The sequence below is a fragment of the Symphodus melops genome (genome assembly GCF_947650265.1).
Source record: "Symphodus melops genome assembly, chromosome: 8".
NCBI lineage: Eukaryota > Metazoa > Chordata > Actinopteri > Labriformes > Labridae > Symphodus > Symphodus melops.
In genome coordinates this window covers 16,538,350-16,650,287 of record NC_136698.1, presented here as the reverse complement: position 1 = coordinate 16,650,287, position 111,938 = coordinate 16,538,350, and the positions used below count along the sequence as shown (strand labels likewise).

General features: G+C 40.7%; 10 protein-coding genes across 13 annotated transcripts; 3 read left to right on the top strand and 7 right to left on the bottom strand.

Annotated features, from left to right (window-relative positions):
- Positions 1 to 4,526: 4,526 nt before the first annotated feature.
- LOC306828170 (uncharacterized protein) lies at positions 4,527 to 10,646 on the bottom strand. Of its 2 annotated transcripts, none has more exons than XM_079350448.1 (13): positions 10,486 to 10,646; positions 9,893 to 10,073; positions 9,623 to 9,759; positions 9,042 to 9,139; positions 7,466 to 8,925; positions 7,287 to 7,337; positions 7,124 to 7,186; positions 6,164 to 6,247; positions 5,949 to 6,040; positions 5,801 to 5,859; positions 5,546 to 5,680; positions 5,411 to 5,454; positions 4,527 to 5,292 (listed from the first exon to the last, which is right to left on the bottom strand). In XM_079350448.1, exons 5-13 carry the CDS (start codon positions 7,682 to 7,684, stop codon positions 5,185 to 5,187), a joined length of 855 nt encoding a protein of 284 aa, XP_079206574.1. In that variant the 5' UTR covers positions 7,685 to 8,925; positions 9,042 to 9,139; positions 9,623 to 9,759; positions 9,893 to 10,073; positions 10,486 to 10,646; the 3' UTR covers positions 4,527 to 5,184. The 2 variants fall into 2 exon arrangements, with proteins under 2 accessions (XP_079206574.1, XP_079206575.1); XM_079350449.1 differs by having other exon boundaries at positions 4,527 to 5,289.
- Positions 10,647 to 23,866: 13,220 nt separating this feature from the next.
- Positions 23,867 to 26,213, bottom strand: LOC306828172 (uncharacterized protein). Its single transcript, XM_079350451.1, has 6 exons — positions 26,144 to 26,213; positions 25,919 to 26,010; positions 25,771 to 25,829; positions 25,516 to 25,650; positions 25,381 to 25,424; positions 23,867 to 25,262 (listed from the first exon to the last, which is right to left on the bottom strand). The coding sequence occupies exons 1-6, from the start codon at positions 26,204 to 26,206 to the stop codon at positions 25,155 to 25,157; spliced, it is 501 nt and encodes a 166-aa protein (XP_079206577.1). The 5' UTR covers positions 26,207 to 26,213; the 3' UTR covers positions 23,867 to 25,154.
- Positions 26,214 to 27,105: 892 nt separating this feature from the next.
- On the bottom strand, positions 27,106 to 29,664 carry LOC306828583 (defense protein l(2)34Fc-like; the record flags this gene model as incomplete). Its single annotated transcript, XM_079351106.1, has 6 exons — positions 29,164 to 29,664; positions 28,514 to 28,694; positions 28,244 to 28,380; positions 27,651 to 27,748; positions 27,291 to 27,534; positions 27,106 to 27,174 (listed from the first exon to the last, which is right to left on the bottom strand). The coding sequence occupies exons 1-6, from the start codon at positions 29,179 to 29,181 to the stop codon at positions 27,106 to 27,108; spliced, it is 747 nt and encodes a 248-aa protein (XP_079207232.1). The 5' UTR covers positions 29,182 to 29,664.
- Positions 29,665 to 30,966: 1,302 nt separating this feature from the next.
- xcr1a.1 (chemokine (C motif) receptor 1a, duplicate 1) lies at positions 30,967 to 32,366 on the bottom strand. Its single transcript, XM_079349512.1, has 2 exons — positions 32,324 to 32,366; positions 30,967 to 32,195 (listed from the first exon to the last, which is right to left on the bottom strand). The coding sequence occupies exon 2, from the start codon at positions 32,177 to 32,179 to the stop codon at positions 31,172 to 31,174; it is 1,008 nt and encodes a 335-aa protein (XP_079205638.1). The 5' UTR covers positions 32,180 to 32,195; positions 32,324 to 32,366; the 3' UTR covers positions 30,967 to 31,171.
- Positions 32,367 to 34,803: 2,437 nt separating this feature from the next.
- On the top strand, positions 34,804 to 51,048 carry fyco1a (FYVE and coiled-coil domain autophagy adaptor 1a). Of its 3 annotated transcripts, none has more exons than XM_079350427.1 (19): positions 34,804 to 34,838; positions 35,272 to 35,348; positions 35,832 to 35,910; positions 36,540 to 36,646; positions 36,881 to 37,006; positions 37,399 to 37,505; positions 38,565 to 38,708; positions 38,928 to 39,021; positions 39,145 to 41,640; positions 42,242 to 42,334; positions 42,789 to 42,907; positions 42,990 to 43,157; positions 43,608 to 43,757; positions 43,881 to 44,110; positions 44,394 to 44,547; positions 45,896 to 45,988; positions 46,084 to 46,294; positions 47,840 to 47,949; positions 48,752 to 51,048. In XM_079350427.1, the coding sequence occupies exons 2-19, from the start codon at positions 35,346 to 35,348 to the stop codon at positions 48,825 to 48,827; spliced, it is 4,560 nt and encodes a 1,519-aa protein (XP_079206553.1). In that variant the 5' UTR covers positions 34,804 to 34,838; positions 35,272 to 35,345; the 3' UTR covers positions 48,828 to 51,048. The 3 variants fall into 3 exon arrangements, with proteins under 3 accessions (XP_079206553.1, XP_079206552.1, XP_079206554.1); XM_079350426.1 differs by having other exon boundaries at positions 45,893 to 45,988; XM_079350428.1 differs by lacking the exons at positions 46,084 to 46,294; positions 47,840 to 47,949; positions 48,752 to 51,048 and having other exon boundaries at positions 44,394 to 44,553; positions 45,899 to 45,980.
- Positions 51,049 to 52,045: 997 nt separating this feature from the next.
- On the top strand, positions 52,046 to 67,938 carry ghrhrl (growth hormone releasing hormone receptor, like). The gene is made up of 13 exons (XM_079350446.1): positions 52,046 to 52,178; positions 58,536 to 58,641; positions 58,967 to 59,074; positions 59,893 to 59,984; positions 60,539 to 60,642; positions 61,311 to 61,443; positions 61,625 to 61,778; positions 62,563 to 62,623; positions 63,364 to 63,433; positions 63,837 to 63,928; positions 64,767 to 64,896; positions 66,307 to 66,348; positions 66,980 to 67,938. The coding sequence occupies exons 1-13, from the start codon at positions 52,125 to 52,127 to the stop codon at positions 67,079 to 67,081; spliced, it is 1,248 nt and encodes a 415-aa protein (XP_079206572.1). The 5' UTR covers positions 52,046 to 52,124; the 3' UTR covers positions 67,082 to 67,938.
- An 86-nt stretch (positions 67,939 to 68,024) lies between these two features.
- Positions 68,025 to 82,554, top strand: LOC306828159 (uncharacterized protein). Its single transcript, XM_079350435.1, has 23 exons — positions 68,025 to 68,776; positions 69,226 to 69,378; positions 69,485 to 69,542; positions 69,650 to 69,829; positions 70,021 to 70,146; positions 70,306 to 70,446; positions 70,709 to 70,834; positions 71,168 to 71,200; positions 73,092 to 73,214; positions 73,399 to 73,521; positions 73,682 to 73,804; positions 74,849 to 74,971; positions 75,237 to 75,359; positions 75,501 to 75,626; positions 76,154 to 76,282; positions 76,399 to 76,491; positions 78,526 to 78,621; positions 78,903 to 78,998; positions 79,233 to 79,328; positions 81,598 to 81,699; positions 81,784 to 81,889; positions 82,075 to 82,191; positions 82,340 to 82,554. The coding sequence occupies exons 2-23, from the start codon at positions 69,247 to 69,249 to the stop codon at positions 82,416 to 82,418; spliced, it is 2,451 nt and encodes an 816-aa protein (XP_079206561.1). The 5' UTR covers positions 68,025 to 68,776; positions 69,226 to 69,246; the 3' UTR covers positions 82,419 to 82,554.
- A 6,227-nt stretch (positions 82,555 to 88,781) lies between these two features.
- On the bottom strand, positions 88,782 to 93,197 carry LOC306828509 (cytochrome P450 2D14-like). Its single transcript, XM_079351025.1, has 4 exons — positions 92,982 to 93,197; positions 90,578 to 90,765; positions 90,342 to 90,483; positions 88,782 to 89,718 (listed from the first exon to the last, which is right to left on the bottom strand). The coding sequence occupies exons 1-4, from the start codon at positions 93,154 to 93,156 to the stop codon at positions 89,543 to 89,545; spliced, it is 681 nt and encodes a 226-aa protein (XP_079207151.1). The 5' UTR covers positions 93,157 to 93,197; the 3' UTR covers positions 88,782 to 89,542.
- On the bottom strand, positions 93,102 to 94,606 carry LOC306828511 (cytochrome P450 2J1-like). The gene is made up of 3 exons (XM_079351029.1): positions 94,313 to 94,606; positions 94,066 to 94,226; positions 93,102 to 93,878 (listed from the first exon to the last, which is right to left on the bottom strand). Exons 1-3 carry the CDS (start codon positions 94,476 to 94,478, stop codon positions 93,654 to 93,656), a joined length of 552 nt encoding a protein of 183 aa, XP_079207155.1. The 5' UTR covers positions 94,479 to 94,606; the 3' UTR covers positions 93,102 to 93,653.
- Positions 94,607 to 103,166: 8,560 nt separating this feature from the next.
- On the bottom strand, positions 103,167 to 110,646 carry LOC306828166 (cytochrome P450 2J2-like). The gene is made up of 9 exons (XM_079350443.1): positions 110,422 to 110,646; positions 110,138 to 110,300; positions 109,798 to 109,947; positions 109,548 to 109,708; positions 108,022 to 108,198; positions 107,733 to 107,874; positions 107,401 to 107,588; positions 107,159 to 107,300; positions 103,167 to 103,829 (listed from the first exon to the last, which is right to left on the bottom strand). The coding sequence occupies exons 1-9, from the start codon at positions 110,623 to 110,625 to the stop codon at positions 103,654 to 103,656; spliced, it is 1,503 nt and encodes a 500-aa protein (XP_079206569.1). The 5' UTR covers positions 110,626 to 110,646; the 3' UTR covers positions 103,167 to 103,653.
- Positions 110,647 to 111,938: the final 1,292 nt, after the last annotated feature.

Sequence of the window (111,938 nt, the reverse complement as noted above, 5' to 3'; positions counted from 1 at the left end):
GGCGTCCTGTCCCTCCATCGAGCCGGGATCTGTTAACAGAGCACCTGACGGACAGGTCGCACCAGTGTGCCTACCAGGCCTCTGCTGCGGCTAATAATAATTTGTCCCTGTTGGCTCATTCCATGTCGAGACTGGCGGTCCAGTCCCACAATGAGCGTACAGCCAGCTCGTTTTTTTGTGCTAAAGAAACCCAGCGGGGCTGTATGAGCCAACTGCGACGTCGGCCGCGAGACACCTGCTATCTCCTCAGTTCTCTCTTCACCGGAGTGTTCCTCACTCGGTGAGCTCTCCGGCGGACAGGTGGGGGGGGGCCATCATGAGCCCACGAGCGCTGGCTCGGCGCGTCGTGTGGACCTTTCTCTCCCGTCTCCATCCTCTGTGTGTGAGCCTCTGCGGGCTCCCCAACAGCCCTGTCGAGTCGGGCCCCCCCTTGGGCTGCACGGGAGCTCGCTCCTCATGCAGTGGCGGTCGGGGCTCTGACGTGGCTGACTGACAGGATGGCGGAGCCTCCTCTACATGTACGCCCGCTCTCGGAGCATTACTCCGTGTGGCGGCACGTATGTTCCCTGGACAGCTGTCACGAACACACCAAGAGACCCAAATGCACGACTCGGTGGGACAAAAACAGTTTCTCAAAACGTTTATTCCAGGCAGGGTTTGGTACACGGTAGTCAGTCCAATCAGGCAAAAGTACAAAATCACACGGGGGTCAGAACAAGAATCAGATAAACTAGAATTGCTGGGACGCTGCTACAAAGAGACAAGACGAACTGGCACAGAGTGAAGGGCAGACAGACATTAAATACTGAACAGGGGGTGGAGTTAACAAGACACAGGTGAGACACATCAGGTAATCAGCAGGCTGAGACACACTGGGGGAAGGGCATGCAGCCAACAGACCTGAAACGAGACACAGGGTGAGTAACCAGTAAAACAATCACAGGACATGAAACATGAGGAAAACATAAAATAAACAAACACTTAACCTGGGGATGTGACAACAGCTGGCTGGACAGACTGCTTCAACGGAGTTACGCCCTGCAGTTTGTGTCTCCCCCTCCACGATTCAATGGGGTAGTGGAGACGATCATGCCATCCGGGGAGGGGCGCCTGGCTCTTCGGTCAGAGCTGCAGGAGCTCCTGAAGAAGGGTGCCATCTCCAGAGTGGAGCGAGAAGAGGAGAGCCGGGGTTATTACTCCCGCTACTTCTCTCGTGCGGAAGAAGACAGGCGGGATGAGGCCCATCCTCGACCTGTCTCCTTTGACCGCTGACCACTCACTGGCCCGTCAGCAAAACGGGCCAGTGAGTGGTCAGCTCTCTCCGTGGCTCCGTCCTGCCTCAGGATCCGGGAGGACGGCAGTTCGGCTGTGTTACGGCCAAACCCAGCGTTCATGCAAAAAGTCATCACTAGCGGGTTCAAGTCGCGAGTGATCACGCTGGAGGGTTTTTTTCCTCCTCCCCATACATCTGGGGAGCAGGCGACCTGCCACCTGCTGTGCCCAGTGCGCGCTCTGGCATGCTATGTTGCGCGCACGGCTGCCATACGCTGTCCCCAGCAGCTGTTGTACACTACAGGGCACATTCTGTGGGACAGCCCCTGTCAACACAGCGGCTGTCACACTGGCTGTGTGACGCCATCACACAGGCTTATATCGCCTCAGGAGCTGAGCCTCCGGCGGGCATTCGGGCGCACTCCACCAGGGGAGTTGCTTCCTCGGCTGCCCTGCACGGGGGCGTGACGGTGGACGACATCTGCACGGCAGCTTCGTGGTCCTCTCCGTGCTCCTTTGTGCGTTTTTTATCTATGGGATGCCTCCCGTTTCTCAAATGTCTCACTCAGTACTCAGCACTCTGTCTGCGTAAGAGTGGGATGTTCCGTTTTTTCCCCTGATGCTGTCAGGCGAAAAATGGTTATTCGGGGTGTATGTTGTGCTTGTGGTACTTCCGGACCCAGTGTGGCATTGACTACATCCTGCTTCGCCTCTAACCCAATAGCGATAGCCTTAGAGGGCGAAGCCTATACGAAATAGAACGTTGGTTACGTACTGTAACTCCAGATTCTATGAGTATAGGCGCAGCCCTCTAAGCGGTGGGCCCCACTGACTCCGTGAACGGCTGAAGAAAAGCCCTTTATTGGGGAACAGAACGCATGGTCCCTTCCGGTTATATACCGGCAGGTTGACTGTGGGAGGGGCCCACCTCGTGGGTGGGCGTGGACTACAACTCTTTCAGTGCTGCGCATGCACGCGAGGGATAAACCCAATGGTGATAGCCTTAGAGGACTGCGCCTATACTCATAGAATCTGGAGTTACAGTACGTAACCAACGTTCTATAACCCAGACAACCAGCTTATTGTGTTGTTGTTTCTTGGTTAAAATACAAATCTAAACATGTTTGTTCATCATTTTTTATTGTAAAAATAAACGTTTTTCTTAGTATGATTTAACCTGACTGATTGTTTTATGTTCAACTCTTTAATTTAGGGCGTGTCACAATATAATGTATATTTATTTTTAACATCTGAAGTAACGACTGAAACGTACCGTTTTAGTTCACAAACTTCCAGGTTGACACAAAGTGAGTTGAATTTGAAACGTACATTTGTAGATGTTCTGACTAAATATTAGTCAGTGAGTTACGACGTACGTGTGCCTTAATCACTGATGTCAAGCAGAGCGGAGGTAGAATTATAAAAGCACCAAATCACTCATGAATGATTTGACAGTGTCCTGGCAAAATCAGCTCCCAAAGGATTCATGCTGATTTAAAATATTATAGAAGAGGTAAGTGTTTTTATGTGATTCCATCCATTCCTCTTATGTCTTCAATCTGAGATGAACTTTGTTTTGCTCGTGTGTACATTTTCAATAAAGATGTTTTTGATAACTACAGGAGTTACCGTAAATTCCGTACTATTGAGCGCACCTGGATATAAGCCGCACCGGCTAAAAATAAGTAAATAAATGTATTTGTACATATATAAGCCGCACTTGATTATAAGCCGCAGGTGTCCACGCTATAACAAGAGCTATTTACACAGACCTAGGCTACCGGTAACATCCGCAAATACTGTAGCGTCCGTACGGACGTTAAAGGACGGCGAGAGCGTTCAAATAATAACTTTTAATAACCCGATCACTGTCGGCCGTGACCACGCCGTTTACAGCAGAGAACAACACACATAACTTGCCGTAACAATCCAACTCTCTCCCCCAGCGTTCTCTCATACAGCCACTCAACACGTTCTCACTGGTGCATTCACTGACTCTCCACATAATCGGAATTATGAACACATTATCAACTACTGACTTTACAACATGAACCGTTACAATACGAAGCCTAGCCGACGGTGTCTGTAACACGGCTGATGAAAAAGATGACCGTAATATATTTCACAAGAAAAAGTCCATCCATTCACTGCCTCAGAATGACTTCATTACTCACTTCCTCAGTCTCTGTTGTCGCTGTCAGTGTCATCTTAACGTGCAGCAGCTCTGTTAGCTTATTTGACAGCCAGGTCGATCGCCTTTAACTTGAAAGCTGCATCATATGCATTTCTCTGTGTGTTTGCCATGATGAGGGTGCGTGCATGAAGCGCAAAATGACTGATATTAAGATCCGACGTGACGAAGTCAAATGTTTTTGCGGCAGAAGCTCATTGTCCCCCATAAAAAATCCATGCATTAGCCGCACCGGAGTAGAAGCCGCAGTCCTCGAAGTGTGAGAAAAAAGTAGCGGCTTATAGTCCGGAATTTACGGTAGTTGTGTAACCCACGGCTGTGATTTACTCCCAATGTGCACATTCCTTCATAAAGAGACAAATATTTCCCCACCTTTTAATGATACATACTTGGAAGCAGGAAGTGAAACTCCAACACACAACAGGAGTTTATAAAGCAGTTACAAAGAATGATGATGAACGACAATAAGAACAAGGAAGGAGTAGATGGTGAATGCTGCTTTGTTTGTTTTCTTACTTGGGGAACTTCTCAGAAGCCGTAGGGCAGTCATAATATATATGTATATATTTCTTTCAAGAGAAAATCAGAAAATCAGCAGGTTTTTTTCTCAACAAGGTTTTGCGAATCCTGTCCCTGATTTTTTCCACACCTAATGATGACATACAAACACTTCCTTCTTCATCATCATAAAAATCATGAATCATTAAACACGACACTGTAGATTTGCAATCAACCCGTTTATACAACTAGAAGCTCTTACTTCAGATAAGCAGACAGACTTTAAACCCATAAATGTGCTGTAGCATTATCTGATCTGCTTACCTCTGACCTTAATCATAACATCTTGTTTTTCTCTTATGCTCCATTGTTGGCATCCACTGTTTTCTATTCATGTTATGAATGCAATATTTATCTATGAGATGTTTAACAAGACTTGTTCTTCCCAAGAGAAGCACATTCCTCAAAGCTACTCCCTAAAGAACAGCCTGAAACATGTGTTATTGTTGGAGCATGTTGGATACACAGAGATATGGCACCTGACCAAATGTGACTTCAACACATATTTACAGTTCTTCTCTGTGTAAGGTTTATATCTGATTAAATGTAATCCAACCAACCTGACCAAACTTCTTCAGAAAACATCATTCTTAGAGCTGAAACAGTAACTAGGCCGTTTAAATGAGCAATAACTTTGTTAAAGAAAAATGTACATGATAAACACACGTCTTAATAACCTTCATAAAAAGCCACTTCAAAATGAAATGCAACAATTAATAAAATACAAAATATTGATTTGAAAGTGCACATGTTAAGATACCATTTTATCCTATCTATAAACAACAACATACATCGGCTGAAGTATCTGCTGATAGTCTCTGATACCAGTGTGATCAAAAAATTAAAAAAAAAATTTGTGGGAAAGAAAAACCCACAGTTGATAACATTTTGTTCATTTTAAATAAAATAACAATCTCGGCTTGCGTTGTCTTGTTGTGGTCGCAATCGTCACATAGTTCTTACAAGTGGATATTTTTTTGGAGTGCTAAAAAATTGTGGTATCAGACTGGTGCATGGACTGGTATTCTTGCATATACCCAATGCTGCATTTAAAGCCTGTTTGTAAGCAAGAAACAATACTGGTGTTGATGTCAGACATTATCAATTCAAAAAGCAATTTGAATTTAAAGGCAAACCAGCTTATCTTTATATACAGTACACGCCTACTTCTTTGGGTGCTGCAGTATCCTGACAATGATAGCTATAGCTAAAGCAATGGATACAATGATGAAGACTGTAGTTACAATCACTCCAGCTTTGTGCGGCATCTTCTGAAATGCAGAGTGGTTTTGATGAATAACAGACAAACTTGCAATGTATTATATGGTCTATAATGGTATAATATGTAGTTGTCATGAAGTTACCTAAACATACTGTCATAATTCTCACCTCTCTCTTTTGTTGACTGTGTTGCATTCTGTTTTTTGAACTCCCTATGAGACAAAAAGTGACATTATTATTTGGTTCTGCTTACGATGACATACTACATCTACTTGAGACACACCTGTGAAATAACTCATTTACCTTTCTTTCTGCACTGCAGAATGGTGATGACGAAGACCCAAAAAATAAACAGGAAAATCCATACTGTGTAAGCAATCAGCAGTGGCTCAGGATGCTTCATGTCCATCTCCGAATAACAGACATAGATAAAAGCAACTGTATAATAAGAAATGTTAAACAGATCAACAAACAGGTAATGTGTCCTCTGGCAATCTGTCTGTTAAGTATAATTTAAGTTTAGCACTATATGGATGAAAATCAAATTAATCTCCTTACTTGTAAAAATCAGGTGGATGACAGAACACACTGAGGCAGCAGAGTTACAGATGTACTTTCTTGAACAGAACAAAAGAGAAATAAAAACGGCAGTGCACAAGTGTTGATGTGTGATGTTCAGGTTAAATGATTCCTAAATTCAACTTACAGCTCATGATTCGGTCCGTTTGGCAGAAAAATGAGTACTATCACCAAGACGTATAAAATGATCACGACGGACAACAGGGCAATGAGAGTGACCTAAACGCACACGCACACGCGCACACACACAGTAGAAGGTTGAAAAACATTTAATAACTTCAGAACTATCCAGTTTTCAGCCAACAAATAACTAAATGTTGTCCAGTAGTTCTTCTTACTTACTTGTGAGGACGCATACACAATTAACAAGGCCATTGAGGCTATTTCCATCGCCAAACAAAGCATACAGAAAATTATCTTTGACATCTACAATAAAATAAAAAGAAGAGTTAGTTATCTTTAAACATCTCAAAACATTGTATTTATCTTTGGCAGATGTTTTAAAAAAGGTCATGTGAACAGAGGATTGTAGTCCACATAAATTATTTCTATCTTGTGTGGATTTAAATGCTGGTTCCTAAATACTTTCATATGCGCAAAAGAGTCATACACTAATGTAAAAAAAATAATATATATATATATATATATGTGTGTATATATATATATATGTGTGTATATATATATATATATATATATATATATATAAAAGTCTGCCACTCACAAGAGCAAATCTACCGACAACACAATTTCACCTGCTAAATTAGAAATAACCCTTTTTTTTTTTTTAGGAACTATTCTTGTTTTATCTTCAAAATCAATATGGTCTCACTTCTAAAATTCTCTCAGTGAACAGAAGTTCTCTTTTTAGTGACGGGGTTCTCCAGTTTACAACAAGACTCAATTGACTGACCACACATGAGGAATTCACAGGAAAGTAAATGATGGACGAGAAGCGCGACAGTACAGTAAGGTAGCACCGAACCTGGGGAGACAGAGCCTTCTCCATCGCTGCCCCCTCCCTCTGGAACTCACTCCCCAAACCCATCCGTTCCTGCACACACCTCCCAACTTTCAAGACCATGCTCAAAACCCACCTCTATAAACTAGCTTTTAATACTTAACTTCTTCTTTCCCCTCTTCTCTTCCTGTTTCTCTGTCTTTTAATGTTCTTCTACTGTTTTTAACTGTTTACTGTGATTTTTTTTACATGTAAAGTGCCTTTGAGCCCTCGTAAAAGCGCTTACAAATTAAATGTATTATTATTATTATTATTATTATAGTACAACTTTACTGTTGCCTTACCCTGTTTAGATGACAACATGAGATGCTTTTGTTGACAGTGGTTGTGATCGTATTTGCCATAGCCTGATGAGAGGACAGAGGAAGACAGAAAGTAACCTTGCTGTCTAACTCTTTCACCATGCATTTGGTTACGGCATCGACAAGGTAAGTGTGTAAATCATACCATTTTCATGACCACCAAAACACTAACGATTACCATGAGCACTATGACGATCTGAAGAGAAATCAAGAGAGACAATGAGGAGTTAATTAAATGAAAGAGTTCAATATTATATATTCATACACACATGGATCTGCAAAATCGTAAAACAAAAACAAATCCACCATTGTGTCCCATCTTACATCATACGGTAGAGGTGGAGATGGTGGTGGAGTCGTTGTCATAGCAGTTGTGGTAGTACTTAGAGTAGTAGCAGTTGTAGATGGTATTGACGGGGGTATCAGAGGTGGAGATGGTGGTTGAGTAGTCGTCATAGCAGTTGTGTTAGTACTTATAGTAGTAGCAATTGTAGTTGGTACTGACGGGGGTGCCAGATTGTCAGAGGTGGAGATGAAACACATTCCAGGACAACGACAAACCACGAGACAATGACATACAATTAACCAACCAGAAACTCAGGCAAACACAGAGACTAAATAGACATGGGGTAATCAGACAGGTGAGACTAACGAGACAGGTGAGGAACATCAAGGTAATCACAAAGGCGGGAAACACAAGGACCAAAGAACACAAGACCAGAACACTGAGGACATGTACAAAGTAAAACCTGACAATGAAAAGACATGAACTAAAACAAGATATTACAAAATAAAACAGGAAACACTTAAAACAAGACTAGGAAACATTAAACACCAAACTAAGAAACTGAAAACACAAGTAACAGGAAAACAAGCCTACAGACAACTGTAAAGGACTTAAATCGCTCTTCTTATTTGAGTGACTAATTATTCTAAGGTGATATTTTATTTGTGTAATTTTTGATTTCTACCGGTCTTTTATTTTGGTAATCACTGGGCGGAAGTGAACGCTCTATCTAAAGGTGCTCAACTTGGGAACGGGAACAAGGTATTTTTATGTGCCTTAATTGTTTTATTGTGCATTGTTTATAAGTTCATGTTAATTTTACGTTCTTTTCATTGTGGTAGCGCTAGCCCTTTAGCGCATTAGCATTGTTATATTTACTTGTGCTTGAAAGAGCTAATTGTATGCTATTTATTTTGTCCTTTAGCTCTTACGTTGTTTCATGGAGAAACTACATTTATGCTCACAAGAAGGAATAAGGCTGAACATAAATAAAGACTCTAAAACATCAGTAAGCTTCACCATTGTCTGGCTGGGGTTCACTACAACAACATAGAAGAACACAAGGATACAGGGAAACGCACTAAGGACTAAAGTAAACCACACTAGGAACAAATATCAAAACACGAGGGAAATGAAAACTAAAACAGGATTAAATGCAGAACAAAACCAAACCATGACAGGAGTTGGTGGTGGAGTCGTCGTCATAGCATTTGTTGTAGTACTTATAGTAGTAGCAATTGTAGTTGGTATTGACGGGGGTGTCAGAGGTGGAGTTGGTGGTGGAGTAGTCGTCATAGCATTTGTTGTAGTACTTATAGTAGTAGCAATTGTAGTTGGTATTGACGAGGGTGTCAGAGGTGGAGTTGGTGGTGGAGTAGTCGTCATAGCAGTTGTTGTAGTACTTATAGTAGTAGCAGTTGTAGTTAGTATTGACGGGGGTATCAGAGGTGTAGTAACATTCACCCAGAATGTGACAAAAGACTGAACAAATGTGGCTCTGAAACATAAAACACACACATACACATGCTGAAATGAACAATTAAGCTTTGAAAGTGACCAAACCAGCCAGGTTAATTTCTTCTCTTTTTAAGAATAGTCACTGTGTACAAATACCTGAAACTGATGTTGTTGCTCAGTCTTGTTACAGGTGCCGTCCATTGAACTCTGAATGACGCCTTATCCTGATTGTTTCTGTGACTGACAGCTGAGGCCTGAGGAGAAAAACAGAAATCAATGACTCATCACTTTCTCAGAAAATTTTAAGAAATTTGAACTGGATATCAAATACAACATTTTTGAGAAAATTTGTGTTGATTTTGGGGGCCACTGTAGACAAAGTAGTATTTCTTGTTGCTATTGTTGTCCTACACATTTTTAAGTATCGTTTTACTGATAAATAATCTCATTCTGATTTCTAAAACAGTCAAATATATCACTCATTGTGAATCTTGGAAAAAGGAATAAAAATACAAGCATGCTGTTAATCACCTAGTACGACACCTTACCCCCAGCAGCAGTTTCAGAGATGAATAATATCTGTTAGAAATAGTCCATGTTCATGCTGATAGTTTATTTTACTTTGGTATGTCATGAAGACACATCAGTGTTTATTTCATAACCGCCACTCTATTTACAATAAATGCAGAATGGATGAAGTTTAACTTGAACAATAACGTAATGAGAGGGTTACTTACTTTTACACCATTGCAATCTAGGAGTCGAGTCACTGCCGGATCAATTGGAGTAAAGTATCCAACAGAAGGGCCTCCTTCTTCTCGAGCCTCCAACATAAATCCTCTAAACACATTGGAGTTGTTGCCCTGGAGAAAAACTAGAGAATAGTTTGAAGATCAAACAGGGTGAAGGTGGAGGGACAGAAAATTAGGTGAGGTATGAATGTCTCTTGCAACTAGACAATGACCGCTGCACATTGACTGTGATACAAAATCCAGTAGTCTCTATACCTATGAAAGACCTTTCTTCATTGCCCTCTTGGTAAGAAATATAAAAAGGGGGGGTCCCTTCATCAGGCTTGAAGGAAGAATGCTGAGGTACCATCGATCCACATGCCACAAGGACGCCTCCACTTGCAAAACCATGAACATTCATGATGATGTTAAGGCCAGTGAAAATCCACAACCACATCTGTAAAAAGGCAGTAAAAGATGTCAGTAATATTCAGCTGAGGCACTGTGTCTGTTTAATTTCTTACTATACAAGCATTTAGACTCAGCAAGTCTACGCTTCTTTTTGCATATTGGCTTTAAATGACAAGGTGATTGAGTTGATTAAACAGTGCACAACGACAACAACAGAGCTACAATCCCAGTATAGGTTTTAACTTTATAGTGATTATATGAATATGCAGTTTCCTGGAGAATATAACCGATCAGTGCCCCTTGACAATTTTATGACAATATGAAATTAAATGGGTGAATTTCTCATGGAGAATATGAATCATTTATTTACATTTGTTGAATTAAAAGTCCTAGTGTCCAATAATTAAGCATAACGAGAACTTAATATGCAAAATTATAAAGAAATGTTTTTCTCTTACCTTCAAATCCAGAAGCCTATAATATGAAGTTAAATACCAGGAAGAGCAACAGTGAATATGATGCACTGTATGTTTAGAGTTAAGTGAAAACACAGCAAAATTGTTTAAGTCATTTGAAGAAACTGAAAAACGTTTCAGAAAGGGAACTTTGTTCGTGGACTTCGAAGATTGTTGTTGTTGTTTCTGAAGGAGTTCTGCCTAATTTCAGTGAATGTGGAAAACGAAAAGCTTTGTTCTGAGAGGTCGTAAACCTGTCAGTTACTCCGAGTGCCAATGAAAGTTATCCATGCAGGATGTCCTGTTTGTGATTGGTTGAGAGCTTGAGGAGGAAGAGTTTGTGTGTGTGCGTGCGTGCGTGTTTTCAAGAAAAATACCAATGTCAGCTTGATAAGGTGTGGTCTTTTGGCAGAACGTCACTGTAAATTTCCAAAGTAAAACAAGGAATGACAATGAACAATAAGTATTTTGTTCTTAGTTCAGTTGTGTGAGTGGGAGGGTTTGTTAAACCATTGTACTTCCTTGTCTAGTCTGCTGGGTTTCTGCACTGCTCTGAATAACAATCTGATCTGTTACAACACTTTACCTTCGTCATCTGGGTTTTTTGCCTCTGGGTAGACTACTTACCATTTCTCACGTTTGTCCTCGCTCATGTTGCCAGTTGTTCTCAAGAGTCTCCTCCTGCCAGCAATCTCCTTTGTGAGTGTTTTCATTCCGACGTCTTGCCCCCACTTGGATGGTTTTACTCATAGTTTCTCGTTAACCTGTGTACTGACCTGGACTGTTAATTAAAAGCTCTGCCATTTTTTTCTCTTCTTTTTTTAAGTCTGCTATTGTCAGGGCAATTATATTCTACTGGTTGTGACCATGTTTTTCTAACTACAAGTTGGTGACTGTATGACATCAGAATTAGACCCTCCAAGATGGTTTCATCACTAATTGTATGAGAGGTAATAAAGGGATCCAAAAAAGGGTGGCAGCAATCACCTCAGGGTGTCGGTAAGGACACTATTTTCAATGCAGGGTGTGAGTGAGAAAAAGAAGAGTAGAGAATCCAGTATCCGGTTCAATCTGTTTATATAAAGTTCAGAGGTGCATTACAGGGAATACAAGGAGGCTTTTCCATTGCCTGCTGAACTTATCTCTTTGGTATAGTTGTATGGGAGTGTGTCTGTCTGCGTATGTGTTTGTCTGTGTGTGTGGTTCTACAACAAGAAGAGAAATAAAGACCATTAGCAATATTAACTACAGAAATTGTAGAATCCTTGTTACTATAACTCACACTTATAACTATTAAGAATAACAACATAGCATTCAATACAGTCGTTCATTTAAACAAGCTAGGCTGTACACACTACTGTTGTTATTCGGCTAGAAATTAGCATACATTTAGACTTAGTAACTGCAAGCACTTTGAAACTGAACAGTCATATTACCATTAACAATAAAGGACTAAGCAACAATCAACTCACTTCTCTCATGGACGCACACATCAATAAAAGTCCGCAAGAAAACGTACATCCCTTCAGACGAACTCCAAAACTTGTCTGGGCATGTCTCTCTCCCAGCGTTAATCAGTAGATGCGCGATGAGCATGCTGCTTTCAGGGGGGCTCGGACAATAGGGGATGCATTCAGGTGCGCTCAGAAATGAAATATTCTAAACTAACACTAATTATGACAGACCGTTTTTACAGCCGCCCCCAAATTTGTTGAGTAAATTTGTCATTAGGGGAGGTTCTGTCATGTAATCGTCACCTATTGGGGTAGCGCAGGTAATTGGATGAGGCGTACCACAGGACGGGTGTAGGTTCGGTCTTTTACTTGGACAACTGCTGTTCTCACTTTGCCGTCTGCCCCAGGAATAACAGTCTTTACTGTTCCAACTTGCCATTGAGCTCTTGGGATCTGTTGGTCAATAATGAGGACGATGGTTCCAACAGTGATGTCATCCTTTTCTGTGTTCCACTTCTGTCTCATTTGTAAGGTGGGCAGGAAGTGCTGTATGTAGTGTCTCCAGAAATGATCAGCTAGGACTTGAGTGTGTCTCCATCTCTTGCGACTGAGCAATTCGGTTTCTGGGTAGACGACTTGTGGGAGGGAGGAGTCTGGCCGCCCCATCAACAAGGAGTTTGGTGTGACAGGATCTGGGTCTGCTATATCTGTTGAAACATAGCCCAATGGCCTGGAGTTGAGGATGCTCTCTACTTCGATAAGAACAGTCCTTAACACCTCCTCTGTTACATGTTGAGCGCCTAACGTGGTGCGGAGTCTTCACTGATCGAACCTCTCGTTCCCAAGACCCGCCAAAGTGTGGAGCATTTGGGGGATTGAAACGGAACCGGATTTGTTCTGCTGCCAGCTGGTCTCGAAAGGTAGGTTCCATGGCCTTGAAGGTTTCATGCAGTTCCCTACTGCCTCCCTTGAAGTTAGTGCCTTGATCTGACAGGAGCTCAAAGGGTCGTCCTCTGCGACCAATGAAGCGTCGAAGAGACATCAGGAAAGAATCTGCATCCATATTGGCCAAGAGGTCGAGGTGCACTGCTCGGGTAGTAAGACACTTGTACACGATACCCCACCTTTTCTCGGTGCGTCTGCCTATCTTGACGAGCATTGGTCCAAAACAGTCCATTCCAGTTGAATAAAATGCAGGTCGGAAGAGTCTTAAACTTGAGGGAGGCACATCTGCCATCTTTGGGACCTCTGGTTGACCTCTCCATTTTCTGCATTCAGGACAGTTGTGTTGGTGTCTTCTAATGGTCACTCTACCTCTTAATATCCAATATTTTCTGCGAAGCTCAGCGAGGACTCTTTCAGCTCCAGGGTGCTTCAACTGCCTGTCGAAGTGCCGAATCAGCAGCTTTGTGACAGGGTGAGAGGGAGCTAGAAGTACCGGGTGCAGCTGCTCTGGACTCAGGTTTTCACATCTGCGGAGTCTGCCACCTACTCTGATCAGGTCGGCGGACTTGTCATACTCAGGCGAAAGAGTAAGCAGTTTGCTGCTTTTTGGGATAGCTCTTCCTGATCTGATCAATTCAAATTCTTCTGGGAAGCTCTCCATCTGAGCATGTTTCAAGAGGGCCAGCTCTGCTTCCCGGAAGTTATCAGCTGTAGGATGAAAGCTGCTGTCGGCCGCCCCGTGTAGAGATTTAGTTGTTGCTTCCAAGAGTTCCTGATATGTGCTGAATTGCTGGATATCTGGTAAAGTTGGACTGGCAGTTCCTGTCAGCAGACCACAGAATGCCGTCTTCCTTAGCTCTTCAACCTCTTCAGTAGATTCTCCAACAGGTGCCTGCGGCCAGAGATTGGGAGGAAGTTGTAGAAACGGTGGACCTGTGCTCCAGCGATTATCTCCAACCAGCTGAGACAGTTGTTTTCCTCTTGTTATATCGTCAGCAGGATTGGTTCCTGAGTCAACATAACGCCAGGCAGCAGGGTCAGAGAGCTCCTGAATTTCTGCCACTCTTGTTCCAACAAATACTTTATACCGGCAGGAGTCTGACTGAAGCCAGTTAAGTACTGTGGTCGAGTCTGTCCAGTACACGATCTCAGAGATGACAATCGTTAGCTCCTTCTTCAGGACTGAAGCTAACTGAGCTCCTGTAAGTGCACCACACAGTTCAAGCCTGGGGATGGAGAGTTGTTTCTTGGGAGCAACTCTTGATCTTGCAGCAATGAAGGCAACATGGACTTTTCCATTCTCCTCAGTGCGAAGGTAGGCCACAGCGCCATATGCACGTTCAGAAGAGTCACAGAAAACATGAACACTGCGATGGCTGTTGCTACAGTCCAGGTAGGGGTCTGTGTAGCATCTTGGCAGTGTTATTAGTGACAGTTGAGGAAGCTCCAATGAGAGGAGAACTCCTAGCAGGCTCGATCCCAGTGTGGGACCAGGAAGGAGGTGGTCATTCAAATTCTGGCCCTTGTATGTGAAGGAGCAGTTGAATACTATCCTGTCTTTCCCATTGTGGTGTACCATGTGGTGTGGTATGAACCACGAATAGCTGCTCTCTTTAGCCTTTGCTGGAGGAATGGGTGTAATGTAGCCAGCATCAAGCAGTTTGTGAACCTCCTTTGAGTAGGTGGCTGCTTTAACGGGTTGCTTTGCTAGCCTTTTCTCCGTTCCACGTAGCAGATTCAAGACAGCCTCCTTTGGTGCATGAAGTAGAGGTAGATTTTCTTTCCACAGAAGTGGAGTAGCATAGCGCCTTACGCCATCCACTTCTACTCTAGTTGTCTTCTCCTCAAGCTGTTTGATTGCCTCTGTGTCCTGTTTTGATCTGGTGATGAGCCGCTCACTCCGATAAGGCAATGTATCTAGTTGCCAGAGTTTCTCCACGTGGTTGAATAGCTCAGTTTCCGGAGGAGCACAGGAGGTAAACAGGCACTGTTGTGGAGTTAGACGATGGCGAAGGAATCTTGATGGACCTTGAAGAGTCCATCCGAGTCTTGTATGAACTGCTGCAGGTCCACCAGGAGGACCTAACCTTACTGGTTCTACTGGAGTGATCAGATGGGGGTAGTCAGACCCAATGAGCAACAATGGCTGTGCATCTTTGATGGTTGGAAGCGGTAAATCTTTGAGGTGACTGTACCTTGACTGCAGGGATTTAACTGGGTATGAATGGCTGGCTAGACCAAGTTCCTTAGCAGTAAAAGCTCGGGAGATTTGGAACGTACGACCAGGCTGCGAGGCGGATGCTACAGAGAAGGATACTGTGGCTCCGCGGACAGTACGAACCTCTTGACGAACAGTGCGGAGTGCAAGGTCTTCAGCTTCTCCTTGAAGACCTAAGCGATTAGCAGCTTCATGTAGAAGTATGGTGCGCTCAGAACCATCATCTAGTATAGCGTAGGTCTCAAGGGCCTTGTTACCGCTCTGCAGGATGACACGACTCAACTTGAGTAGCACCTGGCTACTGTTTGTTGGACGATCTAGGTACAGTGTCTCTGATATGGAACTCACCAGGCAGGAGCTTTCTGTAGCCGGTTTAGACTTGTCTGATGCTGCAGTAGTTTGTCTGGTATTGACGTCGTGGAGCACCTCAAGGTGCCTTCTGTCACACTGTTTGCACTTGGCCTTCAAGGTACACTTTGCGGCTAGGTGTTCACGACCACATCTCCAGCATCTCTTGTTTGTCTCAATCCACTCTGTCCTCTGTTCTTTTGACAGGAGTTTGAAGTTGCTGCACTGGTTCAAGTAGTGCTGCACAGAATCGCAGAAAGGACAGTACTTCTTTGGTTTCTCCTGTTTAGACTCACTGGTTGATGGAGCGGTAGCCTTCTCTGATCTCTCCTGATGCTCACTACCGTGAAGAATAGTAGTGGCTTTCTGGGACTTGAACTCAAAACGACGATCTTTGCTTGGAGCTTGTTTCTCTTTACCTAAGTTGCTGCAATATTGGCTTCCATCCACCTGTACACGAACTTCATATTCAAGCCACTCATCTAAGTCAAGAAGGGTTGGAATAGGAGTGCGAATGGGGTTCACAAACCTCTGGAAGTTGGCTCTAAGGTCGTGTGGCAACTTCGACAAGAGACGAGACACGTGCGAGCCACACTGTAACTCTGTCCGTCCTTGGCCTCCCAACTGATGTAACATGCCCACTAGAGCACGGACTTGGAGAGCGAATGACTTAAAGGATCTGATGTCACCACTCTTGATGTTGGGTCCATCCATCAAATTGGAGATCCGCTTTAGTGCTAGTTGTTGAGGTTGACCAAACATCTCTGTCAGTGCTCTCATAGTATCACTATATGGGTACCTGCCGTTGCTGTACGAATCAGCGATGAGCACTGCATCTTCCAGCTTCAAGTGATCTGTCAATATCTGGAACTTGAAATGCTCTGAAGCACCTGGTGGAAGGATGTTGTCCAACGCAAGTTTCAACCTTGCAAACTCTCTTGGGTCATCATGCACAAAATCAGGAATGGTTGGCTTAGGGCCACTGTAAGTGTCTACCTGAGGGTGTCTACCAACATGGGGTGGAATATGGAACGTGTCAGCAGGAGTCCGTTGATCATACGTGAATTTCCCTCGGGATCAATAAAGTATCTATCTATCTATCTATCTGAAGCGGCGAAGATCATCTGGATGTTGTCTGACATTACGTTGGTTCCAATCAGCATAAGGCAAATAGCGATCTTCAGGAAAACTTCTGCGATTCGAAGGATACTGCCTGCTATCTTGCACATAGAAGCGATCTTCATGATCGGCTGTCATGAAAGGCGGTTGATGATAAGCAGAGGGCTGACTGTAACTTTCACCATAGCTACGATTTATAGGGCGTTCCCTGTTATCATGTCTCTGGTGGGAAGAAACATATGGAGCGAAGTAGCCATCGCCAGGTTGACTGAAGGAAGCTCCATACTTAGGATTGTATCTATCACCACGAAGGTTGTAATTGTCTTTGCGACGAAAGGGTTCACCTGTTCTGGGATCCTCATTGTCCTCAAGCTGGCTGGAACTAGCTCCTTGAGGGAGGTGGTGTTTGCTAACCGGATGACAATTGACGGTTCCCGGTTGGGGGCATCATTTTACACTAATGTTGTCAACATGTACAGTCTATGTTTGCAAGAATGCTTCTGTGTAGCCTAATGAAGGCATAGCTCAATCTGACAACAGCTGCGTCCAAAAAGGTGTACAGACATTGGCCTATGATTTTACAGGCCCTCTGTGACTTTCAGTTAAATTCAGTCATATGTATGAAAATGTTGGTGAGAGAAAAGAAAATACAGGAGATGCTACTGTTGTTTTTTGTAGCTGAAACACAGTTAAACAGTAACATAGTTTCCATAAGTCAAATCAAACACTAATATGATGTTTAATGATATTTTATGGCGAAATACTTACCTCCTGCACAATGGGAGATGTGTTGTCTGAAGGGACACCTTCTGTTCACTCAAAAGAGATCTCAGAAAGGACCATAGATATAGCTGACTTGTGATAGTGTTTACAATAACTTTTCTGTTTCGGCTGTTGGCCATGGTCATACGAAAGTGCAATATTGCATACAAGAGCCACATTGTACTTGGTGGTGTACTCAAAAATACTGCAGGTGGGGGTGAAGCTTCATCCAGGGTTGTGAAACCAGAAATGTTTGCAGGTCAGTTGTCTCTCCTTGAGGCTCAATTTCCCAGTCAGCAAGTTGAGGTGTGGAAAAGAATCAAGATCCACCTGGAGAAGCACCTGAAATCAGACCAGCCCACAGAGCCGGTCAGCCTGATCCTGACTGCTGGGGTCCAGGCTGAGAGGTCGCTGTACTGTCTACAGTGGTGGAGCTAGACCTTGGGGTTGCCAGGTGGTGGCCAAGGCTATTTCAGGGGGTCCAGAGACTATGACAATGAATTTGTTTCTCAATCAATGAATTGCAATCTGAGTCTCTTATTGTTGAAATGTACATACTGAACAAAAAGGAGATGAGATTTGTGTGTATAATTTCAGTTTAATTTGCAGCTTATTTACTTACAAAATCATTTTTACAAAAAATGTGAAAATACTCACACACACAGTTACTCACTCACTAACTTACTCACTAACTGAACTGGACCCTCCTCTTTGCATCTTGAAATATCTGGAATACAAATAAAATCGTCATGGAAACACAGTTAAGGGAAATACGTAAAAATATTAATATTAAAAATGCGACCACCCTTGAAAAAACAACACACACTGGTAACCAACATTTCAAAATATCTAAAGATAAACGTAATTACTGAACATGTTCCTGCTTCTGTAGATGCTCTGACCTGCTGATGATCCCAGGATGGGAGCTACCAGGACTGCTGCTCAGCTTCTCACTCTGGCCTCCAGATAAAATAGCTGCACAATTAATCTCAACCAAGTCTCCCTTTCAGTTCCAAAGGAGATCTCATCAAGTTCTGATATGATTCTTGGATCTGTCTGAAGTTTTGAGACTCTTATTGAGCTCAGGTGGAGAACTTGGAGAGCTCTCTCAATTGAGTCACTCTAACCACCCTTCACTTTTTTGTTACAACCTCACTGGCTTCCACTCGCAGACGGCTGTGGCTCAGTTGGCAGAGTCGTTGTCTCTTAAATCAGTAGATCGAGGCTTTGATACCCAGCTCCTGCGAGCCACATGTTTGATGTATCCAAAGGCAAGACACTTAACCCAGCCATACTGCCCCCCCCCCTACTGTACCAGGGGCATATGGATGGGATACATTACTTTTGATGGTCAATATACTAATTTTTTATTTATTTATTTTTGTATGTAGCTTGGAATTTGTAAGGCTGCTTAAATTTGGTAGGCTCATCTTTGTCTAATCTTTGGCTCATTATGTTCTCCTTTGGAGATGACAATGAACAGTCTCAAGAAGGACTCCTGTGGCTATAGTCTCAACCATTGCTCCTAGTGAATTTTAGTAGAAACAAAAAAGACATCAATGAGAAATATTCCTTTGGGTTATGTCTGAGATGGTAGTAGAGCAGAAAGGATGCTGATAAACCATGTTGGCACTGTGGAGAAACTTTGAAAGAGAAGTAATGTGTATAGCCTACACCCTGTGTTTACTGTTATATTGACTGAACAGGACTGAAGTTTGCTTTTATTAATTGTGTTTTCAAAAGATAAGATTTAACTGATTCAGTTGACGTGCTTTGAAGATGTTTGGCACTGATTTCTTGCTTTGCCTTTGTGAAAGACTTTCCATGAGGATGGAAATAACTTACGTTCCATATGGAGTATATTGTTGGATTTATTGGCTTCTTGTTGTCTGTCATAAATCAGTTTAATTAATTTGTTCCAAAGCTGTTTAATATTTATCTTCTAAAACAGATTCTAGGGTAAATAATAGCAAAGGTAACACTGACTTGTTTCTTTGTAATAAAACAAGCTTTGTGTTGACCTCTTGAAGGGTTCGCATTAAAACATGATTTTTTTTCTTTTCATAACCATTTCTTCTTTTTATAACCATTATAACCAACCACCTTTTATAATCATTCTTTTTATAACCATCGTATGAAGGTGAATATTTTACATGCTTTGTTTCTTTCTGAATATGCCTCATAGATTTGAGATGTTGTGTTTCTTGTAATAGAATATTTTTGATAGTTGTCTATATGTAACTTTGTATGTTGTTTTGTCTCCCTCTGCTGGGAGGGTGATTGATGAAGGTGCAGATAAGGACGCAGGAACTGCCCTGCTTTCACTCTCTCTCTCCTTGGGTCCTGAGAGCCACATCTGAATGTCTGTTCTATGGCTGTTGGTTGAGATTTTGCGCTGTCTTAAAGAATTAGGTGGCTTGTGGTAGAGGGTGAGTGCCCTGTCCGACAGCCCATTGTGGGCTGGCTTGGGTGACTGATCCTTCCTTTTGTTCTATTTCGTATAGGCTTCGCCCTCTAAGGCTATCGCTATTGGGTTTATCCCTCGCGCGCATGCGCAGCACTGAAAGAGTTGTAGTCCACGCCCACCCACGAGGTGGGCCCCTCCCACAGTCAACCTGCCGGTATATAACCGGAAGGGACCGTGTGTTCTGTTCCCTCTTTTCTTCAGCGAGTAAGTATGTACAAGCACCTGTAAGAGAAACATAAATTAACCATGTCTACCTCTTCCATCCGTGTGTGTCCAGAGTGTCAGACCGGGTACATCATGCCGGCTGATTCCCACCGTCTCTGTGAGGCCTGCCTTGGGCCGGAGCATGCCAGCCTGGCTTTAACTTCACGGGCAATGTGTAGCAGCTGCCTACGCCTTCCCCGTGATGACCTGCAGCGGAGAGCGGAAGCCTTCGCTGTAGCTGCAGAGCCGGTGTGGCAGGTGGGGGAATGCACAATGGAACGGGAGTTAGACATGCTGGACCATGGAGAGGAGTCTGCGGATTAGCACCGTACTCCATCCGTGGGTCAGTGTCAGGGTTTCCCATCCCTCCCCTCTCCCTGTCGGGAGGGCTGGAGGATGCACCTGACACCGTCGCCAAGTCAGATTGCCCAGGCTTCGCTGGGAATCGGGCTGCGAGCGGCTCTCGGCCCCCGCCGGTGGTGGGGGGTCTGCTTCAGGAGCTGCCGGGAATCATTAGAACGGCTGCAGCCCGACGGGGCCTCACTGTGCCCGTGGCACGTGAGGTGGAGCCGATCGATGAGATGGCGGGGGATTTTCCGCTTCTCCGGCCGGTCCGGCGGGACCCGGTGTGGCCGCGGTTCCCGGCTCTGATCCCCTATCAGGAGGGGGCAGCGGCGTATCCGAGGCTCTTGAGGGCTCCGGTCTCCACCTACACTTCCATCACAAAAGTGGAGGGGGTTACGGACCGTGGGTTCCCTCCAGTGCCGCCTTTGGAGGCTAACCTGACGGCCGTTTTCGGGGTCCGGGCCGGGGGTTCGGGGCGGCGTCCTGTCCCTCCATCGAGCCGGGATCTGTTAACAGAGCGCCTGACGGACAGGTCGCACCAGTGTGCCTACCAGGCCTCTGCTGCGGCTAATAATAATTTGTCCCTGTTGGCTCATTCCATGTCGAGACTGGCGGTCCAGTCCCACAATGAGCGTACAGCCAGCTCGTTTTTTTGTGCTAAAGAAACCCAGCGGGGCTGTATGAGCCAACTGCGACGTCGGCCGCGAGACACCTGCTATCTCCTCAGTTCTCTCTTCACCGGAGTGTTCCTCACTCGGTGAGCTCTCTGGCGGACAGGTGGGGGGCCATCATGAGCCCACAAGCGCTGGCTCGGCGCGTCGTGTGGACCTTTCTCTCCCGTCTCCATCCTCTGTGTGTGAGCCTCTGCGGGCTCCCCAACAGCCCTGTCGAGTCGGGCCCCCCCTTGGGCTGCACGGGAGCTCGCTCCTCATGCAGTGGCGGTCGGGGCTCTGACGTGGCTGACTGACAGGATGGCGGAGCCTCCTCTACATGTACGCCCGCTCTCGGAGCATTACTCCGTGTGGCGGCACGTATGTTCCCTGGACAGCTGTCACGAACACACCAAGAGACCCAAATGCACGACTCGGTGGGACAAAAACAGTTTCTCAAAACGTTTATTCCAGGCAGGGTTTGGTACACGGTAGTCAGTCCAATCAGGCAAAAGTACAAAATCACACGGGGGTCAGAACAAGAATCAGATAAACTAGAATTGCTGGGACGCTGCTACAAAGAGACAAGACGAACTGGCACAGAGTGAAGGGCAGACAGACATTAAATACTGAACAGGGGGTGGAGTTAACAAGACACAGGTGAGACACATCAGGTAATCAGCAGGCTGAGACACACTGGGGGAAGGGCATGCAGCCAACAGACCTGAAACGAGACACAGGGTGAGTAACCAGTAAAACAATCACAGGACATGAAACATGAGGAAAACATAAAATAAACAAACACTTAACCTGGGGATGTGACAACAGCTGGCTGGACAGACTGCTTCAACGGAGTTACGCCCTGCAGTTTGTGTCTCCCCCTCCACGATTCAATGGGGTAGTGGAGACGATCATGCCATCCGGGGAGGGGCGCCTGGCTCTTCGGTCAGAGCTGCAGGAGCTCCTGAAGAAGGGTGCCATCTCCAGAGTGGAGCGAGAAGAGGAGAGCCGGGGTTATTACTCCCGCTACTTCTCTCGTGCGGAAGAAGACAGGCGGGATGAGGCCCATCCTCGACCTGTCTCCTTTGACCGCTGACCACTCACTGGCCCGTCAGCAAAACGGGCCAGTGAGTGGTCAGCTCTCTCCGTGGCTCCGTCCTGCCTCAGGATCCGGGAGGACGGCAGTTCGGCTGTGTTACGGCCAAACCCAGCGTTCATGCAAAAAGTCATCACTAGCGGGTTCAAGTCGCGAGTGATCACGCTGGAGGGTTTTTTTCCTCCTCCCCATACATCTGGGGAGCAGGCGACCTGCCACCTGCTGTGCCCAGTGCGCGCTCTGGCATGCTATGTTGCGCGCACGGCTGCCATACGCTGTCCCCAGCAGCTGTTGTACACTACAGGGCACATTCTGTGGGACAGCCCCTGTCAACACAGCGGCTGTCACACTGGCTGTGTGACGCCATCACACAGGCTTATATCGCCTCAGGAGCTGAGCCTCCGGCGGGCATTCGGGCGCACTCCACCAGGGGAGTTGCTTCCTCGGCTGCCCTGCACGGGGGCGTGACGGTGGACGACATCTGCACGGCAGCTTCGTGGTCCTCTCCGTGCTCCTTTGTGCGTTTTTTATCTATGGGATGCCTCCCGTTTCTCAAATGTCTCACTCAGTACTCAGCACTCTGTCTGCGTAAGAGTGGGATGTTCCGTTTTTTCCCCTGATGCTGTCAGGCGAAAAATGGTTATTCGGGGTGTATGTTGTGCTTGTGGTACTTCCGGACCCAGTGTGGCATTGACTACATCCTGCTTCGCCTCTAACCCAATAGCGATAGCCTTATAGGGCGAAGCCTATACGAAATAGAACGTTGGTTACGTACTGTAACTCCAGATTCTATGAGTATAGGCGCAGCCCTCTAAGCGGTGGGCCCCACTGACTCCGTGAACGGCTGAAGAAAAGCCCTTTATTGGGGAACAGAACGCATGGTCCCTTCCGGTTATATACCGGCAGGTTGACTGTGGGAGGGGCCCACCTCGTGGGTGGGCGTGGACTACAACTCTTTCAGTGCTGCGCATGCACGCGAGGGATAAACCCAATGGTGATAGCCTTAGAGGACTGCGCCTATACTCATAGAATCTGGAGTTACAGTACGTAACCAATGTTCTATAACCCAGACAACCAGCCTATTGTGTTGTTGTTTCTTGGTTAAAATACAAATTTAAACATGTTTGTTCATCATTTTTTATTGTAAAAATAAAAGTTTTTCTTAGTATGATTTAACCTGACTGATTGTTTTATGTTCAACTCTTTAATTTAGGGCGTGTCACAATATAATGTATATTTATTTTTAACATCTGAAGTAACCACTGAAACGTACCGTTTTAGTTCACAAACTTCCAGGTTGACACAAAGTGAGTTGAATTTGAAACGTACATTTGTAGATGTTCTGACTAAATATTAGTCAGCGAGTTACGACGTACGTGTGCCTTAATCACTGATGTCAAGCAGAGCGGAGGTAGAATTATAAAAGCACCAAATCACTCATGAATGATTGACAGTGATTTGATTTGACAGTGTCCTGGCAAAATCAGCTCCCAAAGGATTCATGCTGATTTAAAATATTATAGAAGAGGTAAGTGTTTTTATGTGATTCCATCCATTCCTCTTATGTCTTCAATCTGAGATGAACTTTGTTTTGCTCGTGTGTACATTTTCAATAAAGATGTTTTTGATAACTACAGGAGTTAGTTGTGTAACCCACGGCTGTGATTTACTCCCAATGTGCACATTCCTTCATAAGGAGACAAATATTTCCCCACCTTTTAATGATACATACTTGGAAGCAGGAAGTGAAACTCCAACACACAACAGGAGTTTATAAAGCAGTTACAAAGAATGATGATGAACGACAATAAGAACAAGGAAGGAGTAGATGGTGAATGCTGCTTTGTTTGTTTTCTTACTTGGGGAACTTCTCAGAAGCCGTAGGGCAGTCATAATATATATGTATATATTTCTTTCAAGAGAAAATCAGAAAATCAGCAGGTTTTTTTCTCAACAAGGTTTTGCGAATCCTGTCCCTGATTTTTTCCACACCTAATGATGACATACAAACACTTCCTTCTTCATCATCATAAAAATCATGAATCATTAAACACGACACTGTAGATTTGCAATCAACCCATTTATACAACTAGAAGCTCATACTTCAGATAAGCAGACAGACTTTAAACCCATAAATGTGCTGTAGCATTATCTGATCTGCTTACCTCTGACCTTAATCATAACATCTTGTTTTTCTCTTATGCTCCATTGTTGGCATCCACTGTTTTCTATTCATGTTATGAATGCAATATTTATCTATGAGATGTTTAACAAGACTTGTTCTTCCCAAGAGAAGCACATTCCTCAAAGCTACTCCCTAAAGAACAGCCTGAAACATGCGTTATTGTTGGAGCATGTTGGATACACGGAGATATGGCACCTGACCAAATGTGACTTCAACACATATTTACAGTTCTTCTCTGTGTAAGGTTTATATCTGATTAAATGTAATCCAACCAACCTGACCAAACTTCTTCAGAAAACATCATTCTTAGAGCTGAAACAGTAACTAGGCCGTTTAAATGAGCAATAACTTTGTTAAAGAAAAATGTACATGATAAACACCCGTCTTTATAACCTTCATAAAAAGCCACTTCAAAATGAAATGCAACAATTAATAAAATACAAAATATTGATTTGAAAGTGCACATGTTAAGATACCATTTTATCCTATCTATAAACAACAACATACATCGGCTGAAGTATCTGCTGATAGTCTCTGATACCAGTGTGATCAAAAAATTAATTATTTTTTTTGTGGGAAAGAAAAACCCACAGTTGATAACATTTTGTTCATTTTAAATAAAATAACAATCTCGGCTTGCGTTATCTTGTTGTGGTCGCAATCGTCACATAGTTCTTACAAGTGGATATTTTTTTGGAGTGCTAAAAAATTGTGGTATCAGACTGATGCATGGACTGGTATTCTTGCATATACCCAATGCTGCATTTAAAGCCTGTTTGTAAGCAAGAAACAATACTGGTGTTGATGTCAGACATTATCAATTCAAAAAGCAATTTGAATTTAAAGGCAAACCAGCTTATCTTTATATACAGTACACGCCTACTTCTTTGGGTGCTGCAGTATCCTGACAATGACAGCTATAGCTAAAGCAATGGATACAATGATGAAGACTGTAGTTACAATCACTCCAGCTTTGTGCGGCATCTTCTGAAATGCAGAGTGGTTTTGATGAATAACAGACAAACTTGCAATGTATTATATGGTCTATAATGGTGTGATATGTAGTTGTCATGAAGTTACCTAAACATACTGTCATAATTCTCACCTCTCTCTTTTGTTGACTGTGTTGCATTCTGTTTTTTGAACTCCCTATGAGACAAAAAGTGACATTATTATTTGGTTCTGCTTACGATGACATACTACATCTACTTGAGACACACCTGTGAAATAACTCATTTACCTTTCTTTCTGCACTGCAGAATGGTGATGACGAAGACCCAAAAAATAAACAGGAAAATCCATACTGTGTAAGCAATCAGCAGTGGCTCAGGATGCTTCATGTCCATCTCCGAATAACAGACATAGATAAAAGCAACTGTATAATAAGAAATGTTAAACAGATCAACAAACAGGTAATGTGTCCTCTGGCAATCTGTCTGTTAAGTATAATTTAAGTTTAGCACTGTATGGATGAAAATCAAATTAATCTCCTTACTTGTAAAAATCAGGTGGATGACAGAACACACTGAGGTAACAGAGTTACAGATGTACTTTCTTGAACAGAACAAAAGAGAAATAAAAACGGCAGTGCACAAGTGTTGATGTGTGATCTTCAGGTTAAATGATTCCTAAATTCAACTTACAGCTCATGACTCGGTCCGTTTGGCAGAAAGACGAGTACTATCACCAAGACGTTTAAAATGATCACGACGGACAACAGGGCAATGAGAGTGACCTAAACGCACACACACACACACGCACACGCACACACACACAGTAGAAGGTCGAAAAACATTTAATAACTTCAGAACTATCCAGTTTTCAGACAACAAATAACTTAATGTTGTCCAGTAGTTCTTCTTACTTACTTGTGAGGACGCACACACAATTAACAAGACCATTGAGGCTATTTCCATCGCCAAACAAAGCATAAAGAAGATCATCTTTGACATCTACAATAAAATAAAAAGAAGAGTCAGTTATCTTTAAACATCTCAAGACATTGTATTTATCTCTGGCAGATGTTTTTTTTTTTTTTTTTTTTTAAGTTTTATTTTTGGCCTTTTCTCCTTCATTGATAGAGGGAGGACAGTGGATAGAGTCGGAAAGGGGGAGAGAGAGTGGGGAGAGACATGCGGGAGATGGGCCACGGGCCGGACGCGAGCCCGGGCCGCCCGCGCGCGAGGACTGAGCCTCAATGCGTGGGGTCGCGCGCACTGCCGCTGCGCCACCGGCGACCCCCTCTGGCAGATGTTTTAAAAAAGGTCATGTGAACAGAGGATTGTAGTCCACATAAATTATTTCTATCTTGAAAAAAATATATATATATATATGTATATATATATAAGTATATATATATATATATAAGTATATACTGTATGTAATGTATATATAAGTCTGCCACTCTCAAGACCAAATCTACCGACAACACAATTTCACCTGCTAAATTAGAAATAACCCTTTTTTTTTAGGAACTATTGATTCTTGTTTTTTTATCTTCAAAATCAATATGGTCTCACTTCTAAAATTCTCTCAGTGAACAGAAGTTCTCTTTTTAGTGACGGGGTTCTCCAGTTTACAACAAGACTCAATTGACTGACCACACATGAGGAATTCACAGGAAAGTAAATGATGGACGAGAAGCGCGACAGTACAACTTTACTGTTGCCTTACCCTGTTTAGATGACAACATGAGATGCTTTTGTTGACAGTGGTTGTGATCGTATTTGCCATAGCCTGATGAGAGGACAGAGGAAGACAGAAAGTAACCTTGCTGTCTAACTCTTTCACCATGCATTTGGTTACGGCATCGACAAGGTAAGTGTGTAAATCATACCATTTTCATGACCACCAAAACACTAACGATTACCATGAGCACTATGACGATCTGAAGAGAAATCTAGAGAGACAATGAGGAGTTAATTAAATGAAAGAGTTCAATATTATATATTCATACACACATGGATCTGCAAAATCGTAAAACAAAAACAAATCCACCGTTGTGTCCCATCTTACATTACAACATCGAAGTGAAGATGGTGGTGGAGTCTTCGTCATAGCAGTTGTTGTAGTACTTATAGTAGTAGCAGTTGTAGTTAGTATTGACGGGGGTATCAGAGGTGGAGTTGGTGGTGGAGTCGTCGTCATAGCAGTTGTTGTAGTACTTATAGTAGTAGCAATTGTAGTTGGTATTGACGGGGGTATCAGAGGTGTAGCAACATTCACCCAGAATGTGAAAAGAGACTGAACAAATGTGGCTCTGAAACATAAAACACACACATACACATGCTGAAATGAACAATTAAGCTTTGAAAGTGACCAAACCAGCCAGGTTAATTTCTTCTCTTTTTAAGAATAGTCACTGTGTACAAATACCTGAAACTGATGTTGTTGCTCAGTCTTGTTACAGGTGCCGTCCATTGAACTTTGAATGACGCCTTATCCTGATTGTTTTTTTGACTGACAGCTGAGGCCTGAGGAGAGAAACAGAAATTAATAACTCATCACTTTCTCAGAAAATTTTAAGAAATTTGAACTGGATATCAAATACAACATTTTTGAGAAAATTTGTGTTTGTGTTGATTTTGGGGGCCACTGTAGACAAAGTAGTATTTCTTGTTGCTAATGTTGTCCTACACATTTTTAAGTATCGTTTTACTGATAAATAATCTCATTCTGATTTCTAAAACAGTCAAATATATCACTCATTGTGAATCTTTGCCATGGAAAAAGGAATAAAAATACAAGCATGCTGTTAATCACCTAGTACGACACCTTACCCCGAGCAGCAGTTTCAGAGATGAATAATATCTGTTAGAAATAGTCCATGTTCATGCTGATAGTGTATTTTACTTTGGTATGTCATGAAGACACATCAGTGTTTATTTCATAACCGCCACTCTATTTACAATAAATGCAGAATGGATGAAGTTTAACTTGAACAATAACGTAATGAGAGGGTTACTTACTTTTACACCATTGCAATCTAGGAGTCGAGTCACTTTCGGATCAATTGGAGTAAAGTATCCAACAGACGGGCCTCCTTCTTCTCGAGCCTCCAACATAAATCCTCTAAACACATTGGAGTTGTTGCCCTGGAGAAAAACTAGAGAATAGTTTGAAGATCAAACAGGGTGAAGGTGGAGGGACAGAAAATTAGGTGAGGTATGAATGTCTCTTGCAACTAGACAATGACCGCTGCACATTGACTGTGATACAAAATCCAGTAGTCTCTATACCTATGAAAGACCCTTCTTCATTGCCCTCTTGGTAAGATATATAAAAAGGGGGGGTCCCTTCATCAGGCTTGAAGGAAAAATGCTGAGGTACCATCGATCCACATGCCACAAGGACGATTCCACTTGCAAAACCATGAACATTCATGATGATGTTAAGGCCAGTGAAAATCCACAACCACATCTGTAAAAAGGCAGTAAAAGATGTCAGTAATATTTAACTGTGGCACTGTGGCTGTTTAATTTCTTACTAGAAGCATTAAGACACATCAAATCTACGCTTGTTTTTGCTCATTGGCTTTAAATGACAAGGTGATTGAGTTGAATGTTTAACATTTCCGTATGTTTAGGGATCTTGACATAGGCTACTAATACAAACTCCTCCACTTCAAACGCAGTGCAGTGACATCAACAAAACTACAATCTCAGGAAAGGTTATAACGTTATATTGATTATTGAATATGCAGTTTTCTGGAGAATAGAGCCAATCAGTTCCCCTTGACAATTCATTGACAATATGAAATTAAATGGATGAATTTCTCATGAAAAATAAGAATCGGTTATTCAGATTTTTGGTATTTAAAGTCCTGGAGTCCAATAATTAAACAGAACGACATAGTTAGTGAAGTGAATAAGAAATGGTTTTTTCTTACCTTCAAATCCAGAAGCATATAATATGAAGTTAAATACCAGGAAGAGCAACAGTGAATAAGATGCACTGTATTTAGAGTTGTTTAGAGTTGGAGTAAAAACACAGCAAAATTGTTAGTCATTTTTACAGAAGAACCGATCATCTCCGAGTGCCTATGACAATGTTAACCCTGGCTTTTCAATCGAGGTCGTTCACTTCTCACCTGGGGAGGCTAGATTCGTCCTGTTAACTTACGCTGCACAACTAACTAATAACATAACCTGCGCAGGAGCAGTTCAAGATCAGAGATCAACCTGTGAGAATTTCCGTCGACTAACCGACCAGATATTGCGATCGACTTCGTTGAAGTTAAGAATATCTTCACAGATTCGGCATTCGTGGATCAATAACTCATCAGCGGAACATTGTTTTACAAACGGGTTTCCTCAAAACGAGCTGTCTTCCTCTGCACTGCTGAACTTGAATTGACCAGTAGGCAGGCCAGCTGCGGCTCGAATGCGCAGGGACCATCTGCAAATTGCAACACCGAAAAAAATCAATCAATCAATAACTCACACAAAATCATTTTACACGTGTGATCTCACGTTGTTTATACCACATTAATTAATTAAGTTAATCCTTTTACATGATTTTGACATTTTTTACATGATGATTTTTAAATATGCCTACTTCTCAATAGAGCTGTATAGTGTAAATAAAATCCCATCATGAAAAAGTGTTTTTCTGCTGTACAAACTACAGCACATGGCTTTACTTTCATGTAATTTTAGTAGTGTTTTATTAATAAAATAAGTAATAACTGTACTATATGTTGCAGTGTCATCAAACTCACAGCACACAACCCTAGTTTGATTAAATGGGTTTTCATGTAATTTTATTGATTTTCATTGAATCACTAAAGAGTTTTATCAAAAAAAAAAAAAAAAAATCATAATAACTGTAGTTTATTAACTTGTGTGCCAACAGTTGGCATAAATGACTTTGCACAGCTGAACGTAAGCAGAGCTCAATCCGACAACAGTTGAGTCCAAAACGTGTGCAGACACTGCCTATATGACAAATGCTGAGTGTTGAATGATCTGCTTTTATAATCCATACATATACAGTATGCATGTATGTATGTATGTATGTATGTATGTATGTATGTGTGTGTGTGTGTGTCTGTCTGTCTGTCTGTCTGTCTGTCTGTCTGTCTGTCTGTCTGTCTGTCTGTCTGTCTGTCTGTCTGTCTGTCTGTCTGTCTGTCTGTCTGTCTATCTATGACCTTTTAAAACAAAGTTACAAAAAGCTTCCAAAACAAAATATAAGGATAAAAGATGTGTAGTATCCTATGTGATGATTTATGATATTATCCTATAGGGAACACAATAACTTATGGTTAATATTATTGTAGTGTTATAGCATAACACAAATATTGTGGTTTCTATTGTTTCAAAGATTATTCGCATTTCTTAAAGCCTGTTTAAAAAAACATTATGAGCCTTACCTGTACCCATTCTTAAATTGTTGCTCCTAAAATCTCTAATTTCCATTTTGTTTGTAGATTTTTTTTTATTGTCCCATTACGGTATGTATTTTAGGTTATTCTCATATCGAGTAATATGATTGTATGTTATTGACTGTTTTATAGGCTTTTATACTCTTGTTTACCCAAAGGCCCGACTACAGTCAAGAGGTGACAATTATCAATTACTATAAACTCTCTGTGTAGCACATCAGTTTTATGTTTTTTTTGACACTGTTAGATTACATTGTTGTCCCTTTTTAATAAAAAATAAATTCAACAAATGTTTCAGTTGTGAGTTCAACATACATTTATGATACAGTTACAGCAAGGGCAAATATACAATCAGCAATAAACAGCAAAATTGTCATTTGAATAGTATCTGCCCCTTACGACAAAGGGAAACACTTGAAGCAGTTTGTTTATTTTAACTGAAAGGATTTTACCAAATGCATCCTCAACCATTTAAAAAAAAATCTATAGCACAGAAGTACATTGAAATAAATTAGTAAATTGATCCTTGTGAGAAGTTTTGCATCCTAATTGGCTGTTCTTCAACTGGACTTCTACAACGCATTCGATGCAGCATGGACTTCAAATGACTCCTAAACTTTACACCAACAAATGCATAAAAGACAGGGTTCAGGCAGCAGTGAGAGAAAGCAATGAGCCGACAAACATTGAATGCATAGTCAATCTGGATGCTTGTTTCACAGTCATCAAATGGCTCAATCAAATTTTCAGCTAAAATCCTCAGAAAAATGACAACATTGTAAGGCACCCAGCCGAGGAAAAACACAGCAACGATACAGAAGACTAACTTAACAGCTCTGTTCCTTGTGTTAGATCGTGCTTTCATGATTTTCCCCAGTATCTGAATGTAGCAGAAAGCTATCACTACAAAAGCAATCAAGAAGAAAACATTCTGTTGGGTGACAGCAATATTTCTCAACAGGGTTGTTTCATATTCACAACCGAGGGAGTGTTTCCCATTGTGGTGGACTGAGACTATGGAGCTGTAGAGCAGGTAGGGCATGGCTGCTCCAATGCTGATCACCCACAGGAAAAAAGACACAAAAACTCTTGTACTGGATCTCTTTTCCCTCAGGTCAGAGAGAGGATGGACCACTGACAAATACCTGTAGATGGTCATGCTGGTGAGGAAAAGGACGCTGCTGTAAAACCCAGTGAAGAAAACAAAATTCACAATTTTGCAGAGTGTCTCGGTAAACAACCATCCCCATATGTGGTAAACTGCCCAGAATGGAAGACCGGTGGTAAAGATGAGGTCAGAGATGGCCAGGTTTAGGATAAAAATGTTGGTGAGAGACTTCAGGTTTTCGTACAAACCCAAGATGACAAGCACGAGGATGTTTCCCGTGAGGCTCAGTGTGATCACAACCGAGAAAAAAACAGGAACGGCAAAGGATCCAAACTTAACCACCTCGTCTTTTTCACAGACTTGATCCTCATAGTTAGGGTCATATGAGCTGTCATTAAAAGATTCATTCATTTCTGTTCATTAGCACCTAGAAAAGAAAATACAGGAGATGCTACTGTTGTTGTTTTTTTTTAGCTGAAACACAGTTAAAAAATATGTTTCCATAAGTCAAATGAAATGATGATCAGGATATTTTAAGGGGAAAGTATGACTTACCTCTTGCGCAATGGGAGATATGTTATCTGATGGGACACCTTCTGTTCACTCAAAAGAGAGCTCAGAAAGCGTCATAGATATAGCTGACCGTGTTTTCTGTTCCTTTTCTGTTTTGGTCATAAAAAAACTCAGGTGCGCAGCTTAAGGCTTTCTCACTACCCCATAGACCAACATACTTATTGTACTCCATTATCTAATATTGAATAGGTATCACATGTCCTGTTCTTGTGGTCAAATCTTGTGGTTGGTGCTTAAAAATAAAATGTGTTATATAAACATGTATGCACATCATGTGGAAAATGTCATGTTAGTGACTGTTTTTTGTTTGTTTTTCTTCTGACTTTGAGATCTTGTCACTCTGTACCCAACTGATGCTGACTGAGGAAATGATCTTTATCAGGGATCTCCAAACATTGTGACAGAAAACATTGTAACTGAACCTGATGTATTTCAGCCTTCTGCACATACTTTAAGTCTTCAAGTTGGCATTTTCAGGACACCTAAAGAACACATCGCAACTATGTTCCTCCATTGCAAGAAACTCCTTTAGTAACTACGTCAGCTCTGTACATCAAATCTCCCAAGAGAACATCAATTTTTTGATTGAAATATATTTTAATTATGAACACACTGTCTTCTGCGCGCTAAACGTCTTTTCAAACTTCTTATGATTCACATTTGCACATGCAGCTGATCTGTTAATTCAAGTGTGTTTTCTCATCACCTTCACAGAAATGTTTAATGATCAGTTTGGTTTAACCCATCTTTATATATAGTCTGGTGCGCACATTGTACAGCAGAATGCTTATGTAGCAAGGGGAAAAGGATTTGAACAGAATGGGAACATTTTCCAGGTTTAAAAAATGGTAATGATTCATTTAGGTTAGGTCCAGATTGGGACTTTTAACACTAAGGAGCTGTGACAGCCAGTGGTGCTTCATTTTGTTCACATGCAGATTGTAAGGCTTCTTGGGGGTCACGCTCCTCTGATTCTCCCTCTGAGTAGCCATGTTGATAATGGTGAACTTATTTAATACTTTAATCATATCCTGTGCCACTTTAAGTCTCTGGAACATGAATTGCACAATGTCTTAAACATTTGAAGGCCTGGCCATAAAGTTCAGTTTGGTAAATACCTGGGAGGCATTCTCTCTCATTGCAGTCTGCTGTTTCTCTACAGGCCAATTTTGCAACCTAAGTGTACACTCTGGCTTGAAGTATTATGAAAACAAGATGCAATTGGCTGCCGTTTCATATTTCGAGTGCACATTTAAACACAGGATCCAATGCAGAAGATTTCTTTTCTTTAGACGGTGTGGATGATTTGACATCATTAATGCACCATCATCAGGGGTATTTGACTCTCTAAACAAAAGTTAAATGTGAAAAGTAATAATATAGGTTTTATTTGTTCTCTGTAGCAGGTCAGGCGTCGTTTAGATAGAGTAGAGGAAATGACAGGCCTGAAGGCAGGCTTTTTAAAATATTGTTCGGTGGAGACTTGTGATTGAACAGGTATCATAATGTGTTTTCAAATAATGTGCAACTTGCAGCAGATTACTTGGCAACTTCACATCATAAAAGCAAACAGAAAATGGTAATATAAATGCCAAACAACAGTAAACTAATACAGTTGAAACTTTAATGATCTTGCTTATAAATACTAAATACTTCAAATTCAAACTAAAACCCCCCAACAGCCACAAACTAAAACTCTGTAGGCCTGCATTACAAACAGAATGTTTTTTTGTGAGTGGGAAATTTGCACAGTGTCTCTAATTACATTTAACTGTTATTGTATCATGACAGGCAAAGACTGGATATTTTTTACATTTGATTATAACAATAAACTAAATATGTTTGAAGCGTTCTCACAAACTGAAGTTTGTGACTGAAGTGGCACTTTATACCACACGGTTAAAAATCTTCAGAGACAGCAGTGGGTGCAGTCGACCAGTGTCAGGGCAGAGTATGGTGCAGGAGTTTGCAGTTTATGTAAGGTGCGGTCAAGCCCACTCCTTTTATTGATTTATTTGTTGAACAGAAAAAACATCTATCCAACCATCAATCCATCCATCTGTCTGTTCATCCATCCATCCATTTCATAATCTATCCACCCACTTTGTGCTTCAGTACTGAATAAATTGGTAAATGGCTCTTGGATTCATGTAGATGTGAACCTCAACTAAAGGTCTAATGGAGAATTTTAAAGACATTCACAACAAAATAAATAGTTTATAAAACTCGGTTTACTGAACCGGAAATGAATGCGTCTGTCAAAGGGCCTCAGAAAAGTGGGACAAGCATTGATCACATGACTCCTCTGTTTACTCTGCTACTTCAACTAAACTACAGTGCGCCAGAGTCCCGCCTACAGACCTCACTCTCATTGGTCCGAGGGTAATATGGCGCGTTGTGAGTGAAAGACACAACCGTCAGTCAGAAAACTCTCAACAAGTTTGTTTGCACAGTCAAAGGTTGTGAATTGTTATGAGCCTGAGTCATATCTGTCAAAGTATGTCAAAAGTTTGTTTCTTTTTCTTATTCATGTTTATCGCCAGTCTGTTGTCAAAAGATGTACGTTTTACCAAACTTTCAGCGTCTTGTGATGTTAGGGCTTTTTAAAAAAAAATGTTTGTCAAATAATCTTTTCAGTGTCAGATCTAAATATATCGTCACAGAAATACACAAGTCGAGCTGCCCGGCCGTGCTTTAGTGACTCTGGGTTTTTAAGTAAGCTGCAGTAACTCTAAGGTGATATTAAGTATACTGGAACTATGTTGTTGATGTTTACATGTTTTTAAAAACAACTCGCATTAACCTTTGCTAGCTGTTAGCTTTAAAACTCTAACATTTAACAAACAATAAGATGGTTTTGTTAAAGTCACAGCAGGGTAAATGCTTGTGAATTAAAATGTAGGTTGTCTGTGTGCTTTTTATCTATACAGTGTCAGTTTTTATCTAACATCATTGGTACAGGCAGCTCATTCCAGATCAAACATCACTTTGTTTTCGTCTTCATATGGTATTAACAGAAACATGTGCGACACATAATTTAATAACAATGAAATGTATCTCTATCCTGCTATGTGTTTGTTGTGATGTCTGTATCAGAGAGGATCTGAGTTTACTCCATGGTAATATTTGCATCCATAACTTGTGATGGTGGGTGTTATATGTTCAGCATTACCCTCTCATCAGTTTTCACATTTCTCTTCTTAAAGTCGGTTTTGTCTTCTTGCATGCAAAGTTTATTCAGTTAACGAATCAGTTAAATAGCCATTTTTATTTCTGCCAGACTTAATTTAAGTTCTAGGTTCTGCACAGACGCACAACTTTTAATAATTAATAAATAAATTATCTGTTTATTGTTACACCTTCGTGTGGATTGACGTGTCAAAGAGACAAAGAGAGTACAGTATTTTTGCAGCATTCAACTTTTCTTCCTGACTGGCTCTAAATCTCTGATTCAGCAGACTGATGTGAACCTGTGACCTCTGGTTGCCAGGGAGACAGTGGTGGGGCCATGGCTGCTGGGGCTTCAGCAGGGGAGAGCCAACTTCAGAGGATTATCAGAGATCTGCATGGTACGTCATCTTTGTGTGGGTGCTGGTCGCTGTGATTGTGTGTGAATAGATAGACTGCAGGCAGTTTTTGGCTTCACATGGTGTGACTAACAAGAGAAGAAAAATCCAGCCAGGCAGGATCTCCACGATGAACTGACCGTGGTCTCGGTGCACATTCTAAGTTCAATTCTTATGCATGGAAATATCCAATCTCTTCTTTTGATCAAATCCTTTGGAAAGACGTCCGGCCTCATGTCCCTGTAGTCAGGGTGTGATGGATGCCTCTGTCAGCATGCAACGAGAAAGAAAATGCTTACTGAGGGTGCACCCATCACAGGTTTCCTTCCAGTTTTTGCGGTGGATACGAGGCAAGTCATTGATTTAAAAACTAGCTGTGCTTGATGAAAGTAAAAATGGAAAAATATGGAAATCAATTTGAAGGGTAGTCATCAGTAAGAAGAAGACACTTTTTCGGGGACACTGAAGAACAGATTTTTTATTCTCTGCACAGTCCTTTTTATGGACTCAAGACTCCCTGCTTTCCTGCCAAAGCACAAAGGTTTAATGTTAGAAGCAGTCTGTCTGCGAACATTTAAATGGGTTGTCTCTCTGACATATGTTTGAATTTTTCCTGACCTGTGAATTTTTAGAAGCTGTTGCAGAGCTTGCAAAGGAATACAGAGAAAGTGGGGAGCCAATCACCGATGACAGTACCAACCTGCACAAGTTCTCCTACAAACTGGAGTACCTGCTGCAGGTGTGCTTTTACTTGTTTTCTTGTTAACCCATGGAATCACAATAACTTTAAAGATGTAAAAGATGAAAATGTACATAATGTATATTTTTCAATTACCCTGAATGTCTTTATGGGGAATAACAGCACAAATATTATGTTCTACTCATTTAATTACTATAAATTGTTGTGTGAAAAGTGATCAGTGTTTGACAGTTTTTGGCTAAAACTTTATCAATATGATTATCTTTCTTCCAGTTTGACCAGAAGGAGAAAACCACATTTCTTGGTACGAGGAAAGATTATTGGGATTACTTCAGCGACTGTTTGGCCAAGGTCAAAGGAGCCAATGACGGAATCCGCTTTGTCAAATCCATCACTGAGGTAAACAGAGTGTTTGTGTTTGTTCTTTAACAACAACAGCTTACATTCTCATCGTTTGCATAATGAGTTCATCCCATACACAGTGGCACTCAGTATGGCTGAAATGAGTTTGGTGATTCGTTTTACTCTGCTTTGAAGTGAAGATACTTTATAACATTTACATGGAGTTAATAGTGTTACTTTTATTACTTTTTTCTTTTTGTTGTAGATGAAACGCATCATTTTTTACATTTTGTTTAACTTCTATAACTCGTTGGAAAAAATAATAATTTGACAAATGTTGTAATGTTGTGTTAGATGTGTTGATTTTGAGAGCAGACTTATCCTCAATGGTTTTTTGAAGTGTGAACAACTCTGTGTAAAACAAAAAAACTCTTCTGCTCCTTTTAAAGCTGAAGACCTCTCTGGGGAAAGGCCGAGCATTTATCCGTTACTCCCTCGTGCATCAGCGACTGGCTGACACCCTGCAGCAGTGCCTGATGAACCAGAGAGTCACCAGGTAAATACTTAAAGAACAGCTGGATTTGTAAAGTTTATTGATAAGAGTTTAGAAGAGATTATAAAATCTTACAAAGGTTAGGTTGGATGTGGCTACGTGTGGTGAAACTGATGAATATGTTACTTCTGATTTTAAACTTCATCATGTCTTTGTTGATCATCTGTTGTGGTGTTTCACTTCATGTTACTTGATGTTAAACGGGATCACTCCTGGAGAAAACGAAGCCAGTAGAAGTTATATCTGAAGAAAGGTCCAGGAGAGATAAAGATACTCAATTTATAACAAAAGTGATCTCAAGAGCTGGTCATGTTGAATGGCCATCTGCCGAAAGTGTGTGGGGCTTGGGAAGTGGAGTAGAGTGAGAGACTATACAAAAGGAAAGAGATAAATAGAGACAAACAGTAAACCCTGAATTTAAAAAAATCAAATCATCTTCTTCTTCTTCTTCTTCTTCTTCTTTATATGCTGTTTAATTCATTTTGGAAGTCCCTTTAACTTGGCAAAGATGGCAAACCAGTTAAACTAAACAAAACCAGCAGGATGCAGACACCAAGCACACACAGAGACAAGACTAAAACCATGTTCATTAATCATATGCATTTCTAGGTCACATGGGCTTTTAATTGAGCTTCACATTTTTCACTGGGGACTAATTAACATGAGTAGAATTCAAACATTTTTTTCAATTCCTGGAGGCAAGATAGGAGAAGTTGTTTTTGTTTTTTTGCCACGCTCAGTGCAAACCTTTGGAACCTGGGTGGTGCCTAAGATCTAAAAGGAAGGGCAGGTGGTTTGTGTGTCTTCAATGTACCGGTAGTTCAAAACACTTCAAAAAAATAAGCCTACAAATGTTTTTTTTCCCTAGCAGATCTGCTTACACAAGAGTGAATTGGGGGCTGCTAGATGTTTTAAATACACTTAAACCCATGTAATGACATTGAAGATGATGAAGTTATCTGAAGCTTATTTCTCCAGAATTTGAATGTCGAGTGTATACATACATAACCTTTGTTTTCCTGCCCTTTTTTAACCATGTTATTTTTTCTTTTTTTCCGGCAGTGACTGGTACTATGCAAGAAGCCCCTTCCTGAAGCCCCACCTTAGTGTTGACATAATCAATCACCTGTACGAACTCAATGAGATCCAGTTTGATGTGGCTTCGAGAGGTTATGATCTCGATGCCTCCTGGCCTACTTTTGCAAGGTAACAGACTAGAAGAAAAGTCCAAACAAAATTTAGAGCACATTTATACGATGGTATAATGTAGTCGCATATTGAAATTACTTTTTTTTTATTTAACCAGGTAATTAACCCATTGAGAGCAAGATCAAATAAACATTAAGAAATTACTTCAAAACAAGTTTTTCAACAAATCTTCTAGTTTTGCTCACCATGTGTACTCGTTTCTATTCTGATCGACAGGCGGACACTTGGAAGTGCAAACTCACCAGGTCACATGTGGAAACCACCGAGTCGTAGTTCAAGCATTAACAGTTTGGCTAGCACCTACTCCCAGGTAACTGAAAAGTATCTTTCAAAGCCTCCTGACATTTAATCAGAATTGAATATGGTTATTTGAAGTCAGTCACACTTCCTCTGTTCTTTCTCCTCACCTATTCCGTCTTTGCCAACAATGCAGCAAGCACATGAGTTCCCCTACAGCCCTGACTATGGCCAGGGTCTTCTGAATGATCTGAATGAGTCTCTGCCTGCTTGCGCAGAAGATCACAGCACAGTTGAGGAGCTTCGCCTAGAGCTGGACCAGTCCGAGCTGAACCATCGAGAGCTCCTGGACAAGATGAAACAGTTGGGTGAGGAGGCTGCTGAGCTCAGGGGAGTTGTTGTGGAGCTCCAGAGGCAGCTGGATGTGTCTCTCGCTGCCCAAGAGGGGCAGCAGGGAGAACTCGAAGCTCTGAAAGGGAGCGAGAAGGTGCTGTCCATAGAGTTGGATACACTCAGGACTATGGAGAAAGCCAGAGAGGCTGAACAACAAATGCTTCAGGAAAAGCTGGCATCTACTGAAGGGAAGAACTTAGAGCTCCTGGCCAAGTTGGACGGGGTTCTGAATGAGAAGGGCCAGCAGGCAGCCAGTCACTTTGATTCAGCACAGAAGATACACGAGCTGCTGGACAGATTAAAAGAGGCAGAGAAAGGGAAGATGGAAGCGGTTGCTAAGGTAGAGGAGAAGAAAAGGCAAACAGAGAGGCTGGAGGAGGAGCTGAGAGTCAAGGAGGAAGCTGCAAAGACGGGTGAAACAAAACTTGGGGCATTGGTTACCTCTGTGGCCGAGGAGAAGGCAAAGTTGGAGGCAAAAGTGGAGGAACAGTGCAGTGCGCTTGATAAGCTGCAGGGGGCCCTGACAGTGAGAGAGAAGGAGGCGAGCAACCTACAAAGGCAGCTGCAGGACCTCCAAAGATCTCTGGAACAAAAGGAGGAGGAGTTTGAGGAGATGAAGAGGAGGACACACCAAGATAAAGATGAAATGCAAAAAATTGCAGATGCATCGAAGGAGTCTTTAGGGGCTGAAGTCCGTGCACTAAAAGAGCAACTACAGATAAAAGAGGCCGAGCTTACCTCAAGCTACGAGACACTAGAACAGCTAGAGACCAAGAACAGAAGCCTGACCACAGAGAGGGACAAACTGACCGCTAACCTTGCTGAGCTGGAGGGTAATGTTAGCGAACAGGCTATGAAGATAGACGACTACAAGACCCAGTGCGGCAATTTAATGGAGCTCTATGAGAAACTACTGGCCTCATCAAAGAGAAACGAAGAGCTGAAAAAGGAGATGTTGGAAAAACGAAGCGTGCTTGAAGCTGAACTAGCAGCTCTTAGGGCCTCTGAGAAACAGCTTCGGGGTCAGCTTGATGATACGAAGATGACCGTGGATGAGAGAGAGAAGCATTTGCGCGAAGAGAACCGCAAGCTGGATGAGAATCTGCAGCAAGCAACCATCGCCGCGAAGCTCTCAGAGGACGCGTCCAAACGGCTGGAGCAGGAGAACCAGAGTCTGAGAGAGGAGCAGGACAAGGTGAAGGCGGCTCTTAGCCGAATGCAAGCGGACCTTAAGAGTGTCCATGGGCAAATTGGAGATTTGGAGAAGAGCTTAGGAGTGGCACGCAAGAATGAAGCAATCCTTCAGGAGCAGCTTCAAGCCAAAGAGGCGCAGCTACAGAGTAAAGAGAAGCTCTTTGTTGAGATGCAGTCCAGGTTAAAAGCTGTTGAGGCCCGGGAGAAGGAGCTGGAGATCGCCAAAGCTGACATAGAATCAATTTTGGTGAAACAGACAGAAGTGATTGAAAGGGTCACCTCTGAGAAGCAGGTAATGGAGAAATCTCAGCTGGAGAGGAGTGCAATCAAAGCAAAGGAGAACAAGGGAGTCACCAAAAAACTGGCCATGGTTGAGAGCCAGTTGGAGGTGAGCGTGAAAGATGTAGCAAGGCTTCAGGGAGAGATGCTGGACCTCAGGGTGCAGGCACAGAGGTGTGAGGAGGAAAAGCTCAAATCAAGAACACAACTGGAGGTGACAGAGGCCCAAAGAGATGAACTCAGGACTCTGACTGAGCAACTTAAAGCCCAGGCAGAGGCTCTAAATCAAAGGCATATAATGGAGCTCATGGAGTGCAAAAAGACAGAAGCGTCGCTGATCGAACAACGTGATCGGGAAGTCGCCGCCCATGCCGAGTTGGTTATCTCTTCCGCTGCCCTCAGAGAGCAGCTGTCGACCCTTAAGGCCGAAAATGAGAAGTTAGTTTCCGAAAACAACGAGACACGGGAGGGTCTGCACAGGGCGAACACAGAAATGGCCGAGCTGGGGATCACCATCTGTAAGTTAAATGCAGAAAAAGAGGAGGTCAGAGAGTATTTGGTCGGCGATGTCTCCAAGATTGAAGAGTTGGAAGAAGAGGTGGAGCGTCTCGGAGAGAGCATGTCAGAGCTACGGCTTGAGAATAACAGACTTAGAGAGGAGATGATGCAGAAGGAGAAACTTCCAGAGACTATAGGGGAGCTCCGGGAGCAGCTGGAAAAGGCCCAGATACAGTTGCAGAGTGTGAAGGACTCTAGCCGAGAGGAGGCGGAGGCCATTAAGTTCCAGTTGAGCTCTGAGAGTATGAATCATCAGGTTCAGGTGAAGGTGAGTGAGTCAAAACATGTTTATCGTTAGGGAGTTGTTTGGCTGGAGTGATAATGTCGAGTGGACATAGAGTTTTGGACTTTGGACTAGAGTTTTAATTTGCATGGCCTGGAATTTTCTTTTTATCAATTTGTTGATGTTACCAAAAGATAAATCACAAATGTATTTCTTTCTGAATGAAGGAAGATCCTCATAGGAGGAACTTAGTCAATCTCTGACTGTAAATATTTAGTTATATATATATGACATCCAGTTATAAATGGTTTGTTAGGGTTTGATGAACAGATATTAGCATGCTGAACACCCTTTACGAGAACAGTGAGCAAGATAAACATGAAGCCTGTTAGGTGTCTGTGTATATTAGCATTGTGATTATAATCACTAATGTCCTAACACGTGCCGTTGTTCTTCTCTCTTCACTGTTTTCGATTTGAAGTCTAAAGCTGTTCCTCGTGTCATGCACCTAAATGTTTGTCTTGTTCTTAATTGGAAGTGTGCTCATTTTGCTGATGTTTTCATATAAATGCTTGTTGGCTTTTTTTTTTCTTTCTTCAAAGCAGTCCCCTCATTTATTTTCCTCGTGTCACTCTTTAAACTTCAGAGTTTGAATGAGCAGTTGGACAAGGTCAAAGCCCAGCTGCACAGGGAGGGGAAGAACGTGTCCAGCCTGCAGGCCAAAGTGTCTGAACTAGAGGTCAGTGTCTTTAAGATGCACTGATTTATATTCTGGTAATAAAGAGATACTAAACACCTTTTACGTACCTGTACATAAAAATACACCTATCATTAGGAAAGAAATATGTTGCACGCTTAACACTTTAAGTTTGGAAAGCGATGCACTGTATGATCAAGAGAATCTGCAGATAGACAGATTAAAAGAGCAACATCTATTCATACACTGTTTTTGATTGCTGAAGGAGGCGAGGGTTCAAATAAACTACATTTACCTACCTAACACAAAAAGTAGATCAGGGAAAGTTTTATAAGATAATGTTTTTTTTCATAGATTTATATGAACAGACCAGATGTAGACGACTGTTCACAAGCTGCCTCATTGGAATTTTTTTTTTTGTACATGACTTGAAATGTGTTGAATGCAGTTCATCCATCCATTAACTGTTTGTGTTTATTTTTGTTTTGAAATAAAGGCTGTGAATGAGCAGTACCTGCGTCTGAGCGGCGAGAAAGACGCTCACATCACAAACAATGAAACAACCATTCGTGACAGTGAGAGTGAGATTCAGCAGCTAAGAAACGCAGTAAGCAGGTACGATTATGACCAGTTATCCTTGCTGTCAGTCTCTCGTTGTAACACAACAGTCACTGAGTTATGTTTCTGTACTCCTCAGGGCTGAAGAAGCACACTTGGCTGCGCTGAAGGTTTCAGAGGATTTGAAGCAGAGACTCAACACAACAGAAGCCGCCAAACAATCCGAATGCCTACAACTGACTGCAGAGATCGATGACCTCAATCAAACCAAGACCAACCTGGAGGAGCGGCTCATTGAGCTTATTAGGTATGACTGGTCTCTTTTGCAGCGGTCGGTGGTGCAATGCTGTCTTGAGCAACAGACGTAAGTTCTTCAAATAAAGGAGAAGTTTGTCGTCTGTGACACCTTCTGCACCTTGTTATGTTTGGTTGCTGTCTGCTCTTTTTGATGTGATTAGCCCTGACCACGAACTCGTTTGGGAGTTTCCCACATGATTTCTGTCTACTTCTGTATATTTCATAACTTTATTGTTCTTCTCTGTTGCAAGTTTTTCGGGAAGTAAAGCTGTGTTGTGTTCAGTTCAGACGGCTTGTTATCAGTGAATTTCAGCTGAGTTCATGTTGACAACCTGTTTCATATGTGGATCTCCAAAGTTCATGCAATGGGGAAAAATAAGACTGAATACACAGATGAAGTTAAAGTCTGGTTTTGTAATCGGAGCATCAACAAACATTAACATTTGTCTTTTTCTTTTAGGGATAAAGATGCTCTATGGCAGAAGTCAGATGCTCTGGAGTTTGAACAGAAACTTCGAGCAGAGGAGCGCTGGTGGTCAGATAAGGAGACCACGCACTGCCTCAGCTGTCAGGGTCAGTTCACCTGGTGGCTGCGCAGACATCACTGCAGGTGAATTTCAGACTTGGGAAAAAAAGGACGGTTCCAGGGCAATCTAAAACTCGAGGACAAGAGTGATAGAAATGATTTGTGAAGTTTCAAACCCTGCTTTTTTTCTTTCTGCGTCATTTTTAGGCTTTGTGGTCGCATCTTCTGCTACTACTGCAGCAACAACTTTGTAATGACCCAGCACAGCGGGAAGAAGGAGCGCTGCTGCAGGGACTGTTACACGCAGCACAGCGCTGTGGTGGAGAGGTTCACTGAGGCAGAGCTCAGTCCCACAGAAAGTGAGCCTCCACTACCAGGAGCTGGGCCTCAGCCACCTCCTGAACCTGCTCCGTATAAACCCACGCCGAGGGTAACAGGTGAGAGCCAAGCAAGGAACAAAAGCACATGTTAGCAACATGTACTTTCAGGTAACTTGAAAGAAGAAGTGAAAACACTGACTTTATACAAGTGAGGAACAAGGACAGAAACCATCATCTATAAATTAGGCCAAAGAGAAGTAGAGGGTATTTCTCAGAAAGAGAAACGTTTTTCTCCTTTGTTCTGTACATACAATTGGATTTAATCAAGAGGCTATGACATAGAAACATATTATGTCTCAACAATCCAGTACCTAATTTCATTTCCTGATTGACCTCCCAGTTTCAGATCCCACGCCCAGAGCTGAAGATGGAGCTTTTGATATCATCACAGAAGAGGAAGTGAACGGCGTCTACGACAGTGACACCACCTCCCAGACTACAGGAGGCTCCATGGAGGGAGAACAAGACATACAGGCTTCGAGAGTGCTGAACATGTGAGCGTGAAGTGTGTCTGGTGACAGAGTGGAGGGAGAGGGGGAAGACTTTGCAGAGATCAGGCCTTTTCTGAGTCTCTATGTCATTTTGGATGTTGGTTAGACCGAACAGTCACAACACAAGATACTGCCCAGCTCCTAAGATTGTTTTAAGGCGTGTCGCCCTTGAGATATATGAATGTGAATTCCTTTTTCACATCAAACTGAATGCGCCCAGCTTTAATTATTGCACAATGAACGCTGTCCTGTAGGAAAATAAGAGCACATCATAGGTCAAAGGCAAACTGTAAATAGTGGATTTTAAGTAATCTTTTTAAAGTAACCAATAAATGAGGCTTTCTTCCATCTTGTTTACACCTTAACCAAGACAGGAATGTAAGAAAGGACAATGTGTCAATATTGCCTTTATAACAACTCATATCCTCCAATGTTGTAAATAACAAGTGTTTATGAGCTATAATAACATTTTAAGAATAAACTTTGAATAAGCTGTGTGGCTATAGGAAATAAACACAGCTTATTCAAAGTGCCTATTTTGAATATTGACTGTGTTGCTGATTTTGCAAGTCAAAGCTCAGAGTGTACAGTATGTGTTTTGAGCGTCACAAACTCCTACTTCTTTGCTGTGCTCAATCATTCTCTCCTACATTGGGGTTGAGACACGTGACAAGTAAGGTACACATCTGCCCACACATAAAAATCCCCTCTGTAATTTTCTTCAGATATTTATTCCCAAGTTTTTTTTATTGTGCACACATACACCTTATAGATGGCATTGAAAGAGTATGAAGAGAAATCACTATTTAATCTCTATTGATTTAATAAAGAGAATATTTAAAATATTACAAAAGTTTTAAGATGCTTACGATAAAAATGTGATGGGAAGAAAACTAAGCATACACTCGATTACAGAATGTTGAAAAGTATACAAAAACATTTACAACACATGGTTCATTTACTGACATCCAAGAATGTATGCACCATGTAAAAAAGAACGTGTGAAAATGTGTGCAAAAAATGCTTGAAATCAATGATGTCATTATTTGTATTGAACACAATGTTTGTCAAAAAAAGAAAACAGGAAAAAAACTCTGTTTAAAAAAAAAGAGAGAGACAGGGTACCGACGTATTTATACCAGTAGTAATATACTTCCTGTACAAATAAGAAATGTAGAGTGTATGAGCAACATGCTCTGAAAGATGTCTTTGTTGGCGACACCAGGGAAGTTTGTTTTTTCTATTTTCACATGCAAAAAGGTGAAGAACATCCTTTTGTATTATATCGTGGTATCTGACATATTAATCAGTACGTTAGTCAGAAACATTAAACACCTGTTTGATTCTGCAGCAGCACAGGAGAGGTGACCCCTGATGACCCCGAGGAGCAGATTTCCACCGTTCAGGATTCAGAAATCAACCTCCTCAGATCAGGAGAAGTCACGTGAGTCTGGTCCTCTATGTGTTTGTGGTCTCTTCGGATGGGTCACCTGGTATTAATCCCACTCGTCAATACTTTTGAACCATTTCTTGTTGCAGGGTTGCGGTCCCTCTCAGCATTGAAGATATTTCTCAGTTTGGCGATGGTTCCAGGGAACTCTTTATCAAGTCCAGCTGTTACAGTGTGATCACAGTTGAAGTGGCTGACAGCGGGCCGACCATCAGCTGGATGTTTTCCTCAGAACCCAAGAGCATCTCCTTTAGTGTGATTTACAGGGAATCTGTTGACACTCAGGTGGATCAGTCAAAGGTAAATGAGCTAACTTGTGCTGTTCAAGACCAATAGCACACAAGGCACTTTATAGGCAATACCGTAAATTCCGGACTATAAGCCGCTACTTTTTTCTCACACTTCGAGCACTGCGGCTTCTACTCCGGTGCGGCTAATGCATGGATTTTTTATGGGGGACAATGAGCTTCTGCCGCAAAAACATTTGACTTCGTCACGTCGGATCTTAATATCAGTCATTTTGCGCTTCATGCACGCACCCTCATGATGGAAAACACACGGAGAAATACATATGATGCAGCTTTCAAGTTAAAGGCGATCGACCTGGCTGTCAAAGAAGCTAACAGAGCTGCTGCACGTTAAGATGACACTGACAGCGACAACAGAGACTGAGGAAGTGAGTAATGAAGTCATTCTGAGGCAGTGAATGGATGGACTTTTTCTTGTGAAATGTATTACGGTCATCTTTTTCATCAGCCGTGTTACAGACACCGTCGGCTAGGCTTCGTATTGTAACGGTTCATGTTGTAAAGTCAGTAGTTGATAATGTGTTCATAATTCCGATTATGTGGAGAGTCAGTGAATGCACCAGCGAGAACGTGTTGAGTGGCTGTATGAGAGAACGCTGGGGGAGAGAGTTGGATTGTTACGGCAAGTTATGTGTTGCTCTCCGCTGTAAACGGCGTGGTCACGGCCGACAGTGATCGGGTTATTAAGTTATTATTTGAACGCTCTCGTCGTCCTTTAACGTCCGTATGGACGCTACAGTATTTGCGGATGTTACCGGTAGCCTACGTCTGTGTAAATAGCTCTTGTTATAGCATGGACACCTGCGGCTTATAATCAAGTGCGGCTTATATATGTACAAATACATTTATTTACTTATTTTTAGCCGCTGCGGCTTATATCCAGGTGCGCTCAATAGTACGGAATTTACGGTACATGGCCTATTAGGCAATATACAGTGAATAAGCATTTCAAAAAAGTCTGTGGACATGCATTGACATCATTTGTTTCTTCTACATTTCACACACGCACACGTGTATAAAAGGGGGGGGGGGGGGGGGGGGGGACACAATGACTGTGTTTCCCCTGCTGTCATAAAAGAACATCTTGAGGCTGAAGGAAATGCTTTTCTGTTTTTTAGAAATTGCAGCCACTTCAAAACTAATAAAAACATGTATTACCAAACACAAAGCACTGCACCCCCTGCAGAGAACAGGGCTATTTGTTTGGTCTTTCAAATTGACTGACTCAGAAAGAAACTGCAGGTGGCCAGCAAGATGAAGTAAACATCCTGCTCCTCCAAATGTCAGGGGCTATAAATGAGTTCTGACCTTCCCTCCGTACCTTTCCAGTATTCTTTCTCAGAGTCTTTTATTATTTATATCTTCAGCTCTACAACACACTGTGATTATCACATTCCAGCTTACACTCGTGTTAGATGAAGTAATTAAAGCAAGAGGAGATTATTGTAAAGACATCTGTTTGTGCGGCATTTGTTTGACAGTAAGTCTTTAACCTGTACATGAAGTCTCAGTCGAGCTTTTTCTGTTCTCCTTTCAGGTCCTGATTCCTCTTACTCGCTGTAATTCCCATAAAGAGACAATTCAAGGACAGCTGAAAGTCCGACATCCTGGACTCTACACGCTCGTCTTTGACAACTCCTTTTCACGGTAATGAACTCATAACTTGTGTTTGATTTTTAATTTACACTTTAAACAAGATATGTTTGAAGACCGAAAATAGAACAGCATGAGAATGAAAGGAGAATGTGTCAGCAACGCATCCCTTGATACCCATCTATTGCATGTTCAATCTTGAACCCTTTTATGAGTGTGATTCTCTAATGACTCAACTAAGAACCACTGTCTGTATGTTTTTGTTCATTCATAGTGATTCCACAACAGCATAATATTCATGTCCGAGACTGTGAATTCACAGAGTGCCTTACAGCGTTGCAGAAGCACAAGTTGTGGAGAAACAGAAGCAAAACACCAAGACATACACACACAGAGACAACAGACACACAGAGACAACAGACACACACGCACACACACACAGCACTGCTCTCTCCTGCTGGCTCTGCTGATTCAGGCTCGCCCCTGTAACGCCTCTGTAACGCCTCTGTAATGTCTCTGTTACTACCTCCGAAGGTTGAGATCACATGTCGTAGTCCTCTGTGACGTTCACAGTGAAAGTGAGACGCCACAGGGACTTAAATACCACGAACCTTCTGTTCTTGAATTCAGAAAAGACGTGATCAAGGGTCCTTGTCCTGACCCTTCCTCTAAGTAGAGAATTTGTTGTAGAAATATCAAAACAGATTTTTTTTTGTACGGTATAGGCCCTTATTTCCCGCCACCATCTGGTGTTTGTATGTGCGTGTTTTGCCCTAAAACCAGTTTCTATTGTGTCTCAGCATCTCATTTCAGTTAATCGTATTGCAGCTTTGATCAGAAAACTCTCTCCCAACAGTTTTATCTCCAAGAAAGTCTTCTATCATCTGACCATGGAGAAGCCCATCATCTATGATGGAAGTGACTTTCCCTGAAACACTTCTGCAGAGGCATCAGCGTGCAGACTCCGTCATGATGTCAGTGTGGCAACACACATTGCGATATAAGGACTGTATCAAACCTTTTACCAGGAATTACTATTACGTGACAAACCTGTTTTTTACCCAAGTCTATCATGATTTTATGTTTTAAATGACTTCCTTTAACTGTGTGGCATCCATTGTTTGAGGCGTGGTTACATTTTAACTGTTAGTGAGGTGACGTTATGCTGACAACATGAAAGAGGTTTGAAAATGAAACACATAGAGGACTGTTTAGCATGTTTTATTTAGTTATAAACCAAGTAATACAAACATTTACCTTTAGTTCTATTAGGTTTAAGTCAAGTTGTTCTCTTAAAGTTCCCATATTATGCCTTTTCTGGTTTTATAAACTCTTTTTTTAAAGATTTATTTTTGGATGGACATGTGGGAGAGAGACCACAGGCCGGAGTCGAGCCCGGGCCGCCTGCATTGAGGGCTGTAGCCTCCATACATGGAGACGTGTGCACTAATCACTGTGCCACCAGCGCACCCTGATTTATATAATTTTCTGTGTTTTTTCCAGGTGTCTTGTGCATTGTTAGGCACATCTATGTGCACCAATTCAAAGTCTGCAGAAATGCGTCTTCTCCTACCTCCTCATGTTAGCAGTAGCTATAGCTGCATGTAACGCTCGGTCCCTAGCCCCACCGAATGAAATTTGCCAGTGTGATGTCTTACCAGCGTGATATCACTGATCCAAGCCCATTGGCTTGTTATAGCAAGACCAAGCTCGTGCTGCAGGTCCATGTGAAATCCGTACTGAGCAACTGACCAATGACAACAGAGCAGATGAATCAGATCCGACTAGGCCCACGTGGGGACCCTGATCAGATTCAGAGTGTTATAAACACAGGTAGATGAGAGACGCCGCATGGAGCAGCAGTACATGAAAACTGAAACTTTTTTCAAACTTTGGCGATTGTGAACTTACTTTAGTAGGCACATAAAATAGATATATGAACCACATAAAGGGTATAATATGGGACCTTTAAAGAAATATGTTTTTGTCTTTCTGTTATCTTCAGTCAGTTTGACTTCGCTTGTCCCCAACAGTCTACTGTGTTGAAAAAAGCAGTAAATATTCCAACATGTTTAGAGTCACAGCCACTTTTAAATAAGTTTTTTTTTTTTTTTTACAATCTAAGCTTTTTTCTAAGTCCAAAAAGCAGAAAAGGTGCAAACATATACTTTGCCGGTGGCAAGTTGAATACATTTTTCTTCAACACCATTTTCTAAAACAAGGCAGTGACTACTCACTGGTCTGGGAAATGACACTTTATCTTTTATAAAACAGCATATATCTCAGGGGACATTTACTCACATGGTTTCACGTCTTTATTTAGGAAAAATGTGCCATTTTAATTAGTGTTTTACTTTATTTCAGATGATCAACAAACAGCTTTCTTCATCCTGCTTAAAGGTCCGAGTAAAGCAGAGTGCACAGACAGCGCTTTATGGGACTTTACTCTGACGCTTAATGAAGGAATACTGACTTTCAGCTTTTTACAAGTGCCTTTAACTCTAATTAGCAGGTGTTGGTTTTCTTTACTGACTCCGTTGTAATTCACTCAGAACATGACACTTTTTAACACATTTAATTTGCAATGAGCTCAATATAACACACGTAAGTTTCATGAGTTAAAATTTTTTATTTGATTTCTTTTTCATGTCATGTTTACCATCTATACTGTTCTCTCAGTGACACAATGAGTTTGATTGTTTTGTGTTTATTTTTGTTTTTGTTTTTTTTATAGCAAAGCAATAAGGTCACTTTTGGAAACAACCATGAGCTACTTATTAGAAAATGGGCGTATTTCTATGCTGCTTTTATAGAGATCTGTTTGGCATTTCAGTGAGATCACTTACATTTTTGAATGGTGTAGAATTGTGCATTTTTTATGCAAAGCTTGTATTTTCTCTACAGAGCTGCACTTTTGTGAAAAATATTTTGTGATTTTTTTTTTCAAACAGTATTTTATCTATTGCATATACGTGATCTTCAAAAGGAACTCAAACAGGGATAGGTTTTTCTACATGCTGTCTTTGAAGGATTATTTCTGGGGTGTAAATTGTACGTATGAGTCATCACTACAAGTGCTCAGCGTAAGTGGACTGTCAAAACAGCCAGTAAACATGAATAAAATGGGAGAGTGACGATGGCTGAGACATCCAACCAATCTGGGTCTGGTTCAGTGTTTGACAGCGTGGAACTTCAGAACAACAAGGCTGACACATTATCTCTGTGTGAAGTCTCTTTCATCAACTCTAAGATGAAGAAACACATCCGCACACACCACTTATTTACATCCTCTATAAAGGGAAGTATATGAACACAATCAGCCCCCCCCCCCAAAAAAAAAAAAAAGCAGGGGCGTATGACACCATACTCTGTCTTCTTCTTGTCTGTTTCGTGTGACATTATCAGAAGTAAGGAGTTAAGACAGCCCGCCAGGATAATACTCTTAGAATTAGCTTGATTGGGATTTTACATGTGAGAACCTGCTGTGTAAATAATCAGTGCTAAAATTATAAGACAAGTTATTTAGTTTGATTGACAGGACATCATACTGCAACTGCTTTGTTGAAGTCAATCAAAAAAAAAAAGCAAAATAAGCCAATAGCACGATTATATAGCAAAAAAAAAAAAGAAAGGTTAAAGAAAATAATGGAAAGATAGAGTTTTCACCAGTAGTTCTCAATAATGATTTTCAACACAGATTACAGCTTCTGCAGAATGGACAGATGAACTCCTGCATGGACTCATATCCTGATATTCACCTACCTTAAAGTTTTAGTCCGCATGTTGAGATTACATCACGAGACCTATTTTATTGTGCGTGTATCTAGCGACACAGTCAGGCACAGAAAAACAGGGCTGATTTTGGACAATCTCATCTATGAATGGCATCAAGTGCGCAGACAGCCTCTGATCCAGACTGATGACGGACGTCAACCTTCAAAATAACAGATACACGTCTCATTTTCAAATCGTGTTAAACAATGAGCGCTGGTCATTGAGTGTGTGTGTTATCGAAAGTATTCCGACAGACCTATGACAATCTGCGAGGAGATGTGTTTTACGAGCAGAACGACAGTATCAACAGCATGACTTTTAATCTGAAAGTGTTGATCGGAAGTAGTGTGTTTTCACTTCTGTTAGTTTGACAGGTGTTATATTTACACCTGATGGGCTCAGCTTCCCGTCTTGTCGGAATGTGGTGAAGGAACGAACGAAACAGAACTGACAACATGACCTGTCCGCTCGTCAGAAGGATAATTCTCACTCTGTCTTTGGCTTCAATGGTGAGTGAAAAAAATTACATTAAAAACATATTTGCAACCTAGAAAAGTTGAGGCCTCCCTTTGTAGGAAATTACTAAGGTTGTATATTAAAAACAAAGAAATTCTGCAAATGCTAATGTGATGAAGTAAAACACCTAAATTAAACATTTCCATAATAAAGTCACATTTATTCCCATTTGATACACCGTATGCTGATGCATTTTTCCTTGTTTCTTGTTTTTCTAAGCCAACCCTTTTCCTTCTTTAAAAATTTTTTTATATATATAATTTTAAATATAATGATGACTTGTATTATTTAATTCTCTTATAAAAAACAAATCAGTGCCTGCTTTTCAACTGTCTACAGCAGGGGTATCCAACCTTTTTTTGAAAGACAACTATTTTCAAAAAATAAAACAAGTCGGGAGCTACTTCTACTCCCCTTATTTTTGTTGTGTTTTTGCAGTGTATTACTAATATTATATACTTACCTTTAATGAGATTTCTGACACTGCATGCTGTCGACTAGTGCAGAGTTGTAGTAGTTTGCTATGAGTGAGGTTTTGTTTATGCATAGGGTAAATGTTTTTATTTTCTTTCTTTAATTTATTTATTTTTTATTTTTTGGATTTGCTTGGCGAGCTACTTCTTGAGGGCCTGCAAGCTAGCTCTTAAGCCCCCTGTTGGAGACCCCTGGTCTACAGGCATGATGAGCAGATGTTTGGTTCCAATTACATTTCTTTATGTCATTGTAATGTGTTCAATCAGAAATCAATCTATCCATCTATCCATCTTAACTTACTCATTTGATTATCTTTCAAAGCAAAGTGACTCAGGAAAGTGAAAACGACTGATTTACTTTGGTTACTGGGAGCAATCAATCAGTCAATCTCAGTCAATCAATCTTTTTTTGTATAGCGTCAATTCATAACAGGTGTTATCTCGAGACACTTTATAAAAAGCAGGAAGAGGACCTTACTGTTTGTCTGTTAACATTAAAAAATAGCAGGTAAACAGACCATGCTCATTGTTGTGTTCACAAAAAGCAGGTAAAAAAAACCTTCCTTATTTGCTTTCTTACAAGAGCCCAGCTTAATCCGTCATAGCGTGGCAAGAAAAAACTTCCCTACTAACGCTTCTTTTTCTGTCTGCAGTCTTTGTATAATTTGTTGTGGCTAATCAATTGTGAAGAAACAAGACAGGCAACAAATCACACTCATGCATGGGCATTCACTCACCAACACAGCTCTATGAGATTATTAGTACATTGCCACTTTGCTCATTTCCATAATGGAATAGAAATAGGAGAAGCACACAAACAGATGGTGTGATATGTAGCATGGCAGATAGAAAATGAGAGACACTCATCACTGTGCTCCTCTTTTTTCTTTCAATGTGAAGGACAGCAGAAAATTAAAATGAACTTTGTGCTCACTAAAGACACACAAACACACACTCCCACATTTAAAAAAAAAAGCTCTCTAATAGTGATCCAATATAACAGAGGAGGTCACCTTTTGAATCGTATGATTAATTGACATTATGCACTTCAGGCAGCACAAAAAGTTGGTTCTGGCACCTAAATCTTATGCAATAAAACTGATTCAAACCTGAAGTCGTCCCTTGGAAAATTAGAACATTAGATAAGATCGACCTGATGCAGGCACTCACTCTAAAATCTAGATTAACAATTACATTTTTTTCTTCTCTTAAACAATCAGATTTGAATATTTAATCCAATCTAAACACTTTAAATCATTCAAATATTTTGAAGAACTAAACTTTTTTTGTTTATTTTTTTCAGCTGAGAGTTAGATACCAGTGCCATCTCTTCACAAGGAATCTGAAGCTGGTGTTACATTACATCCAGCAGACGTATCAGCGGGTGTCAGCTTAAAACAGAGCCAACATAACTCTGATTCCGTCCTGAATTTTAATACACTTCGCTAAACAAACCAGCTTCATATCCAGCATCTACATATTAAACGGTATTCTTCTTTGTTACTCTGACTGAAACATTGAATAAATGTAACTCCCATGTGATGCTTTACTTACATAATTCATTATATCTCTAAACTTCATGGGTTCTTATTATATGTGCTCCATTTCCGACTGGCTGAACATGTTTTATATATTTATACAGTGCAACACAAGTGAAAAAAATGATCTCATTTGCTGTTGAAAATAGACAGCAACATCTACAAAGTGAGCCCAATCCAGTGGCCCCCTTTCAGGTAGTTAGTGGATAATGGGCTGTAACTCTCAGAGAGCATTTTTACAGGAAGATGCACACAAGCCTGGCAGTGTGAGAGGGCGGTTTGGCTTTGCAGTTATTTTCATGGCTCAGCATATGCAGACTTACCTTATGAGCCCCCTTGTTATTTTATACAGCTCTGTTTTCTTACTTATAAATGCAGCAGTGTTTCCCTTTATCCTTCTTGTGCAGTCAAAATGCCTGAGCACATCATGCGCCCTCAGTGATGATAACCACCCAGTCTTTTCTCTCAGTTTGTTTCTCACCCCCCTCTGTCACCAAGGGCTTTGCCCACTTCCTCTCAACTACATAACTGCCACTGCATTCAATCTATCATTTTGCTTATGCAAACACACACAAACATCTGTGAGTGTCTGAAATAGACTTGTGATCCTTTGAACAAGAAGAGCAGCAATGGATGTAACAATTAAATGTACTCAGGCTTCTTACTGAAAGGCAGACAAATGCTGCTGACGGCTTGTAAAATAATTCTTAATTTCTTTAAGAAAAGAGGGGGAAACTTGTTTTTTGTCCATTGACAACTTGGAAGACAGTGTTCTGTTTACTTTAAATTCTGTAAGTCTACAGTGGTTTATATGTATCCACTAACACAGACCTCTTTATCATTGTTAAATTGAGGAAAAGGATCTGAGGTAAGCACATGTTTTTGAGAAACAGAAATGAAGGGCTTAGGTCCATCCAAGTTTCCAATTTTTAGGCAGAATATAATTTGCAAAAGGGTGTCTGTGTAGCTAGACAGACAGACAGACAGACAGACAGACAGACAGACAGACAGACAGACAGACAGACAGACAGACAGACAGACAGACAGACAGACAGACAGACAGACAGACAGACAGACAGACAGACAGATAAAAAAGGTTCAGATTACATAATTTACATATTAAGCAATACTACATTTCTGTTGGGCAGTGGGCCCATCAGAGAATAAACCTTCATAGAGGCAAATAAGGTGGTGAAAAAACACATCTAGATAGATAGATAGATCGATAGATAGATAGATAGATAGATAGATAGAAACTCAAGGCATCCAGTAGCAGTATACAGACAGGCAGGACACAAGACAATAGTTACAATATACACCCGCTGTCCCCCCTCCCCTCTGTATACAATAATCCCCAAACAAGATTTAGGAGAACCTATGTGACTAAGAGTAAACATAATTACAGGTTAAACCTGTGCAGTTAGCATTAGCATTGGACTTAAACTTATATAGCATAAATGTACATAATCTGTGAAGGAGAGAAAAACATGTGTGCTGGTTAAAAGAGACCTGTAGACGGTTAAAGAGCCTTAGAAACAAGTGTATTCCCGTAAAGAAATGACATTTCAAATCAATACATGTATCCGTGTTTTTGAGTAAGGGGAAACCGTTAATGTACTTTTCTTTTACATATAAAATTGTCTCAAATTCTCTGTTTCCAAAGTGACTCTGACTTTGCCTTTCACAGATGCTTGCCGCAACCCTGAAAGTCAACCCTGAAGTAATCAGCAGGGTTGATTTCGAGTGTTTTTTTGGAATAAAACTCCAAGTGCTTACTCAGTCCAGATCTGTGCACAACATTATGATTATATAAAAGCTACATCAATGCAATACATAATTTCATGTAATGGCTCCAGGTGGGTAGTAGTGCTGCTGTGTTGTGTCCCCCCCCATACTTTATGATGGCTTTCAGAAAGCTTGTGAGCAGGGCAAGCTAGAGACCTCCAAAGGGGAGTGTTTGTGGTCTCAGGGGAAATTAGCTTTTTTTCCATTCAGTTGTGTTACACTTGTTTTACCTCCAGGCTTTGCATAGAACTAAGCTGAATCAAGGACATAAGTCTGTATAACAGAGTCTGTATAATGCAGAGTGATATCCGAATTTCCCCTCGTGGGATTAATAAAGTATATAAAAAAAAACAAAAAAACATGCTTATCAATGACAAAGATGGCTTTACTGTCATTGCATCACTAAATATGTATAGTGAATGTTCAAAAACCAAAGGAGAGACTTAACGTAAAATTTCAGAAGCATTCTGCCGTGGAAAAAATGCTAATAAAAATTGCTATTCTGTGGAGGAATATTTTAATCACGTCTGCATATAGGAATCTCTTTGTGCTCAATATTAGTACTTTCGTCATGTATGTATCTGCTTGTGCCCAACTTTTCTTTTAACACACAAATTAACACTAATTTTACCTTTCGCTTCAAAGCCACTGTAATTAGACACTCATGTCTTGCAGAGAATTGTTGTAAGAAGTGTTCTTTTTCCTTTCTATAGCAAATGCTGCACCACAATGAATAAACAGCATCTATATAGGGTAATAAAGAGCTACAGTCATTAAAATAACGAATACTTCCTCACATTGCAAATAAACCTCACGCTTTACCTGCATTAAAAACAAAGACAAATCTGTCCTATAGAAAGTAAATGGAAATTTACCTTAAAAGGATTTAGAAAATGATGTCGCCTAATCCAGGAAGTGATTACATTTCCATTAAAACATTAACAGTTTAGTATTCAAGTAATTTACAAAAAACCTTTGTACGAGCAAAGGGTTAGGGAAAGCTGGTGAAAAGAGCATCCTGATGCTTTGAGACTTTTAAAGTCAGTCTGCTTCGGTTAAATGGATACAGCGCTTTTTTAGTCTTAAGACTGATTAATGCACTTTTACACCCATTCACACACTGATGGGAAAGGGCTGCTAAAGTAGGCATCAATATTAACTAATCCATTCATACAAATGTATACGCCACTGATAAAGCAGCAGGAGAAACTTGGGGTTAAGTGTCTTGCCCAAGGACACACCGGACTGGCGGCTGCAGGAGCTGGGGATCGAACTCCCTTCCAGTTGAAAGACAACCAACTCTTTGCACTGATCCACAGCCGCCCAACAGCTTGTGATTAAACAAAATGACAAAATGTAAACCCCATCTAAACCTCTAATAACACCATCAATCTTCTCAGCAAACTAAACAATTGAAAACGTCTTTAAAATAATGTTGACTCTTTTTTGTGTGTAAAATATGACTTTATTTAGAAGTTAATATAGCACTTTTAAACTCACTCTTAGTTTCAAATTGTATTTTTTGTTTCCAGTTGATGTTCCAATTTAAATGTGTGCATGTAACTGTTGGCATTTGATTTTGCAACTGGCGCAGCATGATGATTTGTGTTTGTGGGGTTTAGCTGCATTTGAAAAATTGGACATTTTACAAATATGGATTAACTCTGACAATGTCACAGTATGCAGACTAGAGAGTCAAACACCAGACAATAAAATTGCAGTGATCGTTCTTTTGACCTGAGAATCTTATTGTGCCCAGGAGAGCACATTCCCTATAGGCTACCAAACACACTCTTTTTAATCCACACTGCTTTAAAACCCTTAGTGATAGGACATTCAAATCTCCTCACTTCACAGTATCAACAACAACATCTAGCATTTTGGCTGTTGTAGACTTCATTACAAGTGTTTGGAAAAAAGCAATGTCTGTGCATTTGCATTAAGCAGGTTTATAGCGAGTTACCTTTTTTTTACTTGCCAACAGTTCACTGGCAGAGAAGCAACAGGCTCATTATCACAGATCAGTTACAGTTTTAAGGTAGAGCCAAAATGAGAATTACCCAGAATCATGTCATGACTGTTCTGTCGTCTTTTGTTCCTTCATCCATCCTCAACCCATGTTACCCTCCAAAATCCATTCATAATATGACTCAGAAAACATGAATAATTTGAGATTAATGTCAATCAAAAGCAATTACACTTAAAGTACATTTTTTATAATAATAATTGTCATACAAACAAAGGGACAGACAAACAGACTGATCTTGACACTAAGTGGAGAGAATAGAGGTTTCTTTGTCTTTAGTCATTTTAAAGTCATTTATAAATGTTATAGTTCCCTTCTGTTATGACGTAGTTGGGTAATGGATGTGTTTTGACAAAAATGTGTATAAGTGGGGAAGCATTTCCTGCTGAAGACATGGCATAAAATGAGTAACTGCTTTTTAAAGTGCTGTTTTCATGTAAATGCTCTTTTGTCTTTACTTGAAAGTCTCTGTATAAAACAGCATCCCCTCCTCCTTTTCTTCTTTCTTGTCTCCTATCCGACCTCTAGGCTTTGTCGAGCCTACACCCTGAGTGTGAGTTCATATTTGCGCTGGAAAGAGAGGAGCAGAACTGCCTTCAGTACATCGCCAAGCTGGGCAACAGAAGCACAGAGGGTGTGTTTGTCATTACAGCACAGCTTTGAAAAATACACTGCAAATATTCCTATTATAAACAAGAACCTAGCTGGCATAAATGCTTAAATGTGTTCTTCATTGTTTCCATGCAGAATAAAAACTCACTCTTTTATCTGCAGTGCATATAAAAATAGCAAACCATGAAGAAAAATGATACAAGGATCTATGTTTGTAATCTATCTCAAGATATACAGATAATGTAAAATACTTCCCTGGTCATCACCTTTTTAAGAATCGCTGTTCTGATTAACTTCCTGTTAAACACTTTTTAAAACCTGTTTTCTCCTAAACGTCTTCTGTAAAGGCTGTTGGCCGTTCTGGGATGCAGTTGTGTGCTGGCCTCATGCAGTGGTTGGGGAAACAGTCCAAAGAGCTTGTCCTGCAGTCTTCTCCCTCTTCAAAAACAACACAGGTGACCCAAGGATTGTATGTTGAAAAGGGATTCAGTTAATTAAGCAATAGACAATAAAGAAGTCAGCAAGTTCATAGAAGAGTCTGTATGTTAGAGGCTAAGGATTTGAAGGCTACAAGTGCTCCATGTTTTTCTGGATGGGTGAGGGAACTAGTGTATACACACACACACACACACACATACATATATATACATATATATACACACATATATATGTATATATATGTGAGTTCATATATATATATATATATATCAATATATCAAGTGTCTTGCCCAAGGACACATCGGCCATGTTGACCTTCCGGTAGAGAGTGGCCTCGTCGTCTTAATTCTATTCTATTGCTTTTGTAGTCCCTGCTTAGTGATAGCCAGGTGAGACATCCTCTCACATATGCTATTGTACATTGAAGCTGAGGCTTTGCTGTATTTTTCCCTGCCAAGATTGCCTTTTTGTGATTGTCCATCGTTGTAGTTTTTTCTGTCTCTGTTAGTCTTGTAGTTGTTGTTGTTTTTTCTTTGATGAAAAGTAAGTATATATTTTTTTAAAGCAAATTTGTGTGATATTTTACTGGAAAGGTTAGAAGCGGTATCTTGTCATTGCGCTACGGGTGTCTGGAAATTATCATATTTATTAGAATTCCTCCTCTATGGAAATCTTTACGATCATGCAACCAGCTGTCCAACACTGCCAAGGACCAAGCCACAAGCTTGACCACAAACACCAAAAATAATTTTCTCTTGGCGCTGTAGCAACTCTAATCCTAAAAGTACATTATTATGGCCTGATTGACTTTTCAATCTCCTTACTTCTGCCTCAGGTTCAGTGAGTCGTAACTGCACCACTGACGGTTGGTCCAGACCTTTTCTGCCATATCACATCGCCTGCAGTGTGGATGCTGACATCCCCGAGGTGAGGGCGCTGAAGCTTATTAAAGAGGTCAGACAGGATGTGTGTAACAAGATGTTCTAGAGGTCTAAATTCAAAGTGTAGTCTGGTAGTCTGTAATAAAGTGAAACTAATTTACCTACTTTCGCTTCTGTCTGTGTTGTTGAGATTTAAGTATATGTTCAATGTAAAATTGAAATATTTTCAAGAATCAATATGCCTCCTCCACAACGACTCTGTTAGTGACAAATGGACAGAATGGCATCCATCAGGTGTCGCAGACATTATCATGTTTCACAAAGAGAGAACAGAGTTTAAATGTTCTGAAGACTGTTTCTGGAGGATTATTATGAGAGCCTCTTTTATGTGCTGTAAGAAGCCTCTTATGGCTTGAGTTACAAATACTTTTTAATAATAATAATTTTAATAGCCAGGGTGGAAATTCTCCAATTATCATTTCAAAAATCCCCTTATTACCACACACACAAACGCAGACTCATTTTTGACACATTAAAGCTTCAGCATTTAGTATCCGTCACTCTTTTAAATAAACTCTTCTTTATATGTCTTCATTTCAGGCCGAGCAGTCATACTATGCCACAGTGAAGTTGATTTACACGATCGGTTACAGCATCTCTCTAATAGTGCTGAGTGTTGCTGTGATGATCCTGTGGCTCTTAAGGTGTGTATAGATTACCTTCAAATAAATTACATTAAAATAAATAAATAAATAAATAAATGGTATTTGGTAAATATTCTCAATTCTATTGTCAACAGTAGGAAAAGAACTGGATCTTACGTCATTTAGACAAAATTGCAATTGTTCCTTTTTTTCGAAGGAGGGAGAGTAATGCTGTTATATAAAAACAGTTTAAAGCTTCTTATCAGGAAAGCATAAATTAAAAACAAAAAGGAACCATTATGGTGTTAAGAATAAGATGTATCTTAAATTTCCATTAGTTTTGCTCTAATGCTTAATTCTGTGCTGCTCCCAGCTATGCACTGAACAGAAAGGAGCAGGAGAATTAAAAAAAATACACTATCTCTTAAAAAATGTTTTGTTTTGTTTTTCTCTGTATAGCAGCTTTACATTTTTTTCTCTGAACACTTTGAAATCATTCCTACAAATGATGGTGTTTTTCTGTTACTAACTGATTTGGGTTCCCTTCTATTTATTTATTGGTTTATTTATCATAACAGCTATTAAGATGTATCAATGTATTCTAAATTGTGGCTGATTAATTAGGCCGATTGTTATCGAACTACTTAGATTTTTTTGATCATTTAATATTAAAAACATGCCCTGGAGTATATTTCTTACCTATTTTATTTTTCCTGACTCTTCAATAGGAGGCTCCGCTGTGCCAGGAACTTTATTCACATCCAGCTCTTTGTCACATTTATTTTAAAAGCTGTGGCAGTGTTCATAAAGGATGCTACTCTGTTTTCAAGTGATGACACCAACCACTGTACCCTATCCACAGTAAGTTAATGATATTAAAGACAAGAGGTTGTGGGTTGTGTTCGACAATTCCTCTGGGCAGTTTTCCCTGCTCTCATATCTATGCAGCGCTCTTTCGCATATTGACTGTTAACCTCCTCCCTTATTTCAATCCCTCATTCAAATTCACTCTATGTCCTTCCTTCATTTTCTTTCTGTGCAGTTTGCCTGTAAGGCCTCTGTGGTCTTCTGTCACTACTGTGTAATGGCTAATTTTTTCTGGCTCCTGGTGGAGGCGCTTTACCTCAATTCTCTGCTGCTTTCGTCCTTCTATCACAGCCGTCGATGCCTCTCAGGCTTCAGCCTGCTGGGATGGGGTGAGAAACTTTGGCTTGCAGCTCCCTTTACATTTGTATTGATTAGTTACAGAATTTGGTTTGATTATATAATATACCACATTCAAAATATAGCATTATCTGTGATTGTATACTACGTGCTAGTGACTCTTTCAAAAAGACTGAAAAAACAACTCGTCTCTTAAAAACTTGGAAAGTAAACAATTCTTTCAGGACAGAAATTAGATAATTTAAAAGACTAAATCATTGATATTGTATTAGTCCTAATCTAAATCAAATGGATGTTAGCTCAAGTTAAGAAACAGGCCAAAATAATAGAAAGAAAAAGAGTTCCATAGAAATTGAAAAACTACTGACAAGAAAAAATCAGACAGATTGGTCAATGCAGAGTGCCTAAAAAGTTTGCATGCACGTCCATGCAAGTCCTGGCTGATTTGTGTTGATAAAGTTTATTTTGACTATGCAGGCTTGGCATTATGCAGAATTAGTTTTTGCACTTTACATTTCAGAAAAGGCTTTTTTATTGTTATCCCAATAATTAGATTCTTCTGAGGCTGCTATTCGTCTTGAAGCGCACAAAAACATACGATATGTAATTTGACGTTTCCAGCCCATTGTTCGAGCTAGTGACGAAACATAACTCTTCATTAAGAAAACTATTTATTTTACACATTTCACACTTCAGGTTTCATTTTTATACTTGTAAATTAGTTTTGAACTCTGAAAGTGATTGATGGATATTTAGATCAAGCTTCTCCATAGTAAGACTCGTGTACTGTTTGCATCTTTGTCTATGTCTCTACAGGTGTACCTGCAATCTTCATTGTACTATGGATTGGATCCAGAGTGTACTTTGAGGACACAGAGTTTGTTTGAACCTCCACTTAAATCTACGTGCACATTTATTTATCACATTCATTTGTAGTTCACTGCAGTAAATTTAATGAGCAACACTGAACATGAAAAAAAGCACAGTCAGGTCTTCAACATAGTGCAGTCAATATATAATTGATAAAAAGAAATTATTCACATCTATTTCAACATTTGATGTATTTTTTTTTTTTCTAAAATAATGTATTCAGTAGAGATGTAAAACAAAGGACTGACTCTACAAGTCTGATCTCCTCTGGCAGGCTGTTCCAAAGTCTAGGTGCTCTGTCAGCAAAGGCCCTATCCCCTTTAGTTTTTAGCCTGGACCTTGAAACAGCCAGTGGGGCTCTGCCAGAAGACTGCGTCTTGGTCCAAAGCTCAGAACTTTAGAAAGGGCCAGTCCATGTTGTGCCTTAAAAGCAATTAAAGTAATTTTAAAATTAATTAGAAAATCCACAGGGAGCTAGTGAAGGGATGCTGAGATTGGAGTGATATGGGCACATTTGTTTGTTCTTGTTAAAAGTCGGGCATCTAGGATTGTTTGTAGATGGTGGATTGATTTTTTACTGAGACAGTTATATATACAGTTAGTAATGAATTACAATAATGAAGGCGGAGATAAAGGCATGGATGAGTTTCTCCAGATCTTTGTAATGATTGATTTGAATTGTTAAATTCACACCAAATAACACACCCTTGAATTTTGTTACCAATTAAAAATTGTCTTCATGTACAGATGTTGGGACATCAACGAGGACTCGCCCTATTGGTGGATCATTAAAGGACCCATTGTTGTGTCGATTGCGGTAAATGCTCACGTCATCATGTAACCATAGACTGCATGAAAAGATACATTTGTTATTGTTATTATATTATTATAATTATTATTAATATACAGTAGAGGACTTTAACAAACATAACTAATGACTGTTAATAAAACAACAAGCAGATTATTGATTGGTATTCAGAACATTTATTTATTTTCTTTTTCGTTTTTTTGTGAGACAAAGTTAGAAAAATCTTAATTTTATGCACAGGGGAATGGAGTGCCAAAAACTGTCTTGGTCAAATACACACTTGTGTATTATGTTATACAGTGACATTAACAATATTTTAAGTTAAATTTGCTTTTGTGCCTGTCAAGTATTTCAAACACAAAGCATAACATTTTTGTCCTTGATTTTGCATTCTTATTTCTTCTATCACCAGGTCAATTTCATGCTCTTCATGAACATCATCAGAATCCTGATACAAAAGCTCAATCCTCGGCTGATCCAGTTCAATAATTCCTCTCAGTACAGGTAATTATTAAGCTGCAGACACACTATAAGCTACTAAACTTACTTTAATATACAGTTGCTTCTTCTACCTGAGTCATTACAGCATTTTGATTACAGAGAAACCTGAAGAAGAATCTGTGATAATTCTCCTGGTTTTAGATATGCTTTTATCCAATTCAGCTTTCATCTTTTCCCACATTTTGAAGTTTTGCCTGTATGCATTTACAGTTTGTCACCCACAGTTGAGCATTTACAGCCTTACAAACACATTTACAAAGACTGTGTTCTCTTTGATACTTAATTACTCGAATAAAAGGAGACTTTGATGTCGGAGAAGATGGAAGTTGTGTAAAAAAATATGATACACCAAAGTGGACAGCAATGTTAAATTCAATCAGTGTCTCCCAACATCAAACTTAGTCAGTCTGGCCACGTCTACCCTCCTCTCCTCAAGAGATTTATCAAACCTTCTAATTGAAATAGGCTTGCTAATTGGCTGAAAGTGTTCAGAGGCATCATGCTGATCCCGATCTAAATACAGACATGCCAGGGGTAAGTTAAGTGATGCTTGACTTAATTACACCAGCAGGATTAATATGTACATGTACATTTAAAAAAAAAAAAAACATTACCCCTGCACTCACATTTTAATAATCTCACTTTGAATCGTGCATCTGCTAATTTCTTTCTGATAATGAACAAAAGTTATGTGCAAGCTGATGCATCGCTCAATTATCTTCCTGATTGGCATCTGTGTGTAATCATGCATGATGTTATCCAAAGAAGCACTCTGGGAAAAAGATGCATTTCATTGACTCTCCTCTCACACTCACCCTTCTTTTTTTCTTCTACACAACAGACGCCTGACTAAGTCCACCCTCCTCCTCATCCCGTTGTTTGGTACTCACTACATGTTCTTCAATTTCCTGCCAGACTACTTTAATGTCAACCTGCGCCTCTGCATTGAGCTCTGCATTGGATCCTTCCAGGTAGACACAAGTAAAACACGGCATATGTCTATATTTAACATGAGTAATAAAACATGTGCACAAACTGCATCACATTTAGTGTAATTTTGTAGGACCCCTGGAGTTTGACAGAAACACCCTTTTTTTTTTCTTTTTTTTTTACTCATCAGTGAACATAGGAGTGTATCCCGTCAATCAAAATAAGAGCGTCTGATTTATACAATATCTTTTCGAGAACACTTAATGTTCAGAATTTTAAGTTCACTTGGTCTTGTTTTGCTTATGGCGCATTCATTAAAACTCCAATCAGGAATCAAGTGCAAAGTTGGAAATGTGTTGAATAATGTTTTCCAGTTAATGAGGTTTCACCTTCACAGTCTCTACCCCAGACAGTTTTAGTAAACAAAATTAAGAGTCTACAGCCACACAAGCGTCTCTATTAGGCTGTACTTACAGGCATAGCCATACTTTGGCATATATATTCTGGCATTTATAAATATTCTGGCATTTCATATTCTAAAATGCTATCTCGCTTACATTAGTAAACCACAGTTTTACAGGAATGCTGATGAAGCTGATGAAACTTTTTGCAGATAAACCAAAGGACAAAGTGGAGTTTGTGACTGATGATGTCTCCATGCAGATCAAAAGTCACAACATCATCATTAACTTAAGCCATACACAAGTCTTGGTATGAAATTAACTTACAATGACAAACTACCGTAATCAAGTGTTTATAAATATTTAACACAGTCAATAAGTTTAGGGTTATAACCATCATCACTGGTCTTTTAATATGTATAGCAGATTAATTCCCAAATACATTCAGTCAAGTTCTTTAGATGTTCCAAGGTTTTACAAGGATTAATTTGTGAAAACGTTTTAATTATTGCATAAGGGCTTAGCAGTTCAGAGTAAAGTGAATTCTGGAACAGACACTTCCTGTCTCGTGTGGCACATGCTGGGTTAGTTGCCAACCTTCCTAAAGTTTGTATTTTTTCATATTCACTTCCATATGGAGCATTCAAATAAATTGGCAAACCCATTAACGTGCAATATAATACTAACCAAAGTGTCTAAACACAGGCTGCTTTTGTATTTTCGGTTTATAAAAGAGGCCAAATGGTAATTATAGTTTATTTTAGTAAAAAAATATAGGAGGAATGGGAGTATATGTACAGCCCCTTTTTTTTATCCTGCATGCTTTACATTGTTACATTATTGAGATATTGGTTCACAGTATTCCTGTATTCATTGTTATATTGCAAACAGTGTGAGCGAAATAGTATAAGAAATCCTTCCTTGGTTTTCACACTCATTCTTCAGCCTATCAGCTCATATTTAGGTCATTTAACGCATCTCTACATAAGAAACCTTTAAGTCTGCGGACTGATCCATAAGTGTTAAAGAATAAAACCGTCTCTCTTCCAGGGGCTTCTTGTCGCAGTTCTCTATTGCTTTCTCAATCAAGAGGTGAGTACAAGTCACACCACTTTGAAGCATTCACTTAAAGAATCCAACAAATCACATGGAAATGTAACTGTTCTCTGTTCTGTAATAAACGTTTCTACCCAAACCTTTTGCCAATTAATGTCAGCTTTAGAGTTTTCACAGCTTAAAATGCAAATATTAATTTGCTACCACTCTATCTCTCATAACATCAGGAAGACCTGAAAATACAGTATATAACACTGTAGACCTTTATATATAAGTGCTAACATATTAAAACAAACAAACTTCATTGTATATTGTATGCAATAGTTTTGTAATTTTCCTCCCAAATGGATAAATGAGAAGATTGACAGCATTATCAATCTTCTTATGATGTCCTGTAAAAGTAAGGTTACAGTTAGCACTCTGTTAGCTTAGCAACAACATATATACAAGAACTTAATCTGGGTTTGTCTAAAGGTCATGAAAGTATGTCCAAATTCAAAATTGAACCCTTCATGCTACTGTTAGAGTTCATATCAAATTAGCATCTTTAAAAAAAACAAAAAACAACAGCAATTGTAGCAAAGGAGTATATGAATTGTAGAAAGTATCATCTTAATCAGATGCTTATGGTTGAATACCACATCTTCTGTCTGTGTATGCTTGGCAGGTCCAGAAAGAGGTCCACATGCAGTGGTTAAAGTGGCAGGAGAGGAGCTATGGTGTAGTGCCACCTGCTGCAAAGGGCAGCCAGATGGACACACCTTTCTAGTGGTCTCCTGACATGTCAGCCTTTTCCTTATGGTCTTTACTAACTGAATGTTCACTGAGGCCTGCTTCTGATCACCTCTGGTGGGCTTTACAGTGCACACAATAGCAGTGGCCATCAGCCCTGCACCATTGACGCATGAATCTGTCTGTTCTAACCGTTTATAATAAAAGACTGTTTCAGCCAGAATGGAGAAATCAAGGGGAAATTTAAAACAAAAAATGTCTCAAACTGATGATTTATACACACATTTTAAGGCAGGTCCTGCTTATTCTTTTATAAAGACTTGCTGCAAGATAGTGTTGATTTTTTTTTTTTTGCAGAGCAAAGAGCCTAAAATCCATCAATTAGCAACTGTAGCTTGTTAAACTACTTCTCACTGTGCACTTTAAATTTTAAGTCTATTGAACTGTGTTGTTTTCTGTAGTTCTTTGTGGTCATGTTAGCCGATATAAAGCCAACCCATGCCATCTATGATGAAGCAAAAGACAGGCAACTTGACCAATAGCAGTTTATTTCAACCCATTTAAAGTCCATAATAACTCTAACAGCTAATTGTTACATTACTTTGATATGGTTTTAATAACTATGAAAAAACTGGTGATACAATTCCAATTATGTTCATTCATAAACAATATTGTGTTGTAACCTGAAAGGACTTCTCATTGAGATTTAATGTAAAAAAAACCAAAAAACATTAAATATCTGCCAGGACCCTACTATTGTTGTTACAATAATGTTTCCATCATATAAATTAAGTATCTGCCTTTAAATTATTTAATAAACTTGTGGCTGTCAGATAATTGTATTATCTCTTTTCACATTTGTTGTATTTGAAATGTTGCAGCTCTGCTTATGTCGTTTTCTGGGATATGTTCAGACCTTGTCAAAATTACATAGAAACCTTAATAATGTTTATTTTCAAAAGCAATTACCTATTATTTGAAATGTGTTTGTTTTCGCAATATCCTATTTGTCTTCCGAGTGTTTAAAGAATAACGATTATAAATCTTTTGACATGTCAGAGTAGAAAAGCCATTTGAAATATTTAGAGTTGTGTTTACTGCATTATATGTTACTTGAGCCTGTGCTGAGAGATTTGTTTTAACTAGTGAAAGAAGATAAAACCAGTAAAATCCCATTACACCTTTACTATAATAGGCTATACTGAAGAAGAAAAAAAGTAGTTTGATGAAATTGCATGAAATTACTATTTGGGTCCTAAAAGACTGTTTATTTTAAGATGTATGTGTCTGTGTTGAAATAATAAAGAGCAGTCACCTGCTGCTCTCATGGCGAGTTCTGACCGAAGTTGGTGTTTTTGTTGGAGCAGTTTGTTTTACATGTCGGTGTTTTTCGCTTGTAAAGTGCCCCATGTCTGCTGGCTTGTTTATGACCTCCGTGTCAGGGTTCAGAGCAGGGGCATCTTGAAGCAGACTGCGGCTCTCGCTGCTGCTTCTCTTTGAAGCGTTGTTTTTGGGAGCTGTGGAATGGGAAGTGCAGATTTGTCTGGACAGGATGTCGAGTCACTGCTGTAATGTAGGATACAGCCCCCCACTTCATACTCCGATACTGGCACTGAATCCACGCGTCCGCATCTGGAGACGACAGGAAGCACATTTCTCTGCAGCTGGATTGAAGGCATTGCTTCTGTAGAGGCTGTTTTTGTTTTTTTAAGCACGAGAACATATAAACCGGGTAAGTCGTTGAAAACGGGTTTGTTACATGAAGACTACTCGCATTTATCACTTTACGACTTCATGTTGGTTTCTCCCACTGCTTTTAATTCATGGTGTTTCGTATCGCAAAAGTTTACGCACAGTAAATGCACGATTTTGAAATCAAAGCATTCAGACGAAAATCAGTAGATTTTAACGCAGATGTAGGATTAGTGCAGTTTCTATTGTTCTCTGTAGACAGCCCAGGGGTTTGATGTTAACGCAATAACAGGGTACTCTAACCCCTGTGTTGTGTGGCCTGCCTAGACATGCATGGCTTCTGGCTGCTGCATACAATAGGCCTTCACTTACACGCACATTTCCAGTTATTTTGCCTGCAACAGAATTATAGGCATTATTAAACCACCTGAGCTCCTTTTTCTAGCCCTGCAAATGTGATGGCTCAGTGAATTAATTTCATCCCTGTAGGCCTGATACATATTTCAGGTGATGATGACTCACCTCTGGACCCTTCTCTCAGTCCTGCTGCTGGTTTGGTCTGTGGCTGAAGCACTGAACAGTCCTGAGGACATTGATAATGAAGTTATGAAACGCACAGAGGTGGAGCTCTCAACGAGCCAGGTCAGTAACACAGGAACACCTAAATGACTTTTTTGGTGTCCTTTTTTAGGTTGATTAGATTTATTGAATTCAACTCAGTTCGTCATCTCTCCTGTTTTACTATCAGGTTACTAAAAATGCCATTGGAAATCTGAGTGAAACACAGAGCAACATACCTACTACGTGTGAGTTTTCAGAGTTTTTCCTGTGGTCTCTACTTTACATCCCCCCCGCCCCCCTCCACACACACACACACAGTTTTCTTTAAATTTCTTGCCTTATCAATTCACAGCAGCAGCTCCCTTGAGCACAACAGGTTCTGTGAGCATCAGCACTGTTCCTCAGTGTCCAGGAAACCAGGTGATGCTGGAGAACATTATGCAATGTGGCTGTCCCTCTGGTATGGTGAAGGATGGAGACAACTGCACCTGCCCGGTGGGCTTCTCTCAGGATGGAGCTGCAGGCTGTAAAGGTAAAAAGGGGCTTGTTCATTTTTGTTACAGGACTGGTCTTTCGGGCACGGTAAGAACTTCTTTTAGCTGAATTGAACTATGGTTTATGTTTGTATGTCAGTCAGTACCCATTGATGAACAATGTTTTATACCGATTGGCTTGTAGTGATGCCAGCGACATATGGCACGTTATCTTCTCTCCCCTCGACAGATGTTGACGACTGTGAAACCGAGGAGCCAGGACCATGTGGTCTCCATGCCAGCTGCACTAATACCCCCGGCTCTTACTCATGTAGCTGTCTCCGTGGTTACCTGATGGGTGCTGGAGGTTGCCAGGGTTTGTATAGGCATCTGTTTGTGTAAAAGTCAGTGGCAGAGAGGATTTAGTGTGTGTTAGCGAGCATGTTGAAAAGAAAGTTTTGGCATTGTCTCTAAGTTCTCTACAGTTAATTAGCAGTAAATATTTATGATGCATGTGTGTCTTATGGTTTTCCAGACATAGACGAGTGTGCTCTGGCTGCAGTGACAGGCCTGCAGGCCTGTCAAGGGGATGCAGAGTGCACAAACACCCCTGGTTCCTTCACATGCTCCTGTCGTCCTGGATATGTCATGGCGCTTAATGGAAGAAGCTGTGTAGGTGAGGCTGTTGTTGACATCAGGTGTGTGTTACTGTCCATTTACAATAACATAGTTTTTGTTCAGAGGCGTTTTAACAATTATGCCTGCTTCACCTGGGCTGAGGTAGAAGTTCAGGGGCTCACATTGTTCCTGAAGACTTTATTACAGGATAGTAGTGTCTTATTGGTTTTTTTGTATGTATGTTTGTGAACTTGATGCACTGTATTATGTATTTTTAGCAGTCAAACAAAGCTTCTATCTTTGGTTTCCCCTTCCTGCAGACGTGGATGAGTGCAGCTTCGAGGAGCAGTGTCGTCGTGAACTTGGAAATGTGTGTGTGAACACTCCGGGTAGCTTTGCTTGTCAGTGCCAGCCAGGCTTCAGAGCAGAGGCCCCCGCCTGTGTCGGTAAATTTGTTTTTGAGCTTCCTCACAGCTGGATAATACTGATGTCTAGATTTGATCCAGTGTCGTGGGTTTCTAATATTTTGCTTGATTTGGCCCAGATTTAACTCAGGACTGCTGACAGGGACAAAGGCTTTGCATGCGATATGGCTTAAATCTGCTGCTTCGCTGCCTGCTTTCTTCCTTCTTCTTTGTTTTTGTTCCCAGGCATCTATCTCTGCTTCTTGAACTTTCATTAAATGACTTATTCCCTGTATTGTGCTCTACTCTGTTTGCTCTCTTTTTTTAACACCTAATGTATTTTTTTCTGTAACTTTTCTGCACTCCTGCTCTCAGGTCCTGTGTGTCCAGACTACACCGTGTGTCAAGGTATGTTCGCTTCTATGCTTAACACATGCTGCTTGCTTTTATTAGGGTTTGAATTGTTAAGGTATACCAACCGAATCATATGCAACATTCAAAATTGGGATTTGGTGTTCCTTATTAGAGTTTCTTGTAATATATAGTAGGTATGGAAAGTATTGAAACCCTTTTTGTTTCATTGCAGCCATTTGCTAAAATCAAAAAAGTTAATTTTATTTCTCATTAATGTACACTCAGCACTCCATCATGACAGAGAAAAACAGAAATGTAGATTGTATTTATTAAAAAAATTTTTTTTTTAATATAACAGTCATAAGTATTCAGACCCTTTGCTCAGTGTTGAGTAGAAGCACCTTTTGAGCTAGTACAGCCATGAGTCTTCTTGGGAATGGTGCAACAAGTTTTTTACACCTGGATTTGGGGATCTTCTGCCATTCTTCCTTGCAGATCCTCTCCAGTTCTGTCAGGTTGGATGGTGAATGTTGGTGGACAGCCATTTTCAGGTCTCTCCAGAGATGCTCTGTTGGGTTTAGGTCAGGGCTCTGGCTGGGCCAATCAAGGATGGTCAAAGAGTTGTTCTGAAGCCACTCCTTTGTTATTTTAGATGTGTGCTTATAGGGTCATTGTCTTGTTGGAAGGTGAACCTTCGGCCCAGTCTGAGGTCCTGAGCACTCTGGAAGAGGTTTTCTTCCAGGATATCTCTGTACTTGGCCGCATTCATCTTTACTTCAATTGCAACCAGTCGTTCTGTCCCTGCGGCTGAAAAACATCCCCATAGCATGATGCTGCCACCACCATGTTTCACTGTTGGGGTTGTATTGGGCAGGTGATGAGCAGTGCCTTTTTGGCTTAGAATTAACGCCAACAAGTTCAATCTTGGTCTCATCAGACCAGAGAATCTTTTTTGTCATAGTCTTGAGTCCTTCATGTGTTTTTGGTAAACTATGTGGACTTTCCTGTCTTGCACTGAGGAGAGGCTTCTGTCGGGCCACTCTGCCATAAAGCCCCGACTGGTGGAGGGCTGCAGTGATAGTTGATGATGTGGAACTTTCTCCTTCCTGCATCGCTGGTGCTCAGCCACAGTGATCTTTGGGTTCTTCTTTTCCTCTCTCACCAAGGCTTTTCTCCCACGATTGCTCAGTTTGGCTGGACAGCCAGGTCTAGGAAGAGTTATGGTCGGCCCAAACTTCTTCCATTTAAGGATTATGGAGGCCACTGTGCTCTTAGGAACCTTGAGTGCTGCAGAAATTCTTTTGTAACCATGGTCAGATCTGAATTCTGTCTCTGAGCTCCTTGGGCAGTTCCTTATGATTCTCATTTGCTCTGACATGCACTGTGAGCTGTCAGGTCCAATCAGTTAAATTAAACGCAGCTGGACTCCAATGAAGGAGCAGAACCATCTCAAGAAGGATCAAAAGAAATGGTCAGCATGTGAGTTAAATATGAGTGTCACAGCAAAGGGTCTGAATACTTATGACCATGTGATATTTCAGTTTTTTTCTTTTTTAATAAATTTTCAAAAACTTCTACATTTCTGTTTTTTTCTGTCAAGATGTGGAGTGTACATTAATGAGAAATAAAATGAACTTTTTGGATTTTAGCAAATGGCTGCAATGAAACAAAGAGAAAAATGTAAAGGGGTCTGAATACTTTACGTACCCACTGTAGTGTTAATGTCTTGCCCATACTTAAGTGTTGCAAGTGCCAAATCCAAATGTTGAATGCTTATTAAAAACTATTACAGGATAGGAAAATTACACAGTGTTAATGCAGAATGCTGCTTTTAACAAGTAATAAAATGTTTTATTGCATTACATCAGAGTAAATTGTAATTAAAACGTTTTTTTTTTTCTCCTTGTGGTACACTAATCTTTTGTTGGCATCCGCTCTGTCCCAGATGTAGATGAATGTTTGGAGAGTCCTGCGGTGTGTGATGGTCAAGGTGTATGTGAGAACACACTTGGGAGCTACAAGTGTGTTTGTCGACCAGGTTACCGGGGAAACGGCACACACTGCGAAGGTAAGCAATTAGTGCTGATGTCCCTCAATGGAAAACTCTTTATCTGGTAGAATGGGGTCAACTTCCTTGTGTGCCCATGTTTTAATGCTTGCTGTTCTGCATTCCATTAAAATGATCCAGAGTGGCAGAACAATGTTCATTGAGTGGAAATGAAATGAGTTTTTAAAAGTTTTCTTGTTTCCAGACGAGAATGAGTGTGTGCTAGGGGGCCACAGATGTGACACAAACGCTCGATGTGGCAATGTCATTGGCTCATATTTCTGCCAATGCTACCATGGCTATAACGGCGATGGACACTCTTGTTTTGGTGGGTAAGCATTGTTTTAAGTGTGATTTCCCATTGTGTGTGCCTGTAATGAAATCTCTGGGTCTCTGAGGTTCTGCCAGCAGTACTTGTTTAGTTCTAACAAGTAGCACCACTTTGGCACTCACGATACAATGCTCTTATGGGATTTCTTTATTTGCAGACATAGATGAGTGTGCTGTGAACAACGGACACTGTGAACACAACTGCACCAATGAACAGGGAGGGTACAGTTGCCAGTGTGGCTCAGGCTTCCAGCTCCACCAGGATGGACACAACTGCACAGGTGAACATTTGAGAGGGTGCTGATCAATATACTCCCAAGTGCCAACAAGAGCTAACCCTTTATTCTTGCTCAATGCTTCACGTTTTATATGGTATGAGGTAGTCAAGTCCACTGTGTATAACACGTTTACATCATGAAATCACCCTGCAGCTTAGCTGTATTAACACTTGAAAATGCTATGGAAAATAAACAGAAACTCCTTGGGACTCTGAAAATAACTTTACTGTGTTTTGTTGTGGGTGAAACAAATGTTAGGTTCATGCTACCATGCACACCCGAGAACTTAAGTATAGAATATACACAGGACACCCTGCTGACCACTTAAAAAATTCTACTTGTGTTCTAATTGTTAACATTAAAAAGCTTCAAGCAGGTCAAAGCATTGTCTTTTAAGTCTTTCTTTAAAACTAAAAGCAGGGAATGTTTGATCAGTATCTTAAAATGTATGCTTATTAGCTCATCTGCCTGAAGTTTACAAACTGAATATCTGGCTAGAATCCTTAATGGTTTACTTACCTCGGCTTTAAACTTAGCAAAAGTGGTTTGAAATTGGGGGAAACAGCTAGACTGCTATTGTAAAAAGAATAAAATGTAATAGTTTTGCTTCACTTGGCCAAATACTGCTTTCACTGTTATAGTGCAGATACTAACATAACAGTCTGTTTCAATCAACTCTTAGCAAATAGTAGAGTACGAATGAATGTTCCCTGTTGATGAGTGACTTCTTTAAGCATAATCTATTTCATATATTTCTATTGTTTGTCGAAAAATTAAGACCATTGCTGTACATTGCTGAGTGTCACAAATTTTTTTTCATAGTAGCACAAGGGGGCGCCGAAGACCAAGATTTCATCTGGGTCCCATGATAAGGACTTTTCACTTTAAGTGATTCACTTTAAGAGATTACTCTTCAGACGTATCTTCATACATATGTTGGAGCATGAGATAGAACGAATGGGGAAAGAGTTTGATTTAAGTCAGAATGAGCCTTTACATAGTGACAGGTTTTTCCAATTATGTTACTTAATGTCTCTGATCTCACAGATGTGGATGAGTGCTTGATGCAGAATGGGATCTGTGGGCACATTTGCATTAACACTCAGGGATCGTTTCAGTGCTCCTGCAGGCCCGGCTACCAGCTGCACATTGATGGTCACACCTGTGTCGGTCAGTCACTCAACATAATTTAAGCTTGTTTATTTATCAGCATGCAGCATAGTCTGAATCTTCCATGAATATTTTGTCTCACTCTCTCATTTCGTGTGTGTCAAATTGTCTGTGCATCTTTTCTGCCCAAACATTGAAGGATTTCTTTTAGGCACATTTTTTAGATTGACTGATATGAGAAAGCCACACTCAGTTAGGTGTCCGTTGCACAGCAGAGATAATGGTTGCCCCATTTTTTTTTTTTTACATGTGTTTGTGTTTGCAGACATTGATGAATGTAAACTCCAGAATGGTGGTTGCTCTCACACCTGCAGTAACTCTCCAGGAGGACACACCTGCCACTGCCCTCCACCTCTGCTGCTCGACACAGACAACCTCTCCTGCAGCAGTATGTTAACTTTACTCTGTGAATTTCAAAATTTCACAATTTCGCCAACTTTGTTAAAGAGGATGAAACATAAATTAAAATATTTACACTTGTAAATAATAATAATAATTCCATCTTTTCATTTTTATTTGCTCTGAACAGATGTAACATCTTGCAATCTTAGAAACGGTGGTTGCGATCATGTTTGTGCGGTGTATGCAGAGGGACAGGTCCAGTGTAGCTGTCGAAAAGGCTGGAAGTTGGGCGAGGACAACCAGCGCTGCATAGGTGAGATCCCTCTCACTCTAACCTTTAAAGACACTTTGGGCTTATAATTCACAGGAGCTGTTCATGTTATTTCTCAGTTCATATCTGCCCAGTTGGATGGCGTTCTTTCATTTTAAGGACACATTATGATAAAAACATGTTTAGTCTCGGCTATCTGTTAAAGCAAACACATGCAGTACAACAATTATTGACATTGTCCTTTAGATAAAAACAGAGAGGTACTGATAAGGCATAAAGAGCTGAAAATGTAAACTTTTTAAAAATAAATTTTACATTTACCAGGCTATGGTGTTTATAAAATGAAATGACATTTTAGTTTGATTATCTGCTGACAGCTGATTAGTCTCAGCACTTAAGCTGTTCTTCTTAGACTATAAGAACGGCCACTTAGTGTTATCAACAGTGTCATTTGGTCGATCAGCCTAAAAATAAAATCAATTGATTGTTGTTGTTTATTTAGGTTTGTTCAAATGTCGATGTGTTTAACCTTTGAAAATCATAACTGCCCTTCTTTTTTTAATTATAAGATGTGAATGAGTGTGGGGACTTTACAAACGGAGGCTGTGAGCAGCTCTGTTTGAACCACCCAGGTGGATTCAACTGCACCTGCAGAGAAGGGTATCAAGTTCAAACTGATGACCTCACAAAGTGCAAGCGTGAGTCAAACGTCAAACATATCAGAGTCAATCTGAAAGCATGTATGCAAAAGGACTAAGTTTATTGAAATTCTATTTATTTCAAGTGTTCCCTTTTTACCTCTCTGCTGTTCCAGCTGTGTGTGAGCCTCCCTGTCAAAACTATGGAGTGTGTGTGGCCCCAAACAACTGTGACTGTCCTCCAGGTTATCCTGGACTCGGCTGCTTAGGTACGAATACGGAATGCTGTAAATGTTAATTATATGTATAGATGTTAATTTCACAGCTTTTAGCAATTCAGTGGTCACTTTAATAACTAAGTCAAACAGCTAGGGTAGCATTAGGGTGTATTCACACCAGGAAAGTTCTTTAGTCCGCTTTCTTTGGTTCAGACCAAATACAGTGTTTCTTTTTTGTTTTGGTGCTGTTTGTTTTCACATTGCACTTTTCGCAAGAGGCCCAGAATTCATAAACAAAACCGCATGTGTGCAAAGATCGTTCAATCATTGGATAAAAAGGTTTAGGGCGGGGTAAAGCGGTAATCGCAAAATGAAAGTAAACAATCATGGAGATCTTGCGTGCTGCACTCGCTGTCCTGGTATTCTACATTTTAGCAACAATTTCATCCATTTAGTACAAGTACGAAAATGTTTCATTGTGTAAAAAATGTAGATCAGATATGTGTGGGCAATCAACCGGTGTTATGATGAATGTGGCGGAGGTTATCAATGAAGTATGTGGCGCAGGAAAAGCTCCAGGAAAACTCTGCTGCAGCTACTGTTCTGTTCATTGTCTGTGTGATTTAAAAATATTTGATAATAAAAGAACAGAGCGATGAAACACCAGTGAAAGTGTCTGAAAGTTAGACTGAAGATTACTTCCACGTCTTATATCAAAGAAGTAGAAACAAACAAGAACACTGTGCTGCTAACCAAACAATTACTTCCCTTAATGCGCGAGGCAACGGGGGCCTGTTATGTCTGTTATGCGTACAATTTTTAGAACTGGGTCAGACAGAGGTCTGGTTGCTTTCACACCTCAAACGAACTGTCCAAGGGTTCGTTTGGAAGCGAACCGAGACCACCTCTTCAGCTAGGTCTCGGTCCGGCTGTTTGGAGCGCACCCGAGTTTGATGGTTTGTATTCACACCTACCCAAAAGGTCCTGTTGTGGAATTTTTTCCATTACCAAAGAGTGAAAATAAAGAGTGAGAAGATCTATTCAAAAAGGAACCCAGAGATCGATCTGGTCTCAATGAACATTTATTCGAAGGCAAAATAAGCGTTCGAAGACCCCTCTCTCACACGGTGAGGAGAGAAAGAGGCCCCGAGAAAAGGCAAACATGAAAACTTATACATTTCCATCACACTACACAGATCACTTCCCCATCACGCCACATAGAGCCACTGCCCACCTGGCAGGGCACAGTTTATCCCCTAGTGTGAGAAAAGAGACTACATGACTATTTACCATCTCCCAAGGCTGAGAAGGAGATGGAGTCCTGTGAGAAAGAGCCTGGGTGACTCTTCCCACTTGTACAAATGGTGAGAAATAGAATAAAGGGAACGAAATTATGGAAAACAAAACACACCAATAGGCTGTGCATGTAGTATTCTAAAACATTTCAGATACATTTTATATGACAGATTCTATGATACCTTCGTACAACGCATATAGTACACATGGAGTAAAATTTTCCATAACAGTCCACACCAGGGTTTTAGTTGGTTTCAAGCGAACCAAACAAGGTAGGTGTGAATACACCCTTAGTCTCAAATGAGTCTCCCGCACACTGTCTAGTCCTGATACTCAGTGTTTGTTTGCAGGTTAGTCTGTGTGCGGGAGTGCACTTCTTTTTTTTATTATTTTTTCACGGTTTTCTGCCTTTATTTTTGAGAGAGAGAGAGAGTAGATAGTGACGGAAATCGGGAGAGAGAGGGGATTGACATGCAGGAAAGGGCCTCAGGCCGGAGTCGAACCCCAGGCCGCCCGCGTGGGGACTATAGCCTCTATACATGGTGACGCTCTTCCACTGCGCGACAGGCGTGTTCACTGCAGATACGGTATTTGGTTGCGGAAGTTCAGGGAAAGCCCTGCAAAAGCTCCAAAGCCTGTAGATTTCATTTGTCTGTAATGTTGTTGGCAAAAATCAGGTGGAACAATCACAGTCTATGGAAACAAGTAAGTACATTGACTTAAAAGGAATTACTGATTGTATGTCTGTAAACATGGTTGCATAAAACTATGCTGTTTGTGTGTTTTTAGCCATGTGCTCCCCACCTTGTGCTCATGGAGGCACCTGTATGCGCTGGAATGAATGCCTGTGTCCTCTTGGTTGGACAGGATCAGGCTGCCACACAGGTGTGTTACCTCTGACAGGGATGTCCCTATAAAATGCCCCTCTTATGTACAAGCACTCATTGAACAGACTGTCTATTAACAAGAGGAGATGTATTTTATTTTTAAAGGGGGGACAGAGAAAACTATGGTTGAAAAACACTGTTGAATAGAAGTCTTTGTTATTGGCTGCCTTTTGTGTTTCTATAGATTTTATTTGACATTGTTTCCTATATTTTATTATTTCCATAATTATATATCCTGTTTTGTTTTTCTCTATGTGTATTTTTGTGTGTCTTGCTCAGCGGTATGTGAGTTGCCATGTGCTAACGGCGGGCGCTGTGTGGGGCCCAACACCTGCCAGTGTCCCTCTGATTACACTGGCCCCCAGTGCCTCTTACGTGAGTGACAAAAACCAGCAATACATGCATCTGGCTTAGTTACACCAGACATGCACATAGTACCTTCTATCTCCCTGTCTGCTTCACAAGTAGTACTTTACTAGCAGTGGCTGGTAAAATTGGGTTTCACTGAAAGTTTATAAACAAAAAAGTTAGCTGGGTAATGATTATGCTGTTTAGTTTATTCCCATGTTCCTTCAGACAATTACTTCTATCTGGTTGTTATTTTTGCAGCCCTGTGCACTCCTGCCTGTCAGAACGGGGGAAGATGTGTAGATGTCAACAAATGCATCTGTGTTGGTGGATGGCAAGGCGCTCGCTGCCAGAGAGGTAAGAGTGCACCCACTGCATTTATAGCTACTGTAGCTATTGATATGGAAATAAATGCTTTTTAAATACAGAAGCCATCTTAAACCCCCATGTTAAATGTCCTACATGTAACATATTGAGTGATTTAAATCATAAACTGACCTCAACATCACATCAGAAATTAAGAAGACATGCTATGTCAAAGTGCTGGCTTCTCTGTAAACAAGGCAGAAGCCAGCATATCCTCCTCCTAATTTTTAATTTCGATGAAGATCTTGTTTTTTTCCTACTTGCTGCATACATATTGCGACTGCTTCTTGTATATGTTATGCATGTAATGAATAAAATATGACAATGGCAACATTTTCACATTTTTATCTAATTTTCTTCATTACCTCGTAAAACCCTTACCAGATTGGAGTTAATGTATAAAGCTGTAATTAACTGAAAATACATACCGAAGGGGGGGATTTTAAATAATCTTTTTTTTTTTTTTTTTTTTTTGGCCTTTTTGCCTTTATTGATAGGACAGTGGATAGAGTCGGAAACAGGGAGAGAGTGGGGAGAGACATGCGGGAAAGTGGCCACAGGCCGGACGCGAACCCGGGCCGCCCGCGCGAGGAGCAAAGCCTCGCAACATGGTGCGCGCGCTGCCGCTGCGCTATCGGCGCCACCAAATAATCTTTTTTCAAAGAGAATTGCTGAACTCTTGCTGAAAAGGCTGTTATATTTAGAAAACAAACAAAGTCCAGCTGCAGTCCAGATTTGAAATACTGATGTCCCAATTCAAATCTGGGTTCTTCAAAATACTGTCCAGGCGGGCAATAACCCCTGGCAAGACACTATGTCTATGAGGGTTGTTTGTCTATCAGTTTGTCCTCTATTTCCTTTTTTTGTACATATATTTTATTGAAGAAAAAATATGAATAACAACAATAACAGCAACAACAAACTTTTTCTCCTTCAAGTTTTCCCCTTTTTTATCCCACCTCCCACAACCCACCCCTGGAGACAGGTACAAAACAAAAAAAAGACAAACAGCAACAGCAAAGAAACAGAGACATTTATGTGTGTGAAATAGTTTACGTGTGGCTTCCAAGGACTGCGAGCGGTAGTATATCTGACCTAAAGGGCAAATACCTCACATTTGTTCGAGCAGAAAAGTAATAAAAGGCTGCCAAATCCTGCTGAAATTATCATTAGGACGTCGTAAAGCCAATCTAATCTTTTCTAGTTTTAGAAGTTGTAATGTATCTCTAACCCAGTGTTTGGATCAGGGCGGGGAAGCCTGTTTCCAATTAAGTAAAATTATTCTCCTCGCCAAGAGGGTGACAAAAGCAATGCAATCAGACTGTGTCCTAGGAAGATGATCACCTTCACGCTGAATCCCAAATATGGCTGATAGCGGATTTAGGTTTATTGGTTTTTTAAATATCTTGGATAGAGCATCGAATATAGAAGACCAATAACCCGAAAGCATCGGACAGGACCAGAATGTATGGGCTAACGTTGCAGGTGAGAAATTACATCTGTTGCACGAGTCATCCAGTGCTGGATACATCCTTACAAGTCTGGCTTTAGACAAATGCAATCTGTGTACAACTTTGAACTGAATTAGGCCGTGCCTGGCACAAATTGACGAGGAGTGTATTCTTGAAAAAATGTCTGACCATTCAGTATCTGTAATTTGTAAATTCAGATCAGCCTGCCATTCTGCTCTTAATGCATCAAGAGATGCCAACTGTAAAGAGGAGAGTTTCATATATATGGCGGATATTATGCCTTTGTTAGATGGAGCTATTGGAAAAAGAGTATCCACAGGCTGCTGTTCAGGGAGCGCAGGATATGAAGGCGTATGGTTACGAATCCAATCCCGGACCTGGAGAAATCTAAAAAAATGTGATGTGAAGCTGGTCAAATGAAGCAAGAGTATCTGCTATATATAGATCTTTAAATGAGATAATACCTTTCTCTCGTCAGGCTAAGAGAGTTATGATCCAGTGAGGGAGGGAATTGATGGTTTGCCACAATTGGGGCACAAAGTGAGCCGGCCTGCCAGCCGAAGTGCTTACCCACTTGAGCCCATATGCGCAGAGAATGATAAACTAAGGGAGCAGAAGATGCAGGACGTGGCGTGATAGGCATTGCTGAATATAACAAAGCTGGGAGGGAAAATGGAGTTTGTCCTCTATTTCTACCATGGATCAAAGATGGATTCAATTGATCCATTAAAAGGGGGCTTTCATCTGCCCAGGGTCATTCTAGATCTTATTTTTTATGTCTCCAACAGAGCCTGTTGTTTGTCACAAACCTTGTAAGAACAGTGGAGTTTGTGTCGGCCTCAACCGGTGCCAATGTCCCAAAGGATTCACTGGAGACTTATGTGAAACAGGTGAGTATAGTTTGTGTAGGTGTGAGTATTTAAGACTTTTAATAGCCTTAGCATTAAGAATCTTGCTGTGTGCTTTGTCTACAGCTGTGATCACCCCCTGTATACCACCCTGCCAACATGGGGCTACCTGCAGTCCTCACAACTCCTGTACCTGTCCTGAGGGCACAGCAGGCCTGCGCTGTGAGAAACTGTGAGTATGAATACTAAAAAGACTTAAACACTGAGAACTGACTCACTAACTACGACTACAACTAACAGCTGATCTGCTACTATCCACTTTCCACTATCTGCCTTGATTACCCACATATACACAGGTGTAATGTCTTCTGAACATTGTAGCTTTTTTATGGATTTTAGTGTTTGTGTCTTGCCTAGAACATGCCCTGTTGTCACCACTGTGGTCAGTATGGCTCGGGCAGTGAGAAAGGCCTTTAGGGAAAGTTATGTTGACCGGTGTGGACCCCTTGGAGTTCAGCTTTGCACTAAATACAGGTAACATCCTTATTTTATCCTTTTAGTCTGGATTATGTAAGTGAAGTATGCTGTTTTCATCTGAAAGTCATAGATGGGTGTTGACTTACTACAAAGCTGTTTTCTACAAAGATGAACGGATCTCCATCTCTGCTTTGTCTGCTCCCAGGATAAACCAGGCACGTGTGTACCTGCAAGCCTACAGGGTGGGCTACAAAATCCAGTGTCCACAAAGGAAGGGCAGGTGAATTGTGTACATCTCACCCTGAGGAAACATCAACCAACCAACAACATTTGGGGAAAACTAATAGGGCATGGAGCAAGAAACTGAATGAGACTTGTAAAGGGTGTATCAGTCTCTACCTTTAATAAAGCCTCTGTATGCCTCAAGTTTGGTTATGTGCTCTGTGATGTCTTCTGAAAACAACTTTTGAGCCAGTTTTCAACCATATTAAATGTTGTTAACATTGTGATATAAATATTCCTTAGAATAAATAATGTTTAGTTTCATTGTTTGCCATCTTTTTATATTGTAGCTAAAACCTGTTAAATGTTACTATAGAAATTGTGTATTATCTTGAAGGTCTTTTTTCTTCTTATCTTACTGTCATTGACTTCAGTCAACCAGTCAATCATTATCCAACAATAAAAGCAAGCCAAGTTAAGGTCAGTCACAGAGTCAGGTCATGGTACAGATCCAGTGAAGATTAAATGTCACACAAACCACTTTTTGAAGTCAACATCTTAGATTTTAAACTACAACTATTTCTGTAATCGACAAGAAATTGTGTCAATAGAAAAATGGTAATTCTTTGTCTACCCTTTTGACAAAAAACAAAAACAATTGATCATAAAACAGTTTATTGTGCACTTTGTTGCACTTGCTGATCACAGTATGACAGACAGACCTAGTTCATAAAGAAATTCAATTATCAGGCTTGAATTACTGAGGGTTTATTGGATCAGACTGTAAATAAAGCGTTTGAATTGAAACACGTATGACGTTCACGAGAGGCCATGTGATCCTGCGTGCTTGTGTTTATGTCATCAGAAGCCAACTAATTTTTTACTGTGTCACCCTGTTCAAAAATGCAAGTAACCTGGTTAATTGATGTGTATGAGTTATGTATTGAATCTTTTACCAAGTTAAGGTCATCAAAGTTATTTATTTTTTTTCCTGCTAGCGTAGCATTACTCTGACATCCCATTTAGCTTTAATCAGCTCTTTTTCTCTCACTCACAGCAACAGCCTTAGTAAAATCATCAAAATAAGCAGTAAAATCATTGGTCAGGAACAGCAGTCACTCACTAACATCTACAACACCAGAGTCCTGAGCAAAGGCACCCAAATCTCCACTGACCCTTCACACACCCTGCAACCTCACTACACTCTGCTGCCTTCAGGGCGCAGGTACAGGGCGCTCCCACTGAGGACAAAGAGGGCCAGCTCCAGCTTCCTCCCCACCTCCATCCGCCTGTTAAATGGCTGACAGTGACTGTGATCACTTTTTACCACTTAATTTACCACTGCTTTTAATCTATTGTTGTGTTTAAGCTATTTATTAGGGACTTAATGACCAATCAGAATTTTTAAAGTGTGAATGTTGTGTGTGTTGTGTCTTGTGTTCTGTACTGGCGCTTTCCCTGCAACGAAGTTCCTAACAGATAAATAAAGTTCATTTGATTTGATTTCTCTTTGCAAACTATTTTCATGATGGAAGCATCTCTCCTGAGAGTAGTTTTGCCATTCAAGAATGCAGACTGCTAAAACCAGATGCACTCTTCCATCTCAAGCCAGCCCTCCAAAGTCTTCCGACTGCCGAAAGCCAGAATCTCTCATTTTGTGGCTCTGCACAAGAATTTCATGTGTGACACGACGGCTGGGCCTGGAGGTAAGTCAACAACATTCATGAAACAACTAGGCCTACAGTAAAACACTTCACATATCACATTAGAGCAAGAATAACGGGATTAATGGTTACATTACAATTAATATAAAAATCTATCAACATTAACAACATAAAAACTGTAGTACTATGTTTCACTGCTTCACATGAGTAGGCCTATTCACCTGAGAAAAATGTTTGCAGGCCCATTTGGGGACCTACAGTATGTCTAATCTTGACCATACCATATGACGTGCAAAAAGTAAGGTTTAAAGTAAGGCCAAAAAAGACAATTAGGATTGCGCCCATTTTTCATTTACAAGGCAAACCATCAATGCCTTTACTTAAAATGTGAGATTAATGTATGGTTTATATAAGCCAAAATCAATAAAAGTAGAGTGTCACAAGCACGACCAAAAGCCCATTGAAAAGTTACAACGCAGAGAAAAACGAATAATGGAAAGTAAATAACTTTCCGTTATTTTTAGAGTCTTAGGTTATAGTTTGTCAATGAAAGCTTTTCTAAGCGTGAGGTTGCACAGATTTTATACTTGCATGGTGCCAGAGTGAACCCAAAGATGAAGTCCAACACAGGCTTCACCCCAGCAGGCATTTAAAATGTGAAGTGCTGCATAACATAGTTGAAGGAAAGGAAAAGTTCCATCTTTGCCAGGTTCTCACCAAGCTTACCTGAAAGAGAAAAACAAAATCGTGAGCAAGTGACTCTTTTTGGTGACTTAAGTACACATCTTCTGCACCTCAGTAAGGTCAAGAAGCATGTGATCCTTACTCAGCCAATCACAAGAGATCACTGATCCTGCGATTGTGGCATTTGAACCAAATATGGCAACTTCGTCAATGTTTATTTTTCAAAATGAAATTTTAAAAAAATGATTTTTTTATAAACAAAAATAAAGTTCTGTTATGTCCCCCAATAACACTCTGAGGTTGAATTTTTGAATTTCAAATTATTTCAATGAGTGCCCATTAAAGGGTTAAGCTCTTAACAGAAAGGTCAGATATACTCTGAAAGCACTTGTAAAAAAAAAAGAAAAGAAGAAGACTGCTTTAGAATAAAAATAGTGCTAACTTGATTAACAGAATTTCTTCAAGCTTGGCCAATACTTTAATACACAGTATATCATATAGTTTTCTTCATATTGTGTGCTACTCTCCGACTTTCTGTTTGACGGTAAATACTGTCCAATTGTCCCTTTAAATATTTTACATTAGTCTGCCAAGCTTTTAAATATACTCTTACGTTAGTTAACCGTCATTAACAAAAGCCTGATTAAATCATTTGGCCATACAGGATAAAAACACTTGGCCAATGTTGTGTAACTTTGTTTGCCAACGTCACACTGTACTCGGCCCATGTGGCATTTTGTGTAATTACCCTTTGCTTAGCTGTTATTTAACGTTAACATTAAACATCACTTTAACGATTTCCCTACAGTTGTCTTCTTTTCTAAACAGTTCCATGTTTTATTTTGGCGTTTTCAGGAGTGTCCCTCCAGTCTTGATTAACCTGATTAGTCTCACCTGTCTCATTAGTCTCACCTGTGTCCGATTACCCCATGACGATTTAGTCTCTGTTTTTCTTATCCCCTATGTCAGTTCATTGTTGTGTCCTCTGTAATCTGTAGTCCGTAGTTTGTTTTACTCTGCTCCTGGATTTACTTTGTTTTTCTCAGCGTGGTTTTTTGGACGTTATGTCTGTGCCTACCCATCTCTGTGGCCTCATCTGTGTGTTATTTAAGACAAAGGTACACAGTAACATGACCCAGAAAAGACTCACACATGCCTTTCACTGATGCATGAACTCCCTGGACATTCGTCACCTCATGAGAGACTTTATCTCCATGACCCCAGAGTGTACCTTGACATTTGGACACAGGTAACCTGGGCACCCTGTATGCAGCTCAAAGTAAGATCATGGTGCCGTCGTGCACTTTCATATCTATTCATGCAGTTTAACATCACACTATAGTATTTTTGCAAGGTAGTGGGAATGGAGATGGAGAGTGGTATTTTGATCATGTGTTCTGTATGTAATGGATGTGTAGAACTGTTCAATAACGTTTCAATAGTCTGAGATTATTTCCTTGTGGTTTGCATAAAAAAGGTTGGAGATGGAGAGAGAGTGTTATTTTGTGTGTGTGTGTGTTTGCTTAATGGATGTGGAGAACTGTTCAATAACTTGTTTAAGTAGTCTGAGATTATTTCATTTTGCTGTGCATAAAAGGATTTTTGGAGCTAATAGTCGCATACTGTGACATTAACAAAGGTGACATTAATGACTCAGGTTCATGCCAGCTGACCAAATCTAATGCATTGTTATAGCGTTATTGTGAAGTTATTGCGCATATGTTCCTCTGAGAACTGATGATGTCTGTGTGTGACAGACCCTGGCTGTGCGCAATTAAGTGTATAATATAATGAAGTAGTGAATGTCAATCTTTTTTTAAAATTTGAATATGTATATATTATACATTTATTTTAAATAGGCCTACAGACTCATAGGTTTTTTGTCCAAAACATTTTCACAGCATGCCCTGTTCAAAATAACTTCCAGAGGCCCTGTTCTTTAGTGTTGGTATTGAAGAGGTCAAGTAGCTTATAGTCTAGTTTGACAGGTGACATATTTTGTGAAGGTTGGCAGAGTAGAAGGAGAGGCATGATTAAAGTTCCCAGTGATAAAGAAGAGAGCTTGCAGATGTTGTTTCTGCAGCCTGTTTGTGAGTGAGTGCAGGACATCGCATGCTGAGCTGACAGAGGGGGGAACGTACGCACTTAATGCGGTAACATGCGAGAATTCCCGCGGCAGCTAGTACAGCCTCATGCTAAAAGCTAGCAGTTCAATGTCCTTACAGCAGAGTTGTTCTTTAATTGTGATGTGCCCTGGATTACACTATCTATGTGCCCTGGATTACAACGATCTATCATTCACAAACACTACCAGCCCTCCTCCTTTCCTCTTACCACTCTCCTTTGTCCTGTCTGCCCGCATCAGCTGAAGGCCATCTAGTGCAGGGGTGGGCAATTATGTTTTACAAGGGGCCACATGAGAAACCCACATCTTGTCAGAGGGCCATACCAACGATAACTTGAACTCTGCTCAACGTTCTGGCTATATGAGTGACAGCTGAGAGGTGCATTGATGGAGGATTGTGTTTGGATTTGTTTAACTTCATCACTGTGAATGTCTGTTCATATATGTAGTTAGATCCAAAGAGGACAAGCATCTTCTGAAAATTATTATCGTCATAGTGGACTGCTCTGTCCTTCAGCTGAAGCTCAAAGTTTGCAGCGATGTCCTCGACCTGCCTCGTTACAGTGGCACGTTGTCAAGGGCTCCTTTTGCTCCATCAGTGCAACAGAGTCCAATAAACGCTGCTTAATAAACTCTCTGTCAAAAAACCGACCTTGGCATTAAACAAGTTCAACAGGAACTTGAACTTTCTGAAGTGCCTTACAGCAGCTATGCTTCTGCCCATTTTTAATACCATTTGCTCAATTTGGCTTTTCCAGGACATTTTACAATCAACAATAATCCCCAATAACTTTGCTTCTGTTACCTGCTCAGTACCAACTATAGCTAAGTGTTTTTGAGCTGAGTAGCATACATTAATTCCTTTCTGTATTAATACAGAAAGGAAATAGCTAGTAGCTATTAGCTAGCTAATAGCTAGTTTGCTAACCATAACCCATTCTTCAATTCCTGTTTCAAGATTGTACTAAGTTCTACATGTGTTTGTGCTGATGTATACACTGTAGAATCATCTGTATGTGTCGCCATGGTGGTCTGATCTAAAATTAAAGGTAAATGTTTTGTGAAAATTGAAAATAAAAGTGGTAATAAACAACTGCCCTGAGGACCTCGACAACAACAAAATGTACAGTATATTCCCTGTTGGTGGGATAACTTAATAAATGCAACAGCAGATGCTTCAAACCTATAACAACTCAATTTCTTCAATATTAATTCATGATCCAGTATTTCAAATGCTGCACTGAAATCCTCCAATACAGTACCAATTAATTTTTCTCCAATAAATGTTATGATCAACATGGCCTTACCCTCACACCTGGCAAACCTGCTTTTTGATTTGTGAAAGCAAACCCGTTGTTTTGCCATTTCTGCTATCAGATCAGGGCAAACCTGTAGTTTCATTCCTCGAGCCTCCAGCACACCTTCATTCTTCAAGATTTTTAAAATCTGGTCTCTTACCATACACCTTTGCATCCTCACAACTATGGCTCTTTTTCCACATTTCACGACCTGTCCCACTCGATGCGCAATTTACACCTCTGGTCCCAGCCAAAGTTTATCTTTGAATAACTCCATAAACAGTGAGGACATGTAACTTGTCCCTTTCTCAATGTCAGTAGTCAGGCCAAACACTCGTAGGTTATATTTACAACTATGAGTCTCCAGACGCTCAGCTTTTTCTTTCAGTTCATCTTTTTATTTATGGAGCCTTTCTTTTGCCCTCTGCAATTAAGTGATTCATACCATACCATACCACATTTATTTATATAGCACTTTAAATACAACCAACATTGTGCCAAAGTGCTGTACAATATACAAATACAACAACTGTCCAACATCAGTCATACAAGATACAAAGCCACAAAATATCCAATACTCATCATGAAACTGTTAGGAAAGCCAGAGTGTATAAATGAGATCTGAGGCGTGTCTTAAAGACCTGAAGGGTAGGAGCTTGTCTTATACTCAGGGGCAGATTGTTCCAGAGCCGAGGGGCTGCCACAGAAAAGGCCCGGCTGCCTCTGAGCTTCCGCCTGGTTTTGGGGACTGAGAGGAGAAGCTGGTCAGATGATCTCAGCGACCTTGAAGGAACACAGGGTTCCAGTAAACTTGTCAGATACACTGGTGCTAAACCATTTAGGCATTTAAAAGTATACAGCAACATTTTGAAGTCAATTCTATATTACACTGGAAGCCAATGGAGGCAGGACAAGACAGGGCTGATGTGATCATGTTTTCTTGAACCTCTGTGCAAACGGGCGGCGGCATTCTGAACTAGCTGCAGACGAGATATGGAGGTCTGACTAACTCCTATATAGAGAGAATTACAGTAGTCCAGAAGAGATGTAGTAAAACCATGAAGTGTTTCAAACACAGAGCGAGAGATCCGACAATCAAAATCAATTAACGTATCTGCCACTTTTGAAATCTCAGTCCTGGCACATACGCATCACATCTGTGTCCTTTGCACGTCTGGGTCGCGATAAATCAATCATCGTCATAACAACTATAGATGACTGTTGTTTCATCATCACTGTCATAAACGTTACTTTTATTTTTTGTTGACATTTCAAGAGATATCAGCACTAAGCATCATGCTGTGAAATGAATAATGAATGCAAAGAATTAAATAGAAATACTCTACCATAAAACAGTCGCACAATCTATAGGACAAAAAAAAAATCCAATTATTTTTTGGTCTTTTTTGTCCATTTTAACTTGGGGTTGCACAGATTTCATACTGATGGGGTGACAGAACTATGCTAAACTGTGAGTCCAGAGCAGGTTTGACCCCAACAGGCATAGAGAAGGTGAAGTGCTGCATGAAGGAGGTAAAGAAGAGGAAAAGTTCCATCCTGGCCAGGCCTTCCCCTGGGCACAGCCGCTTACCTGAGGCAGGAAAACAGAATAGTGTAATCATTTGAAGTGTGATTGTCTTCTTCAAACTTATTCAGGAATCTGTTTTGCTCTGTGTGGACCTTTGGGATCTTTACCAATTTAAGGAAGATTTTTGTTAGCTGAAGTGGTGTTATGTCAATACTGCATGTGCAGTATTGCAGTTTTGTGCAATGGAACAAGGGAGAGATGTATTGTCTATTTTTAAAATGGTCATAGGTTCACAGTGTTATGTCAAAAGTTATGATAAACACTTATTGCGCTTGATCTTTTACACTCCTTGTATACTTGAAATATACATCCAAAAATTAAATACCATCCATACAAGCCTGGCCTTAACATGTTGGTCATCTAAAAAAAAAACATTATTTTGGTTGATACAATCCAGTCAATTCTTACTGTAATCACTGCAGGGAGCTGTGACTGGTATTTATTGGTGTGGTTATTATCCTTTGCCCTTTTCATTTCATTTCCTTCTTGGCTAAGAGATTTAGGCTTTTTTTGTGAAATATTATGAGAGGACTACCCAAGGGTCCCAATAAATGCTGGGACTAACAATTGTCACCTTTATTTATTGTGAAAGAAGTAAAGTCAAGAAGTGATTGGTTGCTTCTCACCTGCAGAAAAAGGAATGAAAGCAGCTGGCTTCACAAACTTCCCCTCCTCGTTTAGAAAGTGTCTTGGGTTGAAGTTAAAGGGGGTCTCCCACTCATTCTTGTCGTACAGCACTGAAGTCAGATTGGGAATGACTGTGGTTCCCTAGTGAGAAGAATAATTATATGTTCTATGATAATTGCAACTTATAAATGCTGGAGGTTTGTGAATAATAAAAAGTGCATTTATGATAGCTGACTTTTGGAATTGTGTATCCTTCCAATTGTATGTCATGGTTTGTGAAACGAGGCAAGCTGAGAGGAACTGTGTTACTCATTCTCATGATCTCGTGGAGGACAGCGTCAGTATAAGGCAGGTTTACACGATCTGCTGTTGAGGGTTCTCTGGACTTTCCAATGACTTCATGTATCTCAGCCTGGACCTTTGCTGGGGGGGAAAGGAACAACTAGGTGGAGTAAAAACAGAAGTTCTTCAACAGGCTCCAAGAGTATTTAAGACTAGCCAAGAGATGATTTATAACTGCTACATTAGTACATATATGTAAGATCTCAACAAACACATTTACATTTTTCAAGCAAAGATTTGCTCTTGATTATCATAAAAAAGAGCTGTACAAATGATTTATAAATCCACATACAGAGAACCAACACATCCAATATTTATCAAACTAAAAAGACAAAAATGTTAAGATTTGATCGACTATAAATCTATAGAAATCATGTACAAAACAAATTATCGTCAATTGCCTCATGGTATTCAGAAGTTGTTCCACATGAGAGAAAGCAAACACAAGCTGAGAGGAACCTGTATATTAAAGAACCCATCAGAAGGAGCCACTGCACAATTTCACTACATAACAACAAAGGGTGTTAGTTTGCAGAACAACTGCAATGAAGAGCTGAAAATATGTAACACTATATTCAAACTTAAAAAAACACTTCAGGAATAAAACATTGAATAGTTATGAGCTGGGACAGGGCTTTTATTATTATTGGGACAGGGCGTTATTTATTGTCTGAGGATTCTGGTTCATCTGTTACCATCATTTTGTTATTTGGTTATTGCTTTGTCCAAAAACCGAAATTGGTCAGCCAGGAAGTTCAACATCATACACTGATGAAAACCTAAATTGTCTATTTATTTACTTGTTTTTTGTAGACCATAAAAATAAGAGGAGATAGGACCAGAAAAGTTGTTTTAACTTCTTCCTATCACTATTGAACATGAACTATATTATTTGACTTATTCATTTTGGGCGGAGGATCCTGAGGATCCCGTTTGTTTTGCTTTGTTTGTTTTTTTCCCCTTCTTTATTTTCTTATACTTGTTATGTGTGTGCTCCGGATTATTGTATTTTAACATGTTCAATAAATAAAGTGACAAAAGAGAAAAAAATCGGGAATTTCTATGCTGTCTGAATAAAAAGTAATAACTATACCCTTTATGGTGGACTCCTGTACCCATCAATGTATTGTTAAAAGTATCTAACAAAACAATACATACCATAATGGATTGCTGTGCTAAGTAAAAATTATCTCCCGATGAAAATGATTTGAATAATACTTAGAGGAACTGGAAGAAATCGCAATTTGGTGTTTTATAAAGTGTAGAAGGATTTTCCAAGTAAAAGAGTTATTTTTCCTGATGATAATTCCAGTTATGAGACCATTATCTATATGAGCGTGCCTAATAAAATGAGTTGTAGCACAAAAAATAGTACTTTATTTGATCTTATGTTATATAATTTTACATCTAACCATTTATTATGAAATACACTTATTTTGAAACAAGATACCGCTGAAATTTCCTCAACAATTAGCTCACTACAGACCAGTGGCAATTACTGAAGTTTTACCATTACTTTTCATGTTACTTTACTTTGGTAGTGAATTAAAGCATATCTGGAAGAATCTGTGGAGTTCTCAGCTGCTTTAATAGTTATAACAAACTTCAACTCTGATAAAGAAAGGGCACAATACAAATAGATACGAGGAAGATACTACTTGGTCTATATAGAAACATTCACTGACCAAACATACCAATAGCATATTCTTCAATGTAGGATCAAGTGTAGTATATTTATTTTAACCTTTCTGAGTGACTTGTAGATGGCATTTCATCATTCATCTTCATGGGATTATTACTTTTAACAATGCTATGTCTCATCTCAGCTTGATATGAGTCTGTGTTGCCTTTCTTTCAATGGGGCCCTCATTAACCATTCACCTCATCAGGGCACTCTAAATCTAATCTGAATCTGATCTGCTCTGTCATAATTGGTCAGTCGGTCGGCTTTGTTCTCGGATATGTCACGCCCCTTTTACCTTATTGGGAATGTCACAGTCAGTCTGAGGGGAGCTTGTGCTTGCTACAACGAACTAATGAGCTTGGATCTTTGAAATCATGGGTTTGTAATGTCACAAAACCATTTTCAACGAGGGGGGGCTGGGGACGAGTGTTCCATGCAGTTACTGCTAACAGGAGGAGGTAGAAGAAGCCCCGTTTCCGTGGACTTTGAATTTTTTTGCACAAAGATATGCCTAAACATGCACAAGACACCTGGAAAACACACTAAAGAGCATATAAAACTAGATGAAAGCATAATATAGGACCTTTAAAACAGGCCTGATCAGTGCTCTTACCTTGGATCTCAGGACACTTTGCCATGTAGAGAAAAGCCCAGAGAAGGGTGCTGGTCGTGGTTTCAGAGCCAGCAACAAACAGATCCAAGACACACATGACGAGATTTTCCTCTTCAAAAGTGTTGTCAGTCTGGGCCTTATTCTGAGAATATATCCAAATACATGTGTTCAACATTTTAACAAAATAAGACAGAACAAATGTAATTTCCACTTAATACATCAGTAATGGCTGTACTTTGAATTTAGTTCAAAACATTTGCTTGAAATGGGTTGTATACTATCTAGAATATTTTTACTCAATTTATTGGCATCATCAGGCTTCATTGATACATGTACACTTGGGTTGTTTCCTTATAATATTATCCAGAGGACGCTGAAGGTAAAGAGAATTGGTCCAAGGACTTGACCATGAGGAACTCCATGGCTAAGAACATGGCTTTGGTGTGATTAGATTACTTATCATTAATGTGACATTAACAGAGACTCATCAACTGAGCCATCTACATGTTGAGTTTTTTTTTTTTTTTTTTAGGGAAAGTGAGCCCTTCAAAGGCACAGAGCTTTCAATTTTCTTCAATGTGTCTACAGGGAGATGCTGCTGTCTGTGCATTTGCTGAGCTACTAAAGGAGTAAAAAGTCAAAAATCAATGCAAAATTAAAAATGACATGCTGTTAGGTCTCAGTGTATATAACTGGTATTGTGCTTCTTGTGCCCATCACCATTTGTATCTCATTCAAGTAGGAGTCGATGTAGTCTCTTTGGGCTGAGGGGTCCCAGTTTTGTTTGTGCTCTTTAAGTTCTCCTTTTATGAAGTCCTTTATATCATTGAAGATGTGCCGTAATGTGATGTGTGGTCCTGGCAAATATCTCATCAGCTGGGGGAATGAGTTGTAAAACTGCAGAATAGAGCAGATTGAAATCAAATGTTGAGGTGAGATTTTCTTTTTATAACAACCAATAAACCTTTAACATCCCATTTGTAAATCATGCATTTTAGACAACTCTTTCATTCCGAGATATACAGGATATATCACAACCATCGTGCACGTATCCAGATGGGTGGATTGCTTAAAAATGCCATACCCATGCCCAGAGTGAGATTTGAATTTGAAGAGATTTTTCAAAGTAGCTAATCAGTCTCCTAAAGTTCTCATCAGTGTACTCAAAGCGATGTCCGAAAACCATGGAGCAGATGATGTTTGAGACAACGTTGTTGATGACAGGGCGCGGATCAAATGGTGCACCTTCATTGGTAAACAAAAAGTGAGATGCTGATGGAGTGCACATGAGGGATTCTTGTTTTAAATGTATCACCTCACATTTAATATACCTTTATAGCTATGAAGGTCTTTTGAACAATAGGTAAATTCCTCCAAGATGACAGGCTCAAGTGACTTTTTGCCAAGTCCAAAATTTCTGAGGGTTGAAAGCGCAAAACGCCTCTGCTGCTTCCATAAGTTCCCACTGCTAGATATAATACCTGATGAGAAAAACATCACAAGTAGTTAAACAAATTATCTGGAGTAAAATAAAAATGTATGAGATGTTTGTTAAACTATGTATAAATATTTTTTTAAGCACAGTACTCGTGAAAAAGCACATCTAAAAACATTGAAAATACGAGAGCATATCCTTTAAGATGCTGCATAGTTGTCAGAGAAGACGAAAATAACAATTTATGATTCTTAAATTAAGTTGAGACAACTTTTTATTCACACAATGGTTGAATCACAGGAGTTACAATAAAAGTGAGACCAAAAATAGAAATGCTTTGCAGCCTCTCACCCAGTCCATAGTTTAGTTCAGTGATCAAAGGGAGGACTGGGCGGTCAGCCAGGCTGTGTCCGTGATTTACAAGAGCTTCTTTAAAAACCTTATATCCGTGTAAAACCACAATCCACGCCTTGCCCATACGCAGGCTGTATACATCTCCATATTTCCCTGCTAACTGTGAGTGAGTTAAGAACAGAAGAAAATACAATGTCAATCCAACAGAAGACAGACTTAGTCCTATGAGTTGACCTGCCAAATTAAATGGTATTATTTTTGTTAAATATCTTGAATTACCTTCATCATACTCTGATGTGTTCTGTTGTGGTCTACTGAGAACATGTTGCCAACGATTGGAAAAGCCCATGGTCCTGGAGGAAAGGTGGCAGGCTGGCGGTTTTTGATGTAATCTGTGGTGAGGATGAAAACTGCTGTGAAGAGAAGCAGACTTTTGACATCAAAGTCCACATAGGATCCAATTCCAGAAAATATATAATCCATCGTCCAAGCAAGGGCGGCACTGTTTCAAACTAAAGTCTGCTTTTTTCACTTCTCCTGTGATACAAAAGTCCTTTGTTGTTTGATTTCAGCTGTTCATGCACCCCTTTTATTTATCCTCAGAGGCACGGCCTGATGAACTTGACTTTTGTCATGCATTCGACCATGACCTAAACCTAGTTTTAAGCACTTATTTACTCGCTCCAATTTTTTTCACTTATCCTTACAAAGGTTGTTGCAGCTAAAAATAGTGGAGGAATAGAAATTACTCTTAATGAAACATTATGGGCCTGTGTCCACAAACAGCAATGTTTGCGCTCGTAATGCTTGTTTTCAAATCCCTATATTGTAAGTAGTAGTAAATCAGAATCAGCTTTACTGGCATGTTTATTAACCCACAAGGAATTTTACTTCAGTAGACTGTACTAATTTTTATTAAATATAACAATTAGCTAAAAATATAAACAGGTAATTAAAAACTAATACGTACAAGACTTGTAGTGCGTAGTGTGAGTACAGCAAAAGGACTATGAAGTAAACATGAGGCAGTTATCTTCACAGTATTTACCTAATAAAGTGTGCATAGATCATTTAAATTACAAAACATATGTACATTCATAGCGGCAGTTTAGTTCCAGGGTTAATTCTCAGCAGCAGGTCTGACACTCTCTGACTGTTTCACAGAGTGACAGCCTGGGAAAGAAGCTGTTCTTATGACAGGTTGTTTTGACGTACAGTGATCTGTAGTGACTGCCGGAGGGAAGGAGCTTGAACAGTTTTGTGCCCAGGTGGTGAGGGGTCTGCAGTGATACTTCATGCCTGTTTCCTGACCCTGGACTGGTATAAGTCCTGGATGGGGGGAAAAAATAATTCAAATAAAAATTCAAAGTGCTTTACACAATATATCAAAAGCATCATGACAGAGGAAAGAAAAGACAGATTTAAAAAAATTCAGTATTGCTTATTCAGAACGATGTATTGGTTCTTAAAATCGTGCTGGGTCTGTTTATAACGACCGTCTCCTATAGGTAATCAGCTCAGTGTGCACATATCTTGTTGCCCTGTGACTGTTATTCTTTTTCGTACCGAAATGAATTCTTAATAATCCACCCCGGGACGTCTTCCCGAGGATAGAGTTCACAGTTTGATCTTATCTGTGTCGAGCCAGACAGTGATGGAGGTGCACAGGACAGACTGACATTAGGCTCTGGCTGTTAGAAGGACAACACATGAACAGTCTGACCTCTGCAGGTCTGAAAAAAGAGGCACAGGCAAACTTATTATTTGGGGGTTAATAAGTGCATAGTGTCAGTTTTTGCCTAGGTTGTAGAGTTTCTATAGTTTCTGAGTTTCAATTTTTCAGGTGTCGTTTATATAATTTGCAGATAGCAATGAAGATTAATTAAAAAAACGTTTAAAAAAAATATCACATAACTTACAAAATATGCTGCCAAGGATTTGTATGTCTTCTAGACTGATATATATAAAAAAAGTACATTGTGATTTGCCTCCATTGGGCCCACAGTGTCTCCAACACATGTGACTTGTGTCCCTATATTTTTCTTCGTATGATTTTTTTTAATGATAATAGTTGTGCAGCAGTGTTCTCTGCAGTCACTATGAGTAAGTTGATGAACATTGGAAACTATGAATTTATAAGAATAAGATTTACCTTATCGATACCCAATGGGGAAATTATGTTCTTACACTCTATAAAGTCATGCTACACACAAAGGCTGATAAAGTACATGCACAAACAGAATCCTATGGACATGCACTAGCGGAGAGATGTCAGAGTCAGGAAGCAGCCCCCGACAGCACTGGGACTTGAATTAGCGACCCAATGGTTCACAACCCAAGTTACTATGGCCTGAGCTCCTGCCATCCTCAAAGGAATTTCCTCCTAAGCATCCACTGAGAGCCCATCTCCTTCTATTTTATACCACTTTTCTGTAATGGACAATATGTTGTTGTTGTGTATTTTCAGGAGGTTATCAGATAACAACTCTTGTCCTCACTTTATCGATTGCCTAAGACAACTACATACTTGTCCAATTCAAATATCATAAACAAATAGACAAATTCAACACATAAGTAATGAAAAACTGTTGTTGAAATGAACAGGACATTCCTTCATATCACCGTCCTCCCAGTTTAACAAACATTGTACACATACGTAGGCCTGAGGTCCCTGCCATTTTCTGGTGATATTGCAACCAACGTTAGGTCAAAGGTATCTTTATTGTCCCCACAGGGAAATTATTTTGCAGCAGAAAACATACAGAGTCATGAAACACATGCCATGATTGAAAACTGTCCATTGTGCCAGTGGGTGATAATACACATGAGGTTTGCCTTGATGTTTAGAGTGGCGTGAGTGTTGTATCTCAGACGTGGGAAAGATGTACATCTTGGGAATTGACCACCAATCCTGCTGCTTCTAGCCTCTCAAACATCTCAGCCTGTGTTTGTAAACAATAATCACAAATGACCCGTAAAAACGTTAACCTCTGCTCTGTTTTACACCCCGAAAATGGAAGATATATTTCCTCATACTTTCAAAATATTGTTGCTTTGTAATATACACACCTTTCAGACATTTGAACCATTTCCAGCAGCATTGTTTAACTTTTTGGCATGTTCTCAGGTTGTGACTGTCTAAACGTGATTGTATTGGTTAGATTATTGAATTAAACATTCTACTCACATTAATAATCAACTGTAAACATACATTAAATGCTGCCACTTTTTGACATTAGGCTACTTTAAAATCAGGCTGTATTAGTTCTTCTCAGTTCTGAGTTCACTTTCATTCTTCTAACACTGCATTATCGTTTGTCTCAGCTGACAGTAAAAAATGTGGCTTTTTTAGGCATACGTAGTGGAATCAGTTTTAATGCTAGCGCGACAACGTTGATATATGAATGAACAGTTTACAATGAATCTGCTGATGTCAGAGATGTTACTGTAGCTCGCTGGGAAAGACGTTAACTATCGCTCCAAAGTTTTTTTTTACCGCAATGTAATATGTGTATAAAACAAGATTGTATCAAATCATTTATGACGGGCATTAATACATAAAACACAAATAAGATCTAAATGAGATGAGTGAGAGATAGTAGTCCTCATGGATCAAGAGTGGAGACTAAACTTCTAAATGACACAGAGATCATTTATGAAGTTGTGTGCTCTGATCACAAACAGGTCAAACTTAGTCACGAACTGAGCCTGACCTATTTTGTCAATACAGTCCTCTAAACTTGGAATAGGGTATGCAAATAGGTACACTATTTAGCTTTCGAAAATCTATGCAAGGGCGAACTGTCTGGTCAGGTTTCAGAACAGGGACTAATGGTGAGCTCCACTCACTAGATCCTTGTTCAATGGCTCCAATCTCCTCCATATATTTTAGTTCTTCTTTAACTTAAAGCCACTTGCTTGGATGAACCCTATAAGGGTGCTGTTTAATAGGTGGGGCATCCCCTGTATCTCCATGTGACAATAGATGGGTAAGACCAGGTGTATCTTTAAACAACCACTTATGCTTTTCCACTAAATCAATGACGTCCTCTATCTGCTCACTTGTCAGGTAAGACAGCTGTTCTCTGAGATCTGTCATTGCTGTTGAATTTGTCAGCCTTGGTGTAACAGGTTCCACAATAGCCCTCAATTCCCTCACCATTCTCACCTTCTTCACCATCTTCCTCAACCTCAGTTGTTGCCGGATTACCGTGCATGAGCAAAACCACCTGGGAAGTAATGTGACAGTAAATGTTTAAGGAGATTTATGTGATAGAACCAATTTCCAGACTGTTGGTGATGTCCTACCTTATTTGCTGCACTTGGTCCTTGTCCCTTAGGCTTGCGTTGTACCATCTTCCCAGGCTTTTGACAGGTTTCTCAGACACTGTCAGTATTGGGTCATCACCAATGAAGAACTTTACGTTTTCAAGTTGTCCTTTGACTATAGAGATACTTCGTGACTTGCTCGGCTTGAATTTCATCCGGGCCCATTTGATGTCCTCCGGCCGTTTTCCAAGTAGCCGCCTGGTGAATGTTGCAGTAGTAGTCAGAGTGGTCATGTCATCCATGTATGTTCGGATAGGTGAAAGGCGGATCCCGTTCTTAATTCTCTCACCCCCCACTACCTATTTTGAGGCCCTAATGATGACCTCCATGGCCATTGTGAAGGCTAGGGGGGAATTGTACAGCCTGCCATGATGCATACTTCTATACTTCTTCATGATGTTGTGAAGTCAGCTGTTGTGAAGCACAGTTGCAGGTCTTCGAAGTACGCTTTTATGAGACTTGTGATGGATGATGGAACATGGAAGAAGTTGAAAGATTCCCAGAGGAGGTTATGGGAACAGATCCGAAGGCATTGGCCAGGTCAACGAAGACATGCATGTCTCTTTTGTCTTTCTTTGCAGTTTGGATTTGGTTCCAAGAAACCAGAGAACCCAGGAATGCCAGCCTTCTGTATGGATGTATCAACGTACTTGTTCTTCTCCAGAATCGACTTACCTGAAACCTGAAAGCCCAGCAGAGATATTCCAGCGTACTGATAAAAGTGCAAAGTGCTATGAACAAGAATTTAAAATTCAACTAATATTCAACAAACAAAAAGCCGCAGGTACAAATGAGACCCAATGCCTTTTCGTCCTCACCACAGGCAGCCTGTACCGTCTGCCTGAGGGGAAAGAGACCAAACTCTGCATACAGAGGGTGATCTGGGCTCTGCAGTAAAGAAGTCACCTTTCTGACCACCTGCCTGCTGTAGAGGTCACTCAGCTGAACTTCACTCCTCCCAGCAATCTTGCTTATCACTTTAACAAGGTTATCTAGTGGTTTTTTATTGGCTAGAGCCAGATTACCATACCAGGCAATAATGCAAAACAAAAAAACAGATTCAATGAAACTTTTATAAAACTGGGTCATCATCTCTGAAACATTAAAAGAGCACATTTTTCTTGTGATGAAGTTTTTATTCATTTTCCATTTTTTTTTCAACAATGAACAATACAGAAAGACAAACACACCTGAAAAAAAAGTACATAAACACCTGCGCATTGTACAGTACATACACGCGCTCACCCGTAGGCATACTGATGGCAGATAGTGTGAGAATTTAAAAAAAAGAAGAAAAAAAAAAGCAAGTGTGCCAGCAGCAGTAGGACAATATCAAGCCTACATGACTGTCAGGGTCCCTTGATAAATGAGATGTAATCCCCCCACTTGGCTCCAAATCTCTCAACTTGGTTAAGTAATCTAAAAGAGAGACGCTCATGAGCTGCCACAATGCCCAACTGTGAGAACCACACCCTGACTGGTGGTAATTTTGTCGTCTTCCATTCTGTGACTATAAGTTTCCTTCTTAGCATGAGGGCTGTTTGCACCCACTCTGCTTGTGCTGAAGGGAGGGCTTTTAGAGGGAAAGGATCGCCTAGGGTGAACAGGCTCGGGCAGAAGGGAATATTTACCTTGAGGATCAGTTTAATGTTTTCAGGAATAGCTGACCAATATGTTTGTACCAAAAGAGCACATTTTTCTTAAAAAATACAACCACTGTTGAACCTTTTTTGTTGTAGCAACAGCATGTTGCTCAAATGACAGTTTGTTGTCCAGCACAGTGCACAGATATTTGTAGCTGTTCACTATCTCTATCCCCACACCCTTTAATGTGGTTGGCACAGGACTAGATTGAGTCTTCTTCAAATCAATAATCATGTCTTTTGTTTTCATAACATTTAGCTGAAGGAAGGACTCATCACACCAGGATGTGAAGTCATCAACCACAGGCCCATGGTGATGCTCCTGCCCTTCACGAAGACTTTAAATGACTGTCTGCAAATTTAACTAGATGCCTTCTTGTATGATTGTTACGACAAATAATAGAGGAGAGAGACAACATCCTTGAGGAGAACCAATGGAGGAGGACAGCTAATTAGAAAAAGAGCTGTTTTCTCTCACACATTGAGATCTATCAGATAAAAAGTCAAGTACCTAACCTACAAGATTAAGATCCAACTTTAAATGATGAATGGATTTTTCTGCAAAAAGATAAGGCTGTGTTGTATTAAAAGCAGAAGAAAAATCTATGACTAAAAGTCTAGCATGAGCTTTGATCCCATCAAGGTGACAATACAAAAGATTTGGCAGAGTGACAAGAGCATCTTCCACCCCCCCTGCCAGACCTATATGCAAACTGCAGGGGGTCAATAGATGTTTCCACCTTAGATAAAAACCTCCTCTCTGATCAGCTTTTCTAAAGACTTCATCACTAGTGATGTCAAGGCTGCTGGCCTGGAGTCATTAAGTGATGCAGGGTTTTTAGCCTTTGCAAGAGGAACAATAATAGTGTTTCCAAATATTGTGAACCTTCTGTTGCTGGATAGACAAAGTAAAAATAAAGTGGAGTAACACAGCTGCTCAGGAAATAATTTAAGCACATTACTGCATATGTTGTCAGGCCCAGGAGACTTGCTAGATTTTGTTTGTCTAAAGTTTTGTTCCACACTTTCAATATCAATAGGCAGTGCTGCAGGGGCTCTAGTGCTATCCTTTAATACACATAGTTTATCAGAAAAGTCATGAACATCAAATCTGGTATAAAAGCCATTTAGCTCATCAGCCTGTTGCTTGTCAGAACTTAACCCACAAAGACCAATCATCTTACTGCCTTTGTCACAAGACCCTGTCATGTGTTTCATACCACACCAATCTCTTAGATTACTTTCTAGTGCAACTTAAATTTTTCCTTCATATCTTAATTTAGCATTTTGATTTTCCTTTGAGTTTCCTTTTTTTAATTTCTATAACCTCAGTGGAGTTTCCATCATTAAAGGCATTTCACTTTTTTAAAAAACAGACCTCTGAGAGCAACTAAGGTCTGCGGTTTGTTATTAGGGAATGACTTGATCACTTTTGTTGGAAATAACAGTGTCTTTGCAGAAGGAAATGAAGCTACACACAACTTAAGTGAGCTCATCAATATTCTCAAGCATTTCCGTAAACACTGACCAGTCTGTGCAGTCAAAGCAGCCCTGCAGGGCAAGAGAGGTATCCTCAGTCCAGAACTTCACCTCTCGTTTCCGCACCTTCTCTCGCCTGAACACAGTCTTATAAACCAGTCAGAGAATCCGAGGGCAGGGCCTGCCTTACATTTGTATGCACCCTTGAGCCATAACAAAGATCCAAAGTTTTCATGTGGTGCGTGGGGCAGTTCACATATTAATAAAATTGCTGAATGATTTCTTTTAATCACAGTGATTGAAATCACCTAGTATGATGATGGGGGCATCAGGAGAGATGGACTGAAGTGAGTTCACATTCTTAGAGATGGTGTCAGATGTGAATTTTGCGTTGGCTCGAGGATGAATATAAACAACGGGGATAAACACCTGTGCAAATTTCTTTAGGAGGTAGAACGGCCTCACAGACACCGACAAGAGTTCTATTTCTGGCAAGCACAGCCGCTCCTGTACAGTAACATTTTTACACCATCTCTGATTGATATATAGACGCACACCCCCTCCTTGGGTTTTCTGAGTTACATCACGTCCCGGTCCAGACAGATGGGGGCAGCAAAAACATTTAAATCCAAGGAAGCGTCCGACTCCAAATCATTACGTGTTAACTAATAGTTAACCGTTAGGTATTTGTTCTTGAAAGAATACTTATTCAGTAACAGTAATAATCTTATTAAGTATGGTGTATAGCAAAATTAAAGAATAAAACTCAAGAAGTTTATCTGATTAACAGTCAAAAGACATGATATTATGTTGCTTTGATTTTAAAGACATTAAAATGTTAAAAAGAAACTACATATTTATGTTAAGTGCATACAAGATCATGGCACAACTTTTTGTAAAAGCAAGTATTAGCTCAATATGAAAAAAATATGGGGTTACATATGCTCTTGTTTTCCACAATGTGGTGAGATGACCCACTGTTTTAGAATGATGATTTTTCACATATTGACATGTATCAAAAAGGAAATGTTATTGATGACACAAACAAGATACTTGAATAGTAAAGGTTCTCAAAAAGTAATTTGGCAGTAATCTGAAATTGGCTTCTTTCTCTTGGGTTTTGACAAGACAATTTTACTGATTTTGTTTTATTTTGAGTCTTTTCACTTTCAACTTTCAGTGGTTTTAAAAAGGAAGCATTATGCAAAGTATTTTGTTATTAATGAAATGTGAAAAAAAATAGCAACACACAATTTAGCCAAGCCAAACTGAGCCAAAATATATTCAATAACCACCGTTTTCTCTACAATGATGAATAAACTTGGTACAGTAACACACATAAAAAGATTTGATAAATACATTACAGCCCAAACATTCGCAAAATCATGAGATGTATTGTATTCTCCAAAAAAGTTAATCTCAAACATCATTCTTAGCGTGGTGTTGCGCAGATTTCATAAGGACATGGTGCAAGAGTAACACCAAATTGGTAGTCAAACTTAGCCTTCTCCCCAGCAGGCATGGAGAAGGTGAAACGCTGCATGAAGGAGGTGAAGAAGAGATAAAGCTCCATCCTTGCCAGGTTCTCACCGAGACAAACACGCTTACCTGAAACAAAAAAACAAAGTCAAAAGCTAAATATCAGACAGGTTCATGTATTTATAGGACTGAGAAAGGTAAAAATGCACTTTGCTCTCAGACAAGTGAGTACCGTAAATTCCGGACTATTGAGCGCACCTGGATATAAGCTGCACCGGCTAAAAATAAGTAAATAAATGTATTTGTACATATATAATCCGCACTTGATTATAAGCCGCAGGTGTCCACGTTGTAACAGAGCTATTTACACAGAAAGATGTGACACAAAAACATTGTTTTAACATTTAATTAACTACGTAGGCTACCGGTAACATCCGCAAATACGAAGCCTACTAACTGGAAATCCTTTATCGAACAGTGTCAGTAACACGGCTGATGAAAAAGATTACCGTAATACAGTAATACATTTCAAAAGAAAAAGTCCGTCCATTCACTGCCTCAGAATGACTTCATTTCCTCACTTCCTCAGTCTCTTTTTCGTTGTCGCTGTCAGTGTCAACTTTACGTGCAGCAGCTCTATTAGCTTCTTTGACAGCCGGGTCGATCGTCGTTAACTTGAAAGCTGCATCATATGCATTTCTCCGTGTGTTTTCCATGATGAGGGTGCGTGCATGAAGCGCAAAATGACTGACATTAAGCTCCGACGTGACGAGGTCAAATGTTTTTGCGGCAGAAGCTCATTGTCCCCCGACAAAAATCCATAAATAAGCCGCATCCTTGTAAAAGCCGCAGTGTTCAAAACATGACAAAAAAGTAGCAGCTTATAGTCCGGAATTTACGGTATATATTTACTCATCCTACTTATCATATCACTTATTATCTTACTTTGTACGAAATGCAGAATACTCATTTCCGTCTCTGCAAAGCCAAAACAAAATTTGACAACCAGATTTGAACCCTTCTGTTTTGATCCCATGTCACTTACTTCTCTGCGTTGTTATCTTAATAATTAAGAATCCTCTCTTAGCAAATCTAAAAATAATAATGTTAGACCCTTGTCTTGGAGTCCCTGGGAGGGCTGCTGGACAGTGCTCCGACTGGGGACTCCATTGTTCAACTGGGGGACTTCAATGCTCATCCATGGGCAACGACAGTGAGATCTGGAGTGGGGTGATTGGGATGAACGGCCTCCCTGATCTGAACCAGAGTGGTGTTCTGTTATTGGACTTCTGTGCTAGTCACAGTTTGTCCATAACAAACACCATGTTCGAGCACAGGGATGTCCATAAGTGCACGTGGCACCAGGACTCCCTAGGCCAGAGGTCGATGATAGACTTTGTGGTCGTGTCAACTGACCTCCAGCCATGTGTCTCGGACACTCGGGTGAAGAGAGGGGCTGAGCTGTCAACTGATCACCACCTGGTGGTGAGTTGGATGCGCTGGCAGGGGAGGAAGCCGGTCAGACTCGGCAGGCCCAAACGTGTAGTGAGGGTCTGCTGGGAACATCTGGCTGAACCCTCTGTTAGCGATGTCTTCAACTCCCACCTCCAGACGAGCTTTTCACAGATCCCGGTGGAGGCTGGGGACATTGAGTCCGAGTGGACCATGTTCTCCACCTCCATTGTCAAAGCAGCTGCTCTGAGCTGTGGTCGCAGGGTCTCTGGTGCCTGTTGTGGCGGCAATCCCCGAACCCGGTGGTGGACACTGGAAGTAAGGGAGGCCGTCAAGCTGAAGAAGGAGTCCTATCGGGCGTTGCTAGCGCATAGGACTCCTGAGGCAGCTGACGGGTACCGGCAGGCCAGGCGTTCCGCAGCCCGGGCAGTCGTGGAGGCAAAAACTCGGGCCTGGGAGGAGTTCGGGGAGGCCATGGAGGAGGACTTTCGGTCGGCCTCGAGGAAATTCTGGCAAACCGTCTGTTGCCTCAGGAGGGGGAAGCAGTGCTTCACCAACACTGTTTACAGTGGAGGTGGGGAGCTGCTGACCTCAACTGGGGATGTAGTCAGATGGTGGAAGGAATACTTCGAGGATCTCCTCAATCCCACCATCACGTCTTCCACTGAGGAAGCAGAGGCTGAGTGCTCAGAGGTGGATTCGTCCATCACCCAAGCCGAAGTCACCGAGGTAGTTGGCAAGCTCCTTGGTGGCAAGGCTCCGGGGGTGGATGAGATTCGCCCTGAGTACCTTAAGTCTCTGGATGTGCAGGGGCGTTCATGGTTGACACGCCTCTGTAACATCGCGTGGAGGTCGGGGACAGTGCCTCTGGACTGGCAGACCTGGGTGGTGGTCCCTCTTTTCAAGAAGGGGGACAGGAGGGTGTGTTCCAACTACCGGGGATTCACACTCCTCAGCCTCTCTGGGAAAGTCTATTCCAGGGTACTGGAGAGGAGGTTCCGGCTGTTAGTCGAACCTCGGATTCAAGAGGAACAATGCGGTTTTCGTCCTGGCCGTGGAACACTGGACCAGCTCTACACTCTCCAGCGGGTGCTCGAGGGTTCATGGGAGTTTGCCCAACCAGTCCACATGTGCTTTGTGGATTTGGAGAAGGCATTCGACCGTGTCCCTCGCGGCGCATTGTGGGGGGTGCTCCGTGAGTATGGGGTTCGGGGCCCTTTGTTAAGGGCGGTCTGGTCCTTGTACGACCGGAGCAGGAGTATGGTTCGCATTGCCGGTAGTAAGTCAGACCTGTTCCCGGTGCGCGTTGGCCTCCGGCAGGGCTGCCCTTTGTCACCAGCTCTGTTCATTACTTTTATGGACAGAATTTCTCGGCGCAGCCAGGGGCCGGAGGGGGTCCATTTCGGGGACCACAGGATCTCGTCTCTGCTTTTTGCGAATGATGTGGTCTTGTTGGCTCCATCGAACCCGGACCTTCAGCTCTCGATATACCGGTCAATCTTCGTTCCTACCCTCACCTATGGTCATGAGCTTTGGGTCATGACCGAAAGAACGAGATCTCGGATACAAGCGGCCGAAGCGGCTTCCTCCGTAGGGTGGCTGGGCGCACCCTTAGAGATAGTGTGAGGAGCTCGGTCACCAGGGAGGAGCTCGGAGTAGAGCCGTTACTCCTCCACATCGAGAGGAGTCAGTTGAGGTGGTTCGGGCATCTGGTCCGGATGCCCCCTGGACGCCTCCCTAGGGAGGTGTTCCGGGCATGTCCCTCCGGGAGGAGTCCTTGGGGTAGACCCAGGACACGCTGGAGAGACTATGTCTCTTGGCTGGCTTGGGAACGCCTCGAGGTCCCACCGCAAGAGCTGGAGGAGGTGTCTGGGGTGAGGGAAGTCTGGGTGTCTCTGCTTAAACTGCTGCCCCCGGATGGATGGATGGATGGATGGATGGACCCTGTAATGTCTCAGTTTATGCTAAGACAGGCCCCAAACTCCTGAGATTGTGTTGCTCCTCACCTGCAGAGAAAGGAATGAAGGCAGCTTGCTTCACAAACTTCCCCTCCTCATTCAGAAAGTGTCCTGGGTTGAAGGTGGATGGGGTCTTCCACTCATTCTTGTCGTACAGCACCGAGGTCAAATTGGGAATGATCGTGACTCCCTGGTGATTGGAACAATATAATTCAATATAATGATTATTGTACCATGATATTATATGATACTTTGTCATATCATTTTATCATTTTGTAACGGTAATTGACTTTTGGGATTGTATAGCCTCCCAGCTGGATCTCCCCGTTGGTCATATGAGGCACACTTAGAGGAACTATGTTGCTCATTCTCTGGATTTCGTGGAGGACAGCATCAGTAAAGGGCAGGTTTACACGATCTTCCATTGATGGCTGTCTGGACTGTCCAATCACTCTGTCTATCTCAGCCTGGACCTTTGCTGTTAGAAGGGAAACAAAGAAGTTTTATAGACAGGCTGCAAAGTAAAATTTTGTGTAGAGGTGGTGCAAAAATTAACACCAGTTTGTGTTTGTCTACTATTTGCACATTTTTTAGAAAGAACTCGCCTGGTCAGTGCTCTTACCCTGGATCTCTGGGCACTTGGCCAAGTAAAGGAAAGCCCAGCGTAGGGTGGTGGATGTGGTCTCAGAGCCAGCCACAAAAAGATCCAAGACACACTCTATCAGGTTTTCCTCATCAAAAGTACTGTCAGCTCTTCCCATATTCTAAGAATAAAACAAAATAAGTGTTTTGTAGGAACAATAATTCTAGACCTCTGTACACAGCATAACTAAGCATATAAACGCAACAAGAGCATCCAGTATCCAACATCATAGTGTCATGAATGCAAAGCATCATCCAGTGCCAGTTACCAGCTGTATCTCATTCAGGTAGCAGTCGATGTAGTCTCTTTGATCTGATGGATCCCAGTTTTGTTTGTGCTTCTTCAGCTCTTCTCTTATGAAAACTTTGATATCTTTGCAAATTAGTAGAAATGTCTGATGAGGTCCTGGCAAACGTCTCATGAGCCAAGGGAATGAGTTGTAAAACTGCAGAGTAGAGCAGATTGGAATGATAATATATAGAGGAAGTACATCAGCATAAGACTTTCTGTTTGTAACAGCCAATGCTTGAGATTGGATTACAGAAAAAAAACAAGCTGGCTGTAAAACATTTGAAACATTTTTGATCTTGTACTGATTTTACATGTAATAATCGTGTTAACCCATCTGCATGGATGACACTAAATATATACTGTGTATTTTATACCTGTAGTACACAACTCAACTCAACTCAACTTTAAACAGCCCTAGCTGTGACAAAGTGCTGTACATACAGGAAGAGCACAAAACATAAAACAAGTAAAACACTAACAGGGTTAAAACAATAAAAACAATAAAACACTAAAACAAGAACAGAGTCTCATGCTGGGTTGAAAGCCAAAGAATAAAAATGTGTTTTAAGATGAGTTTTAAAAATGGACAGTGAGGGGGTGTGTCTTATGTGCAGTGGGAGATCGTTCCAGAGTTTGGGACCGGCAGTAGAAAAAGCCCTATCCCCTCTGAGCTTCCGCTTAGACCTCGGTACCTCCAGGAGCAGCTGGTCAGCTGACCTGAGGCACCGGGCAGGAGCGTAGGGATGGAGCAGCTCAGAGAGGTAAGGTGGGGTGAGATCATTTAAAGATTTAAAAACAAATAAAAGAATCTTAAAATGAACTCATAGGTGCACAGGCAGCCAGTGGAGGGAGGCCAGAATGGGAGTAATGTGCTCCCTCTTTCGTGCTCCGGTTAGGAGGCGAGCAGCAGCGTTCTGGACTAACTGGAGTGAGGGAGGACTGGCTGACTCCGAAGTAAAGTGCATTGCAGTAATCCAGTCGAGATGTAATGAAGGCATGGATTACTGTTTCAAAGTGCTTGTGCGAAAGAACGGGCTTCACATTTGCCAGCCGCCTTAGGTGAAAGAAGCTGGACTTAACAGCTGCACTAATTTGCCGATCCAATTTAAAATCACTGTCCATCTTAAAGCCCAGGTTTGAGACTGTCGGCTAAATATAGTGTGCCAAAGGGCTCAAGTCAACAGGGGGGTTTTCAACAGAGCCACTTGGGCCAAACACCATCACTTCAGTTTTATTTTCACTAAATTTTAGAAAGTTCAGAGACATCCAGGCCTTAATGTCTTCAAGACATAACAGAAGTGGATCCAGACAGAAGGCATCTTTCTTCTTCAGTGGCACATAAATCTGACTGTCGTCAGCATAACAGTGAAAAGAGATACCATGCTTTCTCAGGATGGAACCCAGGGGAAGCAGATACAGTGAGAAAAGCAGGGGTCCTAGAATTGAACCCTGTGGGACCCCATACAACATAAATACTGTATCACAAGCTTAAAATTGCCATACCTGGGCCCAAATTGATGCTTCACATCGGAGCGCTTCTTCAAAGTACATAATTAGTTTCCTGAAGTTGTTATCCGTGTACTCAAAGCGATGCCCGAAAACCAGGGAACAGATGATGTTGGAGACAGCATTGTTGAGGATGAGGTTTGGATTGAAGGGTTTGCCTCCACAGAAACACAGAAAATAAAATTATAATTGGTTTGTAGTTTTAGCTTACTGAATTTGTTGTCTGTATACAGTATTCAACATTTACCTTTATACTTATTTAATTCTTTTAAACAATAGGATAATTCTTCCAAAACAACAGGTTCAAGGGACCTCTTGCCAAGTCCGAAATTTCTGAGGGTTGAAAGTGTGAAACGCCTCTGCTGCTTCCACAAGTGCCCACTACTTAAAATAACACCTGAGGGGAAATCCATGAATGTGAAGTTGAAAAAAAAATAGAAGTTGGTAGAATGTTAAACACATTTTTTTCAAATAATTATTAATTGTTCTTATTTTTTTGGTTGAAATCTTGATTGAATTTGGTCATCTAAGTCATAGACCAGAAATCGAAATCCATTTATTACTGCCTAATACTTGTTGATATTCACCTAGTCCATTGCTCATATCCATTTGCAGAGGGAGGGGTGGGCGGTCAGCCACACTGACTCCCTGATTTACAAGAGCTTCTTTCAGAGCCTCAAACCCATTCAAGATGACCAACCACTCCTGCCCCATTCGCAGACTGTACACATCTCCATATTTCCCTGCGAGCTGTGAGTAGATACAAGAGAGGAACTAAAGTGAAATGTTCAGTTCACATGGAAAACATGAAAATAAGTAGAAAGTGACTGGTTATGTTTTAAATCATGTATTTTTACACAGGCTCATTTACCTGGGTCAGACTCTCATGGGTCCTTTTGTAGTCTACCGAGAACATGTTTCCAATGATAGGTAGAGCCCAAGGTCCCGGAGGAAAGCTGGCTGGCTGGCGGTTTTTGATATAATCTGCAGTGAGGATAAAAATGGCAGTGAAGAGCAGGAAACTTTGGACATCCCATTTCACATAGGTTCCAATGACAGACAAAATTGAATCCATCCTGCAGAATGTTTCACAAGATTATGCCTTCCTTGCTTCTTCACTGAGTACAAAGTCTCATGTTGCCCGTAACCATTAAATGTAACTCTTCCAACTGCTGTGAGGGAGACATTTGTTTTCATTAACTTTTGGTAACACCCCAGGTGTGTTCCAGTTAAATTGAACTGTGATCTATTTATTCAATGAAAAGAGATAACGCTGTAAATCAGTGACATTAAGTCAATAATTCAGGGTCAGTCTCTCATTTCTGCTCTCCTGGTCTCTGTTTGTTATGTGAGTATGTGTCTATCATCACTGCATCACCTGTTCACAGGTTCAGTCCTCTCAGCCCATGATCGTGGTGGTAAGACTCTTACGCTTCGTAAACTATACGCTTCACAAAAAACCCACTGCAACGCATGTTGCGGTGTTTTTAGCAGTTTTTTTGCAATTAAAATTGCAGCAGGAAATGAAAATTTCAAAACCATTTTTTTCACCTCAACTATTTTCTTGGACACACTTCAGTGTGAATGAGTGATGTCAATAAGTTTACCTTAGCAGTCATTTACTTTTGCACGTTAGATATTCATCTGCCTCACTCAGGGACATCTCTCTCTCACACACACACTCACACTATTCATCTGATGTCATGACACCCAAATTAATATTTTGCTTTAGGCCCTGTGTCACCGAACATTTTTCTTGAAGCCAACATCTTTTTTTACTTGTTTTTTAATGGATAGAGAGCGTTCGCAGCAGAAAGCTGCTGTCTGGATTAAAAGGGCAGCGTTTAGCGTCTTATTTTGCTCTGCCATTTTTGTGCAGTCGCTTCGAGCTCTTTCATCTTTTTAGTAAAGCGCTGTTGACTTTACGGGAACTGTTTTCAAAATGTAAAATAGTTTTCGTCTTTTAGCTTCCTACAGATCGTATCTTGTTCCCACATCATCTTTGCTCCATGTTTGCTGGGTTAAAAAACAATCTTTAATATAAAATGTGCAGTAAAAGTTAACAGAGCAGTGTCTGCCACACAGCAGCCTTTGTCTACAAACTGTTGGTGTACAACCATTGTACATCATTGATATTTACATTGTGCATTACACACGCACACAACCACACGAATGGCACTTATCCTCACTCATTAGACAGGAGACTGGGAGAGGCCATGGTCCTCTGTAATATTAATAATATATCCTGCTTTATCTACAGCCAGGATAAACACTTTGAAATAGTGAAGGATAAAAGTTGACTATTTAATCCTTTTCCTAAATGTTGTTAATAGAAGTCTGACTCCTCTAAATAATTACCTCAAATCTCTGTGCATTCTTTTGATGGGA

Excerpts from the sequence above, each read along its gene's own strand:
- LOC306828170 (XM_079350448.1), bottom strand. The coding sequence starts at position 7,684 with ATGTGTTTCATCTCCACCTCTGACAATCTGGCACCCCCGTCAGTACCA. Across the intron at positions 6,041-6,163 it reads TTGTGTATGCGTCCTCACAA|GTCACTCTCATTGCCCTGTT; the intron begins GTAAGTAAGAAG and ends GTGTGCGTTTAG. Across the intron at positions 5,681-5,800 it reads CATCCACCTGATTTTTACAA|TTGCTTTTATCTATGTCTGT; the intron begins GTAAGGAGATTA and ends CTTATTATACAG.
- LOC306828172 (XM_079350451.1), bottom strand. The coding sequence starts at position 26,206 with ATGCTTTGTTTGGCGATGGAAATAGCCTCAATGGTCTTGTTAATTGTG. Across the intron at positions 25,651-25,770 it reads CATCCACCTGATTTTTACAA|TTGCTTTTATCTATGTCTGT; the intron begins GTAAGGAGATTA and ends CTTATTATACAG. Across the intron at positions 25,263-25,380 it reads ACAGTCAACAAAAGAGAGAG|AAGATGCCGCACAAAGCTGG; the intron begins GTGAGAATTATG and ends TCTGCATTTCAG.
- xcr1a.1 (XM_079349512.1), bottom strand. The coding sequence starts at position 32,179 with ATGAATGAATCTTTTAATGACAGCTCATATGACCCTAACTATGAGGAT.
- fyco1a (XM_079350426.1), top strand. Across the intron at positions 36,647-36,880 it reads AACTGGAGTACCTGCTGCAG|TTTGACCAGAAGGAGAAAAC; the intron begins GTGTGCTTTTAC and ends TCTTTCTTCCAG. Across the intron at positions 37,007-37,398 it reads TTGTCAAATCCATCACTGAG|CTGAAGACCTCTCTGGGGAA; the intron begins GTAAACAGAGTG and ends CTCCTTTTAAAG.
- ghrhrl (XM_079350446.1), top strand. The coding sequence starts at position 52,125 with ATGACCTGTCCGCTCGTCAGAAGGATAATTCTCACTCTGTCTTTGGCT. Across the intron at positions 52,179-58,535 it reads CTCTGTCTTTGGCTTCAATG|GCTTTGTCGAGCCTACACCC; the intron begins GTGAGTGAAAAA and ends TCCGACCTCTAG. Across the intron at positions 63,929-64,766 it reads AATAATTCCTCTCAGTACAG|ACGCCTGACTAAGTCCACCC; the intron begins GTAATTATTAAG and ends TCTACACAACAG.
- LOC306828159 (XM_079350435.1), top strand. The coding sequence starts at position 69,247 with ATGATGACTCACCTCTGGACCCTTCTCTCAGTCCTGCTGCTGGTTTGG. Across the intron at positions 73,522-73,681 it reads CGATGGACACTCTTGTTTTG|ACATAGATGAGTGTGCTGTG; the intron begins GTGGGTAAGCAT and ends CTTTATTTGCAG. Across the intron at positions 79,329-81,597 it reads AGGCGCTCGCTGCCAGAGAG|AGCCTGTTGTTTGTCACAAA; the intron begins GTAAGAGTGCAC and ends TGTCTCCAACAG.
- LOC306828509 (XM_079351025.1), bottom strand. The coding sequence starts at position 93,156 with ATGTTGAACACATGTATTTGGATATATTCTCAGAATAAGGCCCAGACT. Across the intron at positions 90,766-92,981 it reads AAAGTGTCCTGAGATCCAAG|CAAAGGTCCAGGCTGAGATA; the intron begins GTAAGAGCACTG and ends TTTCCCCCCCAG. Across the intron at positions 90,484-90,577 it reads AAGGATACACAATTCCAAAA|GGAACCACAGTCATTCCCAA; the intron begins GTCAGCTATCAT and ends TCTTCTCACTAG.
- LOC306828511 (XM_079351029.1), bottom strand. The coding sequence starts at position 94,478 with ATGTTTTTCTCATCAGGTATTATATCTAGCAGTGGGAACTTATGGAAG. Across the intron at positions 94,227-94,312 it reads AGACCTTCATAGCTATAAAG|GTGCACCATTTGATCCGCGC; the intron begins GTATATTAAATG and ends TTACCAATGAAG. Across the intron at positions 93,879-94,065 it reads AAATCTCACTCTGGGCATGG|TTTTACAACTCATTCCCCCA; the intron begins GTATGGCATTTT and ends TCTATTCTGCAG.
- LOC306828166 (XM_079350443.1), bottom strand. The coding sequence starts at position 110,625 with ATGGATTCAATTTTGTCTGTCATTGGAACCTATGTGAAATGGGATGTC. Across the intron at positions 109,709-109,797 it reads AGAATTAAATAAGTATAAAG|GCAAACCCTTCAATCCAAAC; the intron begins GTAAATGTTGAA and ends GTTTCTGTGGAG. Across the intron at positions 103,830-107,158 it reads CTTCATTCCTTTCTCTGCAG|GTAAGCGTGTTTGTCTCGGT; the intron begins GTGAGGAGCAAC and ends TTTTTGTTTCAG.